Source organism: Kogia breviceps, chromosome 11 (genome assembly GCF_026419965.1).
Source record: "Kogia breviceps isolate mKogBre1 chromosome 11, mKogBre1 haplotype 1, whole genome shotgun sequence".
Taxonomy (NCBI): domain Eukaryota; kingdom Metazoa; phylum Chordata; class Mammalia; order Artiodactyla; family Physeteridae; genus Kogia; species Kogia breviceps.
Genome location: NC_081320.1, coordinates 22,901,377 through 23,043,807, shown reverse-complemented (window position 1 = coordinate 23,043,807; position 142,431 = coordinate 22,901,377). Strand labels below are relative to the sequence as shown.

The following is a 142,431-nucleotide window of genomic DNA, read 5'->3' as shown; positions in this document are numbered from 1 at the left end:
TGGGCTTGGGGTAGTAAATTAGTGAAGAAGTAACAAGGTTTGTTTACACAGCCTTCTTGGCCCTAAATTCCCTATCTCTGGTGATAAGGTCGTCTCTTTGCCTGCTGGTACATGGAGGATACTTTCACATGGGGAATTTATTTCCTCCTTCTCAGGGGGTGAAGAAGAGTCAGAGTGTCCTTCTTGCACTGGCTGTTTCTTAAGTAACTTTAATTCAAAATAACCAATGTACCAGAATGACACACTTTGGGGTGACATATTCTGATCTGCTTCATATCCTAGAATCCAAAGGACAAGCCCCCACTACAAAGAATTATCTGGTTCAGAGTGTTAATGGTGCCAAGGTTTTGAAACCTTGATATAGAAGAGGCACAGAGAGAATGTTTGAAAGCAGCAAGGGCTTTCCCCATCTCCTAAGATTTCCTGGGTTGGGGGATCTAGAGTAGAGACACAGGGAAAGAGGTAAGAGCAGAGACATGTGTGGAGCATGGCCCATATAGAGGGGCCTTGTACCATGTTCCCTTGATAGACCTGTGGGGAGACAGAAGGACTTAGAGGAGGAGGGTTACAAGTTGAATCTGGATCAATAAGGTCAGTTGGATAGCCTCACTGTCCATACCCAATCCAAAGCTGCAGTTATCCCTTAGCATGGAAATGAGAGAGAAGAAGTTGCTTCAGGATGAACATGCCAGGTGAGAGGGAGAAGGGATACCTCAGGGGTAAACACTGGACAAATGACAGGACCAAATAGGAGGGCTTTTGGAAAACAAATGGCATAGAAAATCAGAAATGGCTCCCTCTCTCTGCTTTATACTTTGAAAGCAGCTGAAACTTAGATGCAGCCCTAGGAAAAGTGGTCCTGAATGGTCTGAGATTAATTTTCCAATATAATAAGAGGCTGTGGGAAAATAAATCTTCCTGTATTTTTTGTTGTTCATGGTTAACTGTTCTGCTCCAGAAACCTTGTGTGTGTATTCAGGGTAATACTAATAAGTATGCATATTAAAAACTTAACAGAATCCAAAAGAAAAAAACAAGCTGAGTTAAGAGAAACAGAATAGTTCCTACATAGCTGAGTCTTGGTCTGAACTCCTAATAATCAAAACTATCTACCCCACGGTTCATCATGGACATTAAGAATTGAAGCCGTGCCTTATTGTCTATATTAATATGACTTTGTGCTTTTCCTCTGTCTTCAGTAGCATAACTTTATTACTCAGGCAAATGGCCTGATTATTCATTATAGGAAGTTCCCAAAAGACCCATCAACTCTTCAGTGGAAAACATCAACCGACAGTTTAAGGCTTATGAAGTTTAAATCCTTCTCCTAAAAATCCTTACCTTACTCTTTCCACCAATCCTGGACTATTGTATTATAATCCTTAACAATTCTAATCAAGCCCCCAAAATTGCTCCCTCAAGCCCCCTGGAAAGATATGCCTTAAATAAAACTTCCAAATCTCAGTACATTCTGACCTTACCTTTCCCCTTCTCAAATGTTGCCAAAGCAGTGCTAGGTGGTTTTCTCCCTGAACTGTGGTAAGCAATATACTCATATTTGTCTCTCAACAGGTTGTGTTGGACATATTTGGGAAGCCAACTTTCCATGCTTGGCAATCACAGTAACAACAATCAAGGGATGCTATCTTTTTTCCAAATGTTTCCCTTTTCCTGGACCTCTCTGTGTGCTCAGTCCTCCTGATTTCATACATCAGTGGCCCCCAACCTTTTTGGCACCAGGGACCAGTTTTGTGGAAGACAATTTTTCCATGGATGGGGGATGGGGGATGTTGGTTCAGGCAGTAATGCAAGCGATGGGGAGCGGCAGATGAAGCTTCCCTAGCTCGCCCACCCCTCACCTCCTGCTGTGCAGCCCTGTTCCTAGAAGGCCATGGACTGATACCAGTCTGCAGCCCGGGGGTTGGGGAACCCTGGCATACATCATCCCATATACACAACCGTATGCTTGCATGGGTGCAACTTGTTCACTGTTCTTTTTGTGACTGCAAAAGGGGTCTAAGTTGTGTCTAGAGGCAAGGAGGCAATGACCAGCAGAAGTAAGCAGTTTGGTTCACAGGACTCTTATCTGGCTGGATGCTTCTGGGATTTGTGTACACCTGGGTAGGTTGATTATTGATGGTGGAACATAATTAACAACAGAATTTTCTCCCAACCCGGATAAGCTCTTCACAAAGGTACTAGAGAAATAAAAAGGTTTTATTATTGAATAATTGTTAAGCTAGAATGTGATGTGCAACACAGGCAATATGCTAAGAGAGTGCAAAGACAGAAAGGAACCTCACCCCCTTATAACGTCAACGGACACAACCCATTCCATACATGCTCTCAATAACTAGTCCTCAAGAGGACTTGAGAGCACCCTTGGTTACACACAGTTCATTCTAACTTCTGGTAATCAGGGTGAACATCTGTGTTAACTAATTGGCTCTATACAAAGGAAAAACAATTTCTCATATCTTTATGACAAGAGGTAGTTTTGCAAATTTGGGGGAAGATACTCACCAAAGTTAGGCTATTAGTCTTCCACAGAAATAGGCGTGCTATCTCCGTTGATGTTAGCATTTCAAAAAGATGGCTCCCAGGTCCTTGAAAAAGACATTCCTGAGTCATACACCTGAAGAAAAGCCTATCTAGTTTTCAAAAAGATTTGTATAGATTTCAAAGTGAGAGAAAAGTACTTACCATTTTAAGTTTTCTAAAGTCAATTCTCTAAGAAAAAGGAGGGGAGGGGAATCTCTTCCCTTATTTTAAACAGGAAGAATTAAGCTTCTTATTTAAAAATTTTATTTCACCTTACATTATGCAGGGATCTGACTGAAATAATCAGTTCTGCCACGGTGGTTATTGCATCTGTGAGAGGTAAAATTTGTACCTCAATGGAACGCTATGTACTTTCTAGAGTACATTGTGAAGGTTATCTAATTCTAGACTTCCACTGTCTTTGTGCTATTTTGCCACTCTATAAATTGCAGATAACTGACAGCAATGCAAAATAATTCCTGTTCATAGACATGCAAATTCTGTCCTATCCAGTAGAAGTTCAACTGACTAACCTCCTCCACCATGGATGAGGCCAGTTTTGCCTCCATTTGCACATTCATTTTAATATTTCCTACCTATAGATGTATCTCTTCTTTGTCTTCTCATTTTGAACCAATTTTCCCATCTTGTTCTCTCACTGAGTAATGAGCTAAATAAAATCTTTAATATATGTTTACTTTATATCTGTACAAAAGTCGTGATTTTACCTTTTTTTTTTTTTTTTTTTTTTTGAAAATTACCCTTTAACACCTGGTACAGATCCAGTTTTACCAGCATTCCCAAATTCCATTCTTAGCTCTAAACTTGGCTGTATGACTTTGGCGAGATCCTTATTAATAACTTATTAAATTTTTAGGTGTTAGTTAGGAAAAAATAGTAAAAATGGACACTGAACAGGAGTGGAACCTGGTCAGAATTCCTCTGACAGCTCCATAGATATCTACTGTGTAATCTGGTTCATTCAGTTAGGAGAGTGGGATTAATTTTGTTCACCTGTTTTTCATCAGTAGTTCTTTGTATCCTTTGTACTTGATGTTGAGCCTTTTATTTATATAATGCACTTTATTCTGATACTCAGGGGGAAGGTGACATTTGTTCATCTTCTTGCTATATAATGTTATGGGTTGTTTGGTTTTTACTGTTCTCAGAATGGCATCAGGATTTATGGTACGATTCTTCTGGTCCCATGAACTTCATATCTCCATCCTTGGCAGTTCTCCAATGTCTGGAGCTTCTGAGGGAGGCAAATAATAATAATGACAATAATGATTTGCCCAGGTATTGTAGATGATGCACTTGATGTGGGAAATTTTTTCTAATACTTGCAGAGGAGAGGCATTTGATCTGAAGCATGAGATGTGATAAACTCACCAGTGTCATAACTGAGAAGAAATTTTAAATTATTTTCTATTATTATAGTTCTGGCGTTAAACATGTAGTTGACTCCTACCTTGTCATTTACTAGCTACATTGCCTTAGGTAAAGTGAGTTAATCTCTCTACACATCAGTTTACCCTTTCCTTAAATGGGTATAGGGATAGTATCTACCTCCAAAGACCTTGCTCATGATCTCTGTCTGTCAGCAATGTTCTTCCTTCTTCTAGCTGCCAAATGGAAACCTTTCAGATGTCAGCTCAAATAACAATTTTCTCAGGGAGGGTTTCCATTCTCTCTCTTCCAGTTACACTCTCCCACAGCATTTTATAATTTAAAAAAATCACATAGTTCACAATTTATAATCATATATGGATGAGTGTGTTTATTCCATTTCTGCCTCCTCTTCTAGGGTGTGGGGTCCATGAGCGTGTAGGTGGGGTAAGATTGTATCTCTCTATGCCCAATACCTCATACTGTGCCAGGCAAGAAGTCAATGCTCGATAAATAGATAAATATTTTTAAAGTTTTGTTTTTTTGGCCACGAGGCATGTGGGATCTTAGCTCACCTACCAGGGATCGAACTCACATCCCCTGAATTGGGAGGTGAAGTCTTAACCACTGGACTGCCAGGGAAGTCCTCAATAAATATTTTTTTGATTGAATAAATGAAATATTTAAAATGGTACCCTAAACAGAGAGGCACTTAATAAATGTTACTTGCCCTTTTTGTTGCATTCAGAAGAGGAAATACAGGACATTTAAAAGGCAGTAGATTGAAAATGGCCTCTTTTGGATATTCAGATAAACTAAGAACATCTTTCAGCATAACCTTTTTCTACATAATATATATTCTCTATTTACTACTATTTAAAAATAATATCTCACCCCACAAAGCTCTGAAATGCGAGTCAAATGCTTGACTTCTTATATCATATTCTATACACAGAACATATTGTGTGCTGATGGTATTTGCTTGATCATCAAATTAATTTTTCTTTAAACTTTTATTTATTAATTATTTTTAAACGTCTTTATTGGAGTATAATTGTTTTACATTGTTGTCTCTGTTTCTGCTGAATAACAACGTGAATCAGTTATACATATACATATACATATATCCCCATATCCCCTCCCTCCCACCCTCCCTATCCCACCCTTCTAGGTGGTCACAAACAGCAAGCTAATCTCCCTGTGCTATGCACCTGCTTCCCACTAGCTATCTGTTTTACATTTGGTAGTGTATATGTCAATGCCACTCTCTCACTTCGTCCCAGCTTACACTTCCCCATCCCCATGTCCTCAAGTCCATTCTTTACGTCTGCATCTTTATTCGTGTCCTGCCCTTACGTTCTTCAGAACCTTTTTTTTTTTTTTTAGATTCCATATATATGTGTTAGCATATGGTATTTGTTTTCCTCTTTCTGACATACTTCACTCTGTATGACAGATTCTAGGTCCATCCACCTCACTACAAATAACTGAATTTCACTTCTGTTTATGGCAGAGTAATAATCCATTGTATATATGTGCCACATCTTCTTTATCCACTCACCTGTCGATGGACACTTAGGTTGCTTCCATGTCCTGGGTGTTATAAATAGTGCTGCAATGAACACCGTGGTATATGTCCCTTTTTCAATTATGATTTTCTCAGGGTATATGCCCAGTAGAGGGAATGCTGGGTCATATGGCAGTTCTCTTTTTAGTTTTCTAAGGAACCTCCATACTGTTCTCCATAGGGGCTGTATCAATTTACATTCCCACCAACAATGCAAGAGGGTTCCCTTTTCTCCACACCTTCTCCAGCATTTGTTGTTTGTATATTTTTTAATGATGGCTATTCTGACTGGTGTGAGGTGATACCTCATTGTAGTTTTAATTTGCATTTCTCTAATGATTAGTGATTTTGAGCAACATTTCATATGTTTTTTGGCAATCTGTATATCTTCTTTGGAGAAATGTCTGTTTAGGTCTTCTGCCCATTTTTGGATTTGGTTGTTTGTATTTTGGATATTGAGCGGCATGAGCTGCTTGTATATTTTGAAGATTAATCCTTTGTCAGTTGCTTCATTGGCAAATATTTACTCATATTCTGAGGGTTGTCCTTTCATCTTATTTATGGTTTCCTTTGCTGTGCAAAAGCTTTTAAGTTTCATTAAGTGCCATTGTTTATTTTTGTTTTTATTTCCCTTTTGCTAGGAGGTGGGTGAAAAGGGATCTTGCTATGATTTCTGTCATAGAGTATTCTGCCTATGTTTTCCTCTAAGAGTTCTATAGTGTCTGGCCTAACATTTAGGTCTTTAATCTATTTGGAGTTTATTTTTGCGTATGGTGTTAGTGAGTGTTCTAATTTCATTCTTGTACATGTAGCTGTCCAGTTTTCCCATCACCACTTATTGAAGAGCCTGTCTTTTCTCCACTGTATGTTATTGCCTCCTTCATCAAAGATAAGGTGACCATATGTGTGTGGGTTTATCTCTGGCTTTCTATCCTGTTTCATTGATCTATATTTCTGTTTTTCTGCCAGTACCATACTATCTTGATTAATGTGGCTTTGTAGTATAATCTGAAGTCTGGGAGCCTGATTCCTCCAGCTCCGTTTTTCTTTCTCAATATTGCTTGTGATTGGTCTCTTTATATTTTCTATTTCTTCCTGGTTCTGTCTTGACACGTTGTGCATTTTTAAGAATTTGTCCATTTCTTCCAGGTTGTCCATGTTATTGGCATATAGTTGCCTGTAGTAATCTCTCATGATACTTTGTATTTCTGCCATGTCAGTTATTACTTCTCCTTTTTCATTTCTAATTATATTGATTTGAGTCTTCTCCCTTATTTTTCCTGATGAGTGTGTCTAATGGTTTATCAATTTTGTTTATCTTCTCAAAGAACCAGCTTTTAGTTTTATTGACCTTTGCTATCATTTCCTTCATTTCTTTTTCATTTATTTCTGATCCGATATTTATGATTTCTTTCCTTCTGCTAACTTTAGACTTTCTTTGTTCTTCTTTCCCTAATTGCTTTAGGTGTTAGGTTAGATTGTTTATTTGAGATTTTTCTTGTTTCTTGAAGTAGGATTGTATTGCTATAAACTTCACTCTTAGAAATGCTTTTGCTGCATCCCACAGGTTTTGGGCCATCACGTTGCCATTGTCATTTGTTTCCAGGTATTTTTTGATTTACTCTGATTTCTTCAATGATCTCTTGGTTATTTAGTAGTGTATTTTTTTTTAGTTTCCATGTGTTTGTATTTTTTACAGTTTCTTTCCTGTAATTGATATCTCATCTCATAGTGTTGCTGTCAGAAAAGATACTTCATATGATTTCAATTTTTTAAACTTTACCAAGGTTTGATTTGTGACCCAGGATATGAACCATCCTGGAGAATGTTCCATGAGCACTTGAGAAGAAAGTGTATTCTGTTGTTTTGGATGAAATGTCCTGTAAATATCAGTTAAGTCCATCTTGTTTAATGTGGCATTTAAAGCTTGTGTTTCCTTATTTATTTTTTTGTTGTTGTTGATCTGTTCACTGGTGAAAGTGGGGTGTTAAAGTCCCCTACTATGATTGTGTTACTGTCAATTTCCTCTTTTATGGCCGTTAGCATTTTCCTTATGTATTGAGGTGCTCCTATGTTGGGTGCATAAATATTTACAATTGTTATATCTTCTTCTTGGACTGAATTGATCCCTAGATCATTATGTAGTGTCCTTCTTTGTCTCTTGTAATAGTCTTTATTTTAAAGTCTATTTTGTCTAATATGAGAATTGTTAATGCAGCTTTCCTTTGATTTCCATTTGTGTGGAATATCTTTTTCCATCCCCTCAGTTTCAGTCATATGTGTCCCTAGGTCTGAAGTGGGTCTGTTGTAGACAGCATATATATGGGCCTTCTTTTTGTATCCATTCAGCCAGTCTGTGTCTTTTGGTTGTAGCATTTAATCCATTTACATTTAAGGTAATTATTGATATGTGTATCCCTATTACCATTTTCTTAATTGTTTTGGGTTTGTTATTGTAGATCTTATCTTTCTCTTGTGTTTCCTGCCTAGGGAAGTTCCTTTATCATTTGTCATAAAGCTGGTTTGGTGGTGCTGAACTCTTTTAGCTTTTGCTTGTCTTTAAAGGTTTTAATTTCTCTATCAAATCTGAATGAGATCCTTGCTGGGTAGAGTAATCTTGGTTGTAAGTTTTTCCCTTTCATCACTTTAAATATGTTCTGCCACTCCCTTCTGGCTTGCAGAGTCTGGTGAAAGATCAGCTGTTAACCTTACAGGGATTCCCTTGTATGTTATTTGTTGCTTTTCCCTTGCTGCTTTTAATATTTTTTCTTGTACTTTAATTTTTGATAATTTTATTAATATGTGTCTTGGCATGTTACTCCTTGGATTTGTCATGTATGTGACTCTGCACTTCCTAAACTTGATTGACTATTTCCTTTCCCATATTAGGGGAGTTTTCAACTATAAGGTCTTCAAATATTTTCTCAGTCCCTTTCTTTTTCTCTACTTCTTCTAGGACCCCTATTATTCATTGGTGGTGCGTTTAATGTTGTCCCAGAGGTCTCTGAGACTGTTGTCAATTCTTTTCATTCTATTTTCTTTAATCTGCTCTGTGGTAGTTATTCCTACTATTTTATCTTCCAGGTCATTTATCCAGTCTTCTGCCTCAGTTTTTCTGCTATCTATTTGTTCTAGAGAATTTTAAATTTCATTTATTGTGCTGTTCATCATTGCTTGTTTGCTCTTTAGTTCTTCTGGTTCTTATTAAACATTACTTGTATTTTCTCCCTTCTATTTCCAAGATTTTGGATCATGTCTACTATCATTACTCTGAATTCTTTTTCAGGTAGACTGCCTATTTCCTCTTCATTTGTTTGGTCTGGTTGGTTTTTACCTTGCTCCTTCATCTGCTGCATATTTCTCTCTCTTCTCATTTTGCTTAACCTACTGTGTTTGGGGTCTGCTTTTCACAGGCTTCAGGTTCGTAGTTCCTGTTGTTTTTGGTGTGTGCCCCCAGTGGGTAAGGTTTGTTTAGTGGGTTGTTTAGGCTTCCTGGTGGAGTGGACTGATGTCTATTCTGATATATGAGACTGGATCTTGTGTTTCTGATAGGCAGGTCTGTGTCCATTGGTGTGTTTTGGGGTGTTTGTGACCTTATTATAATTTTAGGCAGCCTCTCTTCTAATGGGTGGGGTTTTCTTCCTGTCTTGCTAGTTTGTGGTTGGCATTGGGTGTTCAGTGCTGTAGCTTGCTTGTCTTTGAGTGGAGCAGGCTCTTAACATTGAGACGGAGAGCTTTGAGAGAGCTCTCGCCAATTGATATTACATGGGGCTGCGAGGTCTCTGGTGGTCCATTGTCCTGAACTTGGCTCTCCCACTTCAGAATCTCAGGCCTGACACGTGGCCAGAGCACTAGGACAGTCAGCCACACAGCTCAGAAGAAAAGGTAGAAAATAAAGAAAAATAAATAAAATAAAGTTATTACAATAAAGAATTATAAAAAATATTATTAAAATAAAAATGTTTTTAAAGTAATTTAAATAAAAAGAAGAGAGCAGCCAAACCAATAAACAATTCCATCAATGATAACAAGTGTGAAAAACTAAACTAAGATAAACATATAAATCAGAAACTAGTCAGTTGTGTACTGCAAACCAGAAGTCTACAGTTGCTCCCAAAGTCCACTGCCTCAATTTTGGGTTGTCTATTCTTTGTCTATTCAGGTATTCCACAGATGCAGGTACATCAAGTTTATTGTGGATATTTCATCTGATGCTCCTGAGGCAGCACAGAGAAATTTCCCTTTCTCTTCTTTGTTCACACAGCACCTGGGTTTCAGTGTTGGATTTGGCCCTACCTCTGCATGTAAGTCACCCTCTCGCATCTGTTCTTCACCCAGAAGGGGAGGGGGTTAAAAGAGGGGCTGATTAGGGGGCTCTGGCTCAGTCAGTGTGGGAAAAGTGGTGGTGTGGTAGTTATAATTGGAATGCAGGGTTACCCTGCAGTGGCAGAGGCCAGTGTGACATTGCAACAGGCTGAGATGCACCATGTGTTCTCCTGGGGAATTTGTCCTTGGATCACGGGACCCTGGCAGTGGCAGACTGCACAGGCTCCCAGGAGGGGAGGTATGGATAGTGAACTGTGCTTGCACACAGGATTCTTGGTGGTCACAACAGCAGTGTTAGCATTTCATGCCCATCTCTGTGGTCTGTGTTGATAACTGCAGCTCATACCTGTCTCTGAAGCTCGTTTAGGTGGTGCTCTGAATATCCTCTCCTTGCGCAGTCTGAAACAATTGTCTCTTGACTCTTAGGCAGTTCCAAACTTTTTCCCAGACTCCCTCCTGACTAGATGTGGTGCACCAGCTCCCTTCAGGCTGTGTTCCCATAGCCAACCCCAGTCCTCTCCCTGGGGTCTGACCTCCAAAGCCTGAGCCTCAGCTCCCAGCCACCATCCATCCCGGTGGGTGAGCAAACAAGCCTCTCAGGCTGGTGAGTGTGGGTCAGCACCAATCCTCTGTGGGGGAATCTCTCCGCTTTACCTTCTGTACCCCTGTTGCTGCGCTATCCTCATGGCTCTGAAGCTTCCTCCTCCCGAACCCCGTCTCCACCAGTGCAAGCACTTCCTATTGTGTGGAAACTTTTCCTCCTTCACAGCTCCCTCCCAGAGGTGCAGGTCCCATCCCTATTCTTTTGTCTCTGTTTTTTCATTTTTTGTTTGCCCTACCCATGTACGTGGGAAGTTTCTTGCCTTTTGGGAAGTCTGTGGTCTTCTGCCAGCATTCAGTAGGTTCATTTTTGATGTATTTGTGGGGAGGAAGGTGATCTCCACGTCTTACTCCTCTGCCATCTTGAAGGTCTGATCCAAATTAATTTTTTTAAAAACTGCAAAGGCAATTGAAATGATTTCTTGACTGAGATTTGCAAAGCTCCATGCCAGGGTGCACCTAATTCGGTAAATGCTACATTAGTGAAAACAACAAAAACAATTATTTATTTAAATGGTTCTGCGTTCTCTTCTGTTGCAATGGTATTCTAGATAATTATCACATGATGAGACAAACCATACAGTAAAAACAGAAACAGTGAGCAACCATGGGCCATTCTTTTGTTTTTTGAGGCCATCATTTTGACATAGTTAATTCACTAAAACCTAGGTTCCTAATTATCATTTCCCCTGTAAGGTGAAATGTAAGTGTTTCAGGGAAGCAATAAAATTGGGACATTTTATTCCTTCTAATATATAATTCAGTCGGCTCAAAAGGCAGGTTTTAAATTACAGACATAGTTTAACTTTCAGCTCCATACTGGGGGTTTCTGAAGCACAGCCACCATTCTGAGCATTGATGTGTGCACACAAGTTCCATTAATGTTGGTTGGAGCTCTGACTGTGTAACAAGCTTAAATCTGCAGATGGAAACTCAGTACTGCAACTCAGAGGCTGGCAAGTGGTTCTCCCACCCTGGGAGACACAAACAAAGCCTCCATATCTGCTGGTGTCTTTGATGACCTTCATAAATGGTGCTTTCTGTTGTCTTTGCCCACTCAACATGAAGCTTCCAATCCTTTACTATGTTTGAGTGGCTCTGGGTTAGAACAGAAAAGAGTCAATTTAGAGGTCGCTTATTCAAACCCCTTCATTTTGTAGAAATGAAAGGTGTGGCTAAGAGGGGTTAAACACTGCCAGTTTCCTCCCACTGGGTAGTGGCACTGCTGGTAAGAAAATCTAAATCTTCTGGGTAAAAGTTCTAGTATGCAACACTGCCTTTGCAAATGAAGATAAAGGGGTTGTCTTTTCCTTTTATTTTAAAAAACATCTTCTTTATGCTTTGAGTTTGGGACCTACAGATATGAATGTCTGTGTTTTACAACACTTTGCAGTTGTTAATTGTACTTGGCAAATCAGTCTGTTTCCAAAACAGCTCAACAAAGTTTCTTGCAAAACGACTGGGGTCCTTGAAGCCAAGAAGCTGAGTAAAAACAAACAAACAAACAAAAACCAAAGAAAAACCTATTAAACATTCTTTTAAATCAGAATCTGCCCATGTTCACATGCTCTGATGGCTTGTGCGGCTCTGATCCTCAAAAGCTTTAATGGAAATTGTCAACCTATTCCTTTAAGTATTCATATCCTTAATACTATTTAAGTGAGGAAGTCTAATAGGATCATATGGAATTTTCACAAAAGGGTTTATCAAGCCTCCCTTTTAGGTGAGCTCTTCTTTCAGAAATTGTGATTATTTTTCTTTCCTTATTTTGTAAACAACAAATTTATTTCTCACAGTTCTGAAGTTTGGAAGTTCAGGATCAAGGTGTTGATAAATTTGATTTCTCTTGAGTCTTCTCTTCTTTGCTTGCAGATGGCTGCCTTCTCACTGTGCTCTCACATTGGCCTTTTCTCTGAGGTGTTTGCATCCCTGGTGTCCCTTCCTCTTCTTATAAGTACACCAGTCATATTGAATTACGGCCCCATCCTTATGACCTTACTTAATCTTAATTACTTTTTTAAAAGTTCTATCTCCAAATACAGTCACAATGGGGGTTTGGGCTTCAACATGAATTTGGGGAGTACATAATTCAGTTCATAACACCAGAGAAACTCCCCAGATAAGAAAAGTTAACTCTAAAGATTTTAGGGTTAGGTCCACTTCCAGAAAATCTAGGCCGAGATTCATCTTGAACTTCGAGTCTCATTAAAAAAAAAAAAAATGTCAACATATTTTGGTGAGGTTTCTAAATTTTTAATTAAGGCCATGGGTGCTGTATAAAAAGAACCTATAAATGCTACCCATTGCCTGGAGATTTATCTAGGCTTTTTGTATTGATCCCTCAAATAGACTCCCTGCTTGGCTTTTAAGTTTTCCCTGAACATAGCCCTAAGTTTCTCACCTTTCAACCTCAGGCCATTCAACTATGCTCATGTCAGCCCAATCTTACAACCTTGTTTCTGGCTTATGTGGAAGAGAGTTTGGACCTTGCTTTGTTTGTCAGAGAGAGTAAAATGCAGCTATTCTGTACTTACTACAGGAGAAACCAATTTGAATTAGATTAATGAAAGACTATAATTATAGATCATCATAGGAAAACACCATCTTATTAATTCAAAGGTTGCATAATGAATGGCAAAGTCAGTACACAGTCTATGTCATTTCTAGTCAGAGTACTGTCAAGAACTCAAAATTTGGGGTTTGTACTGTTCAGTAACAACACTGGAGGGCTATTTGTACCCAAAGGGTAGTTCTATAAATGTTTTCTCTCCTTAAAAGTAAAATTGAGTTTTAACAAATTATGAAATACAATAACCTTGAGGAAATAAAGAAAAGAATTATAAATTTTATGCCACAAACAGTATAGTTTGTCAGTTCCATACCCATATCACCTACCCATTACATTACTTATATGTTGCCGAGTAAATGGAAGCCTTACCTGTTTCTTATAGAAAGGACATACAGACATTGCTTGTAGCTGCAGATACAGAAAACTTGCTAATGTTTGAAATATCCATTGAAGTATTGTAGAAGCAAATATTTGAACTTTAAAATTGCTTTGAGGAGGAGCTTCAAGATGGTGGAAGACTAAGATGTGGAGATCACCTTCCTCTCCACAAATACATCAGAAATACATCTACATGAGGAACAACTCCTACAGAACACCTACTGAATGCTGGCAGAAGACCTCAGACTTCCCAAAATGGAAGAAACTCCCCTTTGTACCTGGGTAGGGCAAAAGAAAAAAGGAAAAAACAGAGACAAAATATAGGGATGGGACCTGCACCAGCGGGAGTGAACTGTGACGGAGGAAAGGTTTCCACACACTAGGAAGACCCTTCATGGGCGGAGACTATGGGTGGTGGAGGGAGGAAGCTTCAGAGCCTTGGAGGAGAGCGGAGAAACAGGGGTGCGGAGGGCAAAGTGGAGAGATTACCTCACAGAGGATCAGTGCCGACAAGCACTCACCAGTCTGAGAGGCTTTTCGGCTCACCCACTGGGACTGGTGGGGGCTGGGAGCTGAGGCTCAGGCTTCAGAGGTCAGACCCCAGGGAGAGGACTGGGATTGGTTGTGTGAACACAACCTGAAGGGGGCGAGTGTACCGCAGCTAGATGGGAGCCAGTCCAGGAAAAAGTCTGGGGCTCCCAAAAAGGCAAGAGAGTTTTTCTTGCCTCTTTGTTTCCTGGTGCGTGAGGAGAAGGGATTAAGAATGCCACTTAAAGGAGTTCCAGAGACAGGTGCTGGATGCAGCTATCAGCACAGAACCCAGAGACGTGCATGAGATGCTAAGACTGCTGCTGCAACCACCAAGAAGCCTGTGTGCAAGCACAGGTCACTATCCACAGCTTCCCTCTCAGGAGCCTATGCAGCCTGGCACTGCAAGGCTCCTGTGATCCAGGGACAACTTCTGCTGAAGAACACAAGGTGAGCCTCAGGCTGTTGCAATGTCACACTGGCCTCTGCCACTGCAAGCTCCCCTCGCATTCCATACCCCTCTGTCCCCCCGGCCGAGTGAGCCAGAGCCCCTGAATCAGCTGCTCCTTTAACCCTGTCCTGTCTGAGTGAAGAACAGACACCCTCAGGTGACCTACACGCAGAGGCAGGGCCAAATCCAAAGCTGAACCCAGGAGCTGTGCAAACAAAGAAGAGAAAGGGAAACCTCTCCCAGCAGCCTCAGGAGCAGTGGATTAAAGCTCCACAATCAACTTGATGTACCCTGCATCTGTGGAATATCTGAATACACACTGAATCATCCCAAATTGAGGAGGTGGACTTTGGGAGCAACTATATATATATATATATATATATATATATATATATATATATATATATATATATATATACACACATTTGTGTGTGTGAGTGTGTATGTGTATGCTTCTGTGTGTGATTATGTCTGTATGGCTTTGTTTTTACCATTTCTCCTAGAGTTCTGTCTGTCCTTTTTTAGTTGTTGTTGTGGTTGATTTAGTATAGATTTTAGTGCTTGTTATTATTGCTGGATTTGTTTCTTGCTTTGGTTGCTCTCTCTTGTTTTTTATTACTTTAAAAGTTTTTTTTAATAGTTATTTTTTATTTTAATTCTTTTCTTTTCTTTCTTTCTTTCTTTCTTTCTTTCTTTCTTTCTTTCTTTCTTTCTTTCTTTCTTTCTTTCTTTCTTTCTTTCTTTCTTTCTTTCTTTCCTTCTTTCCTTCTTTCTTTCTTTCTTTTTCTCTCTTTTATTCTGAGCCATGTGGATGACAGGCTCTAGGTGCTCCAGCAAGGCGTCAGGGCTTTTCCTCTGAGGTGGGAGAGCCAAGTTCATGACATTGGCCCAGAAGAGACCACCCATCTCCACATAATATCAAATGGTGAAATTCTCCCAGATATCTCCAACTCAATGGCAAGACCCAGCTCCAGTCAATGACCAACAAGCTACAGTGCTGGACACCCTATGCCAAACAACTAGCAAAACAGGAACACAAACCCACTCATTAGCAGAGAGGCTGCATAAAATCATAATAAGGCCACAGACACCCCAACGCACACCACCAGACGTGGACCTGCCCACCAGAAAGATAAGATCTATCCTTATCTGCCAGAACACAGACACTAGTCCCCTCCACCAGGAAGCCTACACAACCCACTGAACCAACCTTAGCCACTGGGGACAGACACCAAAAGCAAAGGAAACTACGAACATGCAACCTGTGAAAAAGAGACCCCAAACACAGTAAGTTAAGCAAAATGAGAAGACAGAGAAACACACAGTGGATGAAGGAGCAAGGTAAAAACCAACCAGACCTAACAAATGAAGAGGAAATAGGCAGTCTACCTTAAAAAGAATTCAGAATAATGATGGTAAAGGTGATCCAAAATCTTGGAAATAGAATGGATAAAATACAAGGAATATTTAACAAGAACCTAGAAGAACTAAAGAGCAAACAATCCGTTGTGAACAACACAATAAATGAAATTAAAAATTCTCTAGAAGGGATCAATAGCAGAATAACTGAGACAGAAAAACGGATAAGTTACCTGGAAGACAAAATAGTGGAAATAACTATTGCAGAGCAGAATAAAGACAAAAAATGAAAAGAATTGAGGACAGTCTCAGAGACCTCTCGGACAACATTAAACAAAGCAACATTCGAATGATAGGGGTCCCAGAAGAAGAAGAGAAAAAGAAAGGGACTGAGAAAATATTTGAAGGGATTATAGTTGAAAACTTCCCTAATATGGGAAAGGAAATAGTTAATGAAGTCCAGGAAGCACAGAGAGTCCCATACAGGATAAATCCAAATAGAAACATGCCAAGACATTTATGAATCAAACTACCAAAAATTAAATACAAAGAAAAAAGTATTAAAAGCAACAAGGGAAAAACAACAAATAACACAAAAAGGAATCCCTATAAGGTTAAGAGCTGATCTTTCAGCAGAAACTCCTCAAGCCAGAAGGGATTGGCAGGACATAATTAAAGTGATGAAGGGGGAAAACCTACAACCAAGATTACTCTACCCAGCAAGGATCTCATTCAGATTTGACGGAGAAATTAAAACCTTTACAGACAAGCAAAGCCTAAGGGAATTCAGCTTCAGCAAACCAGCTTTAACACAAATGCTAAAGAAACTTCTGTAGGCAGGAAACACAACAGAAGGAAAAGACCTACAATACAAACCCAAAGCAATTAACAAAATGGTAATAGGGACATACCTATCAGTAATTACCTTAAATGTAAATGGATTAAATGCTCCCACCAAATGACACAAATTGGCTGAATGGATACAAAAACAGGACCCATATATATGCTGTCTACAAGAGACCCACTTCAGACCTAGGGACACATACAGACTGAAAGTGAGGGGATGGAAAAAAGATATTCCATGCAAATGGAAATCAAAAGAAAGCTGGAGTAGCAATTCTCAAATCAGACAAAATAGCCTTTAAAATAAAGACTATTACAAGAGACAAAGAAGGCGACTACATAATGATCAAGGGATTGATCCAAGAAGAATATATAACAATTGCAAATATTTATGCACCCAACATAGGAGCACCCCAATACATAAGGATAATACTAACAGCCATAAAAGGGGAAGTGGACAGTAACACAATCATAGTAGGAGACTTTAACACCCCACTTTCACCAATGGACAGATCAACAAAAATGAAAATATATAAGGAAACACAAGCTTTAAATGACACATTAAACAAGATAGACTTAACTGACATTTATAGGACATTCAGTCGAAAAACAACAGAATACACTTTCTTCTCAAGTGCTCATGGAACATTCTCCAGTATAGATCATATCTTTGGTCACAAATCAAATCTTGGTAACTTTAAGAAAATTGAAATTATATCAAGTATCTTTTCTGACCACAATGCTATGAGACTAGATATCAATTACAGGAAAAAAATCTGTAAAAATACAAACACATGGAGACTAAACAATACACTACTTAACCAAGAGATCACTGAAGAAATCAAAGAGAAAATTTAAAAATACCTAGAAACAAATGACAATGAAAACACGATGACCCAAAATCTATGGGATGCAACCAAAGCAGATCTAATAGGGAAGTTTATATCAATAAAATCCTACCTTAAGAAACAGGAAACATCTCAAATAAACAACCTAACCTTACACCTAAAGCAATTAGAGAAAGAAGAACAAAAAATGTCAAAGTAAACAGAAGGAAAGAAATCATAAAGATCAGATCAGAAATAAATGAAAAAGAAATGAAGGAAATGATAGCAAAGCTCAATAAAACTTAAAGGTGGTTCTTTGAGAAGCTAAACAAAATTGATAAACCATTATCCAGACTCATCAGGAAAATAAGGGAGAACACTCAAATCAATAGAATTACATGTGAAAAAGGAGAAGTAACAACTGAAACTGCAGAAATACAAAGGATCATGAAAAATTACTACAGGCAACTATGTGCCAATAAAATGGACAACCTGGAAGAAATGGACAAATTCTTAGAAATGCACAACGTGGTGAGACTGAACCAGGAAGAAATAGAAAATATGAACAGACCAATCACAAGCACTGAAATTGAAACTGTGATTAAAAATCTTCCAACAAACAAAAGCCCAGGACCAGATCGCTTCACAGGCAAATTCTATCAAACATTTAGAGAAGAGCTAATGCCTACCCTTCTCAAACTCTTCCAAAAGATAGCAGAGGGAGGAACACTCCCAAACTCATTCAACGAGGACATCATCATCCCGATACCAAAACCAGACAAAGATTTCAGAAAGAAAGAAAACGACAGGCCAATATCACTGATGAACATAGATGCAAAAATCCTCAACCAAATACTAGCAAACAGAATCCAACAGCACATTAAAAGGATCATACACCATGATCAAGTGGGGTTTATCCCAGCAATGCAAGGATTCTTCAATATACACAAATCAATCAATGTGATACACCATATTAACAAACTGAAGGAGAAAAACCATACGATCATCTCAATAGATGCAGAAAAAGCTTTTGACAAAATTCAACACCTATTTATGATAAAAACCCTCCAGAAAGTAGGCATAGAGGGAATCTAACTCAACATAATAAAGGCCATATATGACAAACTCACAGCCAACATCATTCTCAATGGTGAAAAGCTGAAACCATTTACAATAAGATCAGGAACCAGACAAGGTTGCAGACACTCACCACTCTTATTCAACATAGTTTTGGAAGTTTTAAGCACAGCAATCAGAGAAGAAAAAGAAATAAAATGAATACAAATTGGAAAAGAAGAAGTAAAGCTATCACCATTTGCAGATGACATGATACTATACATAGCTAATCCTAAAGATGCCGCCAGAAAACTACTGGAGCTAATCAATGAATTTGGTAAAGTAGCCGGATACAAAATGAATGCACAGAAATCTCTGGTGTTCGCATACACTAATGATGAAAAGTCTGATAATGAAATTAAGAAAACACTCCCATCTACCATTGCCACAAAAAGAATAAAATTTCTAGGAATAAACCTACCTAAGGAGCCAAAAGACCTGTATGCAGAAAATTATAAGACACTGATGAAAGAAATTAAAGATGATACAAATAGGTGGAGAAATATACCATGTTCTTGGATTGGAAGAATCAACATTATGAAAATGACTGTACTACGCAAAGCAATCTACAGATTCAATTCAATTCCTATTAAACTACCACTGACATTTTTCACACAACTAGAGCAAAAAATTTCACAATTTGTATGGAAACACAAAAGAATCCGAATAGCCAAAGCAATCTTGAGAACAAAAAATGGAGCTTGAGGAATCAGGTTCCCTTACTTCAGACTATACTGCAAAGCTACAGTAATCAAGACAGTACGGTATTGGCACAAAAACAGATATATACATTAATGGAACAAGATAGAAAGCCCAGAGATAAACCCATGCACATATGGTCACCTTATCTTTGATAAAGGAGGCAATAAAATATAGTGGAGAAAAGCTAGTCTCTTCAATAAGTTGTGCTGGAAAAACTGAACAGCTGCATATAAAAGAATGAAATTAGAACACTCCCTAACACCATACACAAAAATAAACTCAAAATGGATTAAATACCTAAATGTAAGGCCAGACACTATAAAACTCTTAGAGGAAAACATAGGCAGAACACTCTATGACATAAATCACAGCAAGGTCCTTTTTGAACTACCCCGTACAGAAATGGAAATAAATACAAAAAAAGCAAATGGGACCTAATGAAACTTAAAATCTTTTGCACAACAAAGAAACCGTAAACAAGATGAAGACAACCCTCAGAATGGGAGAAAATATTTGTCATTGAAGCAACTGACGAAGAATTAATCTTCAAAATTTACAAGTAGCTCATGCAGCTCAATATCAGAAAAACAAACAACCCAATCCAAAAATGGGCAGAAGACCTAAATAGACATTTCTCCAATGAAGATATACAGATTGGCAGCAAACTCATGAAAGACTGCTCAACATCATTAATCATTAGAGAAATGCAAATCAAAACTGCAATGAGATAATATCTCACACTGGTCAGAATGGCCATCATCAAAAAATCTACAAACAAGAAATGCTGGAGAAGGTGTGGAGAAGGTGAACACTCTTGCACTATTGGTGGGAATGTAAATTGATACAGACACTATGTAGAACAGTATGGAGGTTCCTTAAAAAACTACAAATAGGACTACCATAAGACCCAGAAATCCTACTACTGGGCATATACCCTGAGAAAACCATAATTCAAAAAGAGTCATGTACCACAATGTTCATTGCAGCTCTATTTACAATAGCCAGCAAATGCAAGCAACCTATGTGTCCAGCAACAGATGAATGGATAAAAAGATGTGGCACACATATACAATGGAATATTACTCAGCCATAAAAGGAAACGAAATTGAGTTATTTGTAGTTCGGTGGATGGACCTAGAGTCTGTCATACAGAGTGAAGTAAGTCAGAAAGAGAAAAGTACCATGTCCTAATACATATATATGGAATATATAAAAACAAACAAACAAAAAATGGTCATGAAACACCTAGGGTCAAGATAGGAATAAAGACCCAGACCTCCTAGAGAATGGACTTGAGGATACAGGGAGGGGAAAGGGTAAGGTGAGACAAAGTGAGAGAGTGGCATGGACATATATACGTTACCAACTGTAAAATAGGTAGCTAGTGGGAAGCAGCTGCATAACACAGGGATATCAGCTCGGTGTGTTGTGACCACCTAGAGGGGTGGGATACGGAGGGTGGGAGGGAGGGAGACACAAGGGTCAAGAGATATGGGGATATGAGCATATGTATAACTGATTCACTTTGTTATAAAGCAGAAACTGACACACCATTGTAAAGCAATTATACTCCAATAAAGATGTTAAAATAATAAATAAATAAATAATAACTAAAATTGCTTTGAAAAAACACACTTGATTCAAATTTTCAAAGAACAGAGATTTGCTTTAAGAAAATTTGTAGGAATGTAATGCTTTGAACTTTAAGAAGTTCTGGACAAATGAGGATTTAACCACATTGTAGTTGCTATTTTACATATAAGCTAAACCACTATGGCCATCTCTTTAGACAAGCATTTTAAAATTTCAGAGATTTTAAATTCCCTAAGTGCACAAGGCAAAGAAAGTAAAATAACTAATGTACTTATAAAGTCTCATAGGAAGCTAAGTAGATTGTTAACATTCATAAGAAAATTTCCAAATTAATGATCTAGAGAGAATAATATTTGAGTTTATTGATTCTAACAAAAGACACATCTCTAATAATGAGTAAATGATGGCCATTTGAGTTTAACCTTGTGGTGGGGTTGGGCTATGGTAAAGACGTGTAAAGTGGTTACTACATTTTATAACCTTGGAAAAGCTCTTTGTGAAATAGCCTCATTATAACTAGCTTAAATTTCTTAAACTTTATAGAATCAAATTTTGAAAGGCAGCCACCTTAGAATAAATATTCCATTATGATCTGTGACTTGTAAATACAGAATTTTTGAGAGAACTGAAAAGTGAATAGTTTATCTAACCAACTGTATATTTTTTGAACACAACTACCAACTAGCTTTATTATTCTCTGTACATCCTATCATTTTAATAAACCAAGTTCATCTTTGTGTGCATGTGTGTGTGTGTGCGTGTGCGTGTGTGTGTGTGTGTGTGTGTGTTGTTGATAATGCTGTTTGGACTGGATTATTTCTGCTCCTTAGGCCTTGTAAGTGACAGGCTTGAGTTAAAAGAAAACTACAAATTATATATAGTTTAATTTAATGCAGTTTCTTTTCAAATGAAAGTTCTTCATCTCCTTTACAACTGATACTGATGATTCCTTGTCTTTGAATTCAATGGCACTGTAAAAGCTGAATTTTTAATAATAAAGCTACAGAGACTCAGAAATTTCAATGAGTTTATCAGTCCAAACAGTGTAACTGGCTTATTGAACTTGGTGACATAGAAGTATGAAAATATTTTCCCTCCATCTACTGCTTATAATCATACTCTGTTGCATCTCCCCTTTTTGCCTCTTAACCACCTCTTGGGCACTTTTAGATATTAAAACACAATCCAGTCCGACTCTAATCTCATCTCCTACCTAATTCCCAACAGATGACTGACCTATGGCTGGATGGGTTTATAGTGGGATGGGGGTGTGGTCATTTCTTCACTTTTCAGAGCTACTTTGGGCTGGGGCAATGAGAGGGAACAGGGTAAAAGGCCCTTGTACTTACTGGCTTTCCATTATAATATTTTCTTACACATTGCAGTTTTCCCAGCCAACAGTGATAGATGAGTGATCCCTCTCTGTGCAAGCATGAAGATGCTGTTCTCTCTTGGGACCTATGTATGGGTTCTTCTGAGGCATCTGCAGGAAGACCTCCAAAGATGCCCCCATAGGAGACATGATTCTGCTTTTCTACCCCACTTTCCTCTTTCTGCCTCCCTGCTGTCTGCCCACAGTCTCTTGTAGACTCCATTCCAACTAACTTGCATATGTGACCACTCTACTCAATGCAAATGACATATCTTTGACATGACAAAGGATGAGACTGCAGGCTTCCTCCTGTTACCCCGATTTTGTCCTGCCACTTCTCACTGATTCTCATCTCCTTTAGTTCAAATAGGCACGGGAGGACTTTTCAGTAATCTGCTTCAAAAACTAACTTTATAATGAGATGTGTCTACCCTTCCTGTAGGCCTCTGCATCTCAATAAGTGAGCCTCTTTGTTCCTCCCTTGACAGTTTAGGGAGAGGGAAACTTCCTCTCTTCATTCAGTGGGATCAAGAGGAAAAGCTGAAGTCCTTCTCTTTAGATTGACTACTCACAATGCTGATGACATTTTGGATCCCAACCTAGTCATTTGTTAATAGGCACAGGAAGTGAGGATGGCAGGTGGAGAGTAGACAGGGTCAGTGTGTCTGGCTCTTGGTTGGCCAGAGGATGCATCCAGTCCCAGTGGTTTTCTTTTCTTTATTAATGATGGTGTCCTTACCTTGTCTTTGTCCCCAGTTAACTACTTGTTTTCTTAGGAAATGACCAGGATGATGTGCAATAGCCCAGATCATCATGGGCCATAAATGGGAATCTGTGCAGAACCAGATCAGAAGATGATATCAGAAAAAGAGGGCTGGGGCCATAGTCCTGTAGACACCACTCCTCCAGCCACTCCTGGCTCAGCAGTCAGTAGCATATCCTTAATAATTGACTGATAGCAAACACCAGAACCCACTGTAGTGACACCTCTGGAAGTTTGCTTCCAGTGATCTACTAATTATGATTTGGTAATTATAAATTGTTCTATTAGCTCAACAGCATGAAATTGACTATTTTTTTCTAATCAAATATGATTAAATATTGGTAGTTGAGAATATTAAAACTAAATACAATGTGAATTTAGTCATTCTTAACCAATATTGTTATTTTATTTGAGTTCAGAGATGCAAACTCCCTCTGATAGAGGAGAAAAATTGAGAGTTTTCAGCCAAAAGTCCCTGAATTCTACTCTAGTTTAATAAAAAGGCAAAACTGATGAGCTTCCCCTGCTTATTGAAGGGAATTTAAACAGGGATGAAAAGGCAGACTTTAACAACAAGAGGTTTTTTCCCTTTAAATTTAGAATTGTTTTGATATATTTAAAAATATTTCTAGTTATTCTTTTAATTAAGAAGAATTTAAAAATGCCACGTGTTAACTGAAAAATAATAATGTTAAAAGAAGTCAGGGAAATCTGATTCTAGTTTTAAAATTTGTCAACTGTAAAATATTCTATTAAGTGAATTCAGATGGAATGTTCCAGAATTACATTGTTTCCACCATTACTATTGTTTCCAGGCAGCTATGTCAAAGAAACTCTGGTTTGTGGGATATACGTATTCTTATGAGGTTGTTAGGGAAATAAAACAGTATCATGAACAAAAGACCTCTCTGTAATCAATATGGAAGAGAGGCACATAACATAATTTTAATATTGGGTAATTATCAGAACTACATGCATTTAAAGAACCACTAAAGGAAAAAAATAACTACAAAATTTAGTCAGAATTTTTCACAAATTTATACAGAAAAGTAGAAGACGTAACAACTGAAACTTCTGTTATCTCCTGAGAGACCAGGGATGCACTTATGATTACCTTATGTATACTTTATGTAGACCCAGAGCTAATTCTGGAGGTGCTTACAGTTTCAAGGTCAGAAGTCCTGTAAAACATACACTGCAATATTAAATGTTGGAGACTTTTAATTAGGCCTGTTGTGTGCTCAAGGATACATCCTGATGAGAGGGAAGGTGTTCCAAAGCAGTTTCACTCCTCCAGGAAAATGTCATTGGTGTACCCTTACAAGGTCCTCATGAGAGTGTTTATTGATGGTTACATTTTTAACAATCAATTTGTTGTGTATCACAAAACTTAAACATATTCACATCTTTTGACCCTGCAATTCAAGTTCTAGAAGTAAATTTGTAATAAATATTTACATTTCTTTTATTATACATGGAAGTTTGTCTCAGAATTTTTAGATACAGGAGGAAGAATCTAATGTCTATCAATAAGTATTGGTTAAATTAAACATGATGCATTAATGTGATAAAATATTTTAATGTTCTGAGTATATTTAATTACATGGAAAAGGCTCATAATATATTATTATGTGAACAAAACCTCACATGACAAAATTATGTGTATATATGATCCCAATATTTATCCTAGATATGTTCAGGAAAAAAATCCAAAGGATTTTAATAAGGCTAAGTCACAAGATGTATGAGAGATAACTTATATTTTACTCTATGCTTTGTCTATGTTTTCTATAATTTACATTTTTATTCAGAAAAAACAAATGCTATCATAAACAAAGTGAAATAAATTGTAGTGAACTAACATTTAGTAGGAGTTGCAGTTCAAGAATATCTAATCATTTTTCATAAAAATTCTTTTCAAAGTCTCCATTTGTGCTGTAGAAGGGACATCTGTTTTCATATCTCTCTGTAGGTATCTCATTTGTACATATTTTCTCTGAGTACCTGGAGTCTATTTTATAAGTGCATTTCTGCTACAACTCCATTTGATCTTGAAAAAACATCAGACCAAGAGCTGAAAATCTAAATCACAGCTCTAACTCTGTTATGGTCTGGTGATATGTCTGTAGACACATTTATTTTTTATATTCTTTTTTAAAAAATATTCTTTTCTATTATGGTTTATCATAGGATATTGAAAATAGTTCTCTGTGCTATAAAGTAAGACCTTGTTGTTTTTCCTTTCTAAATATAAAAGCTTACATCTGCTAACCCCAACCTCCTACTCTATCCCTCCCCCGTACTCCCCCTTGACAACAACCAGTCTGTTCTCTATGTTCATGATCTGTTTATACTTCATAGATAGGTTCATTTGTGTCATATTTTAGATTCCACATATAAATGATATCATATGGTATTTGTTTTTCTCTTTCTGACTTACTTCACTTAGTATGATAATCTCTAGTTGCATCCATGTTGCTGTAGATGGCATTATTTTGTTCTTTTTTGTGGCTGAGTAGTATTCCATTGTATATATGTACCACATTTTCTTTATCCATTTATCTGTTGATGCACATTTAGGTTGTTTCCATGTCTTGGCTATTGTGAATAGTGATGCTATGAATATAGGGGTGTATGTATCTTTTTGAATTATAGTTTGTCTGGATATATGCCCAGCAGTGGGATTGCTGGATCATATGGTAATTTTATTTTTAGTTTTCTGAGGAACTGCCACACTGTTTTCCACAGTGACTGCACCAACTTACATTCCCACCAACAGTGTAGGAGAGTTCCCTTTTCTCCACATCCTCTCCAGTCGTTGTTACTTGTACCCTTTTTAGTGATGACCATTCTGACCAGTATGAGGTGGTACCTCATTATAGTTTTGATTTGCATTTCTCTAATAATTAGAGATGTTGATTATCTTTTCATGTACCTGCTGGCCATCTGTATGTCTTCTTTGGAGAAATGTCTATTTAGGTCTTCTGCCTATTTTTTGATTGGTCTGTTTGTTTTGTTGTTGTTGTTGAGTTGTATGAGCTGTTTGTATATTTTGGAAATTAAGCCATATTCAGTTGCATCATTTGCAATTATTTTCCCCCATTCTCTAGATTGTTTTTTCATTTTTTTATGGTTTCCTTTGCTCTGCAAAAGCTTGTAAGTTTGATTAGGTCCCATTTATTTATTTTTGCTTTTATTTCTATTGCCTTGGGAAACTGACCTAAGAAAACATTGGTACGATTTATGTCAGAGAGTGTTTTACCTATGTTCTCTTCTAGGAGTTTTATGGTGTCATGTCTTATGTTTAAAAAGGCTTAAAGAAGCCTTTTTGATCTTATTTTTGTGTATGGTGAGAGGGTCTGTTCTAACTTCATTGATTTACATGTAGCTGTCCAACTTTTCCAACCCCACTTGCTGAAGAGACTGTCTTTTTCCCATTGTATATTCTTGCCTCCTTTGTCAAAGATTAATTTACCATAGGTGTGTGGTTTACTTCTGGGCTCTCTATTCTGTTCCATTGATCCATATATTTCTTTTTATGCCAATACCATGTTGTTTTGTTTACTGTAGCTTTGTAGAATCGTCTGAAGTCTGGGAGGGTTATGTCTCCTGTTTTGTTCTTTTTTTCAGGATTCCTTTGGCAATTCTGGCTCTTTTATGATTCCATAGAAATTTTAGGATTATTTGTCCTAGTTCTGTGAAAAATGTCATGTGTAATTTGATAGGAATCACATTAAATCTGTAGATTGTTTTGGGTAGTATGGCCATTTTAAAAATATTAATTCTTCCAATCAAAGAACATGGGATATCTTTCCATTTTTCTTGAATCATCTTCAATTTCCTTTATTAACATTTTATAGTTCTCAGCATATAAGTCTTTCACCTCCTTGGTCAGGTTTATTCCTAAGTATTTTAATTTTGGGGGGGTGGTTTTAAAATTTATTTTTTAAATATTCCCTTTCTAATATTTCATTGTTGGTGTAAAGAAATGAAACAAATTTCTGTATGCTAATCTTGTATCATGCTACATTGCTAAATCAGTTTATCAGTTCTAGTAGTTTTTGTGTTGAATCTTTAGGATTTTCTATGTATAGCATCATATCACCTGCATAGAATAACAATTTTACCTCTTCCCTTCCAGTTTGGATACACTTTATTTCTTTTTCTCATCTGATTGCTGTAGCTAGGACTTCCAGTACTATGTTGAATAGAAGAGGTAAGAGTGGTTATCTTTGTCTTATTCCAGATTTTAGTGTGAAGGCCTTCAGATTTTTACCATTGATTATTATATTGACTGTGGGTTTGTCATAAATAGCATTTATTATCTTGAGATATGTTCCCTCTATACCCACTTTGGTAAGAGTTTTTATCTTTAATGGATGTTGAATTTTGTCAAATGCTTTTTCTACATCTATTGAGATGATTGTGTGATTTTGTCTTTTATTTCTGTGGTGTATCACATTGATTTGTGTATATTGAACCATCCTTGTGAACTTGGGATGAATCCCACTTGGTCATGGTGTCTAATCTTTTTTAAGTGTTGTTGGATTCAGTTTGCTAACATTTTGTTGATAATTTTTGCATCTATATTCATCACAGATATTGGCCTGTAATTTTCTTTTGTGGTGGTGTCTTTGTCTGGTTTTGATATCAGGGTGCTGGTGGCTTCATAGAATGAATTTGGGAGTGTTCCCTGCTCTTCAGTTTTTTCGAAGAATTGGAGAAGGATCAGCATAAGTTCTTCTTTTTATGTTTCATAGAATTCACCTATGAAGCTCTCTGGTTCTGGACTTTTGTTTGTAGGGAGTTTTAAAATTATAGATTCTACCTCACATCTAGTCATCAGTCTGTTCAAATTATCTGTTTCTTCTTGAGATTCAATTTTGGTGGGCTGTATGTTTCTGGAAACTTGTCCATTTCTTCTAGGTTGTGAAATTTGTTGGCATATAATTGTCATAGTATTCCCTTATTATTAGTATTTTGTATTTCTGTGGTATCAATTGTTATGTCTCCTTTTTCATTTCTTATTTTGTTTATTTTGGTTCTTTCTCTTTTCTTCTTGGTGAGCCTGGCCAGAGGTTTGTCAATCTTGTTTATCCTCTCAAAGAACCAGCTCTATAGTTTTTTTAAAATCTCTATTTTACTTATTTATTCTCTGCTTTTTATTATTTTTTCCTTCTGCTGACTTTGGGTTTTATGTGTTCTTCTTTTTCTAATTCTTTCAAATGGTAAGTTAGGTTGTTTATTTGAGATTTTTCTTGCTTTTTGAGGAAGGCCTATATCACTGTGAACTTCCCTCTAAGAACTGCTTTTGCTGCATCCCATAGATTTTGTATGGTTGTTTTTATTGTCATTTGTGTAGACACATTTCTTAACTTCTGCCCACTCTTGTTTGTCTGCCATTGTACATAAAATAGACAGGGGAGCCCAAATCCTATAGCACTCAGCCAGATTCACCTAAGTGCAAGTGGTGGGTTGGGAGATTACAAACTTAGGAAGGAGCAGACACTGAAGGCTTATGTGAGTGGAGGAAGAGAAGGGAGGCTCCATCTTTTCAGGATCTCCTTCTCCAAGGAAGAGAAAGAAATAAAGATTTTTTTGTCTTTCTGTAGGATGAAATCCAAGTTGTTGCTGTTCTTTGTGATGGAAGAAGTGGGTAGAATAGTCAAAGAAAATAGAAAATACCAATACAAGTTACTCAGAAGGGCTAAACTACTTTTATGGTTTAAAAACATGTCTTTCAAATTTAAAAAATATGCAGAATGCCTCAATATGTCTCTAATATAAACAGAAAAACTCTAATTATAAGGATTTTTCAGATGTTTTTTGATTGAGAAGTTACAATAGTTTTTATTTTATTATTACTTTTTTTTTTTTTTTTGTGGTACGTGGGCCTCTCACTGTTGTGGCCTCTCCCGTTGCGGAGCACAGGCTCCGGATGCACAGGCTCAGCGGCCATGGCTCACGGGCCCAGCCGCTCCGCGGCATGTGGGATCCTCCCGGACTGGGGCACGAACCCGTGTCCCCTGCATCTGCAGGCGGACTCTCAACCACTGCACCACCAGGGAAGCCCTACAATAGTTTTTAAAGGGGATGCTCAAACCAATATTCACGCTTATTTGAGTTTTTTTTTTAGTATTTAAAAATTGTGAATATTGGTGATTCACATATGGCAGATACAGTGATTTTCAGGTAAAGGGATTATCCCATTGTCTGGAGACCCAACTATGCTTGATGAATTAATAAACTTTATTGCATTCTTTTTAACATGTGAAGGTTTACCACTAGATGGCACTTAAAATCCATGAGACACAGAGGCCTGCTTCAACTGGGAGGCAAAAGACACAGGACAGGAATGCAATTTGAATTCCTAGAACAATATTATCTACTTTGCAGGAGAGGAAGAAAAGCAGATCCAAGATTATTTTGAGACAATGAGAAGGTAGGATTGTAAAGTGAATCATAAATGATAGAAAGTTCCTCTTTGAATATAATTTCCCTTACCTAAATTGGTATTGATGAGCAGGTTTTTAATATTAAGACAACAGGCTCTTGTACTAATGAGAGTTTAGTGTAAATAGTGAAAGGTTGTGTTCTTTCTGAAGAGGTTTGGAGCATGCACAGAGGATCTGAATGTGGGGTTTTGATACCAACTCAGTGCCTGCTCTGTTGTTTGACAACAGGCTAACTGCTCTTTTTTCCTATGGTTTGTTCTTCTCTCATACATCAGGGGAGAAAAACCCAATATAAATTCACCATAATGCACCAAATGGAGTAGTGGAGTGTAACGATTGATTTTAGAGACATAACAACAGCCAACCAACTCACTGGATGTGCAATCAATCAGATATGGATGTAGTGGCAGGTGGACTTGGAGAAATGGTTGGAGTTCATTTTTAGCCAAGGCATTATGTAACACCATCAAGGGAAAAACAGAGACAATTAAACAACAGCCAGACCTGCAGCACTAGGTACCAGGCAGTGTGTGCAGCCAGCACACAGAGAGGGGAAAGATGACTGGATTGAGAGTCTGGGTGAGAATTTGGTTTAAACTCTACAGCCAATCACCAGTGTGATCTTGGGCAAGTTAAAATGTCTTTGAGCCTCTGTTTCTCACTTAAATTTGAAGAGTTTAGTTTATATGATTTCTGAAATCCCTTGTAAATTTTCTAGATCATGTCAGATCACAATTTTTAAATTTAGTCATCACAACAATTTTTTCATGTGGGCATAGCAGAAAGGTTATTATCCTCTCTGTTTTCTACAACAGGAAGTGGAAGCTGAGAAAGGTTCCAAGGCTGGACACAGTCTACTGCTGCTCAAAGTGTGGCCTGGGCTGTATCAGATTTGTTTGGAAGAATGAGGGAAAGGCAGATTCTCTGGCCTGATCCTGTAGCTAATAAACCAGAATCTCCATTTTTAACAAGATCCCAGTTAATTCATATGCACACTTGTTTGAGAAACACTGTGATATACTACACTTCTTGAAAAAGTCCCAGACTGCTGGTCCCTGGATAGCTAATTTTATAGCTATGATTTCTCCTTTTATTCTTTTCCTTTGAGAACATCCTTGAACTGAGGGGTGAGATTTATACATTTTTTGAAAAATATTTATTAAGTATCTAATGTGTCTTAGTCACTGTTAGCCTCCAGGGTAACAGAAAAGGGCAAGAATGAGAAGGTCTCTGTCTTTGTGGATAAGTAAAGGAATTAATCCCAGGTGGCCTCAGTCTGCAGTGGCTTCAAGCAGACTGTCGGTTCCTGGCCAGAGATTGAGGTTGGGTTGTGGCAGTGAGACCACCGAGTCCTAGCCACTAGACCATCAGGGACCAGTGGTCAGTGACAAGGCCCTAGTCCATCAGCAGTGTAGAAAAGAATTTCCACATAGAGAAGGAAAGTAGTGAAGCAAGTAAAGTGTATATTAGGAGAAAAAAAGAGTACAGTACGTATGGATAGACACACAGGTGGGCTCAGAGGAAGAGTTGCACCCTCATGGTAGTTTGAATCACTTTTATGGGGCATTTCTTCTGAGTTGCCTTTGACCAATCATCTTGGTCTGCCTGGTTCTGAGTCCATATTTGGTATATCTCAGGGTCCTCCCCTGTGTGTGTGTGTGCAGCTCTTGGCCAAGATAGATTCTAGCAATGTAGCTGACATCACTTACTATGAGGTAGCACCCCCTCCCTTTTTGACCTCCAGGGAGCCTTTCAGTGTCATGTGTAATCGGGGAGGTCTCCTTGATTTCGAGAATGAGGAATATGTGGTCTTTTATCTCTTATCTGGGCAGGACCCAGCCTCCTCCATCATCCTGCTTTTATGGAGTTTCTGCTATTATGGAGTTTCTGTCCACAGGGGAGAAACTATTTAGCCTGTGGCCCAGCTATCTCCTGCCTCAGAATTACTTGTAGGAGTCCTTTTTCTCTTTCTCTTTTTCTGCCTTCTATTTCAGAGTAGCAGTTCAGGTAGTAAGATGAGGCCTACAGTCTCCCGCAGCCTTTATTTGAGGGTTTTTTTTGAGCTTCTAAAAATGGGGGATTTTCTTTCATACTGCAGGACATATAACAGCAACCCTGGCCTCTATCTAGATATGCCAGTAGCAACCTCCCAGTTGTGGCAACCAATAATGTCTCCAGACATTGGTAAATGTCCCTGATCCATCTTTTTGATAATGAATGATCTAAGAGGAGCTAGGATATAGTCAAGGGGGGAGGCAGACAGGAACCAATTAACAAGTCTGACTGGGTATAAGGTTTTCAGAAAAAGAGAAGTAAATGGGAACTTGAGCTTCCTTTTTCACTGTCAAAATTTTCTCCATAGTGAAAAAGTAGGTATGGATTTCAGAAGAAGATCTATTCAGAATTAATTAGTGTCTACATACTTGAAGTTTATTTAATATTGTCTCTGAGGGACATGAAGAAAAGTAGAAGAGGAAATATCTCTTACAGTTTCTATGCTCAAAGAGCTCTCCCAAATTAATTAGCATTGTTTTTGTGGACAATCAGTAGTCAAGGTTACTCACAGCCCCCCTTTTTTCTTTTACAGGTGACAAGAACAGTGGTATTGCATATCACACATTGAACCAGAGAATCTTTAGATAGAGATGTACAGATGGAGAATCTATAGATAGGCTTGTACTTCACTATAGATTCCCAGATAGTGAGATGTTTTTTCCTTCTTTGGAGCCAATAGGATTTAAATAATATGACACTGGGATTGTCAAGTTCCTGGCTAAATTTACAGGTGAGAGAGGAGATACTTCTGAAGTGATTTTAATGCAAATAAATACCACCAGAATAAAATGAGAGCCTTCCCTCAGACAAAATTGAAGCAGAACAGAGCTGTACAAACTCTCTGCTTTCCTGTATTGTGAGTGGAGGGAGATGTAACCTTTCCACAGTTCTGTGTAAATTCTAGAAGCCTAGTCTGTCTTGATTCAGTTGTAGAATTTGCTTCCTGAAATCTCTCTTCAAACTAAAAATCTGCTTTCTTGACTCATTTGTTTAACCCCTGTGATATATGTTAAATTTGTGGGCTTTAAAATGCAGAAGGAAAGCTGGAGCTGGGTTCAGGCAGCAGGGGGATATCTCTGGTCTCGCATACAACCTTTCTTCTGACTGGCAATGTGAAATGTATTATTGAAAAAGACTGGTAGCTCAAGGTACTACTTGGTGTTTCCCCTTGGCAACAAGCAAGCAGCAAACTGTAGGGAAAATTGCTTCTATTCTGCTGGCACCTCCTACCCTGGTGAAATGTAACATGTAGTCTATGGCACAATGAGCCCTAAGAAATGAATAACTCACTTGAAGTAATTTCTCTGCTCTACCATGTTTTCAGACATCTCTGCCTACTGTGGAGAATATAGGTACCGTGTTTTGACAATCACCAATAAACTGGGGGAAAATTAGGGTAAGGTACTAAGTGAAGGTGTGAAGTTGAAGGATAGCCATCAGGGTCTACTTCCTTGCTACACAATGTGTGGTCTGAGAACCACATCATATCACCTGGGAGCTTGTTAGAAATGTAAAATCTTGGGGCCACCCCAGACTTACTAAATCAGAATCTGCATTTTAACAAGATCCCCAGGTGATTCATATATATGAATTAAGTTCATATACATGAATTAAGCTGCTTAAGTTAAAAAAGCAGCATTATTCTAGACTAGTAGTGCTCAAACTTGACTGCACATTAGAATGTTCTGGGGGAGTTTGGAAATATCTTGATGCTCAGGCTAAACCCTAGACCAGTGGTTCTCAACTGGGGGTGACTTTGTCCCCAAGTGGACATTTGGCAACATTTGTAGACATTTTTGTTTGTCAAAGCTTTAAGGGTGCTACTGACATCTAGTAAGTAGAGGCCAGGATACTGCCAAGTATCCTACAATATAACAGACAGCCCCTCATGGCAAAGAATTATCTAGCCCAAAATGTCAATAGTGCCAGTATAGAGAAACATTGTTCTAAACCAATTAGATGAGAATCTGTGGGGGTGGGAAATAGTATCCATATACATTCTAAATTCTTCCCAAGTGATTCCAATATGCAGTCGTAGTTGAGAAACTATGGTAGAAGATTTGTTGATAGATAGCCATCAAGACATGGAGTTGGGATTTAAAAGGTCCAGAGAGATGATGTGGTTTCAGAATATTAAGGTAGGTTGAGCTCTTGTGTGTGTCTAGTGATTTCAGTTGTGAGGGAGGGAGGAGTGTGGGACAGTGAAGTAAATGGGACTGGTTAGAAATCAGAAAATTGCCTGGACCTTAAATAAGCATATTCAGAGACTTATTTTATCTATATCTAGCAGTATGGAAGGAACTAAAGAGTATAAATCAGGACAAAAAGCCTAGTCATAGAGACTTTTCCAGTGATTTTTTTTTCTGCACAGCAAACCACTCCAAAACTTATTGGCTTAAGACAACAATTTCTTATTATGTATCATGGTTCTGTGGCTTGACTAGGATCAACTGGACAACTCTTGCTTAGGATCTCTCACGCAGATGCTGTCAGATATTGTCTGAGGCTGCAGTCTTCTGAAGGCTTGTCTGTGCTGGACATCTGAGATGGCTCACTTACATGGCTGGCAGTTGATGCTGGCTGTCGCTGAGAGCTCACCTGAAAGCTTATCTGGGGCTGTAGGCTGGAGCACCTCCACATGACCTTCCCATGTGCTTTGGACTTCCCTCAGTTTAATAGCTAGGTTCCCAGAGGGAGCATCCCAAGAGCAAGTGTTCCAAAAGGCTAAAGCAGGTTTGAACCCTTGTGAATCAAAGTCATAAGTATATACTATATATCTAAAGTGCTAAGGACAGTTGATGTTTTCTTAAGAATTTTACTTTCTGAGAACTGAAACTTTTATATAATTAAATTCATATACTGTTAAATCCTGTTGACTTAAGTTCCATCAATAAGATTCAGAGATTATACATGTTGGAAAAAAATTAATACTGAAATAATTTGTGAAAAAAGACTGGTAAGAAAATATAAAATATCAATATGTTTTCTCTTTTTATGGTTATAGTAAGGGTAGTAGTCAGGAGGTCTGTTTACTAAGAAAATAAACTTTAAAAATTTAAACAAAATTGTTTTTAATGACCAGGATGGCTGCTCATTATAAGTGACTCATTCACTCATTAAGCTAACCATGAAGAAAGATATGGTTGGGGGTTCCAATTTGTCCATAATGTATTTAAAATAATATAATAATGAAGACAATTTTATATTTAGATTTTTTGATAATTCAGACCCATTTCCGCTAAATAAACTTTTTTTTTGGGAATTATAAATCACAGTCATCTCTCTGAGACAGTTCACATTCCTGGTGGACAATGAAAAAGGTTATAAACTCGATGGGAATGCAAATGTGTTGTTTACATTTTCTGAAAAGATCCAAAAAAATGGTCATTCAAAAAAGTTAAATCAACTACAAATCTTGGGATATTCTTTTTTTAAAAAATATTCTGTTGGTTTTCATGAGAATTTGTGAATACATAAGGTATTTATTTCCATCAAAACAACTGACTCCCTGGGTTCTTGCTCTATTCTATTAACAATATAAGTTCCAAAATTTTATTAAATAAAGTGGTTCATAATCAAGAAGTAGTATTGCTTTTTGGTTAGACCAAATGAATAATACTTTGCAGTAATCAATTTATTCTGCACTTAGTTTATGAAAAATATTTCACCAATTCCTTAAGACTGTTTTACTTTTCCCATCATACGAGTAGGAACCATAATCATTATGAGAGTGAATAATTCCTACCTACAACAGGGCTTTACTCAGGAACAATTTTGTTATGTGTTCTTCACAGTTATACCACCTCAGAGAGGTATCACTCAAAGAAATCTGGTCTATAAAGTTGTGCGCAATCTTTGACAGAAGAGAAATCATCAAAGCTCAACATGTGGACCGGGGGTTTCAAGATGGTGGAGGAGTAGGTGGATATGGAGGTCATCTCTCTCCAAAGATGCATCAAGAATACATCTATAGATGCAAAAATTCTCACAGAGCACCACCTGAAAACTAGCAGAAGATATTGGACACTGGAAAAGACTATAAAGATCCCTGAATAACAGGTAGGATGCAAAAAAAGAAGGGAGAAGGAGGATGAGAGGAAGTGGGATGGGACATGCACCACGGGGCAGGGGAGCTGAAGCAGAGGAGAGATTCCTGAATTTGGGGAAACCCCCTTTCTGATGGGGAAATCGATTGGGACAGAAGGAAGCATTTGAGCCTGTCAGAAGAGGGTGAAGCAGCTGATCTGTGGCAGATGGGACAGAGTGCAAAATACACAGATGGTCCATACCATGGCCCTAAGTGCCCCAGACTGGGACATGTGCTCACAGGTGTGCAAAGGGGCTGGGAGCTGATGCATGGGGATTGGAGAACAGGCCCAGAGTGAGAACAGTTGTTAGCTGTGGGGAAATGGACTGAGGGGATGGGAGGGAAAAATCTGCAGAAGGGAATGCCTATGAAGACTGGACTGTCATGGAAGCAGGGTGCTATTGCTGAGTCACACACAGGGGGAGGGGCCACTATTGTAACCTTTCTCTTCCCACACACTGACACCTGCCAATGACAATAAAAGAAGCTTGCTGAGGACTAGCTCTTTTATGCTGACTGAAAAGCAATAAAAAAAAGTCCCCCTTGGGCTTCCCTGGTGATGCAGTGGTTGAGAATCTGCCTGCCGAGGCAGGGGACTCGGGTTCATGCCTCAGTCCGGGAAGATCCCATGTGCTGCAGAGTGGCTGGGCCCGTGAGCCAGGGCCACTGAGCCTGCACGTCAGAGGCTGTGGTCTGCAATGGGAGAGGCCACAACAGTGAGGGACCCATGTACCACACACACAAAAAAGCCCCCTCAGAAATGGCCCTCATGTGCCAGCTACAGGGCAATAAAAATAAAAAGCCCTCTCAGGGCTGGCCCTTGCATGCCTGCTGCTGGCAGCAAGAAAATGCCCTGCCAGAGCTCACCCTCATGCGTCTTACACCAGGAACCAGAAAAGACCCTCACTAGGGCCATATCCATTGTGCCCATGGCTGTCAGCTTCCCTGTGCATTTGGCTCCACCAGCGTTCCTGCAATCCAAGCAGTTATACCACCTTTGCTCCTGGTCCTCACAGGGGCAGACTCAAGAGCTCCAAAGCAGCCTGACTCTTGAGGGTGGACCACATGCAGATGTGGGAATAAAACCTAAGCTGAACCCCAGGGATGGGGTGACTAAGGAAGAAGATCAAAAATCTTTCCATCAGCTGTACAAGCTACAGATTAAATCCCCACGATCAGCTAAGTAGACCCTGCATCTATGGAATATCTGAGTAGACAATGAGTGTTCCCACAAATGAAAACGGTCTAGCCCTAGAATCTGTGGACTTTGGGGACAAGCATACTCAGGAATTGGACCAGATCAGAGTCTGAGTTGTCCACACAGGGCCCACAGCAATTCCAGAGACCAGCCCAGAGGCAGAGGAGAGCATCTTGGGGAGATTGAGATGGGCTGTGGTTCATGGTTTGTGGAAGGACACTTACAGCAGAGACCCCAGGGGAACAATTATTACTATTAACTTTAGCATGTTTTGATTCATTCTGTTGTTAGTTCTAGATTTTTGTGGGTTTTTTCTGGTTTCTTTTTCTTTTTTGTTTGTTTGACTGCTGTTTTAGGTTTTTTTTTTTTTTTTTTTTTAAGTCTTTTGGGATCTCCCTGTTTTATAACATACTTTTATTTATAATTTTTAATGCATTTCTACTTTTACTTTTTCTGTTCTATGTTCTTTTCCTTTATTGTTTCTTCCTCTTTTTCTTAAATATATTTTTCTTTTAAAAAATATTTCCATTTCTACTTTGCTTTTCTGTTGTCCTGTTTTTTCCCTTTTTATTTTATTATTATTATTATTTTAAAATCATTTTTATTGGTTTGCTCAGTTTCCTTGCTTTATTCTTCAGTTAGCACACTGCTTTGGTTTTGTTTTAGGTTATGTGTTTTTGTTCATTTTAATCCTAATTGTTTGATTTCACTTTTGAGTTCTTCTATTTGTCTGGTTGTTTCCTTGCTTTTTGATTTATTTGGCTCTGTTTTTGTTTCTTTTACATGTGTGTGTGTTTCCTTGTTTCTGTTTTTGTTCATTTGATTTTGTTTTTACCATTTCTCCAGGGTTTTGTTTGTCATTTTTTTCTTTAATATATTTTCTATTTTAAAAAATATTTCTGTTTCTATGCTGCTTTTCTGTTGTTCTGTCTTTCCCTTTGTTCATTTTCTTTCTTTTTATATCATTTTTATCAGTTTTTTCTTTCTTTGTTTGTTTCATTCTTTAGTTAGCACTCTGCTTTGGTTTTGTTTTTTGGGTTTGGGTTTTTTTCAGCTTTCTCCTTAATTGTTTGATTTTGTTCTTGGGTTCTTTTGTTTATCAGTTGTTCTCTTGCTACTTGATTTATTTGGTTCTGTTTTTGTTTCTTTTGTGTGTGTGCATGTTTCCTTGTTTTTTACCATTGGTCTGGGGTTTTGTTAGTCTATTTTTTTTCATAAATACCCTTTATTGCTGGGATGAACAACTTACGGGGGTTTGGTCCCTTGACTAGAAGTTGGGCTATAGGCTCTGGAGTGGGAACACCAAGTCCGGGATGCTAGACCACTAGAGAATTCCCAGCCCTAAGGAAGGTTAATCACCAAGATCTCTCACAGAAGCCTCTATCTGAATCCAAGACCTGGTTCCACCCAACTTCAAGCAGATTCCAGCACTGGAAGCCTCATAGCAAACAACAAACAAGACAGGAACACAAACCCACTCATCAGCACACAGACTACCTAAAGTCATTCTATGCTCACAACACCCCAAAACACACCATCTGACACAGCCCTGCTCATCAGAGAGAAAAGACTTAGCTCCACCCACCAGAAAGAAGGAATCAGTCCCTCCCATCAGGAAGCCTACACAAGACAGTGGACCAACCCCACCACCAGGGGCAGAGAATAGAAACAAGAGGAACTACAACCCAGCAGCCTAGGGAAAGGAGACCTCAAATACTGCAAATTAGACTAAATGAGAAGAGAGAGAAATATCTTACAGGCAAAGGAGCAGGATAAAAATGCACAATACCTGGCTTCCCTGGTGGTTCAGTGGTTGATAATCTGCCTGCCAATACAGGGGACACGGGTTTGAGCCCTGGTCTAGGAAGATCCCCCATGCTGTGGAGTAACTAGGCCCATGAGCCACAGCTACTGAGCCTGTACGTCTGGAGCTTGTGCTCCACAAGAGAGGCCACGATAGTGAGAGGCTGGCACATCATGATGAAGAGTGACCCCTGCTTGCCACAGCTAGAGAAAGCCCTCACACAGAAACGAAGACCCAACACAGCCAAAATAAATAAATAGCATTCCCTTTAAAAAAAAATGCACAAGACCAAATAAATAAAGAAGAAATAGGCAAACTACTGGAATAATAATTCAGAGTAATGATAGTAAAGTGATCTAAAATCTTGGAAATAGACTAGAGAAAATACAAGAAACATTTAACAAGGACCTAGAAGAACTAAAGAGCAAACTAACAGTAATGAACAACACAATGACTGAAATTAAAAATACTCTAGAAGGAATCAATAGCAGAATAGCTGAGGCAGAAAACAGATAAATGAGCTGGAAGACAGAATGGTGGAAATAACTGTCACAGAGCAAAATAAAGAAAAAAGAATGAAGAGAATGGAGGACAGTCTCAGATATCTCTGGGAAAACGTTAAGCACACAAACATTCGAATTTTAGGAGTCCCAGAGAAGAAGAAAAAAATAAAGGGTCTAAGAAAATATTTGAAGAGATTATAGTTGAAAATTTCCACAACATGGAAAAGGAAAGAGTCAATCAGGTCCAGGAAGCACAGAGAGTCCCATACAGGATAAACCCAAAGAGAAACATGCTGAGACACATATTAGTCAAAATAGCAAAAATTAAACACAAAGAAAAAATATTAAAAACAGCAAGGGAAAAGCAACAAATAACATACAAGGAAATCTCCATAAGTTTAACAGCTGATCTTTCAGCAGAAACTACAGGCCAGAAGGGAGTGGCAGGATATATTTCAAGTGATGAAAGGGAAAAACCTACAGCCAAGATTACTCTACCCAGCAAGAATCTCATTCAGATTTGAGGGAGAAATTTTAAAATTACAGATAAGCAAAAGTTAAGAGAGTTCAGCACCACCGAATGCGCTTTATAACAAAGGCTAAAGGAATTTCTCTAGGCCAGAAACACAAGGGAAGGAAAAGACTTACAAAACAAACCCAAAACAATTAAAAAGTCATAATATGAACATACATATCAATAATTATCTAGGGCTTCCCTGGTGGCGCAGTGGTTGAGAGTCTGCCTGCCAATGCAGGGGACATGGCTTTGTGCCCCGGTCCAGGAAGATCCCACATGCCGTGGAGTGGCTAGGCCCATGAACCATGGCCACTGAGCCTGCACATCCAGAGCCTGTGCTCTGCAATGGGAGAGGCCACAACAGTGAGAGGTCCACGTACTGCAAAAAAAAAAAAAAAAAATTATCTTAAATGTAAATTGATTAAATGCTCCAACCAAAGCACACAGACTGGCTGAATTGATACAAAAACAAGACCCATACATATGCTGTCTACAAGAGACCCACTTCAGACCTAGGGACACATACAGACTGAAAGTGAGGGGATGGAAAAAGATATTCCATGCAAATGGAAATCAAAGGAAAGCTGGAGTGGCAACACTCATATCAGACATAATAGACTTTAAAATAAAGACTATTACAAGAGACAAGGAAGGACACTATATAATGATCAAGGGATCAATCCAAGAAGAAGATATAACAATTGTAAATATCTATGCATCCAACATAGGAGCACCTCAATACACAAGGCAAATGCTAACAGCCATAAAAGGGGCAATCAATAGTAACACAATAATAGTAGGTGACTTTAACACCCCAATTACACCAATGGACAGATCATCCAAACAAAATAAAAGGGAACACAAGCTTTAAATGACACATTAGCCCATATGGACTCAGTTGATATTTATAGGACATTCCATCCAAAAACAACAGAATAAACCTTCTTCTCAAGTGCACATGGAACATTCTTCAGATATGTCACGTCTTGGTTCACACATCAAGCCTCAGTAAATTTAAGAAAATTGAAATCATATCAAGTACCTTTTCTGACCACAGTGCTATAAGACTAGATATAAATTACAGGAAAAGAAACTGTAAAAAATACAACACAAGGAGGCTAAACCATATGCCACTACACAACCAAGAGATCACTGAAGAAATCAAAGAGAAAATCAAAAAATACCTAGAAACAAATGACAATGAAAACATGATGACCCAAAACCTATGGGACACAGAAAAAGCAGTTCTAAGAGGGAACAATCCTACCTCAAGAAACTAGAGAATAAGAAATATGTAAACAAGAAAAATCTCAGATAAACAACCTAACCTTAGAACTAAAGCAATTAGAGAAAGAAGAACAACAACAACAAAAAAACCCACCCCCAAACCCAAAATTAGCAAAAAGAAAGAAATCATAAAAATCAGATCTGAAATAAATGAAAACAAATGAAGGAAACATAGCAAAGATCAATAAAACTAAAAGCTGGTTCTTTGAGAAGATAAACAAAACTGATAAACCATTAGCCAGACTCATCAGGAAAAAAATGATGAAGACTCAAGTCAACAGAATTAGAAAGGAAAAAGGACAAGTAACAACTGACACTGCAGAAATAAAAAGGATCACAGGAGACTACTACAAGCAACTATATGGCAATAAAATTGACAATGTGGAAGAAATGGCCAAATTTTTAGAAAAATACAACCTTTCAAGCCTGAACCAGGAAGAAATAGAAAACATGAATGTACCAATTATAAGCACTGAAATTGAAACTGTGATTAGAAATCTTCCAACAAACAAAAGCCAAGGACCAGATGGCTTCACAAGCAAATTCTATCAAACATTTAGAGAAGAGCTAACACTTATCCTTCTCAAACTCTTACAAAATATAGCAGAGGGAGGAACACTCCCAAACTCATTCTATGAGGCCACCATCACCCTGATACTAAAACTAGACAAAGATACTACAAAAAAAGAAAAATTATAGGCCAATATCACTGATGAATATAGATGCAAAAATCCTCAACAAAACTCTAGCAAACAGAATCCAACAGCACATTAAAAGGATCATACACCATGTTCAAGTGAGGTTTATCCCCGGAATGCAAGGATTCTTCAGTATACACTAATCAATCAATGTGATACACCATATTAACAAAATGAACAAAAAAACCCCCATATGGTCATCTCAATAGATGTAGAAAAGGCTTCTGACAAAATTCAACACCCATTTATGATTAAAAACTTCAGAAAGTGGGCATATAAGGGACCTACCTCAACATAAAAGCCATGTATGACAAAACCACAGCCAAATTCTCAATGATAAAAAATTGAAACCATTTCCCCTAAGATCAGGAAGAAGACAAGGTTGCCCACTCTCACCACTATTGTTCAACATAGTTTTGGAATTTTTAACCACAGCACTCAGAGAAGAAAACGAAATAAAAGGAATCCAAATTGGGAAAGAAGAAGTAAAACTGTCACTGTTTGCAGATGACATCATACTATACATAGAAAATCCTAAAGATGCCACCATAAAACTACTAGAGCTAATCAATGAATTTAGTAAATTAGCAGAATACAAAATTAATACACAGAAAACCCTTGCATTCTTATACACAAACAACAAAATATCAGAAAGGGAAATGAATGAAACACTCCCATTTACCATTGCAACAAAAACAATAAAATACCTAGGAATAAACTTACCTAAGAAGGCAAAAGACCTGTATGCAGAATACTATAAGACACTGATGAAAGAAATCAAAGATGATACAAAGAGATGGAAACATACCATCTTCTTGGATTGGATGAATCAACATTGTGAAAATGATTCTACTAACAAAAGCAATCTACAGATTCAATGCAATCCCTCTCAAACTGCTAAGGGAATTTTTCACAGAACTAGAGCAAAAAAAATTTACAATTTGAATGGAAACACAAAAGTCTCTGAATAACCAAAGCAATCTTGGGAAAGAAAAACTGAGCTGCAGCAATCAGGCTCCCTGACTTCAGACTATTGTACAAAGCCACAATAATCAAGACAGTAAGGCACTGGCACTAACACAGAAATATAGATCAATGGAACAGGATAGAAAGCTCAGAGATAAACCCATGCACATATTGTCACCTTATCTTTAATAAAGGAGGCAAGGATATACAATGGAGAAAAAACAGCCTCTTCAATAAGTGGTGATGGGAAAACTGGACAGATACATGTAAAAGAATGAAATTAGAATACTCTCTGACACCATACATAAAAATAAACGCCAAATGGATTAAAGACCTAAATGTAAGGCCAGACAGTATAAAACTCTTACGGGAAAACACAGGCAGAACACTCTTGACATAAATCACAGCCAGATCTTTTTGACTCACCTCCTAGAGTAAAGGAAATAAAATAAAAAAATAAACAAATGGGACCTAATGAAACTTAAAACTTTTGCACAGCAAAGGAAACCATAAAGAAGATGAAAAGACAACCTTTAGAATGGGAGAAAATATTTACAAAAGAGGCAACTGATGGAGGATTAATCTCCAAAATATACCAGCAGCTCATGCAGCTCAAAATCAAGAAAACAAACAACCCAATCCCCAAATGGGCAGAAGACCTAAATAGAAATTTCTCCAAATAAGACATACAGATTGCTAAGGACACATGAAAGGATGCTCAAAATCACTAATCATTAGAGAAATGCAAATCAAAACTACAATGAGATATCACCTCACACTAGTCAGAATGGCCATCATCAAAAAATCTAGAAACAATAAATGCTGGAGAGGGTGTGGAGAAAAGGGAACCCTCCTACACTGTTGGTGAGGATGTAAACTGATACAGCCACTATGGAGAACAGTATGGAGGTTCCTTAAAGGACTAAAAATAGAACTACCATATGACCCAGCAATCCCACTACTGGGCATATACCCTGAGAAAACCATAATTCAAAAAGAGTCATGTACCAAAATGTTTATAACAGCTCTTATTACGATAGCCAGGACATGGAAGCAACCTAAGTGTCCATCAACAGATGAATGGATAAGGAAGATGTGGCACATATATACAATGGAATATTACTCAGCCATAAAAAGAAATGAAACTGAGTTATTTGTAATGAGGTGGATAGACCTGGAGTCTGTCATACAGAGTAAAGTAAGTCAGAAGGATAAAAACAAATACCGTATGCTAACACATATATATGGAATCTAAAAAAAAAAAAAAGTCATGAAGAGATTAGTGGTAGGATGGGAATAAAACACAGACCTACTAGAGCATGGACTTGAGGATATGGGGAGGGGGAAGGGTAAGCTGTGACGATGTGAGAGAGTGGCAGGGACAAATACACACTACCAAATGTAAATTAGATAGCTAGTGGGAAGCTGCAGCATAGCACAGGGAGTTCACCTCTGTGCTGTGTGACCACCTAGAGGGGTGGGATAGGGAGGGTGGGAGGGAGGGTGACACAAGAGGGAAGAGTTATGGGAACATATGTATATGTATAACTGATTCACTTTGTTGTAAAGGAGAAACTAACACACTATTGTAAAACAGTTATACTCAAATAAAGATGTTAAAAAAAAAAAGATGTGGCACATATATACAATGGAATATTACTCAGCCATTAAAAGGAACGAAATTGAGTTATTTCTAATGATGTAGATGGACCTAGAGCTAGTCATACAGAGTAAAATAAGTCAAAAGGAGAAAAACAAATACAGTATGCTAATGCACATATATGGAACCTAAAAAATGGTACTGATGAGCCTAGTGGCAAGGCAGGAATAAAGATGTAGAAGTAGAGAATGGACTTGGGGAAATGGTGTGGGGAAGAGGAAACTGGGTTGAAATGAGAGAGTAGCATTAAGGTATATACACTACCAAATGTAAAATGGATGGCTAGGGGGAAGCTGCTCCATAGCACAGGTTAATAAGCTTGATGTTTTGTGATGACCTAGAGGGGTGGGATAGGGAAGGTGGGAGGGAGACTAAAGAGGGAGGGGATATGGAGATATATGTATACGTATAGCTGATTCACTTTGTTGTACAACAGAAACTATCACAATATTGCAGAGCAATTATACTCCAATAAAGAAAAAACAAAATCAAATACATGTGGACCAAGGAGTTTGGGTGAAAGAAGGAAGGACATTATGAAAAGAGCCATTGACAAGGATTTGAAAGGTTGAGATCTAGTTCCAACTCTGTTACCACTTAGTTATAAGCCTTGGGACTTCATAGACTTCATTTGATTTCATAGACCACTCCCAATACCTCCCAAACTTAGAGTTGGTCAGGGAAAGGGAAGATGCAGCCCTGATTTTCCTACCATAGATGAGACAGTATCCACAGTGCTTAGAAAGTGAATAAGTGCTGTGTAATGAAAGGGTCACATCCCCTATTACCCACACTCTGATTTTCAGCAATCCCTTCCTGGAATTGGTAGGAGCAGCTCTCTCCTTGAAATAAACAGGAGTCATTTGTTCACGCGTTTTGCAAATAAAGGGCTGTTAAATAACAGCCCTGAGACAGTCTGTTCCCCAACAGAAACAGAAAAACATGGAGCATTACCTGAACCTAGAGAGAATGAATTCATAATAAAATAAGACTTTACTCCATGCAACATTTCTTCTCTTCTTAGACTGAAGCCATACATGTGTAAGTTAATGGTTCCATGAGAGAAGTAGACAGTGATTAGACATAAACTAAAAGAACAAATTACTCTGAGTCTAGACTAGTTATTTCATTTCTGCTCTGTGGTGCAGATGCATCATCCACTCTTTGCTATCCATAGACTTATTCTAATACTGAAAACACAAAGTATTTCTCAAGGTATTTTTGGTTAAGTCAGGGAAAATATACGATATCTCCATTCTCCTTATCCAACCCAGAACATCTCAAGTACTGAATGTTTTCTCATTCTACACTTGCATTCTGGCAGAGGGAAGAACAATAAAGGTATCCTTTATCAGTGAAGTATTAATCATAAAAGAGACTTAATAAGACATATTCACTAAGTGGGGATACCTGGCATTAAGTGAGAGCCCAGTAATTTTGTTAATTATGTGTTAAATAGATCACATTTTGTTAATGACGTGTTAAATAAATCAATGTAGTAGAACTATGGGAGTTGTTGGAAATAAAGAAGAGGATGAGGTATACTTGGCTGGAGAACTTGTGAATTTATTTTATGGGTTTTTTTTTTTCCTTTTTAAACAAAGTCTTGTTGATTACATTATGCCTCTAACTTCTCACTAAATCATGCCACCTCTGCATAAAGATTCAGGAAAAAAATGGAAACACTCACTGTTCTCTCTTCCTGGAATACTCAGAGATCCACATGATTTCCCCTTTTACCTCTTTCAATTGTCACCTCATCAGAGAAGTCTTGTCTGACCACACAATATAAAATAACATCACACCATCTTTCCCTCCAATCCCTCCAAATCGCTGTCCACTTACCCTGCTTTTTTTCACAGCACTTATCATCACCTGGCATGTTATACATTTACTTATTTATTTTTGTGTTAGCTGCCTCCTACTACTTACCTGCCCCTGCAGTGTGAGCTCTGTGAGAGAAAGAGCTCAGTCTTTTGGGTCACTGCTATATACTCAGCACCTAGAACTGCTCCTTCCACATTAGAAGTTCAGTACACATTTGTTAAATGAATGGATGAATGGCTGTGAAATACTTCCTTTACAATTATTTCAAGATGACCTCCAACTGGAAGATAAAACTTGAGACACTTTAGAGGTCTTCCAGGTCTTCCATGTTATACTTTGTTATGTGAGTCTATGGCTATAATTAACAAGGCTCATTGAAAACTTAAATCACTGATCTTCTTGTCAATGATAAGGTTAGATCAGATATATCTTTAGATGGAGACTGATTATAAATATGGTGACTGCATGAGTAAAAGTTTTTTTGGCAGAGATGCTGACATGTTCTTCCTAGTACAGATCTTAGAAGCACTAGGTATGCAATCTATGGGGGATAAAAGTGAAAAGATAGAGATTGGGTGTTCCCAAAATGATCAGTCTTGCAGTTATTTTTGAGTTTAAGTCCTGGCTCTGCTGCTTATTGTTATGTGACCTTGGGCAAATGAATTAATATCATTGGGCTTCATCTTTCTCATCCATAAAATTGGCATAGGTAGAAATATGGCAACATTGATCTTGAAAGGCTATTGGAAAGTTCAAGTCAGACAATACTGTGTGGTCAGACGATTTCTCTGATAATTGAAAGAGGTAAAGGAGGAAATCATGTAGATCTCTGAGCATTCTAGGAAGAAAAAGAGTGAGTGTGAAGGCTTTGAAATGGGAGAATTCATGGTGTGTCAAGTTGCTGCAGGGAGGCCAGAGTGTGAGAATAGAGGAAGAGAAGGGGAGACAGGAAGGAGAGGAGGATGAAGGTAATAGAGTTGGAGGGAAAATGATATGCAACAGTAAGGGCTTTGTCCCCTGCTCCATTCAACATGCCTTCACATTTCTTATTTTCAGAATATTTTCCACTCTTTCTGTAATCTTCAGACATACAGAGAGACCTCTTACATGTGTCATCTTCCAGAGGCCCTTCAATATATTGCTTACATTCAGATTCTGTAATTAGGCTTGATTCTTGCATATGACTTTGGGCAGGTTACCCACGCTTTTGGTGATTCACTTTCCTCATTTGAAAAGTGGAGATGATGATGATGATGATGATATTATCTACATCCTAGGTCTATTTTAAGGATCACATGAATTAGTATGCAGAAAACACCTAGAACAATACCTGACACATAGGAAGCTCCATGTACAAGTGGGCTGGTCCAGTATGGCATTCTTCTCAAGAACATTTTCTTTCTAAGAGACAATGTTTCCTGACAGTTTTTAATAGTGGAATCCCAGGTATGAAAGGCATATATATAGGGGAGAGAATTTTGATTAGGAAAGCCTTCCTAGCACACCTCCTACACCATAATTTACTTTTTTTAGAGATAGACCAACTTTTCACTCCACCAGAATTCTAAAGGCAATCCCAGATCCTCAGTTTCTTTTGTTGACCCAATATGCTTATGACTTTCAGAATCAAAATCTTCAGTTTTGTTTTATGTTAGGTTGTGAATGATGTTAGGCATCCAAGGATCCACACTTGCATAAAAATTAGGGCCATCACTCCACTGTGCACTCAGAAAGGAGAGATTGCTCCAAGCTGCAGGAGAGTTGGTTCATCTTGCACATCTGAGAGTTAGAGGCAGTGGAGGATTGAGCTATAAGGGAAGGGCCATAATAGCATTTGCTCATGAATTATGAATCTGACATTATAGCTATGCAAATGGAACACAGAAAGCTCTAAGCTGAAACTTGGTTTCATCATTTATTCACAGCATCTTGTGTTCAGCACCTAGATAATGCTCAGAATGGCAAGGGAAGAAAGCAATCTGTTTGCTGTACTTGAGATAGAGAAGGCCTGTATGAGGAAGCCAGATATATGAGATGGTGTGATTTCCATCAGCTCTGAAGGTAAATGAAGGTGAACAAAATGCTAGAGGAAATGCAGCTGAATTGCCTAAAGAGTGGACAAATGTGAAAGTTTATGAAGTTGTAGAGTGACAATGATTGCTGATGCTCAGGATAATGGATGAAGACAAGTTAGAGACTGAATGTAATCCAAACATAATCCAATGTTTGAAATGCTCTTCAGTTGATTCTGATGTACAGTGAGGATGCAGATTCAGTGCCTTAACTGAAACTTGCTGGTGGGCTCTAGCTCTGAGCAGAAGGAGCTGGGCTGGAGGGAGAAGCAGGCTGAGGGAAAGAGTGTGGCATTTGTTAGGCAAAGAAGTGCACTAAGGGCTCAAGTCTCCCAGAATGGGGACTCCCCAGTGGTGCCCAATCTCAACAGCTTCACTCATTGTGGACAGTAGCACTCTCTCCTCCAACTTTCATGAACAGAATTAAAGGAAGCTGTACCTGAAGTGGAAGTCTTATAGTCACAACTTCTCGACTCAGCAGTTTCTTTGGGGTCAGGGTGATGGAAATTGGGCCTAGTGGGCAGTGATAGGAACCTGGGAGAGTATCCTGAGGCAGCAGAGGTTATTCTCAACAGGCTTGGCACCTGGAGCTGCAGCTGCACCAAACTGAGTGAAGTTGCCTGAGACCTTGCTTACTCTTGCTCGCTTTGCAATGCTGATCATGAAAAAGGCAACGGGTGCCCAATCTAAAGATGCAGCAAGAGGTCTGTATCCAGCAAACAAGAGGAAACTGAAAAGATCCACAGGAGAGACACAAACTCTGTATTTGAACAAGCAAAACTTGATGAGGTCTAATTATAAAGCAACTCTAATACATATTGATAATTACCTTAAATGTAAATGGATTAAATGCTCCCACCAAAAAACACAGACTGGCTGAATGGATAAAAAAACAAGACCTGTATATATGCTGTCTACAAGAGACCCACTTCAGACCTAGAGACACATACAGACTGAAAGTGAGGGGATGGAAAAAGATATTTCATGCAAATGGAAATCAAAAGAAAGCTGGAGTAGAATTCTCATATGAGACAAAATAGACTTTAAAATAAAAATTATTACAAGAGACATCGAAGGACACTACATAATGATCAAGGGGTCGATCCAAGAAGAAGATATAACAATTGTAAATATTTCTGCATCCAACATAGGAGCACCTCAATACATAAGGCTACTACTAACAGCCATAAAAGGGGAAATCGACAATAACACAATCATAGTAGGGGACATTAACACCACACTTTCACCAATGGACAGATCATCCAAAATGCAAATAAATAAGGAAACACAAGCTTTAAATGATACATTAAACAAGATGTACTTAATTGATATCTATAGGACATTCCACCGCAAAACAACAAAATACACATTTTTCTCAAGTGCTCATGGAACATTCTCCAGGAGAGATCATATACTGGGTCACAAATCTAACCTTGGTAAATTTAAGAAAATTGAAATTATATCAAGTATCTTTTCCGACCACAGCGTTATGAGACTAGATATCAATTATAGGAAAAGATCTGTAAAAAATACAAACACATGGAAGCTAAACAATACACTACTTAATGGTGACATGATCACTGAAGAAATCAAAGAGGAAATCAAAAAATACCGAAAAACAAATGACAATGGAGACACGATGACCCAAAACCTATGGGATGCAACAAAAGTAGTTCTAAGAGGGAAGTTTATAGCAATGCAATTCTACTTTAAGAAACAGGAAACATCTCGAATAAACAACCTAACCTTACACCTAAAGCAATTAGAGAAAGAAGAACAAAAAAACCCTAAAGTAAACAGAAGGAAACAAATCATAAAGATCAGATCAGAAATAAATGAAAAAGAAATGAAGGAAACAATAGCAAAGATCAATAAAAGTAAAAGCTGGTTCTTTGAGAAGGTAAACAAAATGGATAGACCATTAGCCAGATTCATCAAGAAAAAAAGGGAGAAGACTAAAATCAATAGAATTAGAAATGAAAAAGGAGAAGTAACAACTGCCACTGCAGAAATACAAAAGATCATGAGAGATTACTACAAGCAACTCTATGCCAAAAAAATGGACAACCTGGAAGAAATAGACAAATTCTTAAAAATGCAAAACCTGCCAACACTGAATCCAGAAGAAATAGAAAATATGAACAGACCAATCACAAGCACTGAAATTGAAACTGTGATTAAAAATCTTCCAACAAACAAAAGCCCAGGACCAGATGGCTTCACAGGCGAATTCTATCAAACACTTAGAGAAGAACTAACACCTATCCTTCTCAAACTCTTCCAAAAGATAGCAGAGGAAGGAACACTCCCAAACTCATTCTATGAGGCCACCATCACTTTCATACCAAAACCAGACAAGGATACTACAAAAAAAAAAGAAAATTACAGACCAATATCACTAATGAACATAGTTGCAAAAATCCTCAACAAAGTACTAGCAAACAGAATGCAACAGCACATTAAAAGGATCATACACCATGATCAAGTGGGGTTTATTCCAGGAATGCAAGGACTCTTCAATATACGCAAATCAATCAACATGATACACCATATCAACAAACTGAAGGAGAAAAACCATATGATCATCTCAATAGATGCAGAGAAAGCTTTTGACAAAATTCCACACCCATTTATGATAAAAACCCTGCAGAAAGTAGGCATAGAGGGAACTTTCCTCATTATAATAAAGGCAATATATGACAAACCCACAGCCAGCATTGTTCTCAATGGTGAAAAATTGAAACCATTTCCACTAAGATCAGGAACAAGACAAGGTTGCCCACTCTCACCACTCTTATTCAACCTAGTTTTGGAAGTTCTAGCCACAGCAATTAGAGAAAATAAAGAAATAAAAGGAATCCAAATAGGAAAAGAAGAAGTAAAGCTGTCACTGTTTGCATATGACATGATACTATAGATAGAGAATACTAAGGATGCTACCAGAAAACTACTAGAACTAATCAATGAATTTGGTAAAGTAGCAGGATACAAAATTAATGCACAGAAATCTCTGGCATTCTTATACACTAATGATGAAAAATCTGAGAATGAAATTAAGAAAACACTCCCATTTACCATTGCAACAAAAAGAATAAAATATCTAGGAATAAACCTACCTAAGGAGACAAAAGACTTGTATGCAGAAAACTATAAGACACTGATGAAAGAAATTAAAGATGTTACAAATAGGTGGAGAGATATACCATGTTCTTGGATTGGAAGAATCAACATAGTGAAAATGACTCTATTACCCAAAGCAATCTACAGATTCATTGCAATCCCTATCAAATTACCACTGGCATTTTTTACAGAACTAGAACAAAGAATTTCACAATTTGTATGGAAACACAAAAGACCCCGAATAGCCAAAGCAATCTTGAGAACGAAAAATGGAGCTGGAGGAATCAGGCTCCCTGACTTCAGACTATACTACAAGGCCACAGTAATCAAGACAGTATGGTACTGGCACAAAAACAGAAATATAGATCAATGGAACAGGATAGAAAGCCCAGAGATAAACCCACACACATATGGTCACCTTATCTTTGATAAAGGAGGGAAGGAAACACAGTGGAGAAAAGACAGCCTCTTCAATAAGTGGTGCTGGGAAAACTGGACAGCTACCTGTAGAAGTATGAAATTAGAACACTCCCTAACACCACACACAAAAATAAACTCAAAATGGGTTAAAGACCTAAATGTAAGGCCAGACACTATCAAACTCTTAGAGGAAAACATAGGCAGAACACTCTATGACATACATCACAGCAAGATCCTCTTTGACCCATCTCCTAGGGAAATGCAAATAAAAACAAAAATAAACAAATGGGATCTAATGAAACTTAAAAGCTTTTGCACAGCAAAGGATACCATAAACAAGACCAAAAGACAACCCTCAGAATGGGAGAAAATATTTGCAAATGAAGCAACTGACAAAGGATTAATCTCCAAAATTTATAAGCAACTCAGGCAGCTCAGTAACAAAAAAAAAAAACAACCCAATCCAAAAATGGGCAGAACTAAATAGACATTTCTCCAAAGAAGATATACAGATTGCCAACAAACACATGAAAGATTGCTCAACATCATTAATCATTAGAGAAATGCAAATGAAAACTACAATGAGATATCATCTCACACTGGCCAGATTGGCCATCATCAAAAACTCTAGAAACAATAAATGCTGGAGAGGGTGTGGAGAAAAGGGAACACTCTTGCACTGTTGGTGGGAATGTAAAATGATACAGCCACTATGGAGAACAGTATGGAGGTTCCTTAAAAAACTACAAATAGAACTACCATATGACCCAGCAATCCCACTACTGGGCATATACCCTGAGAAAACCATAATTCAAAAAGAGTCATGTACCAAAATGTTTATAACAGCTCTTATTACGATAGCCAGGACATGGAAGCAACCTAAGTGTCCATCAACAGATGAATGGATAAGGAAGATGTGGCACATATATACAATGGAATATTACTCAGCCATAAAAAGAAATGAAACTGAGTTATTTGTAATGAGGTGGATAGACCTGGAGTCTGTCATACAGAGTAAAGTAAGTCAGAAGGATAAAAACAAATACTGTATGCTAACACATATATATGGAATCTAAAAAAAAAAAAAAGTCATGAAGAGATTAGTGGTAGGATGGGAATAAAACACAGACCTACTAGAGCATGGACTTGAGGATATGGGAAGGGGGAAGGGTAAGCTGTGACGATGTGAGAGAGTGGCAGGGACATATACACACTACCAAATGTAAATTAGATAGCTAGTGGGAAGCTGCAGCATAGCACAGGGAGTTCACCTCTGTGCTTTGTGGCCACCTAGAGGGGTGGGATAAGGAGGGTGGGAGGGAGGGTGACACAAGAGGGAAGAGTTATGGGAACATATGTATATGTATAACTGATTCACTTTGTTGTAAAGGAGAAAGTAACACACTATTGTAAAACAGTTATACTCAAATAAAGATGTTAAAAAAAATTATTGAGGCAATTTACATTCTTTTTCATACTAAATCTTCAAAAATCCAGTAGATTTTTAGTAGTAAGTACACATATTGCACATCTTAGTTTAGATATTCATCCTTCTAGGTGCTCAGTAGCCACCTGTGAAAGTTATACAGTGTAGATGTAGATTCTAAGGTACTTTATCCTATGAATTCTGTTTTTGAACACAGTTGCCTCATATGTAATATATACTCAGTGAATTCTTTCATTCAACCATTTATTCCTTAAACAAATACTGAGTGCTCACTATATGCCAGGCTCAGTTCCAGGCACTGGATATACGGCTATGAATAAAAGAAGTACTTATCCTCATGGAACTTACAGTCCAGGACAAGAAAGAGTATAAACATGTACACAAATACATTATATGTTGGTAGCAGGCTATTCTGAGAAGGTAACACTTGAGCAGAGATTTGAATGCAATGAAGGAGTGAGCCCCTGAAATACCTGGGAAGGGGGAAGGGAAGCATTCCTGGCAGAGCAACAGGACTAAAGTTCCTAGACAGCATGTGTACTTGCCAAATTTGTGGAAGACAAAAGAGGGTAGTGGACTGGAGTAGAATGAGCAAGGGGAGAAGGGGCAGGAAATAAGGTAAACTAGGGACCCAGGAGTCAGATTATGTTGGGATTGCTGATCATGTTAAGAATTTTGGATTTTGTACAATGTGTGATGGAAGCCATTGGAAGGTTTTTGATTAGGGGTGTGAAATAAACTGGTATTGGTTGTAAAAGGATCACTTTGGTGGAGAATAGACTTCACAAGAGTGAAGCAGGAACACTAGTTGAACTGAACCTGAGTCAGAATGTATGAAGTCACTTTGTTTACACATGTACAACTGAAGCTTGTCTCTCATTTCCCTGGGGAATTGGCTTCAGGTGAGGTATGCACTGCTTCCTGGGATGCTTTTTGTATTACTCATTGCTACAACATGCCCTTTCAGTGTGCTGTGTCTGAGCTGTGTGTCAGACAGCCCTCTATAAGTGTTTACTTATTCCTCAGACTTCTTACATCTAATTGTTGTGCTAACTGACTGACATGTCACACTGTATAATTTATGCCTGGCTGAGTCCCATAGCTATGCATTTTTCATCCTTTTAAAATTAAAAACATGTATATAAACATATATCCCTATGCTATTTTATGAGGCTTTCCTGCTCAGCAGAGTGTTAGTTTGATAGCTGTGGTGCCTCTCCTAGTACTGGAAGCCTGGATGGTGTTAGAAAGACTGCTCTTGGGGGCTGATTAAAATCTCTGCCTGGTGTTATCTGCATGAAACAGAAGACTGGTGCCTTTTGCCACCAGGCAAAACACTTCCAACACTCAACATGAGGCATAGGGTCTTATCCTTTGGAATGAGCTTTAAAACTGCATCTGCCTTAAGGAGTTTGGAATTTAGCCTAGTTGTCAAATTGGATCTAACTTCAATTGTGGCAAAATTGTGAAGTCAGTAAAACTTGTTTTTGGTGCCCCCAGATTACTTCTATTACTACTGCCACATACATATACAAAAAAATAACTACCACTGCCACCACCACCATAATAACAATAGCTAATTTTTACTTAATGCCAGGTGCTGTCCACTCACGATCTCATTTAATCCTCTTAACACTTTTATGAGATGATGTGTTGTCATCCCCATTTTACAGGGGAAAATCAAGACTTGGAGAAGTAAATAATGTGTTCAGGTAGCTGGGATAGTTTAGGTCCAAACTTAGTCTGAGTTCACATTCTCAGCCACTGCTGTGTTGCATCCAAGACGTCCTGTTTTCCTGTCTTATTTTTTTTTCACATTTATTCACTCACACATTCCACTACCTCTTTGGTTTCCTCATAGTCTTTCTGTTTATGGTCTACAGGAAGTTATCCAAGGATAAGAATGTTCTGACAGGTCATGGTACTAGAAGTCAAAGAAGAATCTCTGTTTATCAAGGGCCTGCTCTGTTGTTGTCATAGAGCCTTTTCCTTGTTATCCCCATGCTTTTTGTTTTGTAGATAAGGAAAGTTACCTTAGATTGGGTTCCCCAGAAGCAGATTTGAGATGAGGATACCTGTGGTATTAGGTATCAGGAAATGTTCTTAGCTGGGGTGGGGAAATTGGGACAGAGAAAAGTAGGAGGCCAAGCAAAGGCTTTGGCTCAAAACCACTGGAAGCTCTATTGTTACTGGGGGGCTTAATTCAGAGTTGCCTCATGGGAGACAATGTGACTAGGGTATTTATAGCCCTGGACCTATCAGTCACTGGTTAAGGATAATGTATATCCTGTCAACTGAAAAAAAATGTGCAATGTGAGAGTTATGAGTTGTTTTATTTGGGGCTTACTACGGACTATCGCCCAGGAGACAGCCTCTCAGATAACTCTGACAAACTGCTCCTAAGAGGTAGTGGGGGATACATGATTTTAGTGAAGAGGGGATATGTGTAACTGAGCACACATTTTGACAGAAGGTTCCTGCTAGTCATGAGGAGCAGATGTCTCTGTTAATGATTTTAGTGCTTTTCTAGATATGAGAAGGCAAGAAATTGGGTTTATAAAATCTGAAAATATCTATCTGAAGGCTTGTTCCACCAGTTTATCCCAAAGCACAGAATGCCTCATTCCTGATCTCTGCCCTCAATGACTGCAGTGACTAGTGACTTCATTCTTCTAGAACCAGATTTTGAATGACATTCTTTAGTTTGCAATCCTCAGGTACTTAGGGCTCCCTGTCACCCTGAGGGCATCTCTAACAAATAGACACAGTGCAGGCCTTTGGGAGGGAAGACAATTATAGACAAATCTACACAAAAATGGAAAGGGATCAGAGGGGAAATGGGCAGAGTCCTGGCAGCATTGTCCAGAAGACTATTGAGAGCATGTGAGTTTGTCCAAAGTGGCAGAGCTGAAATTAAAATAAGACTCAAATTCACTTAAAAACCTGGATATTTGTATTTCTCTTACAGGTAATGCTGAGTTGTCTTGTGCAGTAGTTACAGGTGACAGAGAGTTTTTCAGGAACCTGAAGTTATAACCCCAGGAAGATACTTCTGTCTACTTGTAAAACCAGTTATGCAATGAGACTCAGAAAAAATTCTTTGCTTTGAGGTTTATACATTTTTCCTTTCTTTCTTCCTTTTTATTTTGATTTAGTTTGTAAATTTTGTTGTTAACAGCTTTATTGAAATGTAATTCACATACCATACAATTCACCCATTTAAAGTGTAGAATTCAATGACTTTTAATATATCCACAGTTTTGTAACCATCAAGAGCATTTAATTTTAGAACATTTTCATCATCCCCAGAAGAACCTTCCTACCTATTAACATTCACATCCTATTCTCTTCTTTCAGACCATGGCAAATAATAGTTTATTTTATGTCTCCATGCATTTGCCTGTTCTGGACATTTCAAATAAATGGAGTATATAATATGTGGCCTTTTGTGTCTGGATTGTTTCACCTAGCATAATATTTTCAAAATTCCTCCATATTGTATCATATATTCATATATATGTACTTTATATATTTTATGGCTGAATAATATTACATTATAAGGACATGTCACATTTTGTTTATCCATTCATCAGTTGATAAGCCTTTGTGTTGTTTAAACTTTTTGCTATTATGGTATGAGCATTGGTGTGCACATTTGTTTTTAATTCTCTTGGGTATATACCTAAGGTGGAATTGCTGGGCTAAATGCCAACTTTATGTCCAAATTTTTGACGAAAAAGAGTTTTCCAAAGCAACAGCACCATTTTACATTCCAACCATAATTACGTGAAGGTTCCGATTTCTCTACATCAGAACATTGCCAACACTTGTTATTTTGTGTCTTTTTTATTATAGGCATCCTACTGGGTGTGAAGTGGTATCTCATTGTGGTTTTGATTTGCATTTCCCATTAGGAATGAGATGCTGAGCTGCTTTTCATGGGTTTATTGGCCATTTGTTTATCTTCTTTGGATAAATGCCTATTTAGATTCTTTGCCAATTTTTAAACTGGACTATTTGTTCTTATACTGTTGAGTTGTAATAGCTATATATTCTGGATACTAGAGCCTTATTAGATATATGATTTGTAAAGGTTTTCTCTCATTTTGTGCATTGCCTTTTCATTACCTTGATTTTTTTCCTTTGAAGCACAGAAGTTTTTAATTTTTATGAAGTCCAGTTTATCTGTTTTTTTCCTTTGGTTGCTTGTGCTTTAGGTGTCACATCTAATAAACAATCGTCTAATCCAATGTCACAAAAGTTTACACTTCATGTTTTCTTTTGAGAGTTTTAACTCTTACATTTAGGTTTTCAGTCCATTTTGAATTAGTTTTGGCATGAGGTAAGGGACCAACTTAATTCTTTTGCATATGGATATACATGTTAACAGTTGTACATTCTTGTTCCAGGCACCATCCCCTCCCTTTTCGTCTTCTTCCTACCTGATTGCAGATGTGATGATTGAAGATTCAGCCGTTAACTTATGACTGCAATGGAAAAACCAACAGAATTTTGGAAATTCTGGCACTGAATGGTTGATTGGACTTATTATTATGCAAACCCCCCCTAAAACTAATAAACAAAAAACCCAACCCCCATCCTTCCACCCCCCACCACCTGAGTATAACTATTTAAATGTTTTCTGTTATCCTGTAGCCCAAAGAACTACTATCTGATTTATCACATCTTCTTCTGTCCTGGAGTAGATATTTCATGTACTGGTTGATTTCCCCCTTACAGTGACTCCACCTTAAAAAAAATATTTATTTATTTGTTTGTTTATTTATTTATTTAATTGAAGTGTGGTTGCCTTACAATATTATATTAGTTTCAGATGTACAACATTGTAGTTTAATATTTTTATACATTATGAAATATTCACAAGTCCAATTATCTTCCATCACCATAAATATTTGTTACACTATTATTGACTATATTCCCTATGTGTACATTACATTCCTCTGACTTCTTTATTTTATAGCTGGAAATTTGTTCCTCTTAATCCCTTCACCTATTTCGTGCATCCCCCACCTTCTCCCTTCAGGTAACCACCAATTTGTTCTCTGTGTCTATGAGTATATTTCTGTTCTGTTTTGTTTTGTTTGTTCATTTATTTTGTTTTTTTAGATTTCACATATGAGTGAAATCATACAGTATTTGTCTTTTTCTGACATTTCATTTAGCATAATGCCCTCTAGGTCCATCCATATTGTCACAAATGGCAAGATTTCATTCTTTTTATGGGCAACTAGTATTCCATTATATATATATATATATATATATATTGTATATCTATTCATCTAACAATGGACACTCAGATTGTTTCAATATCATAGCTATTGTAAATAGTGCTGCAATGAATATAGGGGTACATATATATTTTTGAATTAGTTTTTATTTTCTTTGGGAAAATACCCAGAAATGGAATTACTGGATCATATGGTAGCTCTATTTTTAGTTTTTTGTGGAATCTCCATACTGTTTTTCATAGTGGCTGTCCCCAATTTAAATTCCTAAGTGTGCACAAGGGTTTCATTTTTTCCACATCCGCACCAACACTTGTTTCTTGTCTTCTTGATAACTGACATTCACTATAAAATATAGTGATTTTATATTTTTATAGATTAGACTTCATATAAAGTAATTATAATATATTGGCTGTATTCCCTGTGTTGTACAATACATCCTTGTAGCTTACTTATTTTATACCTAGTAGTTTGTATCTCAATGTCCTTGCCCTATCTTACCCTTCCCTTCATTCCTCTCCCCACTGGTAACTACTAGTTTGTTCTCTGTATCTGAGTCTGTTTCTGTTTTGTTTGTTCATTTGATTTATTTTCGAGATTCCACATATAAGTAAAAATTTGTAGTATTATCTTTCTCTTTCTGACTTATTTCACTAAGCACAATACCCTCTAGGTTCATCCATGTTGTTACAAATGGAAAAATTTCATTCTTTTTTATGGCTGAGCAATATTCCATTATATATATATACACACACACACGCACAACTCACACACACATATATACCACTTATTCTTCTTTATCCATTAACTGTTAAAGGACACTTAGTTTGCTTTCAGATATGGATTATTGTGAGTAGTGCTGCAGTAGATATATGGGTGCATATAACTTTCCAAATTAGTGTTTTTGTTTTCTTTGGGAAAATACTCAGAGTGGGACTACTGCAAAGTATGGTAGTTCTATGTTTTTTTTTTTTGAGGACCCTCCATACTGTTTTCTCTAGTGGCTGCACCAATTTTCATTCCCACCAACACTGCACAAAGTACATCCTCACCAATAGTTGTTGTTTTCTTGTCTTTTTGATAATAGTCATTGTGAGAGGTGACAGTTGGTATCTCATTGTAGTTTTGATTTGCATTTCCGTGATGATTAATGAGGTTGAACATATATTCATATGCATGTTGACCATCTTTATGTCTTCTTAGAAAAATACCTACTCAGGTCCTCTGCCTATTTTTTAATCATGATATTTGTTTTTTGATATTGAGTTAAATGAGTTCTTTATGTATTTTGGATAGTACTTCCTTATCAGACATATTATTTGCAAATATATTCTCCCATTCAGTAGGTTTCCATTTCATTTTGTTGATGATTTCCTTTGCTATACAAAACTTTTAATTTTGATTACATCCATTTATTTATTTTTCCTCTTGTTTCCTTTGCCTGAGGAGACAGATCCAAAAAAGTATTGCTAAGACCTATGTCAAAGAGTATACTCCTTATGTTTTCTTCTAGAATTTTTATGGTTTCTAGTCTTACATTTAGGTCTTTAATCCATTTTGAGTTTATATTTGAATATGGTGGAAAAATGTTCTAATTTTATTCTTTTACATGTAGCAATCCAGTGTCATCAGCAACACTAATTAAAGAGATTTTTTTGCCTATTGTATATTCTTGCCTCCTTTATTATAGGTTAATTGACCATTTTTATGGGGGATTATTTCCAGGCTCTCTATTTTTTTTCACTTGCTCTATGTTTCTGAATTTGTGGCAGTATCATACTGTTTTCATTACTGTAGCTTTTTATTATGGTGTGAAGTCAGGGAGAGTGATACCTCCAGCTTTGTTCCTCTTTCTCAGGATTGCTATTCAGTGTCTTTTGTGGTTTCACACAAATTTTATTTGTTTTAGTTCTGGGAAAACATAATGCATATTTTGATAGGGATTGCATTAAATCTACAGATTGCTTTGGGCAGTTTGGTCATTTAAAAAATATTAATTCTTCCAATCCATGAACATGGGGTATCTTTCCATTTCTTTGTGTCATTTTCAGTTTCCTTCATCAGTGTTTTATAGATTTCAGAGTATAGGTCTTTCACCTCCTTGCTTAAGTATATTCCTAGGTATTTTCTTTTTTTTGATATGGTTTTAAATGAGATTTTTTTTTGCTTTCTTTTTCTGATAGCTGATTATTAGCACATGGAAAAGCAACAGATTTCTGTATATTAATCTTGTATCCTGCAACTTTACTGAATCCATTTATTAGTTCTAATGGTTTATTTTGTTGTTGTTGTTGTTTTTGTGGAGATGATAGGGGTTTCTATACATAGTATTATGCCATCTGCAAATAGTGACAGTTTTACTTCTTCCCTTCCAATTTGGATGCATTTTATTTCTTTTTCTGGTCTGACCGCTATGGCTAGGACTTCCAATACTATATTAAATAGAAGTGGTGAGAGTGGGCATCCTTGTCTTATTCTTTATTACTGTGTTTTGAATTCTTTCTCAGGGCAATTATTATCTTCATTTCACTAGTTTTTTTTTTTCTGGAATTTTATTTTGTTATTTTGTTTGAAACATATACATCTGTCTTCTCATTTTGTTTGAGTTTCTTTGTCTCTATGACACTATCCTTGTCTTAAAGTTGTGTCCTTGTATGGGAGCATCTGCATGTGGTCTGCATGTGCCCAGTGCTTTTGGTGGGAAAGCTTGATCTAAAGTAAGCACAGGCTGTGTCTTCTCCTGGGTTGCATTGGCAGCTTCCCCACCCCCCACCATGAGCGGTAAGGCTGGATTTGGAGGTGCTAGAGCTGGAGCCAGGTGTGATCCAGGGCTTCTCCTCAGCTCAGTGATGGTTACTGCCCTATTGAGGGGTAAGGCCATAGCACAAGGGGTAGAGAAGGAACCTTTAGGGAATTGAGTTTCTCACATTTGTAATGGCAGTCTCTGCCTTGATAAGGGGAATGTCTGGGGACCAAGGTTTTGGATCCATACTTCTTAGCTGGCTCCAGGTGTCCAACTTGGTCAGAGGTGGGGTTGAGACTAAGAAGTTGGAGCTGCACTTCTGGGCTGGCTTGTGTCTCCACCCTGGCTAGATGTAAGGCTGCTGCCCAAGGTGGCTTCACTCCTTCCCTGGTGTGCACGTGTGTGTTGGGAATGGTGGTCTCCCATTTAGTGGGGAGCAGTGCCAGAGCAGGAGGAGTTGGAGCAGGGGTCTTGTGCAGGCTGAGGTGTGTGCTGGGGTGGTCCTGGCAGGCCAGCTAGAGCACCAGGAAGTTTTCAATCTGCTGCCTCTATGCTGGGACTGAGAGCAATCAAGTCTGTGCATGTGCTCTTTAAGTGTGTGCTCTAAGTTTCTTACAGCCCCCCAGTAAGTCCCACTGGTTTTCAAACCAGCTAAGGGAGCTGATTTTCCCAGTGTCAAAACCCAGGGCTGAGGTACTTATTATGGGGCTCTAACCCCCTTACTCCTTAGGAAGGATCCCCAAGACTGAGATATCCCCCTCTTTTTCTGAGTCATCCACCAGAGGTGTGGGTCCCAATTAGATTACTTCTCCCCCCTACCAGATTCTGTGTGGTTCTTTCTTTACAGCCTTGTTTGAAGAAGAGCTGTTGTGTTAGTCTCAAGGTTGTTCTCAGAGAGAGTTTCTCTATATGTAGTTGGAGTTTTGATGTGCTCATGGGGGAAGGTGAGCTCAAGGTCCTCCTACTTCATCATCTTGATTTTGCCCCTCAGTGACTCCACCTTGACTGAGAATTTTCCCCAAACAGAAGACGATATCATGTTAATCATGGGTGGTCTATAAGCCCTCCTGTTGTTGGCCAAATGTGAATGGCCTAGGGCTGGACTTGTTTAAGCTGGGCCAATCAGGTCTTTCCTCTTAGAAATATGAAATTTTGAACTGAGATAACTTTTGGTTAAAGGTTCATTGTTTTCCATAGCTGAGGTCTTTGAGCTTCTGTCTTTCTGAGGGCTTTGTTTCTTTCACTCTTGGATTCTGGGCAACAATTCTCCCTATTCTCACCACACCCTCATCGTTCAAAATTTTATTTTTGGCTAATATGTTTTGTGTTTAAACTAAACAAAATTGGTTTTTTTTACATGGGACAAAAAGAACCATGACAATGCATTTTCTTAACCTGTCATTGTTTCATTCTTTATCTACCCATATGGCCATTTATATAGTCACCTGGCTATTATTGTTTCCAACATGGAGATGACATGTGAGATGCTAAATCCAAAATTGCCCTCAAGAACTACAGTATCCATTACTTTCAGAAGAAACAATTTTCCAGAAATGGCCCTGATAATTTTTCCTATTAGGTCATAGACAATTAAAGAGCAGTAAAGATAAAATCTAGGACAGGTTAGAATAGACCTATGTCTATACATTCATTAATTTTTTTGAAAGAGCTTGTTGTCTACCATATTTTTCACTCTGGTAGACCAACATCAGGTAGAACTGTAGAATATCAACCATTCCTTCACTTAGGAATAGACTAATGGAGAACTCAGTACTCAGGTTTGTGGATTTTGGCTACAGCAGGTTTGAAAACACTCAGGCATTTCTTTTCAAAGATCCATGGGAAGGAACCCTGGAAAATTCTGGTTCCAGTGAAGGCAGAGCATCTTCAAATTTCAATCTCCTTTGGGGTGTCTTAGGTACAATTGTGACTCTCATTTTACTTGGGTTTGTCTGAATCAAACCTTCTGAGGCATGGTGGGGTCTTCTTTCATCAGAAACTTTTGGCTTCATGTTACCACCTTTCAAAAATACTTTATTTTCCCACCAAAAGTGCAAGAGTGTTCCATTTTCTCCACACCCTCTCCAGCATTTATTGTTTCTAGATTTTTTGATGATGACCATTCTGACCGGTGTGAGATGTTATCTCATTGTAGTTTTGATTTGCATTTCTCTAATGATTAATGTTGTTGAGCATTATTTCACGTGTTTGTTGGCAATCTGTATATCTTCTTTGGAGAAATGTCTATTTAGGTCTTCTGCCCATTTTTGGATTTGTTTGTTTGTTTTTTTGTTATTGAGCTGCAAGAGCTGCTTATAAATCTTGGAAACTAATCCTTTGTCAGATGCTTCATTTGCAACTATTTTCTCCCATTCTGAGGGCTGTCATTTGGTCTTGTTTATGGTTTCCTTTGCTGTACACAAGCTTTGAAGTTTCATTAGGTCCCATTTGTTTATTTTTCTTTTTATTTCTATTTCTGTAGGAGGTGGGTCAAAAAGGATCTTGCTGTGATTGATGTCATAGAGTGTTCTGCCTATGTTTTCCTCTAAGAGTTTGATGGTGTCAGGCCTTACATTTAGATATTTAATCCATTATGAGTTTATTTTGTGTATGGTATTAGGGAGTGTTCTAATTTCATACTTTTACATATACCTGTCCAGTTTTCCCAGCATCACTTGTTGATGAGGCTGTCTTTTCTCCACTGTATATTCTTGCCTCTTTTATCAAAGATAAGGTAAACATATGTGCCTGGGTTTATCTCTGGGTTTTCTATCCTGTTCCATTGATCTATATTTCTGTTTTTGTGCCAGTACCATACTGTCTTGATTACTATAGCTTTGTAGTATAGTCTGAAGTCAGGGAGCCTGATTCCTCGAGCTCCATTTTTCTTTCTCAAGATTGCTTTGACTATTCGAGGTCTTTTGTGTTTCCATAAAAATTGTGAAATTTTTTGTCCTCATTCTGTGAAAAATGCCAGTGGTAGTTTGATAGGGATTGCATTGAATCTGTAGATTGCTTTGGGTAGTAGAGTCATTTTCACAATGTTGATTCATCCAATCCAAAAACATGGTATATCTCTCCATCTATTTGTATCATCTTTAATTACTTTCATCAGTGTCTTATAGTTTTCTGCATACAAGTCTTTTGTCTCCTTAGGTAGGTTTATTCCTAGATATTGTATTCTTTTTGTTGCAATGGGAGAGTTTTCTTAATTTTGCTTTCAGATTTTTCATCATTAATGTATAGGAATGCCAGAGATTTCTGTGCATTCATTTTGCATCCTGATACTTTACCAAATTCATTTATTAGCTCTAGTAGTATTCTGGTACCATCTTTAGGATTCTCTATGTATAGTATCATGTCATCTGCAAACAGTGACAGCTTTACTTCTTTTATTCTGATGTGGATTCCTTTTATTTCTTTTTCTTCTCTGATTGCTGTGGCTAAAACTTCCAAAACAATGTTGAATAAGAGTGGTGAGAGTGGGCGACCTTGTCTTGTTCCTGATCTTAGTGGAAACGGTTTCAGTTTTTCACCATTGAGGATGATGTTGGCTGTGTGTTTGTTATATATGGCCTTTATTATGTTGAGGAAAGTTCCCTGTATGCCTGATTTCTGCCAGGTTTTTACCATAAATGGTGTTGAATTTTGTCGAAAAATTTCTCTGCATCTATTTAGATAATCATATGGTTTTTCTTCTTCAATTTGTTAATATGCTGTATCACATTGATTTATTTGCATATATTGAAGAATCCTTGCATTCCTGGAATAATCCCCACTTGATCATGGTGTATGATCCTTTTAATGTGCTATTGGATTCTGTTTGCTAGTATTTTGTTGAGGATATTTACATCTATGTTCATCAGTGATATTGACCTGTAGTTTTCTTTCTTTGTGACATCTTTGTCTGGTTTTGGTATCAGAGTGATGGGGACCTCATAGAATGAGTTTTGGAGTGTTCCTCCCTCTGCTATATTTTGGAAGAGTTTAAGAAGGATAGGTGTTAGCTCTTCTCTAAATGTTTGATAGAATTCGCCTGTGAAGCCATCTGGTCCTGGGCTTTTGTTTGTTGGAAGATGTTTAATCACAGTTTCAATTTCAGTGCTTGCCATTGGTCTGTTCTTATTTTCTATTTCTTCCTGGTTCAGTCTTGGAAGGTTGTGCATTTCTAAGAATTTGTCTATTTCTTCCAGGGTTTCCATTTTATTGGCATAGATTTGCTTATAGTAATCTCTCATGATCCTTTGTAATTCTGGAGTGTCAGTTGTTACTTCTACTTTTACATTTCTATTTCTATGGATTTGAGTCTTCTCCCTTTTTTTCTTGATGAGTCTGGCTAATGGTTTATCAATTTTGTTTACCTTCTCAAAGAGCCAGGTTTTAGTTTATTGATCTTTGCTATCGTTTGCTTCATTTCTTTTTCATTTATTTCTGATCTGATCTTTATGATTTCTTTCCTTCTGCTAACTTTGGGTTTTTTTTTTGTTCTTCTTTCTCTAATTGCTTTACGTGCAAGGTTAGGTTGTTTATTTGAGATGTTTCCTGTTTCTTAAGGTATGATTGTATTGCTATAAACTTCCCTCTTAGAACTGCTTTTGTTGCATCCCATAGGTTTTGGTTCATTGTGTCTCCATTGTCATTTGTTTCTAAGTACTTTTTGATTTCTCCTTGATTTCTTCAGTGATCACTTGGATATTAAGTAGTGTATTGTTTAGCCTCCTTGTTTGTATTTTTTACAGATCTTTACCTGTAATTGACATCTAGTCACAAGAATTGTTGTCGGAAAAGGTACTTGATATGATTTCAATTTTCTTAAATTTGCCAAGGCTTGATTTGTGACCCAAGATATGATCTATCCTGGAGAATATTCCATGAGCACTTGAGAAAAATGTGTATTCTGTTGTTTTGGATGGAATGTCCTATAAATATCAAATAAGTCCATCTTGTTTAATGTATCATTTAAAGCTTGTGTTTCCTTATTTATTTTCATTTTGGATGATCTGTCCATTGGTGAAAATGGGGTGTTAATGTCCCCTACGATGATTGTGTTACTGTCGATTTCCCCTTTTATGGCTGTTAGTAGTTGCCTTATGTATTGAGGAGCTCCTATGTTGGGTGCATAAATATTTACAATTGTTATATCTTCCTCTTGGATCAATCCCTTGATCATTATGTAATGTCCTTCTTTGTCTGTTGTAATAGTCTTTATTTAAAGTCAATTTTTTCTGATATGAGAATTGCTACTCCAACTTTCTTCTGATTTCCATTTGCATGGAATATCTTTTTCCATCCCCTCACTTTCAGTCTGTTTGTGTCCCTAGTTCTGAAGTGGGTCTCTTGTTGACAGCATATATATGGGTCTTGTTTTGGTATCCATTCAGCCAGTCTGTGTGTTTTGGTGGGAGCATTTAATCAAGTTACATTTAAGGTAATTACTGATATGTATGTTCCTATTCCCCTTTTCTTAATTGTTTTGTGTTTGTCATTGTGGTCTTTTCCTTCTCTTGTGTTTCTTGCCTAGAGAAGTTCCTTTAGCATTTGTTGTAATGCTGGTTTTGTGGTGCTGAACTCTCTCAGCTTTTTCTTGTCTGTAAAGATTTTATTTTCTCTGTCAAATCTGAATGAGATCCTTGCTGGGTAGAGTAATCTTGGTTGTAGATTTTTCTCCTTCATCACTTTTAAATATGTCCTGCTACTCCCTTCTGGCTTGCAGAGTTTCTACTGAAAGATCAGCTGTTAACCTTATAGGGATTCCCTTGTGTGTAATTTATTGTTTTTCCCTTGCTGCTTTTAATATGTTTTCTTTGTATTTAATTTTTGATAGTTTGATTAATATGTGTCTTGGCATGTTTCTCCTTGGATTTATCCTGTATGGGACTCTCTGTGCTTCCAGTACTTGATTAACTATTTCCTTTCCCATATTAGGGAAGTTTTCAACTATAATCTCTTCAAATATTTTCACAGTCCCTTTCTTTTTCTGTTCTTCTTCTGGGACCCCTATAATTTCAATGTTGGTGTGTTTAATGTTGTCTCAGAGGTCTCTTAGACAGTTCTCATTTCTTTTCATTCTTTTTTCTTTATTCTGCTCTGCAGTAGTTATTTCCACTATTTTATCTTCCAACTCACTTATCTGTTCTTCTCCCTCAGTTATTCTGCTATAGATCCCTTCTAGAGTATTTTAATTTCGTTTATTGTTTTGTTCATCATTGCTTGTTTCCTCTTTATTTCTTCTAGGTCCTTGTTAAATGTTTCTTGCATTTTGTCTATTCTGTTTCCAAGATTTTGGATCATCTTTACTATCATTATTCTGAATTCTTTTTCAGGTAGACTGGCTATTACCTCTTCATTTGTTAGGTCTGGTGGGTTTTTACCTTGCTCCCTCATCTGCTGTGTGTTTTTCTGTCTTTTCATTTTGCTTATCTTACTGTGTTTTGGTTCTCCTTTTCACAGGCTGCAGGTTCGTAGTTTCCATTGTTTTTAGTGTCTGTCCCCAGTGGCTAAGTTTGGTTCAGTGGGTTGTGTAGGCTTCCTGTTGGAGGGGACTAGTGCCTGTGTTCTGGTGGGTGATGCTGGATCTTGTCTTTCTGGTGGGCAAGTCCACGTCTGGTGGTGTGTTTTGGGGTTTCTGTGACCTTATTATGATTTTAGGCAGCCTCTCTGCTAATGGGTGGTGTTTTGTTCCTGTCTTGCTAGTTGTTTTGCATAAGGTGTCCAGCACTGTAGCTTGATGGTCGTTGAGTGCAGCTGGGTATTGGTGCTGAGATGGAGATCTCTGGGAGATTTTCACCATTTGATATCACATGGAACTGGGAGGTCTCTTGTGGACCAGTGTCCTGAAGTTGGCTCTCCCACCTCAGAGGCACAGCACTGACTCCTGGCAGGAGCACCAAGAGCCTTTCATTCACACAGCTCAGAAAAAAAGGGAGAAAAAATAGAAAGAAAGAAAGAAAGAAAGAAAGAAAGAAAGAAAGACAGAAAGAAAGAAAGAAAGAAAGAAAGAAGAAAGAAAAGAAAGAAAGAAAGAAAGAAAGAAAGAAAGAAAGAAAGAAAGAAAGAAAGAAAGGAAGGAAGGAAGGAAGGAAGGAAGGAAGGAAGGAAGGAAGAAAGGTTAAAATAAAGTTATTAAAATAAAAAATAATTATTAAGAAAAAAATTTTTAAGTATAGAAAAAAAACGGATGGACAGAATCATAGGACAAATGGTGAAAGCAAAGCTTTACAGACAAAATCTCACAAAGAAGCATGCACATACACACTCACGAAAAGAGGAAAAGGGGAAAAAATAATATATCTTTCTCCTAAAGTCCACCTCCTCAATTTGTGATGATTCTTTGTCTATTTAGGTATTCCACAGATGCAGGGTAAATCAAATTGATTGTGGAGATTTAATCTGCTGCTCCTGAGGCTGGTGAGAGGGATTTCCCTTTCTCTGCTTTGTTCGCACAGCTCCTGGTGTTCATCTTTGGATTTGGCCCTGCCTCTGCATGTAGGTCTCCTGAGGGCGTCTGTTCATTGCTAAGACAGGACAGGGTTAAAGGAGCAGCTGATTCGGGGGCTCTGGCTCACTCAGGCCGGGGGTGGGATGGGTACGGATCCGGGGTGAATCTGTGGTGGCAGAGGCCAGTGTGATGTTGCAGCAGCCCGAGGCAAACCATGTGCTCTCCTGGGGAAGTTGTCCCTGGATCATGGGACCCTGGCAGTGGCGGGCTGCACAGGTTCCCGGGAGGGGAGGTGTGGATAGTGGCCTGTGCTTGCACACAGACTTTTTAGTGGTGGCAGCAGCAGCCTTAGCATCTCACGCCCATCTCTGTTGTCCACACTGTTACCCGAGGCTCACGCCCATCTCTCAATCTCCTTTAAGCAGTGCTCTTAAACCCTTCTGCTCATGCACAAGGAAACAAAGAGGGAAGAAATAGTCTCTTGTCTCTTCTGCAGGTCCAGACTTTTTCCCAGACTCCTTCCTGGTTAGCTGTGGTTCACTAATCTCTTCAGGCTGTGTTCATGCCACCAACCCCAGTCCTCTCCCTGGGATCTGACCAAAGCCCAAGCCTCAGCTCCCAGCTCACACCCGTCCTGGCGGCTGAGCAGACAAGCCTCTCTGGCTGGGGAGTGTTGGTCAGCACTGATCCTCTGTACAGGAATCTCTCAGCTTTACCTTCTGCATCCCTGTTGCTGTGCTCTCCTCCGTGGCTCCAAAGCTTCTTCTTCCCTCCCCCAGCCACAGTATCTGCCTGCAAAGTGGCTTCCTAGTGTGTGGAAACCTTTCCTCCTTCACAGCTCCCTCCCACTGATGCAGGTCCCATCCCTATTCTTTTGTCTCTTTTTTTTCTTTTTTCTTTTGCCTTACCGAGGTATGTGGGGAGTTTCTTGCCTTTTGGGAAGTCTGAGGTCTTCTGCCAGCATTCAGTTGGTGTTCTATAGGAGCAGTTCCATGTGTAGATGTATTTCTGATGTATCTGTGGGGAAGAAGGTGATCTCTATGTCTTACTCTTCCGCCATCTTCCTCAACTCCCCCTAATTTCTCTTTCTGATCTTCTGTTGTTAGTGTATAGAAATGCAACAGATTTATGTGTAATAATTTTGTATTCTACTACTTTACTGAATTCATTGATGAGCTCTAGTAGTTTTCTGGTGGCATCTTTAGGATTTTCTGTGTATAGTATTATGCCATCTTCAAACAGTGACAATATTACTTTTTCATTTCCAATTTGGATTCCTTTTCTTTTTCTTCTCTTATTGCTCTGGCTAGGATTTTGATTTCTGTCAATTTGATTACTATGTGTCTCAGCATGTTCCTCTTTGGGTTCATCCTGTATGGGAGTCTCTGTGCTTTCTGGACTTAGGTGACTGTTTCTTTTTCCATGTTGGAGAATTTTTCACCTCTTATCTCTTCAAATATCTTATCTGGCCCTTTCTCTCTCTTTTCCTTCTGGGACCCCTAAAATGCAAATGATGGTGCACTTGACAGAGGTCTCCCAGAGGTCTCTTTTTAAAATTCTTTTTCTTTATTCTGTTCTATGACAGTGATTTCCACCACTCTGTCTTCCAGCTCACTTTTCCATTCTTCTGCCTCATTTATTCTGCTACTGATTCCTTCTAGTGTGTTTTTCATTTCAGTTATTGTATTCTTCAACTCTATTTGATTGTTCTTTATATTTTGTAACTCTTTGTTAAAGCTTCTTGTAAATTTTCACTCCATGCATACATTCTTTTCCCGAGTTATTGGATCATCTTTATGATCCTTACTCTGAACTTTTCTCAAATAGACTGCCTAACTCCATGTCACTTAGTTTTTCTTCTGGGGTTTTACCTTGTTCTTTTTTATGGGACATATTCCCCTGCCATCTCATTATGTCTAAATTTATATTTATATTTTTATACATGGGGAAGGTTAGTTATGTTTCTTGACTTTGGACAACTGAGGCTCTGTAGGAGATATCCTATGTGTCTCAGAAGTACATTCCCCTCTTGTCACCCAAAGGTAAGTTGTAATCTGTGTTTGTGGACTCAGTTCCACAGGCTGCTGGTTCATAGTTTTTTGCTTCTAGTGTCTGTCCTCTGGTTGGTGAGGCTGGTCTAGAGCCTTGTGCAGACTTCCTGGTAGGAGGGGCAGGTGCCTGCCCACTAGTGTATGGAGCTGGGTTTTGGCCCTCTTGTGGGCAGGGCCATGTACAGGGTCATGTCTAGAAGTGGCTGTGGGCTCAGGAAGTCTTTTGGTCACCTGTCTGCTAACGGGTGGGTCTGTTTTCTCTCCTTTTTGGTTGTTTGGCCTGAGGCATCACAGCACTGGAGCCTGCAGGCTGTTGGGTGGGGCCAGGTCTTGGTGTCAAAGTGGCAATTTCCAAGAAAGCTCAGACTGATGAATATTTCCTTGGACATCTGCCACCAGTGTCCTTTTCCACACAGTGAGCCACAGCTGACCACTGCCTCCCCAGGAGACCCTCCAAGAGAAGGAGGTAGGCCTGGCCCAGGTTCCCATGGAGTCATTGCTTTTGCCCTGGGTGCCAGTGTGCATGAGACCTTGTGTGTGCCCTCCAAGATTGGAGTCTCTGTTTCCCCCAGTTCTGTGGAGCTCCCTGCTGGCCTTCAAAGTCAAATGCTCTGGGGGCTCCTGTTGCCAGACCGCCAGGCTGGGGACATCAGAACTAACTCTTATGGGAGAAATGCATGTAATTGTTCTCCAGTTTGTGGGTCACCCACTCGTGAGGTATGTAATTTGATTATATTGTGAGTGCACCCCTCCTACTGTCTTGTTGGGTCTCTTTTTTATGTCTTTGTATGTAGAATATCTTTTTTTGGTAGGTTACAGTATTTTTTATCAATGGTTGTTCAGCAGTTAGTTGTGATTTTGTTGTACTCTTGAGAGGAGTTGAGCTTAGGGTCCTTCTACTCTGCCATCTTGTCCCTCCCCAGAGGAGGGGTTCTGAAGTATTTAGATTGGGGTCAGGGAGGGATATTCTGAGGGATGACACACAAATTGAGAACTTAAGAATGAGAAGAAGCCAATCAGGTGAAGAGCTGGGGGAGTAGCCTGTGAAAGAAAAAGTGTGACAGTGACAAATAGCCTATTATGTCCAAGGAAGGTCATGAAAGAGAGGGAGAGACTGTATTGTAGGGACCAAGCATGGCAGAAGGGAGAATAGTTGAGAAGTTATTCCAGTAGTCCAGGAGAGATATGGTGGTGGTTTGGTCTGGAGAGATGGAAGTGAAGGTGAAGTGAAGTGTATATTTAAAAAGATATCTAGGAAGTAAATAATCACAGCATTGTGGCTGAATGGAGAGAATGAGTAGAAAATTCCCAAGTAATTTCAAGCCTTGAACAGCGGGGTAAGGGTTTGTGCCATTTACTGTGATGAGTTTAGCAGTGGAGGTAAAAGATTTGGAAGGGGAGTGGGTGGCAGTGTTTGGGTGTGGGATGGATTCAGGAGTTTGTTTTTTGACAATTCATCTTTGATTGGCTTGTGAGGTATCAGTGTGGAGATGGTGTATTAGTCAGTGGTTCTTCAGAGAAACAAACCAATAAGAGACATACAGATACAAAAAAGGAGATTTATTTTAGGAATTCACTCACATAGTTATGGCAGCCCAGAAGTCCCAGGATCTACTGTTTGCAAACTGGAGAGTAAGGAAAGCCAGTGGTATAATTTGGTCTGAGACTGAAGGTGTAAATCCCAATATGAGTTTGAAAACCCAAGAATTGGAACACTGATATCTGAGAGTAAGAGAAGACGGATATCACAGGTCAGGCTTTGAGCGAGAGTTTGCTTTTCCTCCAGATTTTTGTTCTATTTCAGGCCCATTGGATTGGAGGATGTCCACCCACATTGAAGAGGGCCATATGGTTTTCTCAGTTCACCAATTCAAATACTAATCTATTCCAGAAACACTGTCACAGGCACACCCAGAAATAATATTTCACCAGCTATCTGGACATCCTTTAGCTCAGTCAAGGTGACACATAAAATTAACATTACAGATATCAAATATGTAGTTGGGCAAATGAATCTGAAGTTCAGAGGAGAAGTTTGAGATAGAAAGTAAATTTTCAAGTGGTTAGCACATAGATGACCTTTAAAGTAAGAATCTGGTTAAGATCATCAAGAGAAATGGTGTAGTAATAAAGGTAGGATAAAGAAGAAGGTCCCAGTGAGCAATATAATAAGGAAGTTCCTAGAATAATACGAATGAAATGAGGACAGCATGGTGTTATGGAAGCCAGAAAATGAAGTACAGTAAGGAGAATGAAGGAGATCAACTTTGTTGAATTTCAGTGAGATGTCAAATAAGGTAAGACTTTAAAGTGATTAGTATGTTTTGCAACAGGAGGTGTCTTTGAAGGAGACCTTTTCAGTAATGTAGTGGATGTGAAAGCCAGAGTAGAGTGGGCTGAGGAGGAAATGGGAGGTGAAGAAGAGGAGACAACATATGCAGATAACTTTTTACTGAAGTTGTCCTGTGAGAAAGCAGAGAGATTTGGCATTAGATGAAGGGAAATATTGGAAAGAGGCCTTTATATAGATAGTTTGAGTGATCATGGGATAATTCTTGTGGAAGAACTTATGAGCATATTTATTTTTAGTTCCACAGACTGCCCAAGAGGCTGTCTAGCTTGGAGTTTAGAAGCTTGGGCTGTGAGGCAGGCTGCCTGAGTTCAAATCCTGGCTCTTCCCCATAGTGGCTATGTGACAACCACTGAGTGAGTTACTTAACCTTGCTGTACCTTAATTACTTCCTTTGTAAAATGGGGATAAGATAATAATACCTACCTTATCAGGTTGCTGGGGGATTAAATGGGTGAATATTTGCAGTCTTTAGAACAGAGACTAGTGCATAGTACACATTGTATAAAAGTTTGCTGAATGAATACAATATAAAATGTGGCAAATGGTCATAAGTAGAATTTTTAAGAGATAGATTATGCTTATTTTAAAGGCTTTAGCAATACCAAACTATTTTGTTATTTTCAAAAAATAACACCAGCTTGTATCTCATGGGCAATGAATAAGAAGTTTAGTTTCTGGACATCATTACCAACATCTTTTAAAATCATTCCATCTTGTAAGGCAAGAAAAAAAAAAGATAGCTCATTGTTATTTAACCAACTGCATTATTTTGATTAATAATTAGACTGAACATTTTTCAAAAGCTTGTTGGCAACCACAATTTTTCCTGAAATAAATTGTCTGCATTTGTCCACTGTTTATTTTTGCTTTAGAGTTTTTTCTTTTCCACATTGTCTTTAAAGATCTAGTAAGGCATCTCTCATGAAACTTGCAATTTTTGAGTACAATGGGAATATAGCAGAGTAAAAGAATGTGAACCTCATCTCCTTCCACAAACACAGCAAAACTACATCTACATATGGAAAAATACTCATGGAAAACTAAGTAGAAAATGGCAGAATGACTCCTATGCAACCAAGACTATAAAAACATACACATGTAATTGTGTAGGATGGGAAGAAAAACATTGGATTAGGACCTGTTCCTATGGGAGGGGACAAAAAGGAAAAGGGAAATCAAATTGAAGGACACTCACCCTGGGGAGTAAACATGTGGAGCTACAGACTGGGTGTCCCAGTCTTGGGTTCCTATGCATAGGAGACACACCCCCTTGGCTGCTTGGAGGATGACTGGGACAGATAGGAAGGCTAGAGAAGCCTAGAGTCCACTCATGAGGCATGCACAGGTGCTGGCTTGTTCCCAGACTGAGTGGAAAGAGGTTTGCCCTAGTGCCTGCTACTTTGCTATGCTCCCAAGTCCAAGCCAAGCAAATGTCCCAACCTCACTCACTCCATACCACAGCTTGATACTGGATGTAAGGCAGCCAGGACCTGGGGAAAACTCTATCTAGGGTTGTAGAGGATACCTAGTGCCTCAGGGCATAGCCCACATGGGGCAACAGCAGCTGCTGTTGGTGCTTACTCTAACAGTGCCCCAAAGCATCTCAGACCTCCAGTAGCATTGCAATCCCTTGAATTCCCACAACTGCCATGCCACACACCTCAGTCCCAGCTTAGCAAATGCTCAAGCTCCACTCACTACATGCTACAGCCTAGCATTAGACCTGGGGCTGCCATGACAGGGGAAAAGACATGACCATGGCCTGTGTCTGAATGGAGATGCAGATGCCTATACAGATAGTGCATTGAACTTCTGTGCTTACACAAGTCCCACTTGCTTAAGCATTCCACTCCATTGGGGCAAAGGCCCACGTTGGGGGGAGAAAGAAAAACACACACAAAGAGTATGGGATCAGCTTGAGCTGGCCCTCAAAGCTTCTGCTCCAGCAACTTGGGAGAAGTCACTGCCCCTGACAGGGTGGTGACACCACTGAGCAGAGAGGAAGTCAGCCTCATACCCTGTGCAGGCTCCAGCTCTTTCATCACAAGTTGCACCGCCATCAAGGTTATAGCTGGAAAGATGTGACTGGTGTCCACTTCAAATCTAGTCCTCTAACCAAAAGGCATTGGGTAAACATAGTCTGCATAAGGACGCTCCAACAAAGAAAATGAAAGAGAGATAAACAGTCTACCAAAGAAAGAATTCAAAAAGTTGATAATAAAAATTTTAACTGAATTAGGAAAAAGAACTGATCTAAACACAGATCATTTAAACAAGGAATTAGAAAATATAAAATGACTCAATTAAAAATATATAATTCAATAACTGAGATTAAAAACACTCTAGAAACAAAGAAAAGCAGATTAAATGACAAAGAATGCATAAGTGACCTGGAAGATAAAATATTGGAAATCAGCTAATCTGAACAGCAGGGAGAAAGACAAATTTTAAAAATGAATAAAAGTAACATGTAGGATTAATGGCGTAACAATAAACATGCCAACATTTGCATTATAGAAGTTCCAGAATGAGGAGAGAGAGTGGTATCAAAAAGGTATCTTAAGAAATTATGAGTGAAGTAAGTCAGACAGAGAAAGACAAATATATGATATCATTTATATGTGGAATTTTAAAAAATGGTACAAATGAAATTATTTACAAAACAGAAATAGAGTTATAGATGTAGAAACCAAACCTTATGGTTACCAAGGGGGAAAGAGGGGGTATAAATTGGGAGATTGGGATCAACATACACACACAACTATATATAAAATAGATTAATAAACACCTACTGTATAGCACAGGGAACTCTACTCAGTACTCTGTAATGAACTATATGGGAAAAGAATCTTAAAAAAAGTGGATATATGTATATGATTTACTTTGCTGTACACCTGAAACTAATACAACATTGTAAATCAACTATACTCAAATAAAAATTAATTTTAAAAAGATAAAATAAAGAAATTATGGCTGAAAACTTCCCATTCCTGAAGAAGGAAACAGATATCTAGGTACAGAAAGCACAGAGAGTCCCAAACAAGATGAACCCAAACAGACACATACCCAGACATAACATAATTAAAATAACAAAAGTTAAAGAGGGAATTCTAAAGGCAGCAAGAGCAAAACAAAGAGTCATACACGTGGGAATTCCCATAAGGCTATCAGCTGATTTATTTGCTGAAACTTTTCAGGTCAGAAGGGATTGGCACGATATATTTAAATTGTTTAAAGGGAAAACTGTGCAACCTAGGATACTCTACCCTGGAGGATTATCATTCAGAATAGAAGGAGAGCAGCTGTTAGTGCCTACAAAGAAGTTGAACCTCTGGTCACTGGAGGGGTGCTGCACTGACAGCAATGGCAGCCGTAGAGTTGGTGGCATGGATACAGCTCAGAGTGTGGAGCGTCTGGGTCATGCAGGGCCTTGGCTTTGGCTTGGAACCAGCAGGCAATCTAGGTTCCAGCGAGGCCATGGTCTGGAATGCTGGAGGAGCCTTTGGAAAAAGAGAGCAGGCCAAAGAGGAGCACTACCTTTGAGCTTGTGCTAAAGAACAGCTGGCAGCCTTGAAGAAACACCATGAAAATGAGATCTCTCATCATGTGAAGGAGATTGAGTGCCTGCAGAAAGAAATGGAAGGGCACAAGCAGTTGGTCAAGAAACTAAAACATCATGATGGTGATGATGAAGTGCACACAATTCCCTATAGCATGGCTACGTATTATTGCCCACTTCTATTAAACCAGACATAGTTCTGGTTTAATTAATATCTATCTGTGTGTTTTCAACAAATTATAATAAATTGTCATCAGTGAACTGTGAAAAAAAAAAGAATAGAAGGAGAGATAAGCAAGTATAAGAAGAATTCAGCAATACTGACCTTACCATAAAAGAAATGTTGAAGGGTCTTCTTTACTTTTTTATTGAAGTATATGTTGGTGTACTACATTAAATAAGTTACAGGTGTACAACATAATAATTCACAATTTTTGAAGGTTATACTCCACTTATAATTATTATAAAATATTGGCTCTATTCCCAGTATTGTACAATATATCTTTGTGACTCATTTTACACATGTTAACTTGTACCTCATAATCCCCTATCCCTATATTTCCCCTCCCCCACCTTTCCAGTGGCAATCATTAATTTTTTCTCTGTACCTGTGATCTGTTTATTTTTTGTTATATTCATTAGTTTTTTGTACTTTTCAGATTCCACACATAAGTGTTATATATATATAATATATATATATCATATACACAATGGAATACCACTCAGCCATAAAAAATAATGAAAAATTGCCATTTGCAAGAACATGAATGGAATTGGAGGTGAAATATGGCAGACAGTGAAGGGTCTTCTTTAATGGAAAAGAGGCAAGAATTTTTAGGAAAGGGAAAATCCCAATAGGAAAGGCAAATATAAAATAAGAATTGAAGATCACTAATATAAGCCAGTATGTAGAATAACAGGCAAAAAATCATAAAAGTAACTATAAATACAATAAATAGTAAAGGGGTAAGCATGAAGATGTAAAATATGACATCAAAACCACAACATGTGGATGAGGAGACTAATAAATGTAGATCTTTTAGAACATGTTTGAACTTAATGATTATTAGTTTAAAGCAAGTAGATATAATTATGGGTCAACATATATAAATCCCATGGTAATCACAAACTGAAAACCTACAATAGATACACAAAAACCAGAAAGAAAGGAATCCAAGCATACTACAAAAGAAAATCATCAAAACAGGAGAAACAAAAAGTAATGAATGGAGAGGAACTACAAAAGCAACCCTAAAACAGGTAATAAAGTGGAATTATGTACATAAATATCAATAATTACTTTAAATGTCAATGGACCAAATGCTCCAATCAAAAGATATAAGGTGGTCAATTGGATAAATAAAAAACAAGACCCATCCATATGGTGCATACAAGAGACTCACCTCAGGGTGAAACACACACAGACTGAAAGTGGGGATGGAAAAATATATTTTATGCAAGTGAAAACAAGAAGACAGCGAGGGTAGTAATACTCATATCAGATGAAACAGATGTTAAAGCAAAGTTTATAACAAAAGACACAGGTCATTATATACTGATAAAGGGATCAGTACAAGTGGTTATTACACTCATTAACATATACACACCTGATACAGAAGCACATAAAATATATAAAGCAAACACCACCCAGACATGAAGGGAGAAATTGACAGGAATACAATAATAGTAAGGAATTTAAAACCCCACTAACATCAAGGAACAGATCATCCAGACAGGAAATCAATAAGGCAACAGTGGACTTAAATGACACAACAGACCAACAGACTTAATAGATATACACAGGACATTAAATCCATAAAAAGCAGAATATACATTCTTTTCAAGTGCACCTGGAGCATTTTCCAGGATAGATCACATACTAGGTGACAAAACAAGCCTCAAAAAATTTAACAGAAGAAAAATTATATCAAGCGTTTTTTCCTCACCACAACAGTATGAAACTAGAAATTAACTACAGAAAGAAAAATGGGGAGAAAACAGACACACGGAAACTAAACAACATGCTACTAAAAATGCCAATGAGTCAACAATGAAATCAAAGAGGAAATCAGATAATACCTCAAGACAAATGAAAATGGATATACGACTTCCCAAAATTTATAGGATGCAGTAAAAGCCAATCTAACACAAAAGTTGATAGTGATACAGGATTTCCTCAAGAAAAAAGAATCTCAATTAAACAACTAACCTACTACCAAAAATAATTTTAAAAAGAAGAACAAACACAACCCAAAGTCAACAGAAGAAAGGCAATCATAAAGATTAGACAGGAAATAAAGTTTAAAAATAATAGAAAAGATCAACAAAACCCAAAGCTGTTTTTTTTGAAAAAATAAATAAAATTGATAAAACTTTATCCAAGTTCACCAAGATGAAAAAAGAGAGGATCCCCAAAAAACAAAATGATATATGAAAGGGGAGAAATGAAAACAAATACAACAGAGTTACAAAAAATAAGAGAAAACTATGAACAGTTATATGTTAACAAATTCACAACCTAAAAGAAATGGACAAATATCTCGAAACAGCCAGCCAAGACTGAGTCAAGAAGAAATAAATTATGACAGATGGATCACTAGAAGTGAAATGGAATCAGTAATAAAAGTACTGTCAGTTGGGTTCCCCTAGTGGCACAGTGGTTGAGAATCTGCCTGCCAATGCAGGGGACACGGCTTCAAGCCCTGGTCTGGGAAGATCCCAAATGCCACGGAGCAAATAGGCTGGTGAGCCACAACTACTGATCCTGCGCATCTGGAGTTTCTGTTCCGCAACAAGAGAGGCCACGACAGTGAGAGCTCTGAACACCACGATGAAGAGTGACCCCCACTCCCCAAAACTAGAGAAAGCCCTGGCAAAGAAATGAAGACCCAACACAGCCAAATGTAAATATAAATAAATAAATAAATAAATAAGCTTTCATTAAAAAAAAAAAAAAAAAAAAGCACTGTAGGCAAACAAATGTCCAGGACAGGACAGCTTCATAGGGGAATTCTACAAAACATATGATCAGGAATAAATGCCTATACTTCAAACTATTTCAAAAGGTTGAAAAGGAATGCACACTTCCAAATTTATTCTACAAGGCCATCATTACCCTGATACCAAAACCAGAGAGTACAGCATTGATGGTATAGTGGTGAGCATAGCTGCTTTCCAAAACCAGACAGAGATAGTACCCCCCAAAATTACAGGTCGATACCTTTGATGAATATAGTTACAAAAGTCCTCAAAAAATACTAGCAAACAAAATACAACAATACATAAAAGGGACCATATACCATCATCAAGTTGGATTTCTGCCAAGGTCACAAGGATGGTTCAACATTTGCAAATCAATCAATGTTATACACCACATTAATGAAAGGAGGGATAAAAATCACATGAGATCTCAATAGATACAGAAAAAGCAGTTCAAAAAATTCATCATCTATTCACAGTAAAAACTCTCTTCAAAGTTGTGTAGAGAAAACATCTCTCAACGTAATAAAGGCCACTAGAGACCAACCCACAACTAACATTATACTCAATGGTGAAAAGCGGAAACCTTTCCTGTTAAATTCAGGAACAAGACAAGGATGCCCACTCTTGCTATGTCTAGATAATATAGTATTGGAGGCCCTAGCCACAGTAATAAGGAAGAAAAATAAAAGGTATCCAATTTGGAAGGTAAGAGATAAAACTGCCACTGCTGACAGGCACATGACATGATATAGAGAACCTGAAAGTTTCCATCCCCAAATTATTAGAACCCTTAAATGAATTCAGCAAGGTTATAGGATACAAGATTACTATACAGAAATATGTTGTGTCTCTAGACATTAATATTGAAATATCAGAAAGAGAAAGCAAAAATCATTCAAGTTTAAAATCACATGAAAAAGAATAAAATACCTAGGAATAAGCTTAACCAAGAGGTGAAAGACCTATAGTCTGAAAACTATAAAACATTGATGAAGGAAATCGAAGATGATACAAAGAAATGGAAAGATATCCTGGGCTCTTGAACTGGAAGAATCAATGTTGGTGAAATGGCCATATTACCCAAAGCAATCTACAGATTTAATGCAATCCCTATCAAAATACCCATGACATTTTTCACAGAACTAGAACAAACACTCCTAAAATTCATATGGAACCTCAAAAGGTCCTGAATTGCCAAAGCAATCTTGAAAAAAAGAACAAAGCTTGAGGTACCACACTCCCTGACTTCAGACTATGCTACAAAGCTACAGTAATCAAAACAGCATAGTACTGGCACAGAAACAGAGACATAGATCAGTGGAACAGAATAGAGAGGCCTGAAATAAACCCACACACCCATGGTCAATTAATCTATGGCAAAGGAGGCAAGAATATACAATGGAGAAAAGACAGACTCTTCAACAAGTGGGGCTGGGAAAGCTGGACAGCTACATGTAAATAAATGAGATTAGAACATTCCCTCACACCATATACAAAAACAAATTCAAAATGGTTTAAAGACTTAAATGTATGACATGGAACCATAAAACCCCTAGAAGAGAACACAGGTAAAACACTCTTTGACATAAATTGTAGCAACATTTTCTTAGATCATTCTCCCAAGGCAAAAGAAATGAAAGCAAAAACAAACAAAAAACAAACAAATGGGACCTAATTAAACCTAAAACATTTGCACAGAAAAGGAAACCATTGACAAAATGAAAAGACAACGTACAGTATAGGAGAAAGTATTTGCAAAGGATGTGACAGACAAGGGGTTAATATGCAAAATATACAAACAGCTCATACAACTCAATTTCCAAAAAGCAAACAACCCAATCAAAAACTGGGCAGAAGGCTGGAATATTCATTTTTCCAAAGAAGACATACAGATGGCTAACAGGCATATGTAAAGATGTTCAACATAGCTAACTATTAGAGAAAATAAAATCAAAACCACAGTGAGATATCACATCACACATGTCAGGATGGCTATCATCAAAAAGTGTACAAATAACAAATGCTGGAGAGGATGTGGAGAAAAGGGAAGGCTTGAGCACTTTTGGAGGGAATGTAAATTGGTGCAGCCACTATGGAACACATTATGGAGGTTTCCCCAAAAACTAATAATAGAACTACCATATTACTCAACAATTCCACTCCTGGGCATATATCCAATAAAATGGAAAACACTAATTCAAAAAGGTACGTGCACTCTAATGTTCATGGCAGCATTATTTGCATTTGCCAAGATTGGAAGCAACCTAACTGTCCATCAACAGGCATATCTTTCACAAATGAATGAATAAAGAAAATGTGGTATATATATATTGAAGAGTATTTACTATGTGAAATAAGTTAGACAGAGAAAGACAAATACTGTATGATATCATTTATGTGTGGAATCTGAAAACTAAAATTAGTAGAAAAAGAAACAGGCTCATGGATGTAGAGATCATACTGGTGTTTACCAGTGGGAGATGGAAGGAGGAAGGGACAAGAAAGGGTAAGAGAGTGAGAGGTAAAAGCTACTATGTATAAAATAAATAAGCAGTAAGGATATATATGCAACTCACAATATTGTCAATATGTTATAGTAACTATAGTAACTCTAAGTGGAATATGACCTTGAATGAGTGGAATACGAATTTGTGAATCACTAGGTTGTACACCTGAAACTTGTATAATATTGTACATCAACTGTACTTCAGTAAAAAAAAGAAAAAGCCCACGATGAGGTATCACCTCACCCCTGTCAAAAGGTATGCAAATAATAAATGTTGGAGAGGATGTGGAGGAAAGGGAACTGTTGTACAAAGTTAGTGCAAATGTAAATTAGTGCAGCCACTCTGGAAAACAGTATGGAGGTTCCTTAAAACACTAAAAATAGCTACCCTATGATCCAGAAATTCTCTCCTGGATCATATGTGGAAAAAAGAAAAACACTAATTCAAAAAGATAACTGCAGAGCAATGTTCATAGCAGCACTATTTTCAGTAACCAAGACAGAAAGCAATCCAAGAGCCCATAAACAGATGATTGGATTAAGAAGATGTTACGAAAAAATATATATGCTATCCAAATATATATATATGGATAATACTCAGCTATAAAAAGGAATAGAATATTGCCATTTGCAGCAACATGGATGTATGTAGACAATATTATGCTTAATGAATGTCAGACAAAGACAAATACTATATGATATCACTTATAAGTGGAATCTAAAGATATAATACAAATGAGTGTATGTTTAAAATATAAACAAACTCGCAGATACAGAAAATAAATTTGTGGTTACCAAAGGAGAGAAAGAAAGTGGTAGTGACAATTTAGGGGTTTGGGATTAACAAATACAAAGAGCTATATATAAAATAGATCAGCAACAAAGATATACCGTATACCCACGGAATTATACCCATTATCTTGTAATAATCTATAATGGAGTATAATCTTCAAAAATACTAAATCACTGTGCTGTACACCTGAAATGGACACAATATTGTAAATCAACTATACTTCAGTTAAAAAAAATAGTAAGAGAGAAACTTGCAACTTTTTCTCCTTCTGTTGTTTGCCTAATAAGTGGTGGTTTGGGGGACAAAAAAGGTCTTTTTCATGGTCTAACATATGCACTTTTCTATATTTTTTCTCTCCTTCACTCAGAAATGAGATATTCATCTATTTCTCTTCTTGTGTTTATTTTCTGAATTATATTTATTCTCCAGCTGGAATTTATTTTAGTGTGTAGTAAGTTTCAATTAGGCATATAATTTTATTTTTACACAAATATTTAAACAGTTTTACCAACATCGTTTATTGAACCATCCATTCTTTTACTGATGAAAAATAAACCCTTTAACATATGTAACTGTATTTAGATCTATTTCCACTCTTTCTAGTCTTTCCATTATTTTTTTCCTTTTGTTCTGATGATCTGTTCTTTTTATTGCAGTTTTAGTACATCACTCTCAATTATAATTACTTTGAAATGTAAAATTTCAGTAAAACATATAGATACAAATATAACAATTTAAATTTCATTCTGTAAGATCAGTTAAATTTTTTCTTTTTCAAAATTAGCTGTTTCTTTTTGCCTACTGTTTTTTAAATTAGAAAATTATTATGTTTTAAAGTTCCACTTAAACATTCTGATAGGATTCTGATAAAATTTGCATTATACTTATGAAATATTGATAATTTAGACTTATTATGATTCTCAAGGTAAGTTGTCTGTGTTAGGGATGGCCTTGCTTGTGAACAGGACTTGTGAATGTTATGGGGTATCACTTTCATGATTAGGTCACCAACCAGTTAACTTTTGAGTTAATCAAAAGGGAGATTATCCAGGTGGGCTGGATCTAACCAGGTGGGCCCTTAAAAGAGCCTAGGTCCTTCCCAAAAGAGAGATTTAAAGTTCAGAGGGATTTTGTATGAGGGGGATTCTCTGTTGCTGGCTTTGCAGATAGAGGGAGGCCATATGGCAAGGACCAGAGAGTGGCCTCCTGGAGCTGAAGGCTCCCCTGTCAGCAAATGACTGAATTCTCCCATCAACCTAAATGAGCTCGGAAGAGGACTCTGACATCCAGATGAGAACACGTTCTTCCAACACCTTGATTTTGGCCTTGTGGACTTCTGACCTACAGACCTATGAAGTAGTAAATCGGTGTCATTTTAAGCTGTTAAATTTGATAATTTGTTATACAGGAGAAGAAATCAAATGCAGTTTACATATATTAATGTCTCCATTTTCATAAACATCAGTAACATTTTAAACTATGGATCCTATATGTTTATTGGCCAGGGCTCTTGCATACAGACAACGTACTCCCCTAGCAAGTCTTAGCACAAAGAGTGTTGTTTATTGTGGAAAAAAAGACTCAGTAGTTTACAGAACTCCTGGGAGAGTTAGGAGAAACAGGCTTAGATGCCAGATATCCAGGAACAAAGGAGCCAGGTGGAAACTGCCTAACCACACTATGGGACCATTTTAGCAGGAGCATGCTACTGATATGTCACTGCCACCAGCACCTCTGAAACATTCTGGATGCCAAAATCCTTCCACAGATGTTCTGGAGGAACAAAATTCTTCAGCCATCTGATTTTCCAGAAGATATGGTTTTCCTGCCTGCAGCTGCTGCCTCATGTTGCTTACTTTCTCCCCCAAGTTTCATGTAAGTACTTCTGGTGGAAAGCCACATATCAAACCTTACCTGTAACAGAGGCTGGAACATGTAGTTTTAAGGCTTTGGGACTTACCTCGTGGCGCAGTGGTTAATAATCCACCTGTCAATGCAGGGGACATGGGTTTGAGCCCTGATCTGGAAAGATCCCACATGCCAAGAAGCAACTAAGCCTGTGTACCACAACTACTGAGCCTGCTCTCTAGAGCCCGCAAGCCACAACTACTGAAGCCCGTGTGCCTCGAGCTCATGCTTCACAACAAGAGAAGCCACCACAATGAGAAGCCCGTGCACTGCAACAAAAAGTAACCCCCATTCATGGTAACTAGAGAAAGTCAGTGTGCAGCAATGAAGACCCAGCACAGACAAAAATAAATAAATAATTTTTAAAAAAAGTTTTCTACCCTCTGTAATACAGGAAAATAAGCTAGATGGGGATAGTAATGGGTGCTGAACCAGCCAGTTTGCAATATCTGTCATTCTATGAATTTCAGATTTTGCTGTTATTGTGAAAGTGATCATTTACTCTTAAATTTTAAGTTTGTTACAATATAGGACTTCTACTATTTCTAAAATTGTCTTGTGATCTTGCACTGTGCTAAACTTTCTAATAGGTTTTGTAAAATTTCAATTCTTTTCCCTGTGATTTCAAATCATAATATTGCATATAGTAATACTTTAAAAATCCCAATATACAGGCAAATCTTGCTTTGCAAGGCTTTGATATGCATGAATTTCAAAAAAAAAGTTATCATGATTTAGTTAAATAACACGAGTTCCAAAACAACATAGTTCAAATTTCGGTTGCCATGAAATATTACTTGTGAGTAACTACAAAATTTCTACCAGCTCTCCAGTCCATACTACCTAATAAGAAATGCACATCATGATCAGTGACCAATCACATCACTTCTTTCAAAGGCTTTTGCTGATTTGTCACTATGCACCTATTACTCAGTTCATGCATAGACAGCAAAGCATATAGTTGTGCTATCTCCTTATCTCCCAATGATAAGCTATGTGACATTTTACAGGAAGGGATAGTTGAAAGGGGACTTAGTTAACATAAATGAAAGTGCAGCAAAGAAACAAAAAGTGGTAACACTGGAAGTAAAATTTGAATTGAATATAAATGGAGTTATAGAAGAAATAACTGACTGTGGGAATATAGACACTGCTGCTGTTCCAGCAATTCTATATAGATGTGCATCCAGAGCACGTTACTGAGGGCCAACTTACTGATATAAATGAGAAAAGAGGTTATCATAAAAAGGATGAAGCTGTCCTAGAGAAAGTGACACTGGGAATAAAACCCTTCATATTAAAGGCACACTCAGAGATTTTTTTCATGACATGGAAAATGCAAAGGATAAAATGTTGGAAGATGACCCAAATTTAGAAAGGAGCATAATTTACCAAAGCATAGAGAAGAAACTTACTCTGTAAAATAAGTTATACTTAAGTTATAATAAGTTATACTATGAGAAGACAAGCAATGTTGAAACTACTCTTGATAAGTTTTTGCAAAGAAATAAAACACTCATTTTCAGTGCTTCTAATGTTTTAAATTACAGTGTATCAAATCAATATTAGTTTTACTATTTTAAAATTTCCATATAAATTTATAACTAACAGTAGTGAGTTTTTAATCTCTTAACAAAAAATTTTAAAGGTCATGGAACAAAGACCACTTTGCACAGTTTCAGCTTGCATGGCCATTTTTATGGTTCTGCAATAACATGCAAATCAAGGACTGTCTATATCCCTGATATTCTCAAATCAACTGAAACTTTCAGAACAATGAGCGGGCCATTACTTAAAATATGACTAGGCTAGTTGTAGAATCTTGGGACATAACAATATTTTCTAAAAAATTTGCACTGCTAAATTCTGGAATTTAGTATTGGGGAAGAGGTGTTCAAGGCTGCTCTTAGGTTCTTCCTTTTATGGGTTTTTATTTTTTAATTTTATATTTACATATGTTTTATAGAAGTGTTGTTAGCTTCAAGAGGATTGCTCCTAATTTGTCCAATAGCCCATCTTTACCTCCAAGTTTGATTAAATTAAGGATGTTTGTGGTAGTGTGCTACTAGGACACACACACACACACACACACACACGTATACTTCTTGCCATTTCAGTAAGCTTCTTAGAAAGAATCAGGATTAAGTCATTATGATCCAGCTACCACTTTCCTGAGAATTTACAACTCTTTTTTCTTAAAATTCTTCTTTTCTATACTGAAATGTTTAATCTTTAAAGCAAACATAAGAAGAGTCTATTGTTCACAATATTTATTCAATATTTTAGTGTATGATTTCACCATAGACAGAAGAGTTTGAAATTAGAAATTTCAGCATCTGGCTGAGTTATCTTTGTAATTTCCTCAGTTGTTGACTTTAATAACTTGGTCTAGACCATATCATGTATCAAAGAAACCAAATAGGACAAAAATGGGAAGCAAAAATGTGAGGAATTATATATATATATATATATATATTTTTTTTTTTTGCGGTATGCGGGCCTCTCACTGTCGCGGCCTCTCCCATTGCGGAGCACAGGCTCCGGACGCGCAGGCCCAGCGGCCATGGCTCACGGGCCTAGTTGCTCCGCGGCATGCGGGATCCTCCCGGACCAGGGCACGAACCCGTGTCTCCCGCATCGGCAGGCGGACTCTCAACCACTGCGCCACCAGGGAAGCCCAGGAATTATATTTTATTTTGATTGACTCAGCCCAGTATTTAAACTATTATCCTAAGTTACTGGAATCCCATATCCACAGCATCTAAATGGTATAAGTGGCTCATTAGAGCAATAATGACTACTCAAAAATTAATAGTGATAGCTTCATGTGAAAAAAATCTTCTCGAAACATAGATGATTGAATTCTTGCATTATTAAAACTGGTTAAACTAGCATACAGATCCTTAAAGTGTCTGGTAAAGAGTGGGAATATGAATTGATTTGGACTTCTAACCTAGAGCAATATTTTGTACAATTTAGACCCTGTCAGGAGATACACAATTTTATCAAATATTGACTTTTTGGCAAAGATCAAAGTGAAGACCCATGCTTCTTTACTTTAGCCTCCCTCTGCCTTGCTTTTCTATACTGCTTAGTGCAATTTTTCATTTTTATCTTTCGTTTGCTACTGTTTTGTTTATTTTAATATCTTTTCCTTCTGAAAGATGGTTTGGGTAAATTGTCTTTGTCAAAATACAGTGAAGACTACCGTGATTGTTTCTTGAGAAAATGATTTTAATTTGTGATATGAAAGTATTGGGAGGCAAATGCAACTCAGATAATGTCCATGATTTCTACTGTAATTATATTTATCATGAGAACAGAATGTAGACACTTTGTCTATTTCTTCGTATAGCCATGTCACTGAACATAGGTCATAGACGTTTCAGTTCTGTGGGAATGGTGTATCAATGTATAAATTAATAAATATGTAGTGTTCCAAAGTTTGAAATAATTTATGGAAGTGTGTTTTGTTTTAAAAGTACATATTTTCCCTAGGAAATAAAGTCTTATAGGCAAACTAAAGCCATATTAAAGGAGAAAGAATCTTGCTATATACTAATCATGAATGCTATAGCTCAATATGATGGCCATTTTTGTTTTCTTAATTACATAAGAATGCAAATTAACATTAGAAAAATAAGAATACACAAAATAAAATGAAAGCCTCCCATTCCTATTCTCCTGAGATAACCATTTTTACCTTTCTGGAATCTACTCTATCAGATGAAGAGTTTCCCCTTGCCTTATGAAAAGGAGATTATAACAAATTTTCTCCTTGGAAACTGTTTTTATCACTTCACAACACAACAGAGACATCTACCCACAATAGTATATCCATTTTACTACATTTTAATGATTCTATAGCAATCTTGTGCATAATATATTATCATTTATATTAAATCTAATTTTTAGATATTTATGCAATTTATCTAATTATTAATTTTATAATGTAAAGAATTTGTGGTAAATATCATTATAACTAAAACAGTTTTGCAGATCCATAGTATTTCTTTAGTATAAACATCTAAAGGTAGCTTTCCATGGTTAAAAGGTATAGAAAATTGTCAAAGTATACCCTAGAAAAGTTATATCAATTTGCATTCTTAAAAGTGGAAATGAGATTGTCAGTATCTCCAAATATTTGCCACACAATTGTTTAATTATATTTTAACATTTGGTAACTTGCAAGGCAAAAGAATGGTCTGCTGTTTTAATTTGCATTTTTTCTTTTCGCTTACTTACAAGAGGGAACATTTTCTCATTTCTTTATGAACTTTCTCTTGTATTCTCTTTTGATTGTTTTGCAAATGTTGTTTGTGACCTTTTTGTTTTTTATTTTCTGTTTTTTTGAAGACTTTATATTTTTTTATTTTTTAAACATCTTTATTTGAGTATAACTGTTTTACAATAGTGTGTTAGTTTCTCCTTTACAAAAAACTGAATCAGTTATACATATACATATGTTTCCATATCTCTTCCCTCTAGCGTCACCCTCCCTCCCACCCTCCCTATCCCACCCCTCTAGGTGGTCACAAAGCACAGAGGTGATCTCCCTGTGCTATGCGGCAGATTCCCACTAGCTATCTAATTTACATTTGGTAGTGTATATATTTCCCTGCCACTCTCTCACTTTGTCACAGCCCACCCTTCCCCCTCCCCATATCCTCAAGTCCATGCTCTAGTAGGTCTGTGTTTTATTCCCATCCTACCACTAATCTCTTCATGACATTTTGTTTTCTTAGATTCCATATATATGTGTTAGCATATGGTATTTGTTTTTCTCCTTCTGACTTACTTCACTCTGTATGACAGACTCCAGGTCTATCCACCTCATTACAAATAACTCAGTTTCATTTCTTTTTATGGCTGAGTAATATTCCATTGTATATATGTGCCACATCTTTATCCATTCATCTGTTGATGGACATTTAGGTTGCTTCCATGTCCTGGCTATCGTAAATAGAGCTGCAATAAACATTTTGGTATATGACTCTTTTTGAATTATGGTTTTCTCAGGGTATATACCTAGTAGGGGGATTGTGGGGTCATATGGTAGTTCTATTTTTAGTTTTTTAAGGAACCTCCATACTGTTTTCCATAGTGGCTGTATCCATTTACATTCCCACCATCAGTGCTAGAGTGTTCCCTTTTCTCCACAACCTTTCCAGCATTTATTGTTTCTAGAGTTTTTGATGATGGCCAATCTGGCCGGTGTGAGATGATATCTCCTTGTAGTTTTGATTTGCATTTCTCTAACGATTAATGATGTTGAGCATTCTTTCATGTGTTTGTTGGCAATCTGTATATCTTCTTAGGAGAAATGTCTATTTAGTTCTTCTGCCCATTTTTGGATTGGGTTGTTTTTTTTGTTATTGAGCTGCATGAGTTGCTTATAAATTTTGGATATTAATCCTTTGTCAGTTGGTTCATTTGCAACTATTTTCTCCCATTCTGAGGGTTCTCTTTTGGTCTTGTTTATGGTATCCTTTCCTGTGCAAAAGCTTTTAAGTTTCATTAGGTCCCATTTGTTTATTTTTGTTTTTATTTCCATTTCTCTAGGAGATGAGTCAAAAAGGATCTTGCTGTGATTTATGTCATAGAGTGTTCTGCCTATGTTTTCCTCTAAGAGTTTGATAGTGTCTGGCCTTACATTTAGGTCTTTAACCCATTTTGAGTTTATTTTTGTGTGTGGTGTTAGGGAGTGTTCTAATTTCATACTTTTACAGGTAGCTGTCCAGTTTTCCCAGCACCACTTATTGAAGAGGGTGTCTTTTCTCCACTGTATATCCTTCCCTCCTTTACCAAAGATAAGGTGACCATATGTGTGTGGGTTTATCTCTGGGGTTTCTATCCTGTTCCATTGATATATATTTTTGTTTTTGTGCCAGTACCATACTGTCTTGATTACTGTAGCTTTGTAGTATAGTCTGAAGTCAGGGAGCCTGATTCCTCGAGCTCCATTTTTCGTTCTCAAGATTGCTTTGGCTATTCAGGGTCTTTAGTGTTTCCATACAAAATTGTGCAATTTTTTGTTCTAGTTCTGTAAAACCTGCCAGTGGTAATTTGATAGGGATAGCATTGAATCTGTAGATTGCTTTGGGTAGTAGAGTCATTTTCACAATGTTGATTCTTCCATTCCAAGAACATGGTATATTTCTCCACCTATTTGTATCATCTTTAATTTCTTTCATCAGTGTCTTATAGTTTTCTGCATATAAGGCTTCTGTCTCCTTAGGTAGGTTTATTCCTAGATATTTTATTCTTTTTGTTGCAATGGTAAATGGGAGTGCTTTCTTAATTTCACTGTCAGATTTTTCATCATTAGTGTATAAGAATGCTAGAGATTTCTGTGCATTTTGTATCCTGCAACTTTACCAAATTCATTGATTAGCTCTAGTAGTTTTCTGGTAGCATCCTTAGGATTCTCTATGTATAGCATCCTGTCATCTGCAAACAGTGACAGCTTTACTTCTTCTTTTCCTATTTGGATTCCTTTTATTTCTTTTTCATCTCTGATTGCTGTGGCTAGAACTTCCAAAACAATGTTGAATAAGAGTGGTGAGAGTGAGCAACCTTGTCTTGTTCCTGATCTTAGTGGAAATGGTTTCAATTTTTCATCATTGAGAACAATGCTGGCTGTGGGTTTGTCATATATGGCCTTTATTATGTTGAGGAAAGTTCCCTCTATGCCTACTCTCTGCAGGGTTTTTATCATAAATGGGTGTGGAATTTTGTCAAAAGCTTTCTCTGCATCTATTGAGATGATCATATGGTTTTTTCCTTCAGTTTGTTGATATGGTGTATCATGTTGATTGATTTGCATATATTGAAGAATCCTTGCATTCCTGGAATAAACCCCACTTGATCATGGTGTATGATCCTTTTAATGTGCTGTTGGATTCTGTTTGCTAGTATTTTGTTGAGGATTTTTGCATCTATGTTCATCAGTGATATTGGCCTATAGTTTTCTTTCTTTGTGACGTCTTTGTCTGGTTTTGGTATCAGGGTGATGGTGGCCTCATAGAATGAGTTTGGGAGTGTTCCTCCCTCTGCTATCTTTTGGAAGAGTTTGAGAAGGATAGGTGTTAGTTCTTCTCTAAGTGTTTGATAGAATTCACCTGTGAAGCCATCTGGTCCTGGGCTTTTGTTTGTTGGAAGATTTTTAATCACAGTTTCAATTTCAGTGCTTGTGATTGGTCTGTTCATATTTTCTATTTCTTCCTGGTTCTGTCTCGGCAGCTTGTGCATTTCTAAGAATTTGTCTATTTCTTCCAGGTTGTCCATTTTTTTGGCATAGAGTTGCTTGTAGTAATCTCTAATAATCTTTTGTATTTCTGCAGTGTCAGTTGTTACATCTTTTTCATTTCTAATTCTATTAATTTGAGTCTTCTCCCTTTTTTTCTTGATGAGTCTGGCTAATGGTTTATCAATTTTATTTATCTTCTCAAAGAACCAGCTTTTACTTTTATTGATCTTTGCTATTGTTTCCTTCATTTCTTTTTCATTTATTTCTGATCTGATCTTTATGATTTCTTTCCTTCTGCTAAATTTGGGGTTTTTTTGTTCCTCTTTTTCTAATTGCTTTAGGTGCAAAGTTAGATTTTTATTCAAGATGTTTCCTGTTTCTTAAGGTATGATTGTATTGCTCTAAACTTCCCTCTTAGAACTGCTTTTGCTATATCACATAGGTTTTGTGTCATCGTGTCCCCATTGTCATTTGTTTCTAAGTAATTTTTGACTTCTTCAGTGATCACTTTGTTATTAAGTAGTGTATTGTTTAGCCTCCATGTGTTTGTATGTTTTACAGATCTTTTCCTGTAATTGATATCTAGTCTCATAGCGTTGTGGTCAGAAAAGATACTTGATATGATTTCAATTTTCTTAAATTTGCCAAGGCTAGGTTTGTGACCCAGTATATGATCTATCCTGGAGAATGTTCCATGAGCACTTGAGAAAAATGTGTGTTCTGTTGTTGTTGGATGGAATGTCCTATAAATATCAAGTAAGTTCATCTTGTGTAATGTATCATTTAAAGCTTGTGTTTCCTTATTTATTTTCATTTTGGATGATCTGTCCATTGGTGAAAGTGGGGTGTTAAAGTCCCCTTCTATGATTGTGTTACTGTCGATTTCCCCTTTTAAGGATGTTAGTAGTAGCTTTATGTATTGAGGTCCTCCTATGTTGGGTGCATAAATATTTACAATTGTTATATTTTTTTCATGGATCAATCCCTTGATCATTATGTAGTGTCCTTCTTTGTCTCTCATAATAGTTTTTATTTTAAAGTCTATTTTGTCTGATATGAGAATTGCTACTCCAGCTTTCTTCTGATTTCCATTTGCATGGAATATCTTTTTCCATGCCCTCACTTTCAGTCTGTAAGTGTCCCTAGGTCTGAAGTGGGTCTCTTGTAGACAGCATATATATGGGTCCTGTTTTTGTATCCATTCAGCCAGTCTGTATCTTTTGGTGGGAGCATTTAATCCATTTACATTTAAGGTAATTATCGATATGTATGTTCCTATTACCATTTACCTAATTGTTTTTGGTTGTTGTTGTAGGTGTTTTCCTTCTCTTGTGTTTCTTGCCTAGAGAAGTTCCTTTAGCATTTGTTGTAAAGCTGGTTTGGTGGTGCTGATCTCGCTCAGCTTTTGCTTTTCTGTAAAGGTTTGAATTTCTCCATCAAATCTGAATGAGATCCTTACTCAGTAGCGTAATACTTGTTGTGGGTTTTTTTCCTTCATCACTTTACGTATGTCCTGCTACCCCCTTCTGGCTTGTAGAGTTTCTGCTGAAAGATCAGATGTTAACCTTATGGGGATTCCCTTGTGTGTTATTTTTCCCTTGCTGCTTTTAATATGTTGTCTTTGTAGTTAATTTTTGACAGTTTGATTATTATGTGTCTTGGCATGTTTATCCTTGGGTTTATCCTGTATGGGACTCTCTGTGCTTCCAGGACTTGATTGACTATTTCCCTTCCTATATTAGAGAAGTTTTCAACACTAATCTCTTCAAATATTTTCTCAGTCCCTTTCTTTTTCTCTTCTTCTTCTGGGACCCCTATAATTCGAATGTTGGTGTATTTAATGTTGTCTCAGAAGTCTCTGAGACTGTCCTCAGCTCTTTTCATTCTTTTTTCTTTCTTCTGCTCTGCAGTACTTATTTCCACTATTTTATCTTCCAGGTCACTTATCCGTCCTTCTGCCTCCATTATTCTGCTATTGATCCCATCTAGAGTATTTTTCATTTCATTTATTGTGTTGCTCATTGTTGCTTACTTCCTCTTTATTTCTTCTAGATCTTTGTTAACTGTTTCTTGCAATTTGTCTATTTTATTTCTAAGATTTTGAATCATCTTTACTATCACTATTCTGAATACTTTTTCAGGTAGACTGGCTATTTCCTCTTCATTTGTTAGGTCTGGTGTGTTTTTATCTTGCTCCTTCATCTGCTGTGTGTTTTTCTGTCTTCTCATTTTGGTTACCTTACTGTGTTTGGGGTCTCCTTTTTCCAGGCTGCAGGTTCATAGTTACTGCTGTTTTTGGTGGCTGTCCCCAGTGGCTGAGGTTGGTTCAGTGGGTTGAGTAGGTTTCCTGCTTGGGGGGACTAGTGCCTCTGTTCTGGTGGATGAGGCTGGATCTTGTCTTTCTGGGGGGCAGGTCCATGTCTGGTGGTGTATATTGGGATGTTGGTAGCCTTATTATGATTTTAGGCAGCCTCTCTGCTAATGGATGGCGCTGTCGACCTGTCCTGCTCTTTGTTGGGCATAGTTTGTCCAGCACTGTTTGTTGCTGGTCCTTGAGTGAAGCTGGGTCTTGGTGTTGAGATGGAGATCTCTGGGAGGTTTTCGCCATTTGATGTTATATGTAGCTGGGAAATCTCTTTTGGACCAGTGTCCTGAGGTTAGTTCTCCCATCTCAGAGACACAGCCTTGACACCTGGCTGGAGCACCAAGAGCCTTTAATCCACACGGCTCAAAATAAAATGAAGAAAAAAGAGATAGGAAGGAAGGAAGGAAGGTGGGAGGGAAGAAAGGATGGGACAGAGGAAGAAAGGAAGGGAGGAAGGAGGGAAGGAGGAGAGGAAGGAAGAGAGGAAGGAAGGGAGGAAGAAAGGGAGGAAGGAAGGGAGGAAAGAAGTGAGGAAGGAAGGGAGGAAGGAAGGAAGAAAGGAAGGAAGTAGGTAAGAAAGGAGCGAAGAAAGGAAGAAAGAAAGGGAGACGACCAAATAAAGTAGGATAAAATATAGTTATTAAAGTAAAAAATAATTATTAAGAAGAAAAATTTATATTAAAAAAAAAAGGGTCAGTCTAACCCTAGGACAAATGGTGAAAACAAAGCTATACAGACAAAATCTCACACAGCAGCACACACATACACACTCACAAACAGAAAAAAGGGGGAAATAATAGTATATCTTGTTCCCAAAGTCCACCTCCTCAACTTGGGATATTTCGCTGTCTATTCAGGTTTTCCACAGATGCAGGGCACTTCATGTTGACTGTGGAGCTTTAATCCACTGCTTTTGAGGCTGCTGGAAGAGACCTCCCCCTCTCCTCTTTTTTCACACAGCTCTTGGGGTTCAGCTTTTGACTTGGCCCTGCCTCTGCGTTTAGGTTGCCCGAGGGTGTCTGCCCATTGCTCAGACAGGACGGGGTTAAAGGAGCAGCTGATTCTGGGGCTCTGACACAGGCTGTGGGGGAGGGAGGGGCACGGATGTGGGGCGAGCTTGCGACAGCAGAGGCTGGTGTGACGCTGCACCGGCCCGAGGCACACCGCGCGTTTTCCCGAGGAAGCTGTCCCTGGATCACGGGGCCCTGGCAGTGGCGGGCTCCACGGGCTCCTGGGAGGGGCAGTGTGGATAGTGACCTGTGCTCACACACAGGCCTCTTGGTGGCAGCAGCAGCAACCCTAGCGTCCCACACCCGTCTCTGTTGTCTGTGTGGACAGCTGCGGCTCGCGCCCGTTTCTGGAGCTCCTTTAAGCGGCACGCTTAAACCCCTCTCCTCACTACCAGGAAGCAAAGAGGGAAGAAAAGGTCTCTTGCTTCTTCGGCAGCTCCAGACTTCTCCCGGACTCCCTCCTGGCTAGCCGTGTTGCACCAACCTCTTCAGGTTGTTTTCACTCTGCCAACTCCAGACCTTTCCATGGGATCCGACTGAAGCCCGTGGCTAAGCTCCCTGCCCCGCCTGCCCCGACGGTGAGCAGACAAGCCTCTCAGGCTGGTGAGTGCTGGTCGGCACTGATCCTCTGTGGAATCTCTCCGCTTTGCCCTCGGCACCCTGTTGCTGCGCTCTCCTCCACTCCTCCAAAGCTTCCCCTCTCCGCCACCCGCAGTCTCTGCCCACGAAGGGGCTTCTAGTGTGTGGGAACCTTTCCTCCTTCACGGCTCCCTCCCACTGGTGCAGGTCCCGTCCCTATACTTTGTCTCTGTTTATTCTTTTTTCTTTTGCCCTACCCAGGTACGTGGGGAGTTTCTTGCCTTTTGGGAGGTCTGAGGTCTTCTACCAGTGTTCGGTGAGTGTTCTATAGGGGAAGTTCCATGTATAGGTGTATTTCTGATGTGTCTGTGAGGAGGAAGGTGATCACCGCGTCTTACTCTTCTGCCATCTTCTCACCCTCTCTGTGACCATTTTGCATTTACCTACAAGAAAAAAGCAGATTATTAAAAAAAGACAAAAAGTCCTGTGAATTAGATATAATACTCAAAATACTGGAAACAATGGAGGTACATCCACAGAATATGGAGGGCATGGGGAGGGTTGTAAACTAAAATATTATTACTGAATCAGGGTGATCTTCAAGTGGAAAGGCTATAAAAGTCATTTCCAGACATCAAAAGGCTTAGAAAATAGAATATCTACCAATACTGCAAAAAAATTAGTAAAAATTTTAGTCCCACGAAAAGATGGAGGAAAATGCATGTCTACCACAGGGTGCTCAAATGAATTACCTTGAGCCTTTAAGTGCTTTACACATATTTACTCTTTAAGAGTCACAGACTCCTGGATGGAATAATAATTAATAAAAAATAGGAAGTTACTTTAGGAAATAATCAATTTATATGTGCAGAAATGTAGCAGTAAGGGTTATAAAAACAGTGTTATATTTAATTGCAAAATGATATATATAAACAAAATATCCAACAATAGTGGTATTGGTATTATATGGCAGGATGAGATACTAAATGGGCATTATAAGTAATGTCGAAAAATATTTAATGACACTTGCCAGGCACTGTGCTAATTATTTTACATTCATTATCTTCTTTAGGTACAACTTTATGAGGTAAATACACTTATTAACCTTATTTTATATATATAGTGTAACTGAAGCATCGAGAAGTTAATTTACTCATGGTTCTACAGCTAGGGCTCAGTGTCCTAATTCATATCCATGATGACCTACTCTAGATTCAAAGATACATAGATGGCTTACTGGATGTGCCATTTTGAAATCTTTAGTATTATTAGTATTGAGGGTTTTTGTCTTTCTGTAATTAATACTTATTACTTTTGAATTTAGAGGAAAAAGATTAGTGAAAAATGAAGTAAATTTAAGGAAAATAGAAGAAGTTTTTGAAATAAAGGAGTGAAGGTCTAGGAGAAGGAATTCTGGCCACAGTTGAAATAGACAACATTACTTTCTCAGAGAGAAAGAACTGGGGAATAACTATCCTAATCCTATCTGACATTTTCCACAAGTCTAGAAGCTCAAAATCGAAGTTCCAAAAGTTCAGATCTCCTCTGAAAAGTATGATATGTGATGTGTAATTTTCATTGTTTAAAGTTGCAGGTTGTCAGAAGCTACAGTGGTATATCAGTCAGAGTTTAATCAGTCAGAGTTTAATTATTGTGAAGAGAGGGAAATTAATATAGAAATTTTATGCACATGGCTTGGAGTAACTGGAAGAGCAAAGCAGGAAAATAGGAACTGAAGCAGATAACACAAATCAAGATGATTACCCAGACATTAGAAGCAGCTAGTGTTACTGGCTGGAATCCATGTGTCTACACATAGTGCATTAGTATTGAGGAAACTCATAGCCATGAGTTCCAGATTTGCTGAAGTTTTCTAGAAACCCTGGTATTCTCAGCCAAGGCTGAAACCTCATTGCTGTTCTGTAGATGCTGCTCTTGCTGTCAAAGATGTTGTAATAACTGGAGACAGATTCCATTCTCCCCTCTTTCTCCATCCATTATCTCATGTTGCCTCATTGGCAGAATCTAATTGGAATCCAGTTGGCAAGTGAATAAGAAAATGAAGTTTTCAGCTTCCAAGCTTTCTATTATAGCTAGCAAAGCAAAAAAGGGTGGGAATAGGGGCTGAGATACATATGACCGACACTATCCTCAGTGGCTATTCAGCATCCAGTTTCATCTTTCTACCTATATTTAATTTCCATACAACATTCCACCTCTATCTGATATGATGCACATCTCTTTTATATGTTATTTCCTCATCTAATTCACTGAACAATTCCTCTTGAATATTCCATATTTTATAAGCTAAATTATAAAGTTACCTATTACTAACCTGCTTGAATAAAAAAATGGGAAAGAGAGTAAAATTAATCAATGTATACAAATATATCTACCTAAGAAACAAGAAAGAAAAATATTTATAGTTTCTACACTCCTCATTTCTGTAACTTGTCATAAGGCTGTGTTGACATTTATAAATTTCTTCTTCCACTAATGTCTCTTTGCTCTCAGCTAACCTCTCTTCCAATTAAAGTTCTAAGCCTTCATTCCTGAAGTGTCTGAACTGAATCGCTAATAATACTTGTTCTTGGGTTGCTATTTTCTTCTTTTAGCCTTTAATACTGGAACAGAAATAATAAGAGGCACATAAGGAAATCTCAAATGTTCCATAGTCTTCCTTGTTCTTATTGTGTGATGGCAATACCATTTCCTTTTGATAATTAAATACCCTTTTTGCCATTTTATTTTGTGACATGAGGAGTCTGAAATAGCTGGGTGGCAGTCTCAACTTTCAGTTTGATTGAACCATTTTTGTATTCCTTAGAGCAGGGGTTCCCAACCCCCCGGCTGTGGACTGGTATCGGTCCACGCCTATTAGGAACCAGGCTGCACAACCAGGGGTGAGAAGTGGGCAAGAGAGCAAAGCTTCATTTGACATTCCCCATCACTTGCATTACTGCCTGAATCATACCCCCCCACCACGTGGAAAAACTGTCTTCCACCAAACCGGTCCCTGGTGCCAAAAAGTTTGGGAACCACTGCCTTAGAGGAACTATTCCTATCCTGGTAATGAAAGTCTATAAAATAGCAGAGTTCAATAGTACGGGGGCATGGCAAAAGCTCTGTGAGTGAGTGTAATAAAGGAGCCACTAGAAATTTCACCACTTGGTTCCATAATCAACATTTTCTATTCATGGCAAAAACAGCATCATATATTGGTTGGTCATATATCAGTTCAAAGCATATGCCATGCCTTGAAAGACAGCACCCCCCTTTGCCAGACATATAACTGAATCCTCAGTAGGCACTCTACTATATTTCATACCAGCTGCTTCTTGATGCAGGGCACCATGGTAATGATAGTGGGTTCTCTGGATGTGAGTCCATTGTTGCACTTTTGTGATGAGCCCCTTGGTGAGAAGCAGTGTTGTTTGAGATAGCATGATAGTGATTAAAGTACTGTATTAATTTCCTAGGGCTACTGAAATAAAATCACACACGGGGTGACTTAAAACAACACAAATGTATTCTCTCACAGTTCTAAAGGCTAGAAGTCTGAAATCAATGTTTCATTAGAGCCATGCCTCTTCAAAAAGCTCTAGGGAAGAATCTTTCCTTGCCTCTTCCAGCTTCTGGTGGCTCCAGGCATTCCTGGGCTTGTGGAAGTATAACTCTTATCTTTAAACTCCAATAACTCTACCTTCACATTTCCATCTTCTCCTTGTATTTCCCTCCACTTGTAAAGACACCAGTCATTCAATTTAGGCCTTACCATAAATCCAGGATAATTTAATATGGAGATCTTTAACTAATTACATCTTCAAAGACCCTGTCTTCATATAAGATCATATTATGAGGTTGTAGGTAGGTATGAATTTTGGAGGGACACTATCCAACCCATTACAGGTACCATTGTGAGTGATCCATGATGAAAGTGCCCATTGTCATCAATCTGTTACTCCCTGGTGGCACAGTCGTTGGGAGTCCGCCTGCCGATGCAGGGGACACCGGTTTGTGCCCCGGTCTGGGAGGAGCCCACATGCCGCGGAGTGGATGGGCCCGTGAGCCATGGCTGCTGAGCCTGTGCGTCCGGAGCCTGTGCTCCGTGACGGGAGAGGCCACAACAGTGAGAGGCTCGCATACCACACACACAAAAATAAATAAATAAAAAATCTTAGCTCTGTCACTTATTAGCTGGATAATCTTGTTCAAGTTGCATAGATTCTCTCAGCCTCCATTTTTAAAATTGAAACACAGTTGATTTACAATATTCTGTTAGTTTCAGGTGTACAACAAAGTGATTCAGATATATATATATATATATATATATATATATATATATATATATAGTTTTTCAGACTATTTTCCATTATAGGTTATTACAAGGTATTGACTATAGTTCCCTGTGCTATACAGTTAGTCTTTTTTACATATAGTAGTGTGTATCTGTTAATCTCAAACACCTAATTTATTCTCCCTTTCCCCTTTGGTAACCATAAGTTTGTCTTCTATGTCTGTGAGTCTGTTTCCATTTTGTATTTCATTTGTATCATATTTTTAGATTCCACATATAAGTGATATCATATAATATTTGTCTTTGTCTGACTTACTTCACTTAGTATGATAATCTCTAGGTCCATACATGTTGCTGCAAATGGCAATATTTCATTCTCTTTTATGTCAATGTCAATTTTTTAACCTACAAATATAGACTATGATGAGCATGAATTTGGCAGGCTTTACATGATTCCAGGTACACAATAAGAAGCTTAACATATTGTGTCCTCTGCTTCTTATTCCCTTCATTTAATCTATTACTTAAGACCATTTAGGGTTTGTTCAGGAAAAAAATTGTTGCTTACCAACTTATATACCAATGCAGACTAACATAATGCTAAGGAGATATTTAATTTTCTAAGTATAGTTTCTTTCATATTCTTGTTATCAACTCTCTTTTTGAGATCATCCTTAACTAAGTATTATGAATTTTTAGAATTCCTTAAAAATCATTTTTTGCCTTCATCTAGTATTCTTGGTTTTCAATATGTAATTCTCATTCACAGATAATAAATGATCAGGTCTGAGAATCTTTGGTTAAAAAAAAGTTGAAAGAAGAATTCTAATTATTTTGTCTTACTAAGAAAAGGAACACATGTGCTTCTGTGCTCCTGATTTCAGTACACTTACTGCTGGATTATTTTTCCCTGGTTCTCTGTGGTTTTGAAAGTTTAAACCCCAACAAAGTTCTAGACAGAGGTCAACTCTCTCTCCACCCCTTGTTAACTTAAACAAAGAGCTCATTAGACTTAGGTGATGTTAATGCTTTTACAGCCTATGTAAGCAAATGGAAACCTAAGCCTGAAAATACCCCAGGGTTAAGAAATTTATACTAAGAACATCTAATCACAAACAGCCAACCAGGTTTTCCCCAAAAAGGCAACGTCTGAAGCTATAGCCCATCAAATAACTTCCTTGCTTTGCTTCCACATCTTCTCTATAAAAGTCTTGCTCCTAGCACATGTCACTGGAGTGCTCCTAACCACTTCCAGTTTAAGTGCTGTCCTATTGTAATTGATTTTTGCTCAAATTAACTGTTAATATTTTTTCAATGCCTCAGTTTATCTTTTAATACCTTTTATCTTTTAGAGTGGTGGTACACAACTTTTAGGTTGTGCACCCAGTAAAAAAATAAAATTTGGGCTTTCACCCGTTTGTGCTTTTTTATTTGTTTACATATTCTGTATGGAATATTAGCATTCATGGTATTACATATTATAAAATAAGCCCCAAAATATAAATTAAAAAGATTAAACTATATTTGTAAATATTTTAGTAAGCATGACAGTTTCAGACATTAAAATTTCATAATATTTTAACTGCACAATATACATGCATGTAGGGTGCCATAAGAAATGAATGAGGATGTAAATTTGTACTTCAAATAGTTTTCCTAGGACTGTTGACTGATCTGAGCTGACTTTTTGTCAAACCTGTTTAGATTGTCATTGTTTTACTCAGTATCATAGTTGACGAAAAGCTTGTACTTGAAGAAGGAGGTGTCAACTCAGTTATTTCCTTGTTAGTCTCTTGTGCTGGCATGAGTAGAATTTTGATTATGGTTTCTTTGAAGGAATCCTTTTTTAAAATTGAAGTATAGTTGACTTACAGCATTATATTTGTTTCAAATGTACAGCATAGTGATTTGGTATTTTTGTAGCTTATACTCCATTATACATTATTACAATATAATGTCAATAATTCCCCATGCTATACAACATATGCTTGTGCCTACCTATTTTATACTTAGTAGTTTGTATATGTTAACCCCATACCCCTAATTTGTCCCTTCCCCTTCCTTCCCCCCTTTGGTAACCACAAGTTTAATTTCTATATCTTGTGCGTATGTTTTCTTTTCATATACCTTCATTTGTAATTTTTGGACTCCACATACAAATGATATCATACAGTACTTGTCTTACTTAGTAGTTTGTATATGTTAACCCCATACCCCTAATTTGTCCCTTCCCCTTCCTTCCCCCCTTTGGTAACCACAAGTTTAATTTCTATATCTTGTGAGTATGTTTTCTTTTCATATACCTTCATTTGTAATTTTTGGACTCCACATACAAATGATATCATACAGTACTTGTCTTTCTCGGTCTAACTTCACTAAATATATTATTCCCTAGGTTTAACCATGTTACTGCAAATGGCAGAACTTTATTCTTTTTATGGCTGAGTAATATTCCATTGATTATATATAACTCATTTTCTTAACCCAATAATCTGTGTTAGAAATTTGGGTTCCTTCCATGTCTTGGATGTTGTAAATACTATTGCTATAAACATTGGGATGCAGATATCCTTTTAAATTAGTGTTTTTATTATTTTCCAGATATATAACCAGGAGTAGAATTGCTGGATCAAATGGTAGTTCTATTATTAGTTTTTGGGGAAACCTCCATAATGTGTTCCATAGTGGCTGCACCAATTTACATTCCCTCCAAAGGTGCTCAAGCCTTCCCTTTTCTCCACATCCTCTCCAGCATTTGTTATTTGTACACTTTTTGATGATAGCCATCCTGACATGTGTGATGTGATATCTCACTGTGGTTTTGATTTTATTTTCTCTAATAGTTAGCTATGTTGAACATCTTTACATATGCCTGTTAGCCATCTGTATGTCTTCTTTGGAAAAATGAATATTCCAGCCTTCTGCCCAGTTTTTGATTGGGTTGTTTGCTTTTTGGAAATTGAGTTGTATGAGCTGTTTGTATATTTTGCATATTAACCCCTTGTCTGTCACATCCTTTGCAAATACTTTCTCCTATACTGTACGTTGTCTTTTCATTTTGTCAATGGTTTCCTTTTCTGTGCAAATGTTTTAGGTTTAATTAGGTCCCATTTGTTTGTTTTTTGTTTGTTTTTGCTTTCATTTCTTTTGCCTTGGGAGAATGATCTAAGAAAATGTTGCTACAATTTATGTCAAAGAGTGTTTTACCTGTGTTCTCTTCTAGGGGTTTTATGGTTCCATGTCATACATTTAAGTCTTTAAACCATTTTGAATTTGTTTTTGTATATGGTGTGAGGGAATGTTCTAATCTCATTTATTTACATGTAGCTGTCCAGCTTTCCCAGCCCCACTTGTTGAAGAGTCTGTCTTTTCTCCATTGTATATTCTTGCCTCCTTTGCCATAGATTAATTGACCATGGGTGTGTGGGTTTATTTCAGGCCTCTCTATTCTGTTCCACTGATCTATGTCTCTGTTTCTGTGCCAGTACTATGCTGTTTTGATTACTGTAGCTTTGTAGCATAGTCTGAAGTCAGGGAGTGTGGTACCTCAAGCTTTGTTCTTTTTTTCAAGATTGCTTTGGCAATTCAGGACCTTTTGAGGTTCCATATGAATTTTAGGAGTGTTTGTTCTAGTTCTGTGAAAAATGTCATGGGTATTTTGATAGGGATTGCATTAAATCTGTAGATTGCTTTGGGTAATATGGCCATTTCACCAACATTGATTCTTCCAGTTCAAGAGCCCAGGATATCTTTCCATTTCTTTGTATCATCTTCGATTTCCTTCATCAATGTTTTATAGTTTTCAGACTATAGGTCTTTCACCTCTTGGTTAAGCTTATTCCTAGGTATTTTATTCTTTTTCATGTGATTTTAAACTTGAATGATTTTTGCTTTCTCTTTCTGATATTTCAATATTAATGTCTAGAGACACAACATATTTCTGTATAGTAATCTTGTATCCTATAACCTTGCTGAATTCATTTAAGGGTTCTAATAATTTGGGGATGGAAACTTTCAGGTTCTCTATATCATGTCATGTGCCTGTCAGCAGTGGCAGTTTTATCTCTTACCTTCCAAATTGGATACCTTTTATTTTTCTTCCTTATTACTGTGGCTAGGGCCTCCAATACTATATTATCTAGACATAGCAAGAGTGGGCATCCTTGTCTTGTTCCTGAATTTAACAGGAAAGGTTTCCGCTTTTCACCATTGAGTATAATGTTAGTTGTGGGTTGGTCTCTAGTGGCCTTTATTACGTTGAGAGATGTTTTCTCTACACAACTTTGAAGAGAGTTTTTACTGTGAATAGATGATGAATTTTTTGAACTGCTTTTTCTGTATCTATTGAGATCTCATGTGATTTTTATCCCTCCTTTCATTAATGTGGTGTATAACATTGATTGATTTGCAAATGTTGAACCATCCTTGTGACCTTGGCAGAAATCCAACTTGATCATGATGTCTGAACCTTTTCTTATATTGATGGATTCAGTTTGCTAATATATTGTTGTGGATTTTTTTAACTATATTCATGAAAGTTATTGGCCTCTAATTTCCTGTCTTTTTTTTTTGGGGGGGTAGTGTATTCACGTGGTTTTTGTTTTGGGGTAAATGTATCATATAAAGAATTGGGAGTGTTGCATGTTATTTAGTTTTCTTGGAATTCTTTGAAAAGTATAGGTATTCATTCTTCGTTGTGTGTTTACTAGAGTTCCCCTGTAAGGCCGTTCAGTCCTGGACTTTCCTTTGCAGTGTTTGATTTTTGACAATCATTTTATGTCTAGTGATCATTATGTTCAAATTGGCTATTTCTTCTTGATTCAATCTTGGCAGGCTGTATGCTTCTAGAAATTTGTCCACCTCTTCTAGTTTTTCCAATTTATTGGCATATAACTGTTTATAGTATTCTCTTGTGATTTTTTGTATATCTGTGACATCAGTTGTTATGTCTCTTCTGTCATTTCTTATTTTGTTTATTTGGGTCCTCTGTCTTTTCTTCTTTGTGAGACTGGCTAAAGGTTTATCCATTTTATTTTCCTTTTTTTTTTCAAGGAACCAGTTCTTGGTTTCATTGATCTCTTCTATTGTTTCTTTTTCTTTTAATAAATGAATTAATTAATTTATTTTTGGCTTGTTGGGTCTTCTTTTCAGTGCATGGGCTTTTCTCTAATTGTGGCAAGCAGGGGCTACTCTTCATTGTGGTGCCTGGGCTTCTCATTGAATTGGTTTCTCTTGTTGTGGAGCACAGGCTCTAGGTGCATGGACTCTAGAGCACAGGCTCAGTAGTTGTGGTTCACGGGCTTAGTTGCTCTGCGGCATGTGGGATCTTCCAGGACCAGGGCTTGAACCCATGTCCCCTGCATTGGCAGGTGGTTTCTCAACCACTGCACCACCAGGGAAGCTCCTCTATTTTTTTTTAATCTCTATTTTATTTATTATATCTGATCATTATTATTTCCTTCCTTCTTCTGACTTGGGCTTTTTTCTTCTTTTTCTAATTCTTTTAGGTGGTACATTAGGTTATTTATTTAAGAATTTTCTTAATTTTTGAGGATGGCCTGTATTACTGTGAACTTTCCTCTTAGAACAGCTTTTGCTGCATCCCATATATTTTGTAAAACTATGTTTCTCTTTTTTAATGAAATCACATAGCTTCATTTTATTTTATTTTTTTGCATTTATTTATTTATTTTTGGCTGCATCAGGTCTTAGTTGCTACTTGCAGGATCTTCATCGGGACATACAGGATCTTTCATTGTGGCATGGGCTCTTCAGTGAGGTGCATGGGCTTCTCTCTAGTTGTGGCATGTGGGTTTTCTCTTCTCTAGTTGTTGCACAAGGGCTCCAGAACTCGTGGGCTCTGTAGTTTGCAGCACGCGGGCTCTCTTGTTGAGATGTGTGAGCTTAGTAGTTGTGACTTGTGGGCTTAGTTGGCCCATGGCATGTGGGATCTTAATTACCTGACCAGGGATCAAACCCACATCTCCTGCATTGGAAGGGGGATTCATTACCACTAGACCACCAGGGAAATCCCTGTAAAGTTTTGTTTCTATTCTCGTTTGTTTCAAGGTATTTTCTAATTTCCTCTTTCATTTCCTCATTGATCCATTGGATTTTTAGAAGAATGTTGTTTAGTTTCCAGGTGTTTGTTCTTTTCCTGTTTTTATTTCTGTAGTTTATTTCTATTTTCATAATGTTGTGGTGGGGAAAATGCTTGAAATAATTCTATTCTCTTAAATTTATTGAGGCTTGTTTTGTGATCTAGTATGTGATCTACCCTGAAGAAGATTCCATATATACTTGAAAAGAATGTGCAATCTGATTTTTTTGAATGTAATGTCCTGTAGCTATCTATTAAGTCCAACTGGTCTATTGTGTCTTTTAAGACCACTGTCGCCTCACTGTTTCCTGTCTGGGTGATTTGTCCATTGATCCCAGAGGAGAGTTATAGTCCCATACTATTATTTTACTATTGTCAATTTCTCACTTTATATCTGTTAGTATTTGCTTTATATATTTAGGTGCTCCTGTATTGGGTGCATATATGTTAATCAGTGTAGTATCCTTTTCTTTTATTGATCCCTTTATCATTATATAATGTCCTTCTTTGTCTTTTGTTTTAACTTTTGTTTTAAAGTCTATTTCATCTGATATAAATATTGCTGCCCCCAGTTTCTTGTTGTTTCCGTTTGCATGAAGAATCCTTTTCTTCCCCTTCATTTTCAGTCTCTGTGTATCTTTTGTCCTGAAGTGAGTTTCTTGTAGGCATCATATTTAAGAGTCTTGTTTTTTGTTTTTGTTTTTTCATTTTCAATCGGCCACTCTATATCTTTTGATTTGGCATTTCGTCCATTGACATTTAAAATAATTATTGATATGTATGTACTTATTACCATTTTATTACTTGTTTTCTGGTTGTTTTTGTAGCTCTTCTTTGTTAATTTCTTTTTGTTTCTTCCATTTTGGTTTGATGATTTTATTTAGTAGCATGCTTGAGTTCCTTTCTTTTCAGTTTTTGTGTATCCTTTGTAGGTTTTTGATTTGTGGTTATCATATGGTCCATATATATCTACTTGGCTTAAATTGATAATTGTTTAAGTTTAAACACATTCTAAAAGTTCTACATTTTTTACTCCCCTCCCCCACATTTTGTGGTTTTGATGTCATATTTTGCATCTTCATGCTTATCCCTTTACTCTTTATTTTAGTTAGAGCTGCTTACATAAATTTTTGTCTTTAAATCTATGTGTTTACTTAAATATGTGACCTTCAATTCTTGTTATATATATTTTTTCCTATTGGGATTTTCCCTTTCCTATAGATGTTTACCCCCTTTTCCATTTAGTGAGAACACTACAACATTTCTTTTAGGGTAAGTTCAGCATTGTTGAATGCTTTTAGTTTTTGCTTGTTTGAGAAGCTCTTTATCTCTCCTTCTATAATAAATGATAATCTTGCTGAGTAGAGTGTCCTAGGTTTCAGGCTTTTCCCTTTCAATGCTTTGAATATATCATCCCACTCCCTTCTCTACTGAAGAGTTTCTCTAGAGAACTCAGCTGATAGCTGTATGAGAATTCCTTTTTATATGACTCTTTGTTTTCATTTGCTGCCTTTAGAATTCTCTCTTTATTTTTAAATTTTGCCATTTTAATTATGATATGTCTTGGTGTGGATTTGTTTGACTTCATCCTGTTTGAGACCCTCTGGGCTTCCTGTGTCTGTTTATCTGTTTCCTTCTTTAAGTTTGGGAAGTTTTCAGCCATAATTTCTTCAAATACATTTTAGGTAACCTTCTCCTTCTCTTCTTCTGAAACAGATAAAATGTGAATGTTGGCACGTTTAATGTTAGGTCATATATCTTATATGTTGTTGTTTTAAAAATTTATATTTTGGCCTACTGTGCTTTTTAAAAGTCTTTTTCTTTAAGGTTTTTATTTGAGTATAGTCAACTTACAAAATTGTGTTAGTTTTAGTTGTACAGCAAAGTGAATCAGTTATACATATACATATATTCACTCTTTTTTAGATTCTTTCCTCATATGGGCCATTAGAGAGTACTGAGTAGAGTTCACTGTGCTCTACAGTGAGTTCCTATTAGTTATCTATTTTGTATATAGTAATGTGTATGTGTTGATCCTAATCTCCCAATTTATCCCTCCCTCTTCTTACCCTGGTAACCATAAGTTTGTTTTCTACAACTGTAACTCTATTTCTGTTTGTAGGTAAGTTCATTTGTACCTTTTATTTTTAGATTCCACATATAAGCAATATCATATGATATTTGTTGTTCTCTGTCTGACTTACTTCACTCTGTATGACAGTCTCTAGGTCCATCCATGTTGCTGTAAATCACATTATTTCATTCCTTTTTATGGCTGAGTAATATTCCATTGTACATATGTACCACATCTTCTTTATCCATCCCTTTGTCCATTGATGGACATTTAGGTTGATTCCATGTCTTGGCTACTGTAAATAGTGATGCAATGAACATTCAGGTGCATGTATCTTTTCTAAGTTTGGTTTTCTCGAGATATATGTCCAGGATTGGGATTGCTTTATTTTTCATTTTTAAGGAACCGCCATACTGTTCTCCATAATGGCTGTACCAGTTTATATTCACACCAACAGTGTAGGAGTGTTCCCTTTTCTCCACACCCTCTCCAGAATTTATTGTTTGTAGATATTTTGATGATGGCCATTCTGACTGGTGTGAGCTGACACCTCATTGCAGTTTTGATTTGCATTCCTCTAATGATTAGTGATGTTGAGCATCCTTTCATGTGCTTGTTGTCAATCTGTATATCTTCTTTGGAGAAATGTCTATTTAGTTCTTTTGCCCATTTTTTTGGATTGGGTTGTTTGTTTCTTTGATATTGAGCTTCATGAGTGGCTTGTAAATTTTGGAGATAAATCCCTTGTTGGTTGCTTCATTTGCAAATATTTTCTCAATTCTGAGGATTGTCTTTTCATTTTGTTTATTCTTCCTTTGCTATGCAAAAGATTTTAAGTTTAATTAGGTCCCATTTGTTTATTTTTGTTTTTATTTTCATTACTCTAGAGAGTGGATTGAAAAAGATCTTTATGTGATTTAAGTCAAAGAGTGTTGTGCCTATGTTTTCCTCTAAGAGTTTTATAGTATCAGGCCTTACATTTAGGTCTTTAATCCATTTTGAGTTTATTTTGTGTATGGTATAAGGGAGCTTTCTAATTTCATCTGTTTACACTTAACTATCCAGTTTTCCCAGGACCAGTTATTGAAGAGAACATCATTTCTCCATGGATAGTCTTGCCTCCTTTGTCATAGACTAGGTGACCATAGGTGTGTGGGTTTATCTCTGGACTTTCCATCCTGTTCCATTTATTTATATTTCTGTTTTTATCTCAGTACCATACTGCAGATTTGTAGTATAGTCTAAAGTCAGGGAGTCTGATTACTCTAGCTCCATTTTTCTTTCTTAAGATTGCTTTGGGATTAAAAGCCTAAATGTAAGGCCAGACACTATAAAACTCTTAGAGGAAAACATAGGAAGAACACTCTATGACATAAATAACAGCAAGATCCGTTTTGAGCCATGTCCTAGAGAAATGGAAATAAAAACAAAAATAAACAAATGGGACCTAGTGAAACGTAAAAGCTTTTGCACAGCAGAGGAAAACATAAACAAGATGAAAAGACAACCTTCAAAACAGGAGAAAATATTTTTTTTAACATCTTTATTTGAGTATAACTGTTTTACAATAGTGTGTTAGTTTCTCCTTTACAACTAAGTGAATCAGTTATACATATACATATGTTCCCATAACTCTTCCCTCTTGTGTCACCCTCCCTCCCACCCTCCCTATCCCACCCCTCTAGGTGGCCACAAAGCACAGAGGTGAACTCCCTGTGCTATGCTGCAGCTTCCCACTAGCTATCTAGTTTACATTTGGTAGTGTGTATATGTCCCTGCCACTCTCTCACATCGTCACAGCTTACCCTTCCCCCTCCCCATATCCTCAAGTCCATGCTCTAGTAGGTCTGTGTTTTATTCCCATCCTACCACTAATCTCTTCATGACATTTTTTTTTTTTTTTAGATTCCATATATATGTGTTAGCATACGGTATTTGTTTTTATCATTCTGACTTACTTCACTCTGTATGACAGATTCCAGGTCTATCCACTTCATTACAAATAACTCAGTTTCATTTCTTTTTATGGCTCAGTAATATTCCATTGTATATATGTGCCACATCTTCCTTATCCATTCATCGAAACAGGAGAAAATATTTTCAAATGAAGCATCTGACAAAGGATTAATCTCCAAAATTTACAAGCAGCTCAAGGTCAAAAAACCAAACAACCCAATTCAAGAATGGGCAGAAGACCTAAATAGACATTTCTCCAAAGAAGATATACAGATTGCCAACAAGCACATGAAAGGACGCTCAACATCACTAATCATTAGAGGAATGCAAATCAAAACTACAATGAGGTGTCAGCTCACACCAGTCAGAATGGCCATCATCAAAAAATCTACAAACAATAAATCCTGGAGAGGGTGTGGAGAAAAGAGAAGCTTCTTGCACTCTTGGTGGGAATGTAAATTGATACAGCCACTATGGAGAACAATATGGAGGTTCCTTTAAAAACTACAAATAGAACTACCATATGACCCAGCAATCCCACTACTGGGCATATACCCTGAGAAAACCATAATTCAAAAAGAGACATATACCATAGTGTTCATTGCAGCACTATTTACAGTAACCAGGACATGGAAGCAACCTAAGTGTCCATTGACAGATGAATGGATAAAGAAGATGTGGCTCATATATATAATGGAATATTATTCAGCCATAAAATGCAACTAAATTGAGTTATTTGTAGTGAGGTGGATGGACATAGAATCTGTCATACAGAGTGAAGTATGTCAGAAAGAGAAAAGAAAATACCATATGCTAACACATATATATGTAATTAAAAAAAAAAGAAGGTTGTGAAGAACCTAGGGGCAGGACAGGAATAAGGGTGCAGATGTAGAGAATGGACTTGAGGACACGGGCAGTGGGAAGTGTAAGCTGGGATGAAGTGAGAGAGTGGCATGGACATATAAACACTACCAAATGTAAAATAGATAGCTAGTGGGAAGCAGTTGCATAGGACAGGGAGATCAGCTTGATGCTTTGTGTCCATCTACAGGGGTGAGATAGGGAGGGTGTGAGGGAGATGCAAGAGGGAGGAGATATGGGGATATATGTACATGTATAGCTGATTCACTTTGTTATAAAGCAGAAACTGACATACCATTGTAAAGCAATTATACTCCAATAAAGGTGTTGAAAGAAAGAAAGAAAGAAAGAAAGAAAGAAAGAAAGAAAGAAAGAAAGAAAGAAAGAAAGAAAGAAAGAAAGAAAGAAAGAAAGGAAAGAAAGAAAGAAAGGCAATCTTGTGAATAAAAGAAAAGATAGCTTTGTCTATTTGAGGCCTTTGTGTCTCCATACAAACTGTAAAATATTTTGTTCTAATTCTGTGAAAAATGTCATTGGCAATTTGATAGGGATTTCATTGAATCTGCAGATTGCTTTGGGTAGTATAGTCATTTTGACAATATTGATACTTCTAATCCAAGAACATGGTAGATCTCCAACTCTTTGCTCATCTTTTATTTCTTTCAGTAGTATCTTATAGTTTTCTGAGGACAAGTCTTTTCCCTCTTTAGTTAGGTTTATTCCTAGGCATTTTATTATTTTTGATGTGATGGTAAATGGGATTGTTTCCTTGGTTTCTTTTCCTGACCTTTTGTTTTTAGTGTATAAGAATGCAAGAGATCTGTGTTTTATTCCCATCCTACCACTAATCTCTTCATGACATTTTTTTTTTAGATTCCATATATATGTGTGGAATCTAAAAAAAAATGTCACGAAGAGATTAGTGGTAGGATGGGAATAAAACACAGACCTACTAGAGCATGGATTTGAGGATATGGGGAGGGGGAAGGGTAAGCTGTGACGATGTGAGAGAGTGGCAGGGACATATACACACTACCAAATGTAAATTAGATAGCTAGTGAGGAGCTGCAGCATAGCACAGGGAGTTCACCTCTGTGCTTTGTGACCACCTAGAGGGGTGGGATAGGGAAGGTGGGAGGGAGGGTGACAAAAGAGGGAAGAGTTATGGGAACATATGTATATGTATAACTGATTCACTTTGTTGTAAAGGAGAAACTAACACACTACTGTAAAACAGTTATACTCAAATAAAGATGTTAAAAAAAAAAGAATGCAAGAGATATCTGTGTATTAATTTTGTATCCTGAAATTTTACCAAATTAATTGAATAGCTCCAGTAGTTTTCTGGTGGCATCTTTAGTGTTTTCTCTGTATAGCATCATGTCATCTGCAAACAATAACACTTTTAATTCCTCTTTTCCAAGTTGGATTCTTTTTATTTCTTTTTCTTCTCTGATTGCCATGGATAGGACTTCCAAAATTACGTTGAATAAAAGTGGTGAGTGTGGATATCCTTGTTTTGTTCCTGATCTTAGAGGAAATGCTTTCAGTTTTTCACCATTGAGAATGATGTTGACTGTGGGGTTGTTGTATATGGCTTTTATTATGTTGAAGTAGGTTCCTTCTGTGCCCACTTTCTGGAGAATTTGTAGAAATTGTATCATAAATGGTGTTGAATTTTGTCAAAAGCTTTTTCTGCATCTATTGAGATGGTCATATGATTTTTATTCTTCAATTTGTTGATGTGGTATATCACATTGATTGATTTGCATATATTAAAAATCCTTGCATCCCTGGGATAAATCCCACTTGATCATGGTGTATGATCTGTATAATGTTTTGTTGAATTCAGTTTGCTAATATTTTGTTGAGAACTTTTTTGTCTATGTTCATCAGTGATATTGGCCTGTAATTTTCCTTTTTTCTGATATCTTTGGTTTTAATATAAGGGTGATGGTGGCCTTGTAGAATGAGCTTGAGTGTGTTCCTCACTCTACAATTTCTTTTGAAGACTTTCAGAAGGGTAAGTGTTAACTCTTCCCTCAATGTTTGACAGAATTTGCCAGTGAAGCCATCTGGTTCTGGACTTTTGTTTGCAGGGGTTTTTTATTTACATTTTTATTCGGGTATAGTTGATTTATAAAGTTGTGTTAGTTTCTGTTTACAGCAAAGTGATTCAGTTATACATATACATATACATATATGCACTCTTTTTTAGATTCTTTTCCCACTTAGGTCATTACAGTGTATTGTAATGAGATCCCTGTGCTATAGAGTAGATCCTTCTTAGTTATCTATTTTATATATATTAGTGTGTATTCCACCTGTTCTTATACCATTTACATAAAGCTAGTTTCACTTTCTTAAAGCCCAATATTTATTACTTATTTCTTAATCAGGTGTTAAACTTCTTGGTTAATTGTATTTTTATTAGGATCATTTTGTTGTTGTTGATCCTGTTGGGAGTTTTTAAATCACAGTTTAAATTTCAGTACTTGTGATTTGTCTGTTCATATTTTCTATTTCTTCCTGGCTCAGTATTGGAAGGTTTTACCTTTCTAAGAATTTATTCATTTTTTCTAGGTTGTCCATTTTGTTGGTGTATAGTTGCTTGCAGTGGTCTTCTATGGTACTTTATATTTCTGCAGCATCAGTTGTAACTTCTCTTTCACTTCTAATTTTATTGATTTGAGTCCTCTCCTTTTTTATTTTCTTGATGAGTCTTGCTAAAGTTTTATCAATTTTGTTTATCTGAAAGAACCAGCTTTTAGTTTCATCGATCTTTGCTTTTGTTTTCTTCAATTTCATTTCATTTATTTCTGCTCTAATTCTTATGATTTCTTTCATTTGACTAAATTTGGGTTCTGTTTGTCTCCTTTCTCTAGTTGCTTTAGGTGTAAGGTTAGGTTGTTTATTTGAGATTTTTCTGGTTTCTTGAGGTACGATTGCATTGCTATAAACTTCCTTCTTAGAACTGCTTTTGCTGTGTCCCATAGGTATGGATCCTTGTGTTTTCATTGTCATTTGTCTCTACGTATTTTTAAAATTTCTTCTTTGATTTCTTCAGTGATCCATTGGTTATTTAGTAACGTATTGTTTAGTCTCCATGTGTTTGTGTTTTTTACAGTTTTTTCTTGTAATTGATTTCTAATCTTATAGTGTTATGGTTGGAAAAGATGCTTGATATGATTTTCAATTTCTGGAATTTACGAAGGCTTGATTTGTGACCCAAGGTGTGATATATCCTAGAGAATGTTCCATATGCACTTGAGAAGAAAATGTATTCTACTGCTTTTGGATGGAATGTACTATAGATATCAATCAGGTCTACCTGGTCTAATGTATCACTTAAGGCTTGTGTTTCCTTATTAATTTTCTGTCTGGATGATCTATCCATTGGTGTAAGTGGAGTGTTAAAGTCCCCCAGTATTACTGTTTTACTGTCAATTTCACGCTTTATGGCTGTTAGCATTTACCTTATGTATTGAGGTGTTCCTATATTGGGTGCATAAATATTTACAATTGTTATATATTCTTTTTGGATTGATCCCTTGATCATTATGTAGTGTCCTTCCTTGTCTCTTGTGACTGTCTTTATTTTAAAGTCTCTTTTGTCTGACATTAGTATTGATACTACAGGTTTCTTTTGATTTCCATTTGCATGGAACATCTTTTTCCATCCCCTCACTTTCAGTCTGTATGTTTCCCTAAGTCTAAAGTGGATCTCTTGTAGACAGTATAAATATGGGTTGTGTTTTGTATTCATTCAGCCAGTCTGTGTCTTTTGGTTGGTGCCTTTCATCCATTTGCATTTAAATTAATTATCAATATGTATGTTCCTATTGCCATTTTCTTAAGTGTTTTTGGTTTATTTTTTAGGTCTTTTTTCTTCTCTTACTTTTTTTTTCTCTACTTTTGTGTTTCCTGCCTAGAGAAGTTCCTTTAGTATTGGCTGTAAAGCTTGTTTGGTGGTGCTGAATTCTCTTAACCTTTACTTGTTTGTAAAGTTTTGATTTCTCCATTGAATCTGAGTAAGAGCCTTGCTGGGTAGAGTATTCTTGGTTGTAGGTTTTTCCCTTTCATCACTTAAATATACCTTACCACTCCCTTCTGGACTGCAAATTTTATGCTGAAAAATCAGCTGTTAATCTTATGAGGTTTCCCTTGTATGTTATTTGTTGCTTTTCCCTTGTTGATTTTAATATTTTTTCTTTGTATTTAATTTTTGTTGGTTTGACTAATATGTGTCTCAGTGTATTCCTCCTTTGCTTTATCCTGTATGAGACTCTCTGCACTTCCTGGACTTGGGCGTCAATTTCCTTTTCCATGTTAGGAAAGTTTTTGACTATAATCTTTTCAGATATTTTCTCAGGCTCTTCCTTTTTTTCTTCTTCTGGGACTCCTACAATTCAAATGTTGGTGCATTTAGTGTTGTCCCAGAACTCTCTGAGACTGTCCTCATTTCCTTAATTCTTTTTTCCTTATTCATTTCCATGGGAGATTTTTCCACCATTCTGTCTTTCAGGTCACTCATCCATTCTTCTGCCACAGTTATTCTGCAAATAATTCCTTCTAGTGCATTTTTCATTTTTGTTACTGTGTTTTTCATCTCTGTTTGTTTGTTCTTTAGTTCTTCTAGGCTTTTGTTAAACATTTCTTATATGTTCTTGATCTGTGCCCCCATTTTGTTTTTTGTTTTTGTTTTTTTTAGATCTTGGATCATCCTTACTATCATTTCTCTGAATTATTTTTCAGGTAGATTGCCTAGCTTCTCTTCATTAATTGTTCTTGTAGGTTTTTATTTTGCTCCTTTGTCTGCAACATATTTTTTTGTTGTCTCATTTTGTCTACCTTACTATATTTGTGGTCTCCTTTCTGCAGGCTGAGGCATGTAGTTACTCCTGCTTCTGGTACCTTCCCACTGGTGGGTAAGGTTGGTCCAGAAGCTTGTTTCATTATCCCCTGGAGAGGGGGATTTCTTTTTAAACATCTTTATGGGAGTGTAATTTCTTTACAATGGTGTGTTAGTTTCTGCTTTATAACAAAGTGAATCAGCTATACATATACATATATCTCCATATTGCCTTCCTCTTGTGTCTCCCTCCCACCTTCCCTATCCTACCCATCTAGGGCGTCACAAAGCACCAAGCTGATCTCCCTGTGCTATGAGACTGCTTCCCACTAGCTATCACTTTTACATTTTGTAATGTATATATGTCCATGCCAATCTCTCACTTTGTCCCAGTTTACCATTCCCCCTCCCCATGTCCTCAAGTACATTCTCTAGGTCTACGTCTTTTTCCTGTCCTGTCCCTAGGTTTATCATAACCATTTTTTTTTTTGGATTCCATATATATATGTTAGCATATGGTATTTGTTTTTCTCTTTCTGACTAACTTCACTCTGTATGACAGACTCTAGGTCCATCCACCTCCCTACAAATAACTCAATTTCATTTCCTTCTATGGCTGAGTAATATTCCATTGCATATATGTGCCACATCTTCTTTATCCATTTATCTGTCACTGGACACTTAGGATGCTACCATGTCCTGGCTATTGTAAATAGAGCTTCAATGAACATTGTGGTACATGACTCTTTTTGAATTATGGTTTTCTCAGGGTATATGCCCAGTAGTGGGATTGCTGGGTCATATGGTAGTTCTATTTTTACTCTTTTAAGAAACTCCCATACTGTTCTCCATAGTGGCTGTATCAATTTACATTCCCACCAATAGTACAAGAGGGTTCCCTTTTCTCCACACCCTCTCCAGCATTTATGTTTGAAGATTTTTTGATGATGGCCATTGTGACAGGTATGAGGTGATACCTTATTGTACTTTTGATTTGCATTTTTCTACTGATTAATGATGTTGAGCATTATTCCATGTGTGTGTGGCAATCTGCATATCTTCTGTGGAGAAATGTCCATTTTGGTCTTCTGCCCATTTCTGGATTGTGTTGTTTGTTTTTTTGAAATTGAGGTGCATGAGCTGCTTGTAAATTCTGGAGATTAATCCTTTGTCAGTTGCTTCATTTGCAAAAATTTCCTCCCTTTCTGAGGGTTGTCTTTTGGTCTTGTTTATGGTTTCCTTTGCTGCAAAAAAGCTTTTAAGTTTCATTAGGTCCCATTTGTTTATTTTTCTTTTTCTTTCTATTTCTCTAGGAGATGGGTCAAAAAGGATCTTGCTGTGATGTATGTCATAGAGTGTTCTGCCTATGTTTTCCTCTAAGAGTTTGATAGTGTCTGGCCTTAGATTTAGGTCGTTAACCCATTTTGAGTTTATTTTTGTGTATGGTGTTAGGGAGTGTTCTAATTTCATACTTTTATATGTACCTGTCCAGTTTTACCAGCACCAGTTATTGAAGAAGATGTCTTTTCTCCATTGCATATCCTTGCCCCCTTTATCAAAGATAAGGAGCCCATATGTGCATGGGTTTATCTCTGGGATTTCTAACCTGTTACATTGAACTATATTTCTGTTTTTGTACCAGTACGATACTGTCTTGATTAATGTAACTTTGTAGTATAAACTGAAGTCAAGGAGACTGATTCCTCCAGCTCTGTTTTCCTTTCTGAAGATTGCTTTGGCTATTCAGGGTCTTTTGTGTTTCCATACAAATAGTGAAATTTTTTGTTCTAGTTCTGTGAAAAATGCCATTGGTAGTTTGACAAGGATTTCACTGAATATATAGATTGCTTTGGCTAGTATAGTCATTTTTACAATGTTGATTCTTCCAATCCAAGAACGTGGTATACCTCTCCATCTGTTTGTATTGTCTTTAATTTTTTCATCAGTGTCTTATAGTTTTCTCCATACAAGTCTTTTGTCTCCTTAAGTAAGTTTATTCCTAAGTATTTTATTATTTTTGTTGCAATGGTAAAAGGGAGTGTTTCCTTAATTTCTCTTTCATATTTTTCATCCTTAGTATATAGAAATACAAGAGATTTCTGTGCATTAATTTTGTATCCTGCTACTTTACCAAATTCATAGATTATTTCTAGTAGTTTTCTGGTAGCATCTTTAGGATTCTCTATGTATAGTATCATGTCATTTTCAAATAGTGAAAAATTTACTTCTTCTTTTCCAATTTGGATTCCTTTTATTTCTTTTTATTCTCTCATTTCTGTGGCTAAAACTTCCAAAACTATGTTGAATAATAGTGGTGAGAGTGGGCAACCTTGTATTGTTCCTCATCTTAGTGGAAGTGGTTTCAGTTTTTCACCATTGAGGTTGATGTTGCCTGTAGGTTTCTCATATATTACCTTTATTATGTTGAGGAAAGTTCCCTCTATGCCTACTTTCTGGAGAGTTTTGTTCATAAATGCCTGTTGAAAGTTTTTTCTGCATCTATTGAGATGATCATATGATTTTTATCCTTCAATTTGTTAATATTGCATATCACATTGATTGATTTGCATTTATTGAAGAATCCTTGCATTCCTGGGGTAAACCCCACTTGATCATGGTATATGATCCTTTTAATGTGCTGTTGGATTCTGTTTGCTAATATTTTGTTGTGGATATTTGCATCTATGTTCATCAAGGATATTGGACTGTAGTTTTCTTTCTTGGTGATATCTTTGTCTGGTTTTGGTATCAGGGTGATGGTGGCTTCAAATAATAAGTTTGGGAATATTCCTCCCTCTGCTATATTTTGAAAGAGTTTGAGAAAGGTAGGTGTTAGTTTTTCTATAAATGTTTGATAGAATTTGCCTGTGAAGCCTTCTGGCCCTGAGTTTTTGTTTGTTCATAGATTTTTAATGACAGTCTCAATTTCAGTGCTTGTGATTGATCTGTTTATATTTTCTATTTCTTCCTTGGTCACTCTCAGAAGGTTGAGCTTTTCTATGATTTTGTCCATTTCTTTCAGGTTGTCCATTTTTTGGGCATATAGTTCCTTTTAGTAATCTTTCATGATCCTTTAACTTTCTGCAGTGTCAGTTGTTACTTCTTCTCTTTCATTTGTAATTCTATTGATTTGAGTCTTCCCCCTTTTTTTCATGATGAATCTGGCTAATGGTTTATCAATTTTGTTTATCTTCTCAAAAAGCAGCTTTTAGTTTTATTGATCTTTGTTATTAGTTCTTTATTCCTTTTTCATTTTTTTCTGAACTGATTTTTATGATTTCTTCCCTTTTGCTCTCTTTTTTTTTTTTTTGTTGTTGTTGTTGTTGTTCTTCTTTCTATAATTGCTTTAGGTGTAAGGTTAGGTTGTTTATTTGATGTGTTTTGTTTCTTTAGGTAGGACTGTATTGCTATAAACTTCTCTATTTAAACTGCTTTTGCTGCATCCCATAGATTTTGGGTCGTCGTGTTTGCATTGTTTTTTGTTTCTAGGTTTCTTCTTTATTTCTTCTTTCATTTCTTCAGTGATCTCTTGGTTATTTAGTAGTGCATTGTTTAACCTCCATGTGTTTTTATTTTTTACATATTTTTTTCCTGTAATTGATATCTAGTCTCATAGTGTTGTGGTAAGAAAAGATACTTGATATAATTTGAATTTTCTTAAATTTACCAAGGCTTGATTTGTGACCCCATATATCTCTCCTGGAGAATATTCATGAGCCCTTGAGAAGAACGTTTAATCTGCTGTTTGTGGAATGAATGTCCTATAAATATCAATTAAGTCAATATTGTTTAATGTATCATTTGAAGCTTGTGTTTCCTTATTTATTTTAATTTTGGATGATCTGTTCATTGGTGAAAATGGGATGTAAAAGTTCCCTACTATATTTGTGTTACTGTCCATTTCTCCTTTTATGGCTGTTAGTATTTGCCTTATGTAGTGAGGTGCTCCTATGTTGGGTGCATAAATATTTAAAATAGTTATATCTTCCCCTTGAAATGATCCCTTGATCCTTACATAGTATCCTTTTTTGTCTCTTGTAATAGTCTTTATTTTAAAGTCTATTTTGTCTGATATGAGAATTAGTACTGCAGGTTTTTTTGATTTCCATTTGCATGGAATAACATTTTCCATTCCCTCATTTTCAGTCTGTATGTAGGTCTGAAGTGGGTATCTTTTAGATAGCATATATATGGGTTTTGTTTTGTATCCATTCAGTCAATGTCTTTTGGTTGTAGCATTTAATCCATTTACATTTAAGGTAATTATCGATATGTATGTGTCTATTACCATTTTCTTAATTGTTTTAGGTTTGTTATTGTAGGTCCTTTCCTTCTCTTGTGTTTCCTACCTAGAGAAGTTCCTTTAACATTTTTTGTAAAGCTGGTTTGGTGGTGCTGAATTCTCTTAGCTTTTGCTTGTCTGTAAAGGTTTTAATTTCTCCATCAAATCTGAATGAGATCCTTGCTGGGTAGAGTAATCTTGGTTGTAGGTTTTTTCCCTTCATCACTTTAAATATGTCCTGTCACTCCCTTCTGGCTTGCAGTTTCAGCTGAAAGATCTGTTAACCTTATGGGAGTTCCCTAGTATGTTATTTGTTGTTTTTCCCTTGCTGCTTTTAATGTTTTGTCTTTGTATTTAATTTTTGATAGTTTGATTATTATGTGTCTTGGCGTGTTTCTCCTTGGGTTTATCCTATATGGGACTCTGTGAGCTTCCTGGACTTGATTGACTATTTCTTTTCCCATATTACAGAAGTTTTCAACTATAATCTCTTCAAATATTTTATCAGTCTGTTTCTTTTTCTCTTCTTCTTCTGGGACCCTTATAATTAGAATGTTGGCATGTTTAATGTTGTCCCATAGGTTGCTAAGACTGTCATTAATGCTTTCATTCCTTTTTCTTTATTCTTCTCCGCAGTAGTTATTTCCACTCTTTTATATTCCAGGTCACTTAACCGTTCTTCTGCCTCAGTTATCTGCTATTGATTCCTTCTAGAGAATTTTAAATTTCGTTTACTGTGTTGTTCATCATTGTTTGTTTGCTCTTTAGTTCTTCTAGGTCCTTGTTAGACTTTTTTTTGTATTTTCTTAATTCTATTTGCACGATTTTGGATCATCTTTACTATCATTACTCTGAATTCTTTTTCAGGTAGACTGCTTATTTCCACTTCATTTTTCTTTGCTCTGGTGGGTTTTTACCTTGCTCCTTCATCTTCTGTGTGTTTCTCTGTCTTCCCCTTTTGCATAACTTACTGTTTTTGGGGTCTCTTTTTCACAGGCTGCAGGTTTGTAGTTCCTGTTGTTTTTGGTGTCTGCCCCCAGTAGCTAGGTTTTGTTCAGTGGGTTAGGTAGGCTTCCTGGTGGAGTGGACTAGTGTCTGTGTTCTGATGGGTGAGGCTGGATCTTGTCTTTCTGATGGGTGGGACCGCATACAGTGACGTGTTTTCAGGTGTCTGTGACCTTATTATGATTTTAGGCCGCCTTTATTCTAATAGGTGGGGTTATGTTCCTGTCTTTCTAGTTGTTTGGCATTGGGTGTCCAGTACTGTAACATGCTGGTCATTGAGTGGAGCTGGGTCTTAGCCTTGAGGTGGAGATGTTTGAGAGAGTTTTTGCTGCTTGATATTATGTGGAGATGGGAGTTTTCTGGTAGACTAATATACTGAACTCGGCTCTCTCTCCTCAGTGACACAGGCCTGACACCCAGACAGAGCACGAAGACTCTGTCAGCCACATGGCTCAGAAAAGGGAGGAAAAAAATAAAGAAAGAAAAAATAAAATAAAGTTATTAAAATAAAAATGATTATGAAAAATAAAAAAATTTAAAAGTAAGAAAAAAAACAGATGAAAGAAAGAAGACAGCAACCAAACCAAAAAACAAATCCACCAATGATAACAAGTGCTAAAATCTATACTAAAAAACAAACAAACAAGCAAACACAAAAACAGACAGACAGAACCCTAAACAATTGGTAAAAGCAAAGCTATACAGCAAAATCACACAAAGAAGCATACACAAATACACTCACGAAAGACAAAAATGAAAAAAAACCACATATATCATTGCTCCCAAAGTCCACCACCTCAATTTTGGGATGATTCATTGTCTATTCAGGTATTCCACAGACGCAGGGTACATCAAGTTGATTGTGGAGATTTAATCCGCTGCTCCTGAGGCTGCTGGGAGAGATTTCCCTTTCTCTTCTTTGTTCACACAGGTCCTGGGGTTCAGCTCTGGATTTAGCCCCACCTGTGCCTGTAGGTCGCCTGAGGGCATCTGTTCTTTGCTCAAACATGAGGGGGTTAAAGGAGCAGCTGATTAGGGAGATCTGGCTCACTCAGGCTGGGGGAGGGAGGGGTACATAATGCGGGGTGAACCTGGGGTGGCAGAGGCCAGTGTGTCATTGCAACAGTCTGATGCTCGCCCTGTGTTGTCCTGGAGAATTTGTCCCTGGATCTTGGGACCCTGGCAGTGGCAGGCTGCAGAGACTCCTGGGAAGGGATGTGTGGATAGTGACCTGTGCTTGTACACAGGCTTCTTGGTGGCTGCAGCAGCAGCCTTAGCATTTCATGCCCATCTCTGGTGTCCACACTGATAGCACCAGCTCATGGCTGTCTCTATAGCTTGTTTAGGCAGTGCTCTGAATCCCCTCTCCTCATGCACCCCAAAACAATTGTGTCTTGCCTCTTAGGCAGGTCCAGATATTTTCCCCAACTCCCTCCTGGCTAGCTGTGGCACACTAGACCCCTCCAGGCTGTGTTCATGCAGACAACCCCAGTCCTCTCTCTGGGATCTGACCTCTGAAGCCTAAGTCCCAGCTCCCAGCCCCAAACCGTCCCAGCTGATGAGTGAGCAGAGAAGCCTCTCAGGCTGGTGAGTGCTGGTCAGTACCAATCCTCTCTGCAGGAATCTTTCTGCTTAGCCCTCTGCACCTTTGTTACTGCACTCTCCTCCATGGCTCTGAAGATTCCCCCCTGCCACCCCCCATCTCTGCCAGTGAAGGGGTTTCCTAATGTGTGGAAACTTTTTGTCCTTCACAGCTCCCTCCCAGTGGTGCAGGTCCCGTACTTATTATTTTATCTCTGTTTTTTCTTTTTTCTTTTGTTCTACCCAGGTAAGTGTAGAGTTTCTTGCCTTTTGGGAAGTGTGAGGTCTTCTACTTGTGTTCAGTATGTGTTCTGTAGGAGTTGTTTCACATGTAGAAATATTTCTGTTGTATATGTGGGGAGGAAGGTGATCTCCATGTCTTACTCTTCTGCCACCTTGAAGGTCTCTCTCTTGAATATTCTTAAAGTCACTGAATTATGTACTGGTATTATAAAAGGGTTCTTGACTTGGTGGCAGAAAGGCAGCATCAAATCTGGTTTGTCCACTTCTGACCTGGGTGTCCTTGGTCAAATTACTTGAATTTTGGGAGCTTCACTTCCTTCACCTTCCTGCTGGTTTTGTAGGACAGGAAGAAAGAGTACTCAATCTTCCAGCTCTAAGAGTTCCTTATTCTAGTCACTTTTGCAGAGCTTTTTGAGTTGTCCCCAACAAGTGTCCTCCTGCCTTGTTCACTGGAGCCAATAGAATGAGAAGGTGTTTGGTTCAGGAGCAAAAGAAAGTTTTATTCTTCGATTAAAGAAGGGAGAGGTGCGAGCTCCCACTCTAGAGCACATACTCTCTCCAATAGGGGACTTGATTGGTGTTGTGGTGACCGGATCCTGCCTTAGCTTTTGAGCAGGGATTCCCCTTTGCTCTGTAGTTGTAACTGTCCTGTTAGGGACAGGGCCTATTCTTGAGTTGTTGCAGTAGAGGCTCTGAGATCTGTTGCTTAGTGGTGTAAGGTTGGTCAGATAGGAGCACTCCTACTGGGAGAGAAGCCACTGAGTAGTCCTCCTCAGGATATGTGCACCTGTGAATGTGCTCTGTTATGTCCCCTTTGGTCCATTGTGTGGGCTCACAAAATTCACTGTTGTTGGCAATGCTCTTGTTCCCACCTTAACTATGGGTGTTCAGGCAATTGGCCCTGGTGACTCTCAGGCATTGGTCCACCAGGCCCTTGTTGCAGATTCACTGAGGTCAGGTCCCAGGACTGCAGTAGTTGTGCACTTGAACCCACTATGGGAGCTATGGAGGCAGCTCATACTCTGGCCTGGCCCAACCCCAGTGTGTACATGCCCACAAACTCCACAGCTGCTAAAGCCAGATCCATCCCAATTGCAAGAGCACTTGTTGTCCTTTCATGTTTTGCAGTTGCTGAATTTAAGAAGTTGTCAGTGGAGGTGTAACTCCCCAATTTGCACAGCTGCGAGGAGAGGTTTCAGCTCTTTTTCCTTAGTCACAGGGCCCCTGAGGCTCAGCTGTGGTTTCAGCCCCACCTCTGCCTGTTCCTCTCACCTGAGTCTGTTCCAGAGGTTGCCAGAGCATACAAGCCCATCAGGCAGGAAGGAGCCGAGGTGGTGATCAGGGCAATTGCGCCACCCAGGTGGGAGGGTGCTGGGGTAGCAATTGGAATGCAAGAGCCCATCAGGTAGTGCTTCGGGTAAGTGGATCACCCACGTGGGGGGCGGTAAGAGTAGGCAATGGCAGGGACACTCGAGTTGGCTCCAGTGGTAGCCCTCCCGAGTGCCAGTGGAAGCAGGGACCAGTGCTTGAGGAGAGAGGCTGTAACGGCAGCTCTGCTTTTTGTGTATCACTCAACAATGATGCTTCACTTCTGTGGCAATCCAGGCTTGCTCCACAAGCTTTCCTGGTTGGGGAGCTCCTCACTCCCGTCCCCTCAGGCTGTCTCCTCACAGTCAACTACAGTCCCCTCCTCAGGTCTGCTCTCCAAACCCCATGTTCCAGCACTCAGGCCCCATGTGCACTTGTGTACACCTGTCTCAGGCTGGGGCACACAGATCTGTGGCATAGACAATATGTGTAGGTCACATTCTGTCCCACCTGCCACAGACTGGGCTGTTACCTCTTGTGATTATGAGTGGTATTCTTATGTGGGAACATCCTTATGCAATTTTCTTGTGCCCAATGTCTTTAGTGGGAGAGCTGGACTTGATGTGGATGCCAGTCATCTCTTTATTTAGAGTGTGCTGGCTGTATCACCTTGGTACTGGATGAGGCTGGTGATGGAGAAGCTAGAGCCTTTGCAGGGAGTGAGGTGGGACTTCCTCTCTGTTCAGTGTCCATCACTGCTCTTTCAGGGTCAGTGTTTGCTCCTACATTGCTGGAGTGGAAACCCTGAGGGTCAGGCATGAGCTGGTTCTGTTCTCTCCAAATGTGTTTTTCCTTCTGTCCCTTCTGGGATCTTTGCCCCAAAGGTGGGGCATGCTGACGCCAGTGGGGCTCATGTGCTTACAGAGGTTTGACGCTATGTCTGTGCAGGCATCTGCTGCTCCTGTCAGTGGCAACCAACAGTTGTGTCTTTTTCCTAGTTGTGACTGTCTCAGATCTAACATTGTGTTGTGGTGTGGAGTGAGTGGATCTGGGCAGTTTTTTGGCTTAGGGTCGGAGTGCAGTGAGGCAATTGTGAGAATTCTGGCAGTGTGGTCTGGAGTACTGTTTGAGTAAGCACTACCACCCAGTTGACTTGGTTGGTTCTGCATCTCAAGGTCAAGTCTTTTGACTGGTCCTGCCACCCTAGATCCAGTGCCAAGCTGTGGCATGGAGTGAGCAGGGTTGGGATATTTGCTTGGTTGGCCTGGGGAGTGCCATGAGGTGCAACCACTAAGGCAAACCTCTCTCTGTCCTGCCTGGGGGCAAGCCAGCACCCATACACTCCTCATGATGGGAATCTAAGCTTCTCCAGCCTTTCTATCACTCCCACCAGTTCTTCAAGCAGCCAAGGGGGCTTGTCTCCTACTTGAAGGACCCCAGGACTGGTACACCAAGTCTGTGGCTCAACCCACTTATTCCCCAGGGTATATGTCCACGTGTGTAATCTTCCCTGTCCTCTTAGTTTCCTCCCAGGGGTACAGATCCCAACCCAATCGCTTTGCTTCCCTGATTATGTGTGTATTTTTCTTTCAGCATTGGTTGGACAAGTATCCTGCTAGTTTCTAGTTAATTGTCCATGGGAATTTTTCTACAGGTGGATGTATTTTTGATATGTTCATAAGGGGAAGGTGAGTTCCATTTTCTCTTACTCAACCATATTGATCTGCCTGTTCTGCATGAATATTTTAAAGTGTCCATTTCATAAGGGTTAATTTGGATAGATAATATGATTTTAAAATCTAGTTAATTAGTCCCATATAAAATGTACCATGTTGTCCTGGGTTGGATGTGAAAAAGTGAGGAAGGATGCTGGATTGTGGAAGAAGATTCCATATGTGGAATATTTTTCCTTAAGATACCTTATCCACATTCCATAAATGCGACCATCTAATCCATGGACAAGCAGGGGGTATCCTGGTCAACCCATGAATTAAATAATTGTAAAGTGTAATTTTTCATTTGTTTGGAGGGAAAAGATAAGTAGAAATTGCACTGTCAATATTTTATTCCATATTCCAAGGTATCCCCTCTTCAGCTTCTATATTAAATTTGACTGACATCCTGTCAAGAGAAAGGGTCAGTAGCCTTATTCTGTGAAGGGCCAGATAGTAAATATTTTCATTTTGAGCAATACATTTTTTTATTGCAACTACTCAACTCTGCCATTGTAGTGTAAAAGCAGCCACAGATAATATATAACAATGGGTATGGCTGTGTTCCAGTAAAACTTTATTTACCAAAAAAAGGTATTTGGTCAGATATGGAAGAAAACCATAGTTTGCCAACCCACACTCTAGAGAACTGTAAACCTGGCTAACACTAATAAAATAATGAATCCCATGTTTACAAAGAAATCACTGGGTGAATAAAGTCTCTCTTTAAAATGAATGACTTAATTTAACTTCAAAACACCATTACAGGGCTTCCCTGGTGGCACAGTGGTTGAGAGTCCGCCTGCCGATGCAGGGGATACGGGTTCGTGCCCCGGACTGGGAGGATCCCACATGTCCCGGAGTGGCTGGGCCCATGAGCCATGGCCGCTGGGCCCGCGCGTCCAGAGCCTGTGCTCCGAAATGGGAGAGGCCACAACAGTGAGAGGCTCGCGTACTGCAAAACAAAACAAAACAAAACAAAAAAACCCCACACCATTACAAATACCACTGGACTGTTGAACATTTATGCTGGTAATTGATGAGGTGATGTAGTTTCAATGTCCCTGATTTGTCCTTTTTCTCAATCATACACATACGTACACACATACACCCTATACCACCCCTTCCACACACAGTAGTGAGGTAGCTGCAATGTTTTTAAATTAATGAGAAGATATAAAAGGAGTTTAAGTTGTGCTCTTATTGGTGCAGTTGTAACTTTGAGGCATGAGGAATAAAATAACTTTCCCAAATTGGCAGAACATCTTTTTTCTTTTAGCATATATCAAAAGCTTAAACACATCATGAGACATTCTAGGAAATATGAATAGATTTGAATGAGGACAAATAAATACCTGAAGTGACAAGTTGCAATTAAAGGGAATTAACAAAATGGATCTTTGACATAGTGATGTGGGAGGAGTTTTGTCCAATAAATTCCCCAACATTCTGTTGATGTTTTCCACACTTTCACCTCTCCTCCATTTACATCTTCTTTCGCTATTTGGGTGGCTTTCTTCCTCAATTGTGTAGAATCTTCAAGGCATCCAGAGCTCCCTACAATGGGACCCAACCTTGAACATTTTCACCTCCAAATTGCCACTTCTCCTCACTCTCTCTTCCCATAATACAATTGTAAATATAGATGATAGCAACCATTTCCATTAGTGAGCATCCACACTTATAGCATGATAGATGCAAGACTTAGCTAATAAAAATATAAAGAGAAACCAGAGGTACAGTGATTTTTGATGTATAAGGCCAAAGTTATTTCTTGTGCAGTCTTTCACATGCAGTCAACTTTCCAATAGCTTTAGGCAAGCATGATAAAATGGACCAAATCACCTCATCACCTTGGACTTTGGATTTAATAGACAGTTTTATATAAATATTTCTATTAACACCAAGAGTACCTTGCTTACGTGGCATTTTAGTAAAATAAGTTGCTACATAGGGATGAACTTCCCAGATAACTAAAATTGATTCTTTTAAGGAAAATGAGGAAAAAACACATTATTGTGTATTGATTGCCAGGCATGATGTCAGATGTGTAATAACCTTGATTTATTTTGTTCTTCAATAATTATAAGAACTAAGTATTAATATGAAAATTAAAAACTTTACAGAGAAGAAAATGCAACTCTGAAAGGTTAAGTAACTTATCTAAGACCACAGAAGAAGAAGGGGCTGAATCTTAATTAAGTCTGGATAAATGAGCTTCAGAAAATTGAAACTTTATCACTTTTATCTTAGGTATATTTTAGAAAAAAATCATAACCTAATTTTTCCTTAATATTTTATTTTATTCCAGTTTGTTAAACTTGCTTTTCTTCCTACTTTTTTTGTCCATCTATTCCATGTAAGACTAAGAATTGAAGAAATGACTTTCCTCAGTCTCTGAGAAATACCGAAAAGTACAACAGATGTTGAACAGAATGTTGACTGTGAGGCAGATAGGAGTTCTGGCTTTAGGTGGAATTTGGCTTTGGTTTATTTTCTGCTGTTTATGTCAGAGTAGAACGTATGACCTAATACTCTTTCAGAGACTAGAGTTACAGGAATGCTAATTCCTACCTCATGGAGTTGTTGTGACAATTAAGTAAAATTACTTGATAAAATAGTTAGAAATTGTAAGACTTTATCAAATGTTGCTGAACAGTATTGAATTTTGTTCAGCAGAATATTATAAACTTAACTTGAAATTAGCATCAGTTTCATTAGAACTAAAGGAAGTCCTAGAACTTTTGCATTTTGCAAACTATGCTGAGTTAAGCATGTATAGCAGACACTGGTAGTTACCTACCCAATATCTGTTTCCTTTTACTTACTTGACAGGTTATCCTTAATACTGTTTAGGGCAAAAATGTGTCTCATTAAACTTTCACCTTCCCTGTCCTTGTACTAAGAGGTCATGTGAACCAGTTCTTACCAATGAGACTAAGTAGAGGGCTTAGTCTGAGTGTTCCTGGTAAGCTTTTGTCTTCAGAGAGCCTGAACACTCTACTGAGTGTTCCTGGGTAAGCTTTTGCCTTCTTTACTGTTATGGGATGGATGTTTGTATCCTCTCCAAACTCATCTGTTGAAGCCCTAGCTTCCAGTGTGATGGTGTTTGGAGGTGGGGTCTTTAGGAGATAATTAGGCTTAGATTAAGTCATGAGGGTGGGGCCTTCATGGTAGGATTAGTGTCGTTATAAGAAGAGGAAGAGACAGACATCTCTCTTTTTCTCCCAAGGAAAGACCATATGAACACGGTGAGAAAGTGATTGTCTATAAGTCAGTGCTGGGAAACTTAATAGCCTTGTTCAGGCTTCAGAGACTACAATAAGCCTTTGACAAAGACCCTGAAAGAAGCTACATACCAAACTGCTGGACTATGTTCAGATCAGCAGAAACAGCAAAAGTAGGTCTTGAGAATCAACAGATAAAAAAGGGAGTAAGTCATGAAGCTTCCTGGACCTAGGAAATCTGGCCAGTTCCCAGAGATCAGCAAACATTCTGAAACTCATGACTAAAGTATCAAAGTATTTATGATGATAGCCAGAGCTGCATATTTGCATGTAAGCTGATGGTTATCAGCTTGCTGCTTGGTGTTAAAAGCAGGACTCCTTTGGACTGCACACTGAAGTGCACCTGTGGAGTGGATGCACTGCCCAGGGTCTTCCCAAATGGGACTCCAGGTTGCTGTTCCAGGGACTTCCCAGCATTGCTTGGGTCTGGATTTAGGTGTTTCCCCAATTGGTGATGTATGTGCTTTTATTTCTATCTCTATATATATTGTTTGTTCTTCCAACTTGGTGATGTAAGTTCTCCCAAATTGGTGATGTATGTACATTTACTTCTGTCTCTGTCTCTGTCTCTGTCTCTAAATTATATATATATTGCTTGTCCTTATATAGTAACTTACTACTAATATAATAAATTGCCTTATTTCTTGCTTATTAAAGTGTGGAGTGGTTATTTTGCTGATGAATCCTCTGAACCTGAAGCTGAAGGTAAGTCTTTCAGCAAACAACCAGGAAGAGACTTTTCACCAGACACCAAATTCCCTGGCCCCTTGATCTTGAACTTCCCTGCCTCCAGAACTGTGAGAATATAACTGTTGTTTAGGCCACCTACTATATTTTATCTTGCTATTGCAACCTAAATAGTCTAGGACCCTAACAACAGAGGATAGATGAAGCTGTTGCTCCCCAACCCCCACTTCTTTCTGCTTTAACTGCAAATGTGATCTCCAAAGCTAAAGCAGACATCTTGTAATCAGAGAGTAACATGTGTAAAAGAAAAGCCAACATACTAAGGATGAAATAGCAGAAAGACAGAAAGAACTTTGGTCCTTGGTGGTATTTTTGAGCAGCTAACATGTAATCATCCACCTTCAAACTCCTTCTTACCTGGGAAAAGGAAATCCTTATTTATTTAAACTACTGCGAGTTGGGTTTCCTGCTAGTTGCAGCTTAAAGCATTCATAAAAGTGAGAAATGGCTATTTCTCATTAATACTCAACTTTTCTGTATCCACACCAGTAATTCAATTATTCTTTCTTAGCAGTTTCAAAAGCAGCTGGATATAGTAAATCTTCGTTAAATCAATCTTCTCTTCACAACAAATACATTTTTAAAGGTGTAAGTAACAAGGTAGAATCGCTCTTAAAAAGAAATTGTTTAACACTCAAGTATTCTTTAATACATTTTTTAAGGAACACCTATTATTTGGAGAAATCACCAAATTCAATTAACAACCTCTTCAGAAGCATTTCTTTAGGCTTTTTGTTTCTTTGGATACTGCTTTGCAGATGATACTAATATGAAAGATATATTTTTATCAGCACCTGGGAGACTGTATTTTCAGGCAGTCTTCAGCCACAAAAAAGAAAAAGTTCTTTTCTCTGTGAAGAATTGATAGAATTGGGTATATTTTGTTAGTTGCTTTGAAGGATCCAATATTGGGGTATCTGAAAATGCAATTCAAACACCTGTATTTATTTATCAGTTATTTGTAGCAGTCATTGGAGGCCTGAATTTCACCAATGTTTTACGTATACCTTTGCCTGTCTTTGCATTCCAGTAAATGACATTTGCATGAAATAAATAATGTTCATGGGGTCTTTAATTTTCGTAACCTGGAATGCTCTTGATATGTGTTGTTCATTTAAAATACTATTACAGAGTTCCCCTGGTTTAGTTCTAATTATTTCACACTTCCCAACTCACCATCTAGTTTTGGATACACCAGGCACATGGACCTAGCGCTAAAGAATAACTGTGCTCTTTGAGAATTTAGTTTTCTTCTCTTTTTAGATCACACTGGAGATAATTTTTTTTTCTAATTTGTAACTACTCAAATTCTTGAGCTTTTGGATCAGGCACTCCAAATACTTAGTATAGAGATCTGGGACATAGAGAACCAACCAGCAAACACTAACCAACTGACCAAACAAAACTCTTTGGCTTACACAGAAAATCAGCCAAAGGCAAAATTATGAAATAGGACACATTTCTTCTCAATGTCCTTTCCAGTAACCTATTCTGTTTCTCACTTTCTTTTCGTGAAACTGAAGAATACAGTCGTTCAGGTTTTTCCTGTTGTCTGGAGCCTTATATTTTAAAGTTTTCTGTACATTATGTTCCTACACACAAAAACATGCCCGATGTCCTATTCCTTCAGCATTCCTCTCTTGACTAAGTGTCATATTGAAAGGGAACTGGACATGCCATTTAAAATAAGGTCTTAATATATTTATTTTCCAAAATTAGTTGAATTATAAAAGTGTGATTCCTTATTCAAAATAATTAAAAACCTTTGGGGTTCTAATGAAAATTAAGAGACACTTACAACTAGTGGAATTATTTGGGGAATGAGATACATTCTTGTTTTCTCACAAATGTTCATTAGATGGATTGTTTTCTAAATCACCTTAAAAATGGTCAAATTTACCTTAATGATTTCACATCGTGACCAATGGGAGAAATAAAATTATAAAAACTATTTTTAAGATTATATATCAAGCCATAGAGAGATTTAGCTACTCTGCTTATTTTTTTCAAATGTCATACAATGACTTGTCAGTATGGATAAAACTGAATTTACTCCAATTTTAATTTAGGATGTTCTCTGTAAATTACTATACACTTATGACTTTGTTGCCTTGCCATGGCCAGTACTTATTGTGATGCAGTCAATGTCAGATTTTCAATTCTATCAATGAGCAATTGCATGGAAACCAACAGTATTTGTTAAGAGGTGAGCAATCAGAGTCAGTCCCAAACACCTAGATTGACCATGCAGTTATTTACTCTTAAGATGTGATCATCTTAACTCTTGATGAATATAAATCAGTGTTATTTAAATAGCATCTTGAAAGAACACTGTACCACCTTCTAAAAGCATTTGCCTTTAGCGGAACTGATAACTAAATGTCCATATACTCTGAATAATAAAACCATTGGAAGATCTGCTATAGATTTTGATGTACAAAGGGTAATCATTTGAATTTACATAACATACACACTTTAAAAAAACCCTTTTAACTGAAATCCAGATAAAAATAAAATAATTCTACGTTATAGTCTCAGGAGAGCAGTGGCTGAGTGGGTGCATGGAGTAGGAGAGCCTTAGAAACTTCAATAGGTTTCCTGATGTTAATGCTCTGATACAGATGTTTCCACTTCTGTGGCTAGAAAAAAGAAAACCAAATGTGACTGTTTGTCAACACCTGGAGAAAACTTTAAAGAGATGATTGTGCATAAAAAAAAAAAGATTTTCTAAACAGCAGTCTGTCAGAGAAAAAATTATTCAATTAAGAAAAGGGAAACATTAAGTGGAGATACAGAATTATTTTGCGGGTTGAAAAATCCAGTCAGTTAAACTTTTGCAATATACAAAACGTTGTAATTCCTCTTTTCAAATGTTTTTTTTTTATTTTTTAGGAAAATCCATAGGCTATCAATGCTATTGTCAGCAGTGGTAAAAAATCTTAGAATGGTTGAATAATTCTTCTAGATTCTATGATTATTTTTCTGAACCTGGGATTCAAAGACCTGAGCAGCTCTGTATTCCCTATGATTGAAAATATGGTGAAAACGTGTGTCTAAACTAGTGACGTACTGATCTTTGCTCTTCTCTGTAGAGGATCCATTTTTCACACTTTATTGCTTTCAAACTTCAGAAATAAGGAGCAAATGGTCTTTATTTTCTCTTCTTATTGCTGTAAAAAGTGGAAGATACTTCAAAGAGTATTTTATCTAAGCAGAATTTTTCAGTATTCTGGATACTGTTGGTCTTACACAATAGTGTTTGAATATGTTATATGTTTCCTGATTAATATTTCTCACTAGGACATAGATAATCATCTGAAGAACTGCTGCTGGATATTTTTGGACTTCACATAAATATACATGAATGTGGATGGCAGGAAAACAGTAAATAACAATGCAACACTAAGTGATTAGAGTCTAATATGTTATGTTGTTAGAGGAGAAATGTGGGTTCAATCTCCGGTTGTAGCCTCTTATAACTCACCCAGATCTTAATGCCAAAGGGACTGACCCTCTGTAAATACGTTTGATATTTTGTTTTCAAACCAGAGAAAGAGTCAGATTTCTAATTCCAGAATTATCCTTCCTCCTTATTTATGTTTTATGTTCATTTATGTTTTAAAGTATGTGATCAATTACACTGGTACATTTCTGTGCAGTTGGAAGTTTTTAAAGGTCTTTCTAAAAAAAAAGGGAAGGAAGATAGAAGAATGATACACAAATAAAAATACATCGTGTTAATCAGACACAATCATTAATCATTTCTAACTTGGAAAATGAGCAAACATTTAAAGAATTTATCTTCTTTTGCAATCCATCTTTATGCCATGTGGCAAACAACCTCCTGTGCACTCTTTATTTTTGTCTCTTATTCAGCATGCTAGTGTTGTCTTTGCTGGCCTAAGTGTCTATGTTAATTCATAGACTACCCACTTGTTTCTTTGTCCACAGCTGTTTCCCTGAACAAGGTATTAGGGGCTGGATTGTGCTGTTTATTTTATAGGCAGTGAAGCTGAGATGCAGAGATGGAGACATTGGCCTTGAGTTATGGCCTGACTCAATGCCAAAGACAAGAACTAATGGCTTTCTAGTTCCTAGTCTTATGAAATACCAGCATTTTTTCCCCTCATCTCAGCTTCATAGTCTTTTCTCTAAATCAGGCCTAACGGCTTTATCACAACACTGAGTACCAAACACCTGCACTTAACATCCTGTAGATGGGCTGTCAGGACTGGCAGGACAAGAATATAAAATAAATGGTCAGGGAGGAAATCAAGATGGTGGAGCAGGAGGACACTGAGCTCAACTCCCTCACAACCACATCAAAAATACATCTACATGTGGAGTAATTCTCACTGAAAACTAACTGGAAACTGGCAGAAAGACTCTTCTACAAACAAAGCTGTAAAGAGAGATCCACATGGAGTCAGGTAGGAAGGAGAGAGAAGCAATCAATCAGTTTGGGACCTGAGCGCCTAAGAGAGGACAGGATATCAGAGGCTCAGAGATTCTCCCTGGGTAGTGAGCAGTGAGCAGTTTGAACCACATATTGGGCATTCCAGTTCTTGGTTCTGATGCTGGGGAGATGAATCCCCTTAGCTGGTTTGAAAATCAGTGGGATTTACAGGATGGCTATAAGAAACTTAGGCTCTGCTCTTGAAGAGTGTGCATGTGCTTGCTTACTCCTAGCAACAAGGCAGAGGAAGCAGACTGAAATTTCCCAGGTTTCTGGCTGGTTTCCAGCTACTGCCCCAGTTCATGACCTGGCCTGTGCTGAGTACCCACTCCAGCCCCTCTAGTTCCAGTACATCTCCCTACTAGGGTGAAGGCAGCTATTGTCTAGAAGAGTGTGTACTTTAGGAGATGGAGCCAGCTCAGACCCAGCACTGCATTTGAACAGGGGGAGGACAGCCATTTCTGGCATTCATGGAAGTGGCAGATTGGGAGCTGTCTCAAGCTCTACCTTGCATGCTGAGACCATTCCAGGGTGTGTGCTGGTCTGTGTCAAGCATCCAATCCAGCATCTCTAGCTCTGGTGCTCTTTGCCTCTAGGACAAAGACTGCCATTGTCAAGGAGAGTTGTTGGGGATGAAACTGGCTCAGACCCAACACATTTGAATGAGTCAAGGGTGGCCACTGCAGGTCTCATGGAAGTGTCAAATTGAGAGCTATCTCAAGCTCTGACTGGTGTGTTGGGACCATCCCAGTGTCCACCTTGGACTTGCACCAGGTGCCCACCCTGGCCCTCTTCCTCCAGCACTGCTCCCCATTAGAGCAAACATGATCTGATCATGTCAGATCCAGCTTCCCCACCAAAACCACTGGGAACACAGAGTGCATAGGAATGCTCCCACACAGGGACACCCTTTCAAGACTGGGAGAGGTAATGTTTTATGTAATTTCATAGAGGCAGAGAAAATTAAACAAAATGAGAAGGCAGAGAAATTTGTTTCAAATGAAAGAACAAGTAAAAAAACCTGAAAACAAAACTTATGGGAGATAAATAAATTACAAAATAAAGAATTCAGAGCATTAACGTTACAAGAATGCTAGCTGAACTTGGGTAAAGAATAGATGAAAACAATGAGAATTTAAACAAGGAACCAGAAAATATAAAAAAGAAGCACTCAGAGGTGAAGAATACAATAAATGACATTTAAAACTCACTAGAAGGAATTAACAGCAAACTAGGTGGTACAGAAGAATGCATAAATGATCTAATGATCTGGAAGGTGGAATAATGGAAAACACCCAATCAGAAGAGCAAAAAGAAAAACAAATTTTAAAAATGAGAATAGTTTAAGGGACTTCTGGGACATCAAGCAAGCTAACATTCACAATATAAGGGTCCCAGAAGGAGAAAAAAGAGAAAGAAAATTGTTGAAAATGTATTTGATAAAATTATGGTTGAAAACTTCCTGAACCTGAAGAAGAAAAGAGATATCCAGGTACAGGAAGCACAGAGAGTCCCAAACCAGATGAACCCTAAGAAACCCACACCAAGACTATCATAATTAAAGTGGCACAAGTTAAAGATGAAGAGAAAAATCCTAAAGGCAGCAAGAGAAAAATAAGGAGTCACATAGAAGATAACCCCCATAAACCTATCAGATGATTTTTCTGCAGGAACTTTTTAGACAAGAAGAAAGTGGTTTGATATATTGAAAGTGATAAAAGGGAAAAATCTATAACCTAGGATACTCTAACCACCAAGATTTTCATTCAGAATTGAAGGAAAGATAATTTCTCAGATAAGCAAAAACTAAAAGAGTCCATCAATACTGAACTGACCCCCAAAAAAGTGTTAAAGTGTCTTCTCTAAGTGAAATAGAAAAGACTACAACAAAAAGCAAGAATTTACAAAAGGTAAAATCCCATTAGTAAAGGCAAATATATAGTTAAGGTTATGGATCAACCACTTAAATAAGTTAATATAAAGATTAAAAAGACAAAATTGTAAAATCAACTATAACTACAATAAACAGTTAAGGGGTAAACATGAAGATGTAAAATATGACATCAAAAACAAAAAGTGGGGGAGGGGAATAAAAAAAGTAGAATTTTTAGAATGTGTATAAACTTAGACTGTGAGTTTAAAACAAGCAGATATAGTTATAGGTCAACATATATAATTCCCATGGTATTGACAAATCAAAACCCTATAATAGGGCTTCCCTGGTGGCACAGTGGTTGAGAATCCACCTGCCAATGTAGGGGACACGGGTTCGTGTCCCGGTCCGGGAAGATCCCACATGCCGCAGAGTGGCTGTGCCCTTGAGCCATGGCTGCTGAGCCTGTGTGTCCAGTGCCTGCGCTCCACAATGGGAGAGGCCAAAAAAAAAAAAAAAAAAAAACCAAAAAACCCTATAATAGATACACAAAAATTATACAGAAGGAAATACAAGCATATCACTAAAGAAAATCATCAAGCCACAAGGGAAGAAACTGAAAGAAGAAGAACAGAGAAAAGCTACAAAAACCATGAGAAAACAAGCAACAAAATGGCAATAAGTACATTCCAATCAATAATCACTTTAAATGTCAGTGGACTAAATGCTCCAATCAAAAGACATAGAATGGATGATTGAATAAAAAAGACAAGACTCACCTATATGCTGCCTACAGGAGACACACTTCAGAGCCAAAGACACACACAGAATGAAAGTGAGGAAATGGAAAAATGTATTTCATGTAAATGGAAATGAAAAGAAAGCTGGAGCAGTAATACTCATGTCAGACAAAGTAGACTTTAAAACAAGCTCTACAGCAAGAGACAAAGAAGGGCATTATATAATGATAAAGGGATCAATACAATAAGAGGACATTACACTCATTAACGGATAAGCACCTAATACAGGATCACCTAAATATACAAAGCAAACATTAACATACATAAACAAAGAAGTTGACAATAATACAATAGTAGTAGGTGATATTAAAACCCCACTTACATCAATGAACAGATTGTCCAGACAGAAAATCAATAAGGAAACAGTGGTATTAAATGATACATTAGACAGTTAGATGTTAATAGATATCTACAGGACATCTATCCAAAAGGATAATAATATACTTTTTTCTTAAGTGTATAGGGAATGTTCTCTAGGATAGATCACATGCTAGCCATAAAATAAGACTTAGCAAATTTAAAAGAACAGAAATTATATCAAGCATTTTTTCCAACCACAATAGTATGAAACTAGAAATCAATTACAGGAGAAAACTGGGAAAAACACAAATTAATGGAGACTAAACAACATGCTACCAGTAAACCAATGAATCAATGAAGAAATCAAAGAGGAAATTAGAAAATACTTGAGTCAAATGAAAATAAAAACACAACTTTTCAAAATCTATAGGAAACAAATATAACAATTCTAAGAGGGAATAACAATACACGCTTACCTCAAGAAACAAGAAAAATCTCAAATAAACAATGTAATTCATTGTTTATTCATATAAAGGAATTAGAAAAAAGAAAAAACAAAAAAAAAAAAGCCCTAACTTAGCAGAAGGAAGGAGATAAGATCAGAGAGGATATATATAATATAGAGACCCCAAAAAAGCAATAAAAAATCAAAAATCAATAAAACTAAGAGCTGGTGTTTTAAAAAGATAAATAAAATTGATAAGCCTCTAGTCAAGCTCACCAATAAGAAAAGACAGAGAGCTCAAATAGAGAAAATAAGAAATAAAAGAGGAGAAATTACAACTGATATCACAGAGATATGACAAATCATAAGAGAATTCTACAAACAGTTATATGCCAACAATTTGGAAAACTTAGAAGAAATGGGTAGATTTGTAGGAACATACAGTCTTCCAAGACTGAGTCAAGAAGAAATAGACAATCTGAACAGACCAATCACTAGTAGTGAAATTGAATTAGTAATTAAAAAACTCCCACCAAACAAAAGTCTGTGACTGGATGGCTTCACAGTGGAATTCTACCAAACATATAATGAATAAGTAATACCTATCCTTCTCAAATTATTCCAAAGAATTGAAGAGAAGGGAACAATTCCAAATTAATTCCTTGAGGCCATTATTACTTTGATACAAAAACCAAAAAATAACACTTGAAAAAGGAAAATTACAGTCCAATATCCCTGAAGAACATAGGTGCAAAAACCTCAACAAAATATTAGCAGTCTGAATCCAAAAATAATATGAATTTTTATGATCCTTTGATCATACACCATGAGCAAGTGGGATTTATCTTGGAGATGTAAGGATGGTTCAATATTTGCAAATCACTCAATGTGTTACACCATAGTAACAAAAGGAAGGATAAAAATTACATAATCATCTCAGTAGATTCAGAAAAAGCATTTGACAAAATTCAACATCCACTCATGATAAAAACTCTCATTAAAGTAGGTATAGAGGAAACGTATCTCAGTATAATAAGGGCCATTCAAGACAAACCCACAGCTAACGTCATATTCAATGGTGAAAAACTGAAAGCTTTTCCTCTAAAATCAGGAACAAGACAAGGATGCCCACTCCTGTCACTTCTATTTAACATTGTATTACAAGTCTTAGCCATAGCAATCAGACAAGAATATATAAAAGGAATCCAAATTGGAAAAGAAGTAAACCTGTCACTATTTGTAGATGACATGACACTATATATAGAAAAAAGTAAAGAGATCCCCCCAAAACAATTAGAACTAATCAATTAATTCAATACAGCTGTAAGATACAAGACTAATATACAGAAATCTGTTGCTTTTTAGATACTAATAATGAACCATCAGAAAGAGAAAGCAAGAAAACATCCTATTTACCATCACATCAAAATAATACTTTGGAATATATTTAGCCAATGATGTGAAAGATCTATACTCTGAAAACTATAAGATATTGATAAAATATTGAAGACTATACTAATATATGGAAAAATATCTCATGCTCATGGATTGGAAAATTAATATTGTTGAAATATCTATACTACCAGAAATAAAATACAAATTTAATGTAATCTGTGTCAAAATACCCATACTTTTTCTCAGAACTAGAACAAAAAAACTTAAAATTTACGTGAAACAACAGAAGACCACAAATAGCCAGAGTAATCCTGAGAAAAAAGAACACAGCTGGCAATATCATTATTCAAAACAATGAGGTACTGGCACAAAAAAGACATGTAGATCAAAGGAACAGAACAGAGCCCAGAAATAAACCCATGCACTTAGCTCAATAAGTGGTGCTGGGAAAACTGGACAGTTACATGTAAAAGAATGACTTTAGAACATTTGCTCACACCATATACAAAAATAAACTCAAAATGAAATAAAGACCTAAATGTAAGACTGGAAACCATAAAACTCCTAGAATAAAACATAAATAGAACACTCTTTGACATAAACCATAGCAATATTTTTTGGCGATATCTCCTTAGGCAAAGAAAATAAAAGCAAAAATAAAGAAATGGGACCTAATTAAATGTAAAAGCTTTTACACAGCAAAGCAAACCACTGACAAAACAAAAACACAACCTATTAAATGGAGAAAATATTTACAAATGATATGACCAATAAGGGATTAACATCTAAGATATATAAACAGCTCACACAACTCAATATCAAAAACCAAACAACTCAATTTAAAAAATGGGCAGAAATCCTGAAGAGACATTTTTCCAAAGAAGACATAGGCATGGCCAACAGACATTTGAAAAGATGCTGAATATTGCTAATCATCAGAGAAATGCAAATTAAAACCACACCTGTCAGAATGGTTATCATCAAAAAGCCCACAAATAAAGAATAATGTTGGTGAGGATGTGGAGTAAAGGTTCCCTTTACTCTGTTCCGTTTACCTCATACTTTGTTGGTGAGAATGAGTTTGGTGCAGCCAACAGCATGGAGTTTCCTCAAAAAACTAAAAATAGAACTACCATATGATCTAGCAATTACACTCCTAGGTATATATCCAAAGAAAATGAAAACATTAATTCTAACACATACATGCACCCTGATGTTCATAGTAGCATAATTTAAAATAGCCAAGTAACATATGTATCCATAAATAGATAAATGGATATAGAAGATGTGGTATGTGTGTATATATATATATATATATATATATATATATATATATATATATATCCATGCAACAACATGGATGGGCCCGAGAATTTTATGCTTACCAAAATAAGTCAGAGAAAGACAAATAATGCATGTTGTCACTTATATGTATAATCTAAAAAATAAAATGGATGAATATAACAAAACAGAAATAGACTCACAGATATAGAGAACAAATTAGTGATTATCAGGAAAAGGAAGGGCAAGATGGGGTAGGGGATTTATACAATGAATAAAATAAATAAGTTACAAAGATATATTGTACATCACAGGGGATATATACAATATTTTATAGTAACTTTAAATGAAATATAATCTATAAAAATCTTGAATCATTATGTTGTACACCTGAAACTAATACACTATTTTAAATCAACCATATTTCAATTAAAAAGAAAAATGGAAAAATATAAAAATAAAATAAAACAGTAAAATAAAATAAATGGTCTGAAGCCTGCTTCAAGAAGACAAACTGGCCTTATGATTTTAATTCCTGTTTCTTTCCCAAATTCCACTGACATGGACAAAGGGATATATACATGGAAAAATCTGTATGAATTGGAAAACAAGGAAGAGTGCCCTCCTCATGCCAGAGGAATTTCAGTAATATATATTCAAGTTACCCCAAGTTCCAGAATGGGCTCTCACCAAACTGTGAATCACTGTGTAAGAGCTAGCAGGAGCAAACCCTTGAGAAGTTAGGGTGGAGAACAAATCTTAGTTCTTCCACAAACTGTGAGGATGAGTTGTGTCAAGAAATAGTGGTAGTCATCTGCAAGCATTCTCAGCTAACATTTAATTCAGAAGACATGAGTTTTAGGGAGCTGCCATCATTGGGAATGTTTCTCTCTCAGGGCTAGACTTATATGTAATACTTTTATAATATTGAGAGTAGAATGTCAGGGTTTCAAAATCAGAACCTGTCTAACAGTTTTCTCATACACTGTAACTCTTACTAAATGCAATGCCTACACAATATTATACGCTTTCCTTTCCTTTTAGTCCTCAGCTTAAGGTGGGAGTCTTTACTTGGCTGAAGTTTCTTTGCTTCAGAGACAAATGTTCCCATAGTGCTAGAAAGGCGATGAGAGTGTCTAGACCTGATGGCTGAATCTCAGTGGGCTTGACTGGGCTTCTCTTCCAGCAGGTTGGAAGCATTGCTCTGAACTTAAACTCTTTTGCTTGGGCTCAGAGAGCAGAGATTTTGCTGATATTGAAATATATTTATAGACTTTCAGTGCTTAATACCAAAAGACCTCTTTTCAAATAAAAATCTAATAAACCTGCCTAGTTGGATCTCATTTGATTTCAGCAAAGTAGCTTCCCTCTTGATCCATAAGGAAGTCATCAACATCTGTATGTTTCCTAATGAAAGACACAGCATACATGAGATTTGCATATGTGATTTAGCTTTTCTCAGTACATCCATGCAGTCGTCTTGCAGGAACTTTATCATAGCTGGTCTAGGGACAATGGTTTTTACAAAAAACATAAAAATATTTAACATAAAATAATGTAAAAATACTTCTCCAAAAAGTGGAAAAATCATTCCATGGTGGTGCCAAGGGGAAATTTTGGCACCTTCTGGTGTTTTCTGATGGTCCCCAATAAGAATGAGCTAAGTATAGCAGGTGATCCTCCCCATATCTTGCTTCTAATAAATCATGTCAATTAGAAAAGGGAAGACAATACTCTTGTTCATTTTGAGA

At 37.4% G+C, this 142,431-nt stretch overlaps 1 long non-coding RNA gene across 1 annotated transcript; it reads left to right on the top strand.

Annotated features, from left to right (window-relative positions):
* Positions 1-31,966: 31,966 nt before the first annotated feature.
* Positions 31,967-127,213, top strand: LOC136792132 (uncharacterized). Its single transcript, XR_010835389.1, has 4 exons — positions 31,967-32,164; positions 35,229-35,493; positions 125,978-126,072; positions 126,865-127,213. It is a non-coding gene; the product is annotated as an uncharacterized lncRNA (long non-coding RNA).
* Positions 127,214-142,431: the final 15,218 nt, after the last annotated feature.